General features: G+C 38.3%; 1 protein-coding gene and 1 pseudogene across 2 annotated transcripts; both read right to left on the bottom strand.

Annotated features, from left to right (window-relative positions):
* Positions 1–2,791: 2,791 nt before the first annotated feature.
* On the bottom strand, positions 2,792–3,698 carry LOC132424008 (RNA-binding motif protein, X-linked 2 pseudogene; annotated as a pseudogene).
* Positions 3,699–38,782: 35,084 nt separating this feature from the next.
* NRIP1 (nuclear receptor interacting protein 1) lies at positions 38,783–112,334 on the bottom strand. Of its 2 annotated transcripts, none has more exons than XM_060010469.1 (2): positions 108,512–112,334; positions 38,783–39,013 (listed from the first exon to the last, which is right to left on the bottom strand). In XM_060010469.1, exon 1 carries the CDS (start codon positions 112,223–112,225, stop codon positions 108,755–108,757), a length of 3,471 nt encoding a protein of 1,156 aa, XP_059866452.1. In that variant the 5' UTR covers positions 112,226–112,334; the 3' UTR covers positions 38,783–39,013; positions 108,512–108,754. The 2 variants fall into 2 exon arrangements, with proteins under 2 accessions (XP_059866452.1, XP_059866451.1); XM_060010468.1 differs by lacking the exon at positions 38,783–39,013 and adding an exon at positions 107,858–107,994.
* Positions 112,335–144,179: the final 31,845 nt, after the last annotated feature.

Below are 144,179 nucleotides of genomic sequence, written 5' to 3'. Positions count from 1 at the left end.
ACTGTTTGAAGGTGCTGTTTATATTTGCTCACCTTTAGTGCTACCTGGTGTTCTCCCTCATCTTTCTTGTGAACTGCGCGTACACTGGTCACCAATAATTTCCTAATGGTTAAATTCTGGGCCACTATCAACCAGTTATTTTGATTGACTTCAACAAGGAGCAAAAGGAACTCAACCTTCTCTGCCATCATCTTCCATTTCTCCACTCCCTCCCTACCACATATACTTTGCTCCTTTTCCTGTATGCTCTAGTCGTAAACTTGGGGGCCTTCCTTGTCCCCTAGAATGATCTCTTAAATATCTGTTGTAATCCTGAGTTCCTCTCTATCTCCTGCACCAAGCTGCCTCGTTCAGTCCCTCATGATCTCCTCCCTAAACTACTGCAATTGCCTCCCTACTCATCTCTCTGCTCCCAGTTCCTCCCCAGTCTACTTCATCCTCCACCTTCCCAATTTCTCACCATGTCACTTTCTCTTTAAAATCATTGATGCCTTCAAATTAAACTCAAATAGCTTGTATAGTATGCAGGGACTTTCTCGCATCTCGCATCTTTCTCGCATCTCTCCTTTTCTCAAAGGAGAAAAGGCCCTATTTCACATTGCTATGTGCTCCCACTTATACTGAACAACTTGCATCTCTCCTCATTTCTGCACCCGTTGGAATCCCTGCCTGCAACGTCTTTTCTTACCTTATTTGCCTCACTCACTCACCTGTGTCTCCTTTTACTATTCCAGAGTACTCTAAACATAACTTCTAATTTAACTGTTTACATGTACATCTCTTCCACTATATCTTGACCTCCTCTGGTCAGGCATTGTGTCATATTCATTTTTTTATCCCCAACTATGTTATAACCTCTGGTATTTAGTAGAAGCCTAAGAAATATTTATTGAATGAATGAATGAGTGAATGAAAGGAGTAAATAAAGGACCTACAGCTATGTAAAATATGCGTACATGTAGGCAAAGACTAGAAGTAAATGTGGGAAATAGCTAATTTCTGATAAATGAATTAAAAGTATTTCTATTTTCAGTTCTATTTTCAGTTATTTTATGAAAATATTACAATAATAAATATCTTTAAAATCCATAGTAAATGCCTACTATAGAAATTTCCATTGATGAGTAAATACTGATTAGCAGTATTCTCCTTGCTTATAGTACTGGTAACTTCTGTAGGTACTAGTGCAATATAAGTAGAGATCTTTTGAGAAAACTTTTAGAGTTCCTGTATAAAAAATTACTGGTCCAAAGTCACAATATTCAAAGTCATTCAAGATATTAGAATCTTGGGGACTTATTTGAAATGGACAGGCAATTTCTGAAAGGTTTGCTTAAGGCTTCTGTCCTAAGTAGTAACCCTGCTAGTTCATGTATGCAGTTCTGTCCATAGGCAGAATATGAAATTGCAAATGGGAGTGAAATGCTCATCAATCAAACATCAAATACTAACAAAATCCAGAAAATCTTTGCATTTTCAATTATGCTAGATCACTTTACATATCCCAAGCTCCCTAGCAGGTAAGCAAATTCTTGTGAGAAATAATAAAATATCATGCTTTCTTGGAATACACATACACACACACACACACACACACACACATATATATGAAGTAGAGACGGATAGCAAGAATATGCGATCAGAAATAATCTATTTTAATCAACCATGATTAGTCATGTATCTCAACTGATACTACTTTCTGTAAGAATATTCTTTGCCCTTTATCATTAGCTGAAGGTACAGTGAAAAAAAAAAACAACAATTTCCATGACTACTGATATATAAAATCATATAGGAGCAGGAACCTAAATATTTTAAATATGTTTTACTGCTTATTAGAAAAATCACATAATATTAATCAGTTCCCTCTCTGCTGGCTGAAATTCTTCCATGGTAGCCTAAAGAGCTTAGAACCATAAAAGACTATAGAGATCATCTAGAGCTTCTAACTTTTGCACATCCTGCTACATAGAAAATGGTAATATTTAAGCCAAATACTATGGGAGGGGAGTTACTACATGGTGGATCACCACAGAGAACTACTCTTAAATCTTAGGCATCAAAATCTCAGGAGTTTATCGGGACGTCCCTGGTGGTCAGTGATAAAGAATCCACCTTCCAATGCAGGGGACTAGGGTTCGATCCCTGGACGGGGAACTAAGATCCCACTTGCTGCGGGGCAACTAAGCCTGGGTGCCACAACTACTGAGCTCCAGCACCTCAGTGAGAGAGCCCGTATGCCGCAAACTACAGAGCCCACACGCTCTGGAGCCCGCGCGCCACAACTAGAGAGAGAAAACCGGCCGCCACAACTAGAGAGAAGCCCGCGTACCGCAACAAAGAGTCCGCACACCTCAACAAAAGATCCCGCATGTGGGTGCTGCGACTAAGACCCAAGGCAGATAAGAAAGAAAGAAAGGACGAAAGAAAAAACCCACTGAAAAAAAAAATCTCAGGAGTTTATCAAAGGAGCCATACAAATCTGGTAATGTAATTTCAACTGTTGTAAAATTTTGAATGGTTGTAGGAATACAGAACAAAACAAATGATGCTCAAATTTTAAAGAAATTCTATTAAATTAATTTATTAACATATAATTAATAAACCATAAATTTAATAATAATTAAAATTACATAAAATTAATAAAATTTTAATTAATAAAATTAATATATATTAATGACTTTATATTATAAAATTATACAAAATTAATAAATTAATTCCAGTCCCATAGCATTTTAAATATCACATTTCATTTCAAACTTTAAGGATCTAAGCAGGCTGCAGTCTTGGTCTAGCCCGTGGTCACTGGGATTGGAGAATATGTGTGGCTGTGCCTTCATAGCAGTTAAAATCTATCTGAGCTTCACCTCTGTCCCAATCCCTGCTCTTCTTCTCTTTCCTCCTCTGGTCTCTGATCAAGGGCAGGTGGACTCAGAGCCTGGGTTCTCCTTCCTCAGCCCCCTCTCCAGATCCCTCCGTACCCTGCAGTAAGCTGTCCCCTGCAGCAGCCATCCCGGCCTCGGGGTAGCTGGGTGTTAGGGTTTCGTGCCCTCTGTAGACTCTAGCTTAACCTTGGTAGGTTTATGGGAGCCTAGAGCATCTTCTTTTTTTAAATCTGGCCTCTGGCTGGCAAGGACCATGGCTTATTTGTCCCTCTTCATCTTTAACTTGTATATCAGTATTCACTTTGATCTTCTTTCTTCTCTGTTTTTCCCATTTGTGCCATTCTGAGAGTGCCTCATCATCCAAGCTTTCAGATGAACTAGACAAGGGGATCTGAGCCCCATAGCCCCTCTCCCAGAGCTTTCTGGTGGCATCATCTGCATCCTCTGAGGCCTGAGGGGGACGGGATGGTAGCTAGGTATGTGGTTGACTCGTATAACTCTTCCCTTGATCTTGATTCCATTAAAATTGTCAACGGTCAAACTTGTACTCCTCTGGTCCTCATAGAAGATAAAGAAGAATCCTTTAGACTTCCCTGTCTTCCTGTCCTGCACGAGACTAATGCTAACAATCTCCCAGTACTGGGAGAATACACAGAGGCTATCTCCTTCAGTCAATTCATAAGAAAGGCCTCCCAGGAAGATCCAGGCACTGTCCTTGTACTCGGAGTGCCATGATGCCTCAGCTCTCACCATAGTACCAGCCTCGCATTCATTCAGCTTGTCAACCAGCTGCACTTTGGTTAACAGGTTCATCTCCCTGGTCTGGGGCACCACACAAGAGCACCCCAGTGCCTGGGCAAAGCCCACTTCTGGTGGATGCAAGAGAGCGCTGCTTCTGGTGAAGACCTTCAGGGCAGGTGACCCATCCCTGCCCTGCTCTCCCCACATGCCCTCAGCTGCCATTCAAGTTTCAACTTTTCATGGTACCTCATTCACTATGAAGAAGTGTGCTACTGCTCACTAGTTTGAAAGCCCTAATCTAGTCCATTTAAAAAATAGATGATTAGGTTGAAACAAAGGCTTCCGTTCTGAAAAGATGTCTGATCATAGAAGTTGTAACTTCTGTTTCATTTTTTTCCCTTATAATAAATCCATTTGAGAGTCTACAATGTGCTAGTTTCACTTTGGCTAAATTATTAAAAGTAAATATGTTACAAGGAAGAAACTTAGACTGAGCTTTACTTAATATGACTCATTGTATTAGAGTTCTCCAGAGAAATAGAACAAAGAGGATGTAGGTAGGTAGGTAGGTAGATAGATAGACAGACATATATCTCTGTATAAACAGATTTACTATAAGGAATTGGCTCACGTTGTTACAGAAGCCGAGAAGTCCCAAGATCTGCAGCTGGCAAGCTGGAGACCCAGAAGAACTGACGGTGTAGTTCGTGTAGTTCCATTCTGAAAGCTGAAAGGCTCAAGACCTAAGAAAAGATGATATTTTAGTTCAGGTGGAAGGCCAGAAAAGACTGATGTCCCAGCTCAAAGCAGTCAGGCAGAAGGAACTCCCTCCTACTAAGGGAGGGTTAGCTTTTTTATTCTATTCAGGTCTTCAACTGGTTGGATGAAGGCCACCCACATTAGGGTGGGCAATCTGCTTTACTCATTCTACCAATTCAAATCTTATCCTCATCCAGAAACACCCTCACAGACACATCCAAAATAACATTTGACCAAATATCTGGGCACCACATAGTCTAGTCAAGTTGACACATGAAATTAACGATCATACCCATCAGATTTCCAGATTAAGTCCCAAAGCCACTCTACTTCTGCTTCACTTTTTCATACTTATTTTATTGATGTAGAGAGTGATCCTTTGCTCTCAAAGATGGGAGTTCCCAGGGTGAATGCAGCATACATTTGTGTGTACAGCCTAAAATGGCAATGAATAACCAATACCTACTAACATAAGCAATGACTCCACTGAGTGACTCGTGGCATTTTGCAGAGTCTTAGTTTGATTTGATTTCTCAAAATCAGCCACCCAAATTTCTGGAAACTACTGCTACTTCTGTAACCCACAAGTCTATAAGAACTGACCTGTTTTTCCCCCAAAGTTGTGCCTCACTGGGTATGTCAGTCATTTGCTAGTAGTCCCACTTGAAAGCTTCGTGAAATAGTCACTTAGGTGCAATGCTCATATTCAATCTCGTCATATGTCCAACCTGTTAAATTTGAAACCCAGAAGATAATCACACACTTGTCACCCTGCTTTTGTTACTTCATTTCTATCATTATTGCTAGCACAGATAAACACACTCAAAATTGGCATATAATAGAGAAGTTGAATAAGTATTAGAAACCCCTTCATACCTCTAGCACAGAAAACACACCTCTACAGTTGTACAACTTGACCCATAATTAAATGTCATGTAAGAGGCAAGATATATGTATTTCTAGTGAATAAGTGGACTTCTTGATTTATTTTACTTATGAAAGATGGACTAATGACATATGCTTCAGTGAGATGTTATCATGGATATAGCTGATAAAATATAACCCTGTGTGTTAGAGAAGGGATTTGAAAATACTTACTCAGCTCTGTCCAGGAGCTTAAATAATTTACCCCAAGTCTTTTCTATCACAAGCCTCCAGGTTATTCTACACCCTTGAGACCATATGGGAATCAGGAGGTGGAAGTCAACCACTGTCAGTTATAAATCTGAAAGGCATTAGATGGAGGAACACACGAGGAAAAATATCCTCTCCAGCATTGATATTACTTGTATCGTCATTAACAACAAGTTACACAAGTTACAAGTGTCTTACTGGAAAAATGATGAGAACAGACTTTGAAAAGCCTAGCTAAATAGGAATGTGTCGCTATACATACATACTCCCTCTTTGTCTAAAAAGTCCACTTCACTAAAAAAAAGCTATATGAGGCACAGCAGGCCCAGTACCTAGGACCAGAATACTTTTTGAGACCCATGAAAATGTCTTAATTCTTTAAAATCAGGAGAAAAATTAATTTCATGTCAAAGAAAATGTTTTAATGTATAATTATATCTTTAAATCAATGTAATCATAGAACATAATTTTTACTAATTGTGTTTAGGGATGATGGGGTCTATGAAGACAAAAGTGCTTAAAGTCCATAACAGTCGCAATGTGGTCCTACTCCCCAAAGCTATGTTTATCCTACGTAGCCCTGCCTTCCTGGCCGTAGCTGATTGAAACAGGGATAGATGCCTGACCTACATCAGGTCTATCAGATTCTGTCTCCTATGGGTTTGGAATTGAGATTTAAACTTAATATCAATAAGTATTTGTTAGTTTATGGGACCTGCACCTTTTGTAGCCTTTGGTACAGTCATGTGTGTGATACAGTGATCTGTCCACAAGAAAGAGAAAGGAATGAGAGATGATGTGGCCTGTGGGACAGAGAGAACGAGATGGGGAGATGCTGCCTGAGCTCCTGGTGTTCCCTAGTCTCTGTAGGCTGGGGCTGGTTGTCCAGACTTTCTTGGAATCTATGAGGTGTCCCAGTCTCCTTTCTTAAATTCTATTTTTTGGCTAAGCTGTTTGAAATTTTTTTTTGCTAATTTTAATCTAAGAGTACTGCATTACTGCATTAGTTTGCTAGGGCTGCTATAACAAAGTACCACAAACTGGGTGCTTAAATAACAGAAATTTATTATCTCACACTTCTGGGGACTATAAGTCTGAGATAATATTATCAGCAAGATTGGTTTCTTCTGAGGGCTTTGAGGGAAAGCTATGTTCCACAATCTCTCTTTGGCTTGGAAATGTCTATCTTCTCTCTGCATCTCTTCATATTGTCTTCCCTCAGTGTGTGTCTGTGTCCAAATTTCCTCTCCTTATAACAGTCATACTGGATTAGGGCCCACTCTAATAAGCTCATTTTAATTTGATTAACTCTGTTAAGACCCTATCTCCAAATAGGTCACATTCTGAGGTATTCAAGGTTAGGACTTCAACATATGAATTGGTGGGGGACACAATTTAACCTATTACAAGTATTAAAACAAGAGGGTAAATGTAGATTAAATTGTAGAGTGCCAGTGTATTATTGTCATTGATATTTTTGATACATTTCTTCCATTTTATTGAATTTGAATTTTTAAAAAGCACTTGAACACATAGAGGAAATATCTCTGTAGAAGCAGTCTAGGGGAAAGGATAATTGCACAGGGCAGAGGTGATGGCTAGAAGACATGAAAGTGGAGACAGCATCCAAAATGGTGTGGAATGGTTTTTTGGGAATGAATCTCATTTTCATGTTAAAAGCTGCCTGTGCAAAACCTTCATTCTAGTAACTTGGACTTTATAAACCATGTTTTGTTAAATAATTTTCATATATAGACAGAGCCTTCAGAGAATGTAACAGAAGTTCCTGAGTACATGTGTTAGCATTCCTGCAATTTCTGGACTATGGTAAATAGCACAGTATATCATGTAATGTACAGCAAGAAGCTGGGAATCTAAAGATAGCATTAAATTAATGAAGTGTTGTACAGACAAGGGACATTCTCATTATCTTTCATTATTATTCTTTTTTTAAAAAATTTTTAAAAAAATTCATTTTTGGCTGTGTTGGGTCTTCGTTGCTGCACATGGACTTTTTCTAGTTGCGGCAAGCGAGGGCTGCTCTTCGTTTGTGGTGTGCAGGTTTCTCACTGTGGTGGCTTCCCTTGTTGCACGTGGTCTTCAGTAGTTGTTACACACGGGCTCAGTAGTTGTGGCACACGAGCTTAGTTGCTCTGTGGCATGTGGGATTGTCCTGGACCAGGGCTCAAACCCGTGTCCCCTGCATTGGCAGGCGGATTCTTAACCACTGCGCCACCAGAGAAGCCCTCAAAACTGTTTAATACATTAGATGAAAGGGAAATAAATAAATAAATAAATAAATGGCCCTTTATATGTTTCCTCCTCCTTCCCCTAAACTTGACTACCATAAACTTAATTTTGCCCATAATTTTCCTAGGTTTTAAATTTCTAAAACATGATACAGTATCTCATAATAGCAAAGAAAATGGACTGTAGAATCAGACCACCTGAGTTCAAAGCCTTCCTCTGCCTCTATAATGCAGTTGTAGGCAACCTATTTAATCTCTTTGTGTCTCAGTTTCCACCACTATAAAGTAAAAATAAAAAGAGAACCTTGGGCTTCCCTGGTGGCACAGTGGTTAGGAATCTGCCTGTCAATGCAGGGGACATGGATTCAAGCCCTGGTCCAGGAGGATCCCACATGCCACAGAGCAACTAAGCTCATGCGCCACAACTACTGAGCCTGTGCTCTAGAACCCGCGAGCCACAACTACTGAAGTCTGTGCACCTAGAGCCTGTGCTCCACAACAAGAGAAGCCACCACCATGAGAAGCCCGCTCACCGCAACGAAGAGTAGCCCCCGCTCACCGCAGCTAGAGAAAGCTGGCGTGCAGCAACGAAGACCCAACACAGCCAAAAATTAAAAAAATAAAAAAATAATTAAAAAAAAGAGAACCTTATCCTTAGGGGTGTTAGGAAGATTAAATTAATTGCTAGAGATAAAGTGCTCGGTGTAGAGAGAGTGCCATCTAAGGCTTTGCTATTATTATTGTAGAGAATGAGCCCTGGCCTTCTTTTATGAAGTTTGCCTTTTATGACAGTCCTAAGGCAAATCTCAGCTGCTGACTGCCGTTCTTAGGTAGGTTAAAAGCACAGACTTACCTTGAGGTGAGGTTGTCTGGGTTCAGATCCACCACTTACTTCCCTAGCACCACAGAGTATGTAACTTCACTTTCCCCATCCGTGAAATGGAGATAATGGTACCCACTGTACAACATTTGTTGTTACAATTGAATGAGTTAATTTATGTAATGCACTCAGTACATACCAAGTGTACACCTACCTTAGTTAACATCACCACTACTGGCTGAATTAACCAGGTGGCAATCCCTGACACTGAGCAGAGCCACCAATGACATAGCACTGACCCTGGTGAAGCTCATGGCCAGACCACAGCTGGACTCTACAGAGTTTTGTGAATTTTCGAATACTCTTTACTCTCTTGGAATTTATAGTCAAAGTCCTAATTTGAATAGCTTTGACCTATGTATAAACACAATTTAGTTTTCTTTTTTGGTTTGTTTCAAACAATTTTTTAAAAATATTACAAGAGCAGTGCTTGAGAAACATAACTCTTAAATTTGTCACTTTAATTGTAAGTTAAGGACAGACATAACCTCAACGTAAAATACCTATAAACCCCATGCCATGCAATTAAATATTTCTGGACCACTGCTCCCAAAGAATGGGGTGGGGGGGGGAATTATGTATGAAACATATATTGATATTTATACAGTATTTATAAGTACTTAAAATTTTTTGGCCTCTCTTTGGGGAAGGGAATCTAATTTTCTGATTAAGTAGTATAAGACAGGGCTTCCCTGGTGGCGCAGTGGTTGGGAGTCCGCCTGCCAATGCAGGGGACGTGGGTTCGTGCCCCAGTCCGGGAGGATCCCACGTGCCGCGGAGCGGCTGGGCCTGTGAGCCATGGCCGCTGAGCCTGCGCGTCCGGAGCCTGTGTTCCGCAACTGGAGAGGCCACAGCAGTTGAGAGGCCGGCGTACTGCAAAAAAAAAAAAAAAAAAAAAATTAGTATAAGACAATTAATTTCCCTAAGGTATAAAAATCAAAAGAATTTACAGGTATTTGATAACAATTTGATAATCACTCTTTTCAAAATGTCTGTATATGTGACACAGAGAAAACAACAATGAGATGTAAAATATGTAAAACAAAGCTCTTATTTTATCTGCATTTCAGAGCAAGAACATTGAATGCAGTATTACTTTGCTGATATTATAGCACAAGAAAGAAACTTAGTCACACCTCTGATAAAAGAGATCATCTTGGAATTCTATACTTGTATAATTGGGGAACTCTAATACATAGAAGTAAAAACATTTCCCACAGTGGTGCTAATTACTGTACAGTATCCATAACCTTTAGAGCACTGAGCTTAATTCAAACAGAAATAACAGATGGTGTTTCAGGAAAACAAGCGTTTATATTGCTTTTTTTCCCTTTTCATATGCAGCTATAAGAGAAAGGCATGTTGGAAGTTTATTGAGACCCAATTCTATTTTGTTTTCTATTCTGCATTCTATATATTTTATTCTAATAACAATGAAATTAAATTAATTTTAACTTAAGAAAGAATATTATACTCATCAAATATCATGTAGAAAACATATTTTATTTATCTTGGCAAAAGTGCCACTCATTTGATAAGATAAAAGAATAAGCTTTTCAAATGTGTACTGTATTTCAGATCATGATTTATTATTTTGTGCTCTATATTTGCTTTTGGAAGTGGACCACTTTGGGAGAATTCAGATTAGAGTAAATGGAAATACTGGCTAGAACTTGAAACAAGTGACATCTTCTGACATCAATTTGTACCATTTTCTATAAACAAACAAAAAAAACAAAGCCTGGATAAATCTACAACAATAATTGGAAGACTTGCAGGCAGAAACGCCCAGAGAGGCTCTCTCAAGTGGACCACTTTGGAAGAATTCAGATTAGAGCAAATGGAAATACTGGCTAGAACTTGAAACAAGTGACATCTTCTGACATCAATTTGTACCGTTTTCTATAAACAAACAAAAAAACAAAGCCTGGATAAATCTACAACAATAATTGGAAGACTTGCAGGCAGAAACGTCCAGAGAGGCTCTCTCAAGGGGATGACAACATGATTTATAACAATCTTGTTAAACTTAAAATATATTCCTCCTGAGTGTAGTTTTGTGCATCTGTCTTTACATCTACTCTTTGACTTCCATTTTTATTTCTCTATTTCTATGAATATTCACTTATTCCAACCAAAAGAACTGGAAATAATTTATTAGCGACTGAATTAAACAGCCCACTCCCTAAAGTTTTTGAAAAAGACTGAAGTCAAATTTTATTGTGTAATATATGGAACCCAACATATAGCAGACCAAGGTAGGATGACCTACACTATGTGAGCATTATTTGTATTAGCTGCTACTGCTATGCTTACTATCCAGAGAGTTTCCCCATCCTCCCAATAAAACAGCTGGATTCATCTGAATCATCAATACCCTCAGGTATAAACTGTGTCAACTATTTGCCCTAATTTTGCTAGTATATAGCCAGTATTAGAGGAGATGTTCTAATCTGATTTACTTTAACATGGTCAATTTCAAAAAAAAAAAAATAGAGCAGTGATAGTTATTCTTTACAGCCCAAACCCCACAACTGATGATACTTCTCTGAATTGATTTAGATTTGGTCCTGCTTGAAAATGACCTGTCTAGATTCCCCTTTGCCTTGTTATTCTAAGTCTCTGCTAAAACCAGCACATACGCTATGGTCTGGCCATCAGGACTGCATTATAAGTGAGTTGATATCTTTCATGGTCATTTGGACAGATTCTAAAGCAGTCTTGAGTTAAATAGTCTTTATTCTGTTAATGTCATGTTACACAGAAGTTCCAGACTGTAACATAAGACCTAATGCAAATACACCAAGATCTCACTTTAGCTGGGACCACCCTCCTTGATATTATTCTTAGAATCTCACAAATAACCTCAGGAATTGGTTCATTCCTCATATCAGAATATATGAGGCCAGAATTTGGCTCATGTGATTAGACTGAAGACAAAATTTTCACTAAACCATGAACTCTATTTGGCAGTGGAAATGACAATTTTTTCAAAATGAGTCCCATCATGAAAGCCATTGGTCCACTCACTCCACATCAGTATAAATCCTTGCTGAGTCTAGAGATTTATGTTTTCAGTTTGGCCTTCCTTTTCATTACTGGAGAGCTTTAATTTCTTTTCATTACTTAGGGTTCTCTCATTTTCTTTCCTCATTTTCAATGCTCTGCATATATTACACACCTGTATTTGTCTTTGATAATGGAAAATAAAACTCATCACTTTCAATGCTCACTCGACATATCTTCATTATCTCGGGAATATCTTCACCAAAATATATTAAAATGTCACTAGAGAAAAATGAATGCATATAGGACATATGAATATTGCTGGGCTAGATCTGTATCTCTATCTCATTAGTCAGCATGCAGCCTTTTGGCTGAATGCCTACATTTCAAGCCCAGCAAAAAACAAACATCGAATAGATTTGAGAACATCAGGCACGAATAGAAAGAGTCCTTTTTCTGTGTTATTGTTCTACCAGTTATTTATCAATTTACATCTTTTCCTTAGTCTTTTTTTTTTTTTTTTTTTTGCTTCAGAGTCAGGCAAATTCCATTTGTTTCTTTTTTCTACAAATATTTATTGTGTACCTTCTATGTGCCAGGAGCTGCTATAGACACTGGGAACAAAGAATGAATAAAACCAGTAAAGTCCCTGGTCTCATAAAGATTACATTTTAGTGGAAGATGAGAGTCAGCAAACAAATAAATACACAGATTGTTAAATAAGTGGTAAGGGCTAAGGAGAAAAATAATAAAATAAAAGACAGGGTGAAAGGTAGAATGTGCTCTGGGGACGGGGGGATGCTATTTTATGTAGGGATACTTGAGTAGAGACTTAAAGGAAAATAAAGAAGCAGGTCACATGAGTATCTGAGAAAAGAGTGTCCCTGGCAGAAAATGGAATGTGCAATAAAATCCTTCATAATATGAACTGATCAAGACTGGCTTGGAGATGTCAACTCCCAAGTAATGAACAGGTCAGAATTGTAAATTGTTTAAAATATCATACACTATTTTATTTTCTTAGATATTTTGCAAAATTCCTCCAAAGATATTGTTCAAGTAACCTTTACTCATAGTTTCTAAATTCTTACAAGTTTGTATTACAAAATTGATGACTCTAAACTTCCTCTCTTTAAGGTTGTTTTACATCTTTGAATCAATGGTGGGTGAGGTTTTATTGTACGGTGTAGTTGTTTGGTTACTTGCTAAGAAAATTTTCTGCAAGTTTCCAGACTGTGGGTGTATAGGGAGCACAAGCAGTATAACCAGATGTCCTCTTTCTCATTTAAGAGCTTAGATTTCAAGTGACACTTGCATATTTTTCATATAGACTGCTGCATTTCATAGTAGAATGAACGTTCTCTGCAACGAGATGCTGTGATCTTTGAAAATGAATGTAAATCCCTATCCTCACAGGCAGTCTCCAAAGGCAATCTGAAAAATGCATCTAGATGTTTGAACATAAACAGTGAAAGCAAGAGGAAAAGAGTCCTTACCAAATGGAGTAGAATACCAAATGAATGGAGTGCCAGCTCTTTTATTCTTGCAGAGGAACAAAATGTCTCCTTTTTATTCCTTTTCTTTAGTGTCTGTAACCATCAAATGATTTAATTAATACTTGGCACTTAGACAATAAATATTATACCCCTTTCTTCTTTGATCATAAGACCAGCAGGAAGATAAGCAAAAAAGTAAATATTTCTAGAGGTTCACAAATACCTGAATTCAAACTAATAGCGGGTGCAAATGAGAGATAACACTTTCATCACTGGATTTAAGCTGCTTTTTAACCTGATAAAGTCTCAACCTCAACATTGATTTTTCTCTAAAATAAATAAGTTATCTGGAGGAAGAACAGATGAGTTTACATCCTGCAGAAATAACTTAGGATGCTGATTCTCTAAGGTTTGTTGTAAGACTAAGAAATATTAACCAAGAACAACAAGAAAATTCCCATCCAAAATAATGTGAGCAGTTTAAAACTTTATTTTTGTATTTTGCCTTTATTCTCAGTACTTCCTGTAAAGAGCTTAGTAATCACTCTTTGTCATTTATCTTCTCAATATTTACATGTATAAAATAGTGAAGGGAAAATAATCATTTCTAATGACTAAAACAAAGAGGGTTTAGATAAAATTTTAAGGACCTAAGTGGATTATTGGAGCAATTAGACAGATAATCCCTGCAAAAATTCACAAATGTGGTTGAGGTAAACATTGTTTTGTTAGACTTTGAGCCTATAGATTTCAGATAATCACCTTGATTTTCTCTTTACTCTTCATGAAGACACACAGGCTAAGTAATTTGTGTAACATATATTATCTATATGCTGCTTTCAGTGCCATCATCTGTTTAATCAACATTTATGGTTAGTTGACTTTCCTTAATTAAAAAAGGAAGATTAACTTAGCCATTAATTTGCAATCTAAAAGTATAAGCTTCCACCTTGCCAAACAAATAACTAGCACTGGCAAATGACTGTGTGATTCCACTTGACTGATTTTTAGTGACAACATGGCGTAGTGACCTTAAGAGGGATAACATGGTATAAATGTAGTGTAAATATATATCAGATAATGTTAAGTGAAAAAAATAGACCACACTATTACATCTCCACTATAATTAAAACTGTTAAAAGTAAGACAAGAAATGAACGGAAACAGGGAGAAAACATAATGGGTTAGTTCATTGCCATCATCAAAAATTTGGGTTCAACTAGATTTAGATTCAACTGAAATTTAGTGAATCCCTACTATGTATCAAACACTATGCCAAGTTCTTTCATTCTCCTTTACCTCATTATCTTTCATCAATCTTGTAGGAATGGTTTATTATTATACTCATTTTACCTAAGAAAAAAAATAAATTTCAAAGAAAAGACTAGATTATATAACTTTGTGAGAGACCAGAGTAAGCCAGGGTCCCTGATGTCTTTCATGTATTTCTTACAACACATAGTGGCTTAAAAATAAATAAATATAACTCGAAAGCCTAATCAGTTCAACTATCCAGTGGTTTAAAAAATACACAATATATGCTATATGTAATACACTAGGCCTCACTGTCATTAGGTATGAGGCTTTCAGGAATTACATCTTGCATTACAGAGTAGGACAGTCAGGGAAGTCCACGTGGATAAAGCTGCAATGGACTGTGGAAAGAGATCCAGAATATACCTCTGTGAAGAACCTTTATTCTGAACTCCTCTTATCTGTCTAAAGGCAGAGACTTCCCAAAGAATTCAGCTATCATAAATCCCTTTTCCAGGGGATTTTTGTGGCCATGAAGAAGGTGAGAAAAGACCACTTGCACCTGCATAAACAAACATTATCACAAACTTTCTTATCTCCTGTTTTTTCCTCTAAGAACCCATTTATTTTTTCTAAAGAAACCCATCTTTTTCTGAGAATCCTTTTCTCACCCCTGCCTTTCTACTTTTAAGTTAGATATATAAGCCCCTAATCTTAGCTGTTTAATGAGCCACTTCATTTGTGTACTCCCATGTCCAAGCAAACTTTTTTTTTTCTCTTGCTAATATGTCTTTTTTGTCGGCTTAATTTGCAGTACCCCAGTCCCTTAATTTAAGTGGGTAGAGGAAAAAGTTTTCCTCCCCAAGAGTTTGGTGATGAGAATAGGATGGTTGGAACTCATCAATCACTCTGGAGGCTGCCATATTGAGATATTTTACTATAAAGAAGCATATGCCTCTATACATTATGAAACTGTGTATTCATAAACTTGCCAGTATACTAAAGAATGCTGGTTTGTAGCAGACAGTTCACATTGCCTGCATGTTCTTTTTCTCTGGAAATTGAGGTCACTAAGTGTTAAGAGTTGTAAACAGGACCTCCCTGGTGTTGCAGTGGTTAAGAATCTGCCTGCCAATGCAGGGGACATGGGTTCGATCCCTGGTCCAGGAAGATCCTACATGCCATGGAGCAACTAAGTCCGTGCCCCTAAACTACTGAGCCTGCACTCTAGAGCCCGAGAGCCACAACTACTGAGCCTGTATGGAGCCTGTTCTCTAGAGCCCGCAAGCCACAACTACCGAGCCCACATGCTGCAACTACTGAAGCCCACACACCTGGAACCCATGCTCCACAAAAAGAGAAGCCACCACAATGAGAAGCCCAGGCACCTCAACGAAGAGTAGCTCCTGCTCACCACAACTAGAGAAAGTCTGTGCGCAGCAACGAAGACCCAATGCAACCCCCCAAAAAAAGAATTGTAAACAGTATGTGTGGATAGAACTAAGACTAATAAGATTGAAGAAAAAAATCCTATGCAAAGTATTTAAAGAATGTAGAATGTTTTTATTTAGGAAAAAAAGGAGAGTAATCTTGCCCTGAAGTAATTTTTTAGAGGTTTTCAACACATTGTTCCAAAACAAGAAAGAGGAAAATAAAGGACAAAATCCTGATGGAAATAAAAAGTTATAAAGAGTTGGTAGAAAAGAAACAGGAGAAAGAAGAGAGCAAGAGAGAATAGCTTATGTGGTTAAACTGGCTAAGATTGAATGGATTTGTTACAAGGAGATTTTTATCAATAACCACTGTAAAACTAAAATGACAAAGTTTTCTTGGATTACTTGTCTGCTCTTAATAACAGATTATGAAAGGTTTTTCTTTACCTTTTGAGTCTTTCACCTAGGAACAAAGATTCTGTGTCTTACCAGAATAATTTCTTGTGCTTTATGTTGTCTTTATCGTGTCCTGAAAATGAACAGAACCAAAACTAAGTTCTCTAAATGTTAAAAGAGCTAATTTGTGTATTTGTTTTAATAATCATATAACCTCCTATATTTACTTAAAAAAATATTTTTTATTGGGTCAAAGTCACATAATATAAAACATACTATTTTAACCATATTTAACCATACAGTTCGGTGGCACTAAGTACATTCACATTATTGTGCAACTCTCACCATCATCCATCTCCTGAATTTTTCACCTTCCTAAACTGAACCTCTGTCTCCTTTAAACACTAACTTCCCATTCCCCCTATATTTACTTTTTAAATCTTTTATTATCACTTTGGTTGAATAGTATTGTTTCATATTGATCTGTGATCCTGTTTAATCAAGTGTTCAAACCTTTTGACATTTTTGATAACTTCTCCAAATCAAATTCTAAATAAAGTCTTATTGACCTTGAACTGACCTTGAGATTTCCCAGAGGATCCCTGGAAATTTTCAAAGAATTTCTTTTCTTACCTTGTAAAAAGAGAGATGTCACACTAATTAGGTTTATTTGATAAGCTAAATTGCATGGGAAGCATTGTCAAATAAGTAGAGATACTTACATTTCTAGTTATATTTGTATGTGTATATGTTATAAATGTAAGTATGTCAGAAATTATATAAAGTTTTTTAGAAATTTGACAATGTCCTTACTATTCATAATATGTCTTGTTATAATTTTATCAGTCGTAATTCCAGTTATTTTTAAAAGTCGTATGTGACAAAGTCATCTAAATTTCCTTTTCAATTGCCTTATAATAAACTCTCATCAGATCTTTAACCACAGTCATTTAAGCCTTTAGTGATTCACACATAGTTACTGTTTTACTCTGATTCTTTTCTGAAAGTTCTTACAATCAGCTACTGGCCAAAGTGCTTCATCTTCATCAAAAACGACTGTCTCAGAGACTCATGAAAAGGACTATGACAGGTATTCTGAAGTATAAGCTTCTAATGGCATTGCTTAAATAACTTTAAGATCATATACTGGAATGAATAAGGATTTCCACAATGAATGGAAAAGCTAATGAGTTCACAAAACCACTAACCCAAGATCAAACAGAATAAGAATTAATTATGTGGAGCTGAAAGAACTAATGAAGAAGGATTATGGTTTCTTTTTTGACTTTTTCTCAGAGTGTTACTGGTTTTTTAATGTTCTGTTTTCTTGATATAAAGAACCTCTTTCTTTTAAGCTATCTATACACAATAATTGAATAGATGGTACCTTGTAAGTAAAAATGAAGCATTTATCTTTTTCTTGTTACCTGATCCCTCCAGAATGCAGAAACTCTGGCAATATAGTTATTTGTGTAAGTTCAATAAGAATATTTTCTCCCTGTAACAGGACATAATTGAAAACATTAGTTTTACTAAAGCTTTCACTGGAATGTCATATTTGAGAATGATGTGCATAGCATCAGTTATAACCATACAGTTTTAAGAAACTAGGTTGACTTTATTTTTATTATTATTTTTTTGTGTGGTACGCAGGCCTCTCACTGTTGCGGCCTCTCCCGTAGCGGAGCACAGGCTCCGGAGGCGCAGGCCCAGCGGCCATGGCTCATGGGCCCAGCTGCTCCACGGCATGTGGGATCCTCCCGGACCGGGGCATGAACCCGTGTCGCCTGCATCGGCAGGCAGACTCTCAACCACTGTGCCACCAGGGAAGCCCCTAGGTTGACTTTATAAAGCCAATGCTTACAAAGCCCTCCTTAAAAAAACTGGTGCTGTATCTGATTTATAGGATTCCAAGCCTTACAAATAAGTAAGGATAGTAACTTCCTGACCAGCTCAGGAATTGTAGAATATTTGGGGAACCTTAAGAAGAGACAAATTCACCCAAATCTACAGATACTGCAAATAAAGTCTGATGGCGAGTTCTTGGCTTGACTTCCCGAATTCAAGAGGCTTTAAAAAGTTCCAGCATGGGCTTCCCTGGTGGCGCAGTGATTGAGAGTCTGCCTGCTGATGCAGGGGACACGGGTTTGTGACCCGGTCTGGGAAGATCCCACATGCCGGGGAGCGGCTGGGCCCGTGGGCCCGTGGGCCATGGACGCTGAGCCTGCACGTCCGGAGCCTGTGCTCCGCAACGCGAGAGGCCACAATAGTGAGAGGCCCACGTACCACAAAAAAAAAAAAAAAAAAAAAAAAAGTTCCAGCAAAGCAAACTTCAAAAGGTCTATATAGTCAATTTCCATCCTTGCCACATTTATGTAAATGACCAGGCCAAATTTAATGAAACTAGACTTATTTTGTAAGCAAGAGTAATTTTACTTTGCCTATTTTTGATCAAAATTGGGGTGACCATAGAGAAAAAAATTATATTTTATTGAAAATCTGTAATGCATCCTTGTGGGTTATCAGATTCTAGTCCTATTCATTGTCTTTGAGCTGTTCTTGCCTCTTTCTAAACTGGATCCTACAATCTTGTTGGCAATTAATCTTTCTAGTTTTACTCCTACCCTCCTCACTTGGCATCGCTGAGGACGAAAACTGCCCTTTTCCCAAAGAGCTGCAAGCTGAAGCTAGATGAATTAGCACAAAAAATTCATCACCATAACTGTGGATCACTCAAAAATTTTACTAGAAACCTGCATCTTCCATACTCTGCTCCAGGAAATAACCATGACTGTGACACTGTCACTACCATCCTTACTATCCCATCTAAAGACACTTTGAATGGAACAACAAACAAAACAAAACCCCCGGGTTTGTAGTCTATTCTGGTCATTATTCTTTATTTTTCTTTTGTTTCCATAGAAATATCCCCCATTAAGTGCCTAATTGCTTACACCATATAAAGGTCTAACTTTGGTGGGTGCCCCACCCCTACTTGTACCACTGCCTCCTGAAATAAGATACAACTGTATAATTTTACTGACCTATTCCCAGGACTAGAATGCTGATTCAATGAGATATGGGGCAATCAGACAACTCAGCTTATTTATGAAACTTATGGGAAGTTTCAGACAGGGAAATTAAACACATAAAGCACAAAATTATAACAATGTGTATGATTTTTTTTTTTTCTGAACTTCCTTTATCTGTCTAAAGAGATTTCTCCCCAAAGAATTCAACTATCATAAATACCTTCTCTGGGGGTGGTGGTGGGGAATTTTATGGCTATGAAGAAGACAGAAAAAGACCACTCACACTGGCATAAACAAATATCACAAACTTTCTTATCTCCCATTTGTTTTCCTAAGAACCCATTTATCTTTCCTAAAGAAACCCAGTTGTCAGTCCCGTAGAAGATTTTCCTCCTTCTTGCTTTCCCCTTTTAAATTAGAAATATAAGCCATTTACCTAAGTGAATAGAGGATAAGACCACCTCAACCCCTGCCACAGTGATTAAAGATTTAGTTCAGCAAAAAGAATGGGCTCAGAATATTTAAAGGTAGTAAATAAATGACAATGCCCACTGAAAGGGGACAAAGGGACAAAAGAAGAGAAGAGAAATGTAGAAAAGCTGAAAAGTCAATAGAAACAAAACACTCTTTGGTTGATATTAAAACAAGCCTATAAACTAACCATTACATAAATAAATATGGCAAAGTAGGGCTCAGTAAACTAAAATCAATTCTTTATCTTACATAGACCATTGGAAAGTAAACATTGGACTGAGAAGATTTATGTTAGCCCAAACAGTATTTAGAAAATAGGATTCTCATCTATTAAATACATTTAAGTAATTTGTATTTAATTCCTTTCAAAAGAGTGGAATGAAAACATTCGTAAATGCTCCTTATTGTTCTGACATGATCAGAATGAAATTCCACATGCAAACTAGAACTTTCTAATTTCATGCTCAAACTAAATCTCAGATGAAGAGGACCATGACCTCTTGGAAAGAATTATAAACCTGGAATAAGAAACCTTGGTCCTCATCTTCACAGTACACATCTATATTTTGTCTATATTTTCTAAGGCTCTTTGCCACTATGAATGGCTTTCTAGAACCAGCTCGATGAAGCTGACATGTTAGACATCCAAAGCTAATAAGTCAAAATGCCTAAAGAAAAGGCAATTATTTTGACCTAGAGGCCACAAAATATGGGCATTCCATACAATCCTCCCCCACTACCACATCTCCACGTACACAAATCACACTAGGTATGTCATTTCCTAAGGTTGGAAAACAGGTCAACTTATCCTCAGGCCAAGAACTATAGCTGGATGGTGTAATCTGAAAAACTTCCTAAGTATTTTCCTCCAAAAGTTTATCCCCACACTTGCTTTACAGCCTCACTGTTAAACCTCTCTTTGGGATCAAAGATCTCTCTTCAGATTAAATGACGGTGTAAAGGTGAAAACAACTGTCCCAGTGCTAGTCACATAGCACATCCTCAATTAAATGCTTACTGAAAAAAAATGAGCTATACCTCCGAATAAATGCCTTAAACAGTTACAGACAGAGTCACCATTTTATGGCCACTTCATAACCAATATTGACTGTACAATTCTCTTCTCCTCTTCTTTAGGCGTGTGGAGAAGTGCAAGCTCTGTCACCATTCTTTCTACTTATCCTGCTCCATTGCCTCATAACACTTGCTCCATCGATAATCCTGTATTTATCTTGTATTTTCAATCACTTGTTTTACACTGGCTTTTTCTCTCAGGCCATAATTATGGTCAAGTCTCTCACATACTAAAATGATCCACATTTGGCCCTGTCTGATCTTTTAATGAGTAGCCTATCTTCATCCTTCAGGTCAAAGTGTTCTTTAAGGAAGTCTGTATGCAGAATCCTCTTTCTCTGATCAAGTCTCTATTCAAACATTTTAATCTAGCTTCTCCCTTACAACTAAAATGTGGCAAAAATGGCTACCACAAACTTCTTAGTTGCTAATTACAGGAGCTTCTGTTCAAAAGCCACATTATTTTATTTCTTTTCAAAAATTTTTTTAATGACACCCACCTTCCTGAAATCCACTTAGCTTCAATCACACACAATACTCCCGGTTTTCTTTTCTTTCTGATCTTTCTTTTCCAATTGGCTTTTCTGGCTTTGTTTTCTCCTTTCACCCCTCAAATATTGATGTTACTCATGGTTCTTTGCTCGACTCTACCTTCTGTTCTCAGTCTTCACACTTTCCTTGGTGACCTCAACCATCTTTAGTTTCAATTTCACCTATGTTCCCAAACATCACTCTCCAACACTAGCTACTCTCCTGGTTTCCTGTAAAATATTTATAACTGCTTCTCGACAGGACTTTCATAGAAACTTCAAACTCAACCTGTTCAGTGTGGACAATTTATCCAAATATTCTCATCTGCCAGGAATTTAAATTATGTCCATTACCAAACAACTCTCAAGATTTGTCCATTCTAAGTCATAAATACGTCTTGAATATGTCTCTTCCCCTCACTCTCCACCATTCTCCCTTACTCTTGTCTTGGACAATTATGATGCCCTAAAATTCATTTTTTTGGGCTTCTCAATTCATTCTCCTCCCTATGCCTGTCTGTCACCCACAAGAAAGAATCCAAAATCCTTAGCTTAGCAAACTCATTCAGACTTCTTCTAGTCTCCTGCCATTGCCCCACCATTCATGTATTCATTCAGTCAAGAAATGTTTATTATAATTACTTAATATTTATTCTTTTAAATATAACAATGAATAAGGCATAGTCCATGAACCTGTAAAATTTACAACCAAGTAGAGAGGAAAGACAAATAAATATTTTTAAAGTGATAGAAACTATGTCTTTGGGGTATATATTCAATACAGAAGTAGCATGAGAGAAAGAGTACGTAATTTTTCTGAGTGATATATATTAGGAAAAGGTTCATAGGCAAAATTATGCTATACCTGAATCTTGAAAGAGCAAACTGGGGAAGGAGGGAGAGTTTAAGAAAGCCCTGTGCTCTAGAGAAACCAAATTACTTGAAGTTTCCTGTATTATCCCTGGGCTTTCATACATGTAACTATACATACTGCTCCAATGTCTTCTCTCTTGGACGCCTAATACAATTTTTCTGAGCCATCTAAAATGTCACTTATCATGTGAACCCTGTTATGACCCTTCCATAGACTAAATCCTTTTCTTCTCCCTGATCCATAGCTTGCCCATGCCTCTAACTGCATTGTGGTTGTTTGTTCCCTCTTTAGTTATTCGTAGCTAGGAATTACATGGTTTTCATCTCTGCATCTTGATTTCTGGTAGATAACAATCACAGTTTCTATTATTATCTGTTGAATGCCCATAATTTACAGTGTCTGATGTACATAATCTCTAATTTTCACAAAAACCCTTAAGTGTAGACATTATTATTATGTTTATAAGTGACAAAACTAAGGGTCAGAGAGGCCATATTTGCCCAACTGGATACAGTTGGTAAGTAGTTAAGCTGATATTAAAACTTAGATGTCAATCTGTCTCCAAAGCCTATATCCTTATAAATGAACTACAGTATAATCCTAGTGGGTCCTGAAGAAATGTTGAAGGAATAAATGGATGAATTAATAAATGAATCATTGAATTTATGATTTTCTGGAGTTGAAATGATAAAAAATTAGGGCAAGCCCCATACTCATTAGCTCCCTTTCTTATATGAGTCACTGTCTGAACCCACAAAATTTCATTTGCAGTCTTGCTGCATGTATCCTAATCATCTGTCCTGATCTGCTTGTATCTTGAATACAACTACCCCATTAAAAAAATTGGGTTTTTTCATGAGCACTTCCACATCATAAAATTCCACCTGAAAGTAATTACATAATGGCGGCTAAGCACAAGATATTATCTGCAGATTAAAAAGTCTTTTTGTCCACATAGGAAAACAACCTAATAAATAAAATGTGGTTACTGCTATAATTAAATAAGTTTTCGAAATATATTCTCACTCTCCTCAGATAATTTACATATCTGTTATAATTCCTTCAGATGCAGTTATACAATAAGTAATGTGTAATATAAAAATACGCAAATAGGAATAAAGTTTGTTTTGGTGTTATTTGGTGTTTACCTTGTCTGGAAAACCTAGAAATCAAAAATTTGAGAATGATACATAATTATCATTTTGTTTTATGCATTTTGTACATATCTTTCATAAGCAAGTTCTGTACTTTGTAACCTCATAAAGAAAAATGGAGACTATCTGAACCCACTAAATAGCTACTTTAAGCATACTCATACCCCATTAATGCAAAATGAGGTTCTAGTGGCTTCTGTATTACTCAGTATACACTAAGCTATGCTGTAGTAACACATAAACCTCTAAATCCAAGGATATGGTAGGTTACATGTCTCCAATTATGTCCATAACCTAATCCCCAAAACCTAATCCCCAAATTCTGCCAGCAACCATATGAATGAGCGTGGAGGTTGATGCTCACTCAACTGTGCCTCAAGATTAGACCACAGCCCCAGATGAAACCATGATGTATACATGATGTATACATGAGATATGCTGAGCAGAGGACCCAGTTAAGTTGTCATAGATTTCTCACACACAGAAACTATGAGATACTAAATGTCTGTTGTTTTAAGCCATTAAGTTTTGGATAATTTATTGTACGGTAGTAGATAACTAAACACTAGGCTTTAGTTTGTTTCATCTTTTTTATTGGAAGAACTAAATAATTTGTAACTAGAAAAATGAAATGATTTCAATGATATTAATATGGTCTCTTCTGAATTTTGGTGACAGAAAAGCATAGTACATTAAACTTTTAGACATATCTCTTCTTCCCCAAGAAGGGAAGTATTTTGTGGGAAGTATTATGTATTTTTCCTTTAAATCCTTTGAACGTTGTCACAGACATAAAAAGTAACCTAAGCTCATAGAGAGGAAGAATAGAGAAATCAACTTATTTCAGAACATAAATATAGATTTATTCTGGCCAACTAATGATACTATAATATTGACCAAAAAGTGCACACTCAATAAATGAATGAAAATCAAAATGAATTAATTCCAGTGCCATATGTTTGGAAAACGTGGTCCTTAAAAGCAAGTCAACATCAGAAGAAAGAAAAATTCATTTAAGGACTATTAATCATCTCCTATCTCCAAGACGAGAAAGAAAAAAATAATTGACATAATTCATAATCTACTAGATCAAGATTAAGAAAATAAGACACATGCTTAATAAAAGGAAATCATATTAAATATCAAACTATTAAAAGAGAATACCATTCTGAATATACACTTCTCAATCCAAATTCATTGCCATAAGAAAGGTGTAATTCAGTAAAGAACTCTATATTTTAGATCCAAAAGCTTGAGTTATAATTGAAAAGAACCCATATGATGTTACCCTTGTATATATTCCACAGTAACACTTCCTCCAGTTCCAAAGTTTAGGATTTTATTTCCAGTAGTGTTTGAGAGGTCAAGAGTTAAAACAATGTGCCGTTGTTATACATGAAAGACAAGAATTTGAATTGCAACCTGAAATCAATTGGAAACTAGCCCAGTCTCTAGAGGACAGTTGTAATGTGCTTCACAGGGCTAACTCCTTAAGAATCAAATGCAACTACAGATTCAGCACACTAAATGAAGCTTTTCAATTGCACAAGAAAATGGATTTGCATGAATGACAATTTCTGCAATGTAATATATGCTTAGTCTTGACAAAAATCTTTAACCTTAAAGATAATATTAATCAAAACAATTCCAAGCAACATTGTTTATTGTGCTGTTATTTGGAATTTTCTGGTAAGACTTTACCAGTTTGTCAATAATTAGGTGTTTAGGTTTTTACTAGTTTGTCAATAATTCGGTGTTTAGGTTTTACATAAATGAGGACTAGAATGCTCAACTCTAAAATCTGGGGAGGTTAGTAGCTTCATAAAGTTGGAGAAAATGTAAATCCCCAGGCTCAGTTTTCTCACTTCTTTTTTTTTTTTAATTTCTTTTTTTTTTTTAACATCTTTATTGGAGTATAATTGCTTTACAATGGTGTGTTAGTTTCTGCTTTATAACAAAGTAAATCAGTTATACATATACATATGTTCCCATATCTCTTCCCTCTTGCGTCTCCCTCCCTCCCACCCTCCCTATCCCACCCCTCCAGGCGGTCACAAAGCATGGAGCTGATCTCCCAGTGCTATGCAGCTGCTTCCCACTAGCTATCTATATTTGGTAGTGTATATATGTCCATGCCACTTTCTCACTTTGTCACAGCTTACCCTTCCCCCTCCCCATATCCTCAAGTCCATGCTCTAGTAGGTCTGTGTCTTTATTCCCGTCTTACCCCTAGGTACTTCATGACCTTTTTTTTTTTTTTCTTAGATTCCATATATATGTGTTAGCATACGGTATTTGTTTTTCTCTTTCTGACTTACTTCACTCTGTATGACAGACTCTAGGTCCATCCACCTCACTACAAATAACTCAATTTCCTTTCTTTTTATGGCTGAGTAATATTCCATTGTATATATGTGCCACATCTTCTTTATCCATTCATCTGTCGATGGACACTTAGGTTGCTTCCATATCCTGGCTATTGTAAATAGAGCTGCAGTGAACGTTGTGGTACATGACTCTTTTTGAATTATGGTCTTCTCAAGGTATATGCCCAGTAGTGGGATTGCTGGGTTGTATGGTAGTTCTATTTGTAGTTTTTTTAAGGAATCTCCATACTGTTCTCCATAGTGGCTGTATCAATTTACATTCCCACCAACAGTGCAAGAGTGTATATCAATCTGCTGTTGCTGCCAAACAAACCATCCCAAACTTAGTGGCTGAAGACATCAGCCACTTATTCCTTTCTTTCAACCAGTGGGTTGCTGATCTCAGTTAGGCTCACTCATACATCTGCTGTCAGATGACTGATCGGTTGTGATTAGCTTATCTTGATGGCATCACTGGGAAAACTCAGCTTGTCTTCATCGGTCCTTCATTGGCCTTCTCATGTGTCTCTCCCGCAGACTAGTCAGGGCATGTTCTCACAGCAGTGGCAGGAATCCACAAAGAGAAGCAGAAATGCAGAAGTGTTGTTTCAAGTTTTTACTTGCATCAAGTCAGCTATAAGCCCATTGGCCAAATCAAGTCACAGAGCCAAGTTAGGACCAAGATGGGAGGTTCTACCAAAGGGCATGGAACAATTGTCCATGGAAAATTGGAGCCATTAATAGAATCAATGAATCATACTGTCTAAGGTTCTTTTTCAGCATAAAATTGATTGATTATAGGGTTGGGGGGTTTTGTGGTTTTGTAAGAGGTCTCCAGCACAAAATATTGGGAAATATACTGAGCGTGAAGAGGGAATATAGAAGAAAGAGAACCAAGTACCTCCTCTTTGACAATACGACTCTGTGTAATTAGATATGAATAGCCTATACCTGAAAAAAGTTCGACATATTTTAATTAAAAGTTAGTGCCACACAACCGCCTGATCTACCTTTCATTCATTTTCCTCTTAATATTTTTCTATCAAAGCTTTTCAAAACAATATAATAACCAGGCAAGAAAAATTCAAAGGATAGCCAAGTTCAATGAATGAATGATTACATACATTAACTTTCACTTCTCATTCCCATTCACAGAAGAAGAAATTTTAAAAAGGGGAAAGTGATAGAGTATTTTTTAAAAGAAAGAATATTAGGGGTTTTATTTTTGCACATTTACTTTAACGCTCATCAGAGCCTCAAAATAAGGTATCTTTTCCTTGGGATAGCAGTCCCGACAAATATTGAGGAGTGATTTGTACCAAGTAAGTGGCACTGCGATGTCATTCCTAGGAACTCTTTTATAAACTACAACTAGATAAAAGTAGTCTTCCCTTATTGACCTCTTCTTTTAGGACCAGAGAGGGAATCTATTAAATTTCAGGCTCAAATTATGACCATAGACAGTCTTAAAATCCAAGGTTATAAGTCATAATCTTGGTCACTGGTTAAATCATCTAGTAATAAAAATGCATTTCTTCCCTGTTTTGAAGAATAACCCTGAGAACTAAGGCATGGTAGAGGACAAAGCTATGCAAGCACATATAAATCACAGTTATGTTTTAGTCATAGTCGTGATATCTCTGCTTCCAACCCCTTTCCTTTTCCTCTCAGGTAGATCCCAAGACTCTCAACAAACACATTTATAGTGATGTTTATACTTTACCCATATAAATGATATAAGGCAATAGTCAACTCTATAATCCTAATTTTCTAAGAATTCCTTAATTGGGTTAAAAGCTGTGATCAATTTTACTGATGCATAAAGAGTTTACTGAATCAACCATTATGCCAAGATGAGAAATCTGATAGTTTGGCTTCCAGAGCATTTATCTTACTGGTATCCTGGTGTTTGGGGTGGGGGGATTGGGGGGAGGGGAATGATCAATCTATAGTGGACATTTGCATGTTCACAATTTCTTAAAGGTTCATATTGTATCTAGGCAAATCATTTGAATTTTATATTCTACTTTATAACATGGCACTATTGGGTTAGCATAAAGGTGTTTGAAATTTTTTTGACAGTTAAATTACTTCTTTTATTCCAAATCCCTATGTAAATTGGCACAATAGAAAGTAGCTGTAGGCTCATCCTATGGTTTCAGTAACCCATGTCCCAGTTTGGGAAACAGGACACTAAGTCGGTCTGTTTTGTATTATCTGTATTTCCCTGACAATCATTTTCTAAAGTTAAAACAAAATCCTAACATAATTTTGTATATTGGATATTGAACCTGGAATTACTGACTTCAAAATCCTTATAGAGGTCTTGTTTGCCTCCCCTGTCAGGACCCAACTCTTATTTGAAAAAGTATATAAGGTCAGTTTCTATTTATCTCGAGATTTCACTTGGATAACACAAAATGCCACAATTTTGCCTTCCGATTCCCTGTCTGGTGAATTGTTATATGCTGTCAGTAAAGTTCTTGAGCCTACGTCTGTGAAATGGGACCCCAAAAGAAGGTAAAGAACCAGGTAAAACTTTATGCAGATCAAACAGGACGGGAAGATGATTTGGAGTTATGTTCCAAGATCGGTCAGATTAGTTCTGGACGCCTTTCACACACTCTCAAATTCCTGTGAAAACATAACACTCTTTTAAAATGTCATATTACACGGCCATTCATTACCTTTTATACTACTATTCAAGCCCATCATTTCAGAAAGTCCTTCCCGAATGCTTCACGGTGAAACCAGGTTTCTCTAACTGCCATTTAAATCATCAAACCAGACTATACTTCTTTGCTCTTAATTTAATTTTAATTTACATCTGGTGGAAAGTCTGTCATCCAAATCTCCCTACCCTGCCAGGAAGTTTTCAAAAATAGAGTATTAATTTGGGATGGGGAAGCTGGTGCAGCGCCAGCAGTGGCCAACCCAGGCAGCAGGGAACACATTTTACAGGTCTTGAGAAAGAATAGCGGTGAGAAGGGGAGTAGAAAGGAGGATAAACGAAACAGAAGAAAAACATGTTTTGTTTAAACTTTATTCCTGATTCATGAAACTAAATACTAAAATGCATTTTCAGTTTAGCACTTAATTTAAAGGAGAAAGCTAAAAGAAGCCCCCTGCTGGCCACTCCAATTTCTACCCTATTGGCTCCAAATAAAAAGAGAAAGGGAGAAAGAAAGACCTCTTTCTTTATCTATATTTAAGGCATAATTTAATCTACTATCATTATTTTTGTTGTATCATATCTCTCCTTAATTGAAATAAATACACTCATACCAACATAAATTCCTAACGGCAGTTTGGTAACTTGTCTTTCCTTGATCATAAAAAAAAACAATTGGTCCTACATATTTTGTTTTAAAATTGCATTTAAAACTATATCACTAGCAGATTTCTTTTTGTTCTTTATACTGCATCAGAGCATGAAAGTTTGTGTTAATTATCTCAAACTCATGGAGGTCTTTAAAATAAAATGATAATAAATCAGAGTTTTATTCAAAATTACTTATTATAACTGTCTTTTGTCTTGTTCTAGAAAATTAAGGTACTATGCATAGCAAAAGTCCCCAGGCTGTATTTGTTTCATGCTGTAACTTGAATCTATGATGGAGTCACCCTATAGACTTATTCTTTAGAAAACAGAACTCCTTAGGGCAGCATGACCCAAGTTGCACAGGAATGTAAATTAAAATGATTGAGCATTTCTCTCTTTCCATAAAACAAATATTTGACTACATTGCATACTATAATAACCTTTCTCACATCCAACAAAGAAATAATAACATCTATCATATATAATTAAATACTCAAAGCCTATTTGTAAAGCAAAAGCAGAGCAGAAATGACATTTAGTTACATTTTCAAAAGAAAAGCGTGATCAATGAAACAGAAGTATTCGCATAGAGAGCTTGTGCCCTATGACAGGGACAGTTATATCAGAACAAACTACATATAACATTTATCTTCATTTTGTTCCAGTATCGGCTGAGTGCATTGTTTGGGCATGTGTGAAAAGTGCAGAGAGATTGACAGCTTCTTTGGTACCGACTTGGCCTTTGTCTAGGCTTTCTCTGACTTGACTGACCCCTTCCTCATTTCTACTGTCATTGACTTTGAGGAAGTACATGGCTGGGCCATTTTACATCCTCTCTGTTAGACCAGGGATAAGTCAGCTACTCACAGCCCAGTTCATGAGTCAATTTTAAGAATCTTACTATTATACATAATACTCTTGACTTCTCAGAGTTGGTGTGTGAGCATAAAGTTTGCCAGGATACAGTAAAGTTTTCCTGAGACAGGCCAGTAAACAACTTTATGACAGTGCTTCTAGACTGTTTTGCCTAATACCTACAAGTTGGTCATGAGACTGTCAGGGGATTGGAAATGTATCGCTTGACTGGGTTTTCAGATTGATAACAAGAGGGTAAGCAACTGTGTCATCCAGAAGGTTCCAAAGTCCCGGGGTCATTCAGGGGCAAGTACAGCAGCTTCCCTTCCTAAGTCCAGGAGTTCTCCCACCAACCAAAGCCCAATAGGGGGCAGCTTCCCTAAGTTAAACCTAAAAGCCCATAGCCTGCTCAGCTAAAAGCCAAATGAAAAGGCAAAGTTGCCCAAGAGTCATGAGACAGTTGGAAAATCCCTGCGGCTGGCACACTCTGTAACAGAATCTGCACATTAAATCAGGGAGGATTTGTTTGGACCTCCAGTTTAGATAGAGAATAATGATTTCTCTCTTACTTTTGTTGTTTTGTTAGTTTATGAAAATTGAATTTCATTCTCTGGCCTGACTGCGTCCCTGCTCTTCTTTTTTTTTTTTTTTTTTGTCTTAAAAATAAAACTCATTTTATTCTTAGTTTAGAGCAACCATTTCCTTTTTTAAGAGATTATAATATTAGCTAATATATCCTTTTTTAAAAATTTTTATTGGAGTATAGTTGATGTACAATGTTATGTTAGTTTCAGGTGTACAGCAAAGTGAATCAGTTATACATATACATAAACCCACTTTTTTTTAGATTCTTTTCCCATATAGGCCATTACAGAGTATTGAGTTGAGTTCCCTGTGCTATGCAGTAGGTCCTTATTAGTTATCTACTTTATATATAAAATAGATAACCCCTGCTCTTTAAACAGCTGGACAGTCATTGCAACTTTCCATTGCAGAGATGTTCCTGATGGGGGCAATATCGAACCTGGTCAGGGGATGGCTTTCCTCTCCCTGGCTGTGGCTTCCCTGTGCATGACGCCATAGCCTTCCCAGACAGGACTTCACCGTCCTTAAAAGGAAAAAGGCCAGCACGCTTGAGAATTGGATTGAGCCAGTGAAGTAACCCCTGATAATCACTAGGTACAACTTTAATGGTTCCTGTTTACTTTCCTGAGAAGAGATTATGAAAAGGAAATAAGATCACATTTTAAAGCATTTTCATAATGGAAATTATCACTGCAACCAAATACTCTTTTGAATCAAACAACCCTAAAGTGATGTACAATTCTAAGATCTGTTTAATTAATCAAAGTATTTCCTAATAAATAACAAAAATACATTCTATTTGTGTTTTAAAGGGTACATATAATGTATATTCTCATAAATATTTAAATATAGGCAGTCTGCTTGGCAGAGAAAATCTTAAACTTTTCAGAAGTCTTCATTACCCTGAAAAGTTTTGAAGGGAAATAGAATGTTAATAAAACAGCTTTTTACTTAATCATAGAAAATATCAAATGAAATGATTTTCTAAACTCTGAAGGAAAAATAGATATATTAGTTTATAGACTGCAGATGCCTTTCTCATTTCAGACCTATGACAACATTGCCTGCCTTAGTAACTGTGGAGTATTAGGAATCTTGGGAGATAGTACAAAGCATGAGAAAATTTTTATATTTACATGTATTCAAACACATTTGTATGTATGTGAGACTATATAGAGAAAATCTAATAAGCCTATATCAGTATCAGTATTTTAATACTGATTGGAATAGCTTAGGAGCTCATATTAATAAAAAACACATCCTGATTTACTAAAACTTTAATAACTATATATATACATATATACGTATACATAAATAGGGAGAATGCCATGTGACAATTGAATTATACAGCTGAAAGCCAAGGAACACCAAAGATTGCCAGCAAACTACCAGAGGCTAGGAAGAGGCAAGGAAGGGTGCCCCTACAGTTTGCAGAGGGAGCATGGCCCTGCCAACACCTTGTGGTGTTATACATCTCTGTTTATTCATAGCTTCTTTTATGGTTGCTATGGTCTGAATGTCTCTATCCCCCAAAATTCATATGTTGAAATTCTTACCCCCAAAGCTGAGAGTATTAGTATTAGTAGGTGTGGCCTTTGGGGGTTACTTTTACGTGAGAAGCACCTAACATTGCACAGATGTGCCATCTCCTTAAAACATTTTATAGATTAAATACAACTCCAATAAACTTTCAGAAATTAATTTGACAAACTTTTTTTTTAATTATACAGGTGAGAATTGCCAAAATAGGTTTGTGTAAGAAGAGTAATGGGGACAAGACATTTTTCATAGTAACAGATACATTGAAAAGATATAGTAATTAAAACAGTATGCTGGAATAGATAGATAATTTAGTGGGACAGAAAAACAAACTCGGCAAAAGCCTCAAGTATTTATAACTTTGTAGTAAATGATAAAGTTGGAATTATAAATTATTGGGGAAATGTATTGCTGTTCAATAAGTTGTGATAGGAAAAATGGTTCAATATCTTGGGATAAAGCATATAGTAAAATAAATTCCAGCCGAACTAAATAGATAGATGTAGAAAAATGGCAACATGAGAAAATAGGAGAAAATATAGATAGCTATTTATGTGATATTACCATGAGAAGCCCTAAGTATTAATGCAAAGTAAGAAATTGTGAGGCAGTATTTCACAGTGTGGTTTATTAACTACTTCATTTAGAATCAGCTCAGTTATTGCTAAAGTTGCCAGGACCAACCAAAGAGTTATGGGATAATACCCCCTGATGGTGGAGCCCAGGAATCTGTGTTTTCATGAATACATTAAGAGATCTTGATGCACATTAAATTTGAGAATCACTGCCCGGCAGGATAAAATTGATAGATTTACTACAGATGTGAACATTTCTATAAAATAAGTACCCTAAATCAAGAGTCAAAAGAAAACCTGTCAAAAATAAATTGCAATGTTATATGACAAAGAGTTGAACAATAATAAATCAACAAAAGAAAAAATTAGTAAGAAAACTTTGACTCCGTTAAAAGAAAAGCAGGGGGCTTCCCTGGTGGTGCAGTGGTTAAGAATGCACCTGCCAATGCACGGGACACGGGTTTGAGCCCTTGTCCAGGAAGATCCTAAAAGCCGCAAAGCAACTAAGCCCATGCGCCACAACTACTGAGCCTGTGGCACTCTAGAGCCCACAAGCCACAACTACTGAAGCCTGCGTGCCACAACAACTACTGACGCCTCAGAATGAAACCTACTTTGCCAGCACCTTGATCTTTTCCAGCTTCTGGATCTGTGAGAAATAAATTTCTGTTGTTTAAACCACCCAGTCTCTGATATTTTATTATGGCAGCATGAGCAGACTAATAGAGGTAGTTTTTTCAGTCTTATCACCCTATTTGGTTTTAAACAAGTTTGTTAGTTTGCAAGATTCAAATCTACTTACCAAGAAGCATGATAGCATGATATAGCACTTAGGTGGATAGTAATAGAGATATGCTTTTAAAAAAAAAAAAAAACTTTTGTGAGAGAATCACCTTGCAAAGGGAGGGACTAATTAGAGGGAACACCATTCCTTTGGGTATGTTCTATTTACTTATTAAATAAACTTGTCACATTTCACGTGGGAGTGGATAGAAAGAGGATCAAAGTCATTGACTGTCAGTTTTTAAACTTTTCAATGACTTCACTGATTTATTGAATCTTTGAATATTGATTACTGGATTTAGAATTGATTACAAATAAATTTAACAATTCTATATTTATGTTTTAGCTTGCATTGGAGTAGGAAGAGGAACAAAGATTTCAAACAGGTAAGTTTTAGATCTAAACTCACTAGTAAAATCACAATCACCGGAAAGAAACATCTTAGTGTTTAAAATTTCCATTTTTGATGTATGTCTTCATTTTATTTTACAAAAAAAAGGGAAAGATTGTGTTATTTCTGCTCTATTATATACTTCATATGAGAATAACTAAACTCATCAGGACTCAGTCTACTCCTTAGGAGAAACATGAAAGACATTTTTTTTTTTTTTTTTATGAAAGACATTTTAAAAGCTAAATGCCTACACTTCCATCCTACCTTTCTAAACAATCACTTTTTTTCTGAGTGATTTATTGAAAATGAAGACTAGATCCATGGATAAACATATGTGCTCAGAGCTACACATATACATGTTCTTTACATTTATTAACATAAATTCATATATATGTGTATATATAATATACTATACCTATATACAGGTATATAATTTTTATCTGCTTGGTTTAGGGACCAAGTATCTGTTCACTTTTCAGAAAACTTTAGGAAGTATTTATTTTTAGAAAGGCATGTAGAAGAGTACAGCTCAATTTGGACTAGCCACCATTTTCCAAGTGGCCAATTAGCCACATATGGATAGCAGATACCCTATTAGCACAGATCTACATGAAGGACATATGCATGTTTAGCATATTGTACTTGCAATCTTCTGTAGGTTTTAAAATTTTCAAAATAAAAAGTTGGAGGGAAAAGACATGTAGAAATATTGATACTTCCAATCACGTTCATTTTGCTTCAGATAATTTACTCTTTCTCATTCCTGCGGGGACATGTTTAATACACGAGCATTTTTGCTTTTCGAGCAGTGCTATCCCCTCAGGACCATATTATGGTCTTTCTATTCTTTGCTTAGTTTCATGGTCCTTAAAAAATGATATCACACATGGAAGCAACCTAAGTGTCCATCAACAGATGAATGCATAAAGAAGAGGTGGCACATATATACAATGGAATATTACTCAGCCATAAAAAGAAATGAAATTGAGTTATTTGTAGTGAGGTGGATGGAACTAGAGTCTGTCATACAGAGTGAAGTAAGTCAGAAGGAGAAAAACAAATACCATATGCTAACACATATATATGGAATCTAAAAAATTCTGAAGGTTCTGAAGAACTTAGGGGCAAGAAAGAAAGAAAGACACAGATGTAGAGAATGGACTTGAGGACACAGGGAGTGGGAAGCGTAAGCTGAGACTAAGTGAGAGAGTGGCATAGACATATAAACACTACCAAATGTAAAATAGCTAGCTAGTGGGAAGCAGCCACATAGCAGAGGGAGATCAGCTTGGTGTTTTGTGATCACCTAGTGGGGTGGGATAGGGAGGGTGGGAGGGAGATGCATGCAAGAGAGAAGGGAGATGGGGATATATGTATATGTATAGCTGATTCACTTTGTTATACAGCAGCAATTAACACAACAATGTAAAGCAATTATACCTCAATAAAGATGTTTAAAAAAATGATAGGACATATAATAAGCAAACTAACTACTAGTGACACTAAAATGGGAAAGGGGTCCTTGGCATGGCTCAGAAAGTCCTGTATATAATTTTTAAATCAGTGCTGCAATTTGTGGTCCAGCAAGCGAGATGGTGTCTTGCTTGATTGCTCTGCCAATAAGCACTCGTCATTCTTGTCATGAACCAGAATCACAGCTTCTGCACTTTGGTTCCGGGAGGCGGAGTTTTCTCTGACCTCGTCTGTCTCCTCTGACAAGGAAACAAATTTCAGCTCCTCCGGGAAAAGATAACCCCTGCTGCTCCTTGCTTGGGAGGGAAAACACATTCTCCTTCCTTGCAGAGGTTGAAAGAAGAGTTGACTACAAAGCAGTATATAGAAAGCCTTCATTTTCAACTCATCTCCCTTTCATTTTTAGGCTGAGTGCAGCCTTGCCTTGAGTGATGGTGACAACGGGCTGAATTTTCCTTCCTTGCTCAACTGATCACTTATTTTGACAATAGTATCTTTTCGGTAATAAGAAATCAATTCTAATTTCCCCCATTTACTTAACAAAAATAACAAAAATATGGTCTGCTTGTTGATAGGACTGTCACATAGTTTTCTTTTTTTGTGATCCAGAATGCTGAAGTTTGGGAGATAGGGAGAAACACAGAGGAACAGCTTTTACTGGGGAAAAAATATATATAAAGCAGTAATGCAGCTACCCTAATTTGAACGGAACAAAGCCATCTTGTACTTCTTGTTCTTTTCAAGTACCTTTCTGGCATATCTGAGCTCTCACCGTTCCGAAGAATCATTAGAGACGAGAAAACTTTGTGATTGTTTTAGAACTTCAAAACTCCTGCCAGGATTGACTCTAAATATCAGAGAGGTCCTTGTGGAAGAGGATGTGAGGATATCTTGCTAAGCCAGCTATCAGCTGCATAGCCAGACCTTTAAGGTAAAAGTTAAGAACAAAAACTTATTTTAGCTCCTCAAATGAAGGAAGGAAGAAAAGCAATTTGTGCCTGATTCAGAAAAAGTTGTTTAAATGTAATGAAAACTTTAATTTGTGAGTGGATAAAAACATTCCATTATTAAGGCTTTATAATTGTATTAATATTCTCAATTATGAATATGTAAAATATATGTCTAAATATATGTGTATTTAGTTCCAAACTTGAAGTTTAAAGGCGATCTCTTCCCACTCTGTATTTGTATCTTTTAAAATCGAATATAATATTTATTCAGATTCTTTTTTTCTTATTCAATCTTCAGTGAAGAAAAATAAAATTTTCTTCGTAGGGAAGCAGAGATTTCACACTGGCTTTAATAAAATCAGTTTCACCACTAGATATAGACTATTTCCCTAAGGGTCACAAAAAGCTGAAGTTGATTTGTCTTCATCAAAGCAGACAAGTTATTAAAGGAAAGAACTGGTATGAGAATACTTCCCACTAACTGAGCCAGGAGAGAGGAATGAATGAGACAAACTTTACATGCAAACACACATATAGTCCTTTTCTCTTTATATGCCTCTTTCTCTGCTGTCTCCTTGGTACCGTCTGCAGTAGCAGACATAAGGAAAAGTCACCTCAACTCCACTGAGTGATACTGAAACTTGAAGGGAAAGGAAACTTGAAATGTGCAAATATATTATTGTTCAACAACTTTGCAGATGATTTTATTACCTTAAGGTTTCATGGCTTCTGTCTCCTCTCTCTGTGTCATTTCTCTGCCACTATCTCTCTCTCATGCACACCCACCCAGAGGGACACACATATTGATACCTGGTGGGGATTTCTTACTTAAAGCTATTTCTTCTCCAGACTGAGAAAAGTCAAAGACCTGGATCCTTTAAATGAATGATTATTTCTTGATATTTAAAGTAAACAATCTGGGAAACCAATTTAAATGAATAGGAAGATTCTACCCTTGAACAACACGGGTTTGAACTGTGCAGGTCCACTTATACGTGGATTTTTTTTTTTTAAATAAATATGTACTACAGTGCTACACGATCCACCCTGGTTGACTCTGTGGATGCAGAGCCCTGGATATGGAGGGCCACCTGTGAAGTTATACTCAGACTTTTAATGGAGGGGGTTCAGTCCCCCCAACTCCACATAGTTTAAGAGGACACATAAGAAGCTTTCTTTTATCACTTCCTCATGCCAAAAACAGAAATGGGAAGTACGGCACACATGAAAATAATATTTAATAGTTCCAGTTTCAAACTTCATCCCAATAAATGTAGACATAACAACTTCAATCTAGTTCTTCATTCTGGATACCAAATTCAAATGTTCTACCAAAAGTCTTAAGGTATCTCTGAATAAAACTATTTTTTCTCCCTAAGGCTAAGCCCTGTGGATAGAGAACTTGTAAAACTGGTTCCACTAGCAAACTATAAAACCTTCATGCCCTATTTACCACATTAGAAGAAAGCAACGTTCTCCTTTTTTCTCATTCTTGTTTTAGCCTGAACACATGGCTTTTTCTGAAGCTGTGCCAGGTTCAGGTCAGATACTATTAGGGCAGTGATGACTGTGGATTACTGTACACACTGCCCCCATGGTTTTGTCTGTGAGAGCCCTTTAAAGTCTCTATCTGGCCCTGTTTTCATGTGAATGTGTTTGTTTCAGCACCTCTGGAAGATATTAAGTAGTTGTATCATCAATAAGTGTTGGTGATGCGTATCTCTCTATTTCTCTGGATTCTAACACACAGACTTTTGAGATGACCTACTAAGATAAAATCTAAGTGACATGTGTTAAAGAAAAAGGACACAATTTGATTGGAAAAGACTTAAGAAGAAAACGTGGAGGTTACTTTCTGCAATATGTGTCCAGGGTGACTGTTCTCCCAGGGCTTATTTTAGAACCCCGGCTAAATTCTTGGTGTTTGACTCACTGGAATGAAGAGTGAATCAAACAGAAAGAATTTAGAATTCATTAGCTGGTGACATCCAATGAGGTTAGAATACTCAATAAAGACTATATATATATGTAGTTTAAAAAAAAGTGGGGAGGGTTTCTGTCTCAATTAAAAAAAAATTTTATTGAAGTATAGTTGATTTACAGTGTTGTATTAATTTCTGCTGTACAGCAAAGTCATTCAGAAATATATATATTCTTTTTTTAATATTCTTTTCCATTATGGTTTATCATAGAATATTGAATATAGTTCCCTGTGCTGTACAGTAGGACCTTGTTGTTTATCCATTCTATATATGAAAGCTTACATCCGCTAACCCCAACCTCCCGCTCTAGCCCTCCCCTACCCCCCTCCCTCTTTGGTTCAATTTTTTAAATGTTCTTAGTTCACTCATTTCTGAGGAAGTGAAAACCTCTCTGTAGTTCAATTCTTGCCTCCACACTGCCTTCTCCACCCTTGACCTACCTCTCTTTTATTCTTCTCTCCTGTGCTCCTAACCTTCCCCTCCCCATCAAATATACAATGGAGAGAGGGCGTAAAGTCAGGGCTTGATCATTTTCAGTCTCATCACCAGTCCTGACTTAAATGCTCTTGAAGTTTTTCCTGGTAAAATCGAGTAGCTGTCCATATTAATTAAACCGCTGAATCAATATCCCTGAAAATGTAATGGCTGAAATAAAATACAAGTAGATTTATCTCTCAAGAAACCGTCTGAGAGGGAAGGGGGATGGTGGGGAAGCTCTGCTCCACTCGGTCATGCAGAAACCCAGAGCAGAGTGCGGCTAGTTCTGACACCTTCAACAGGTGGCCCCTAAGGTCCATCCTTGTCATCACTATTTCAGCCTGTGGGAGAGGAAAAAACAAAAAAAGCTGTAGAAGTGAGTGTGCAAGTTTTCAAGGCAAGCCTTGAATGGCATCTATCACTTTTGCTTACACTTCCCTGGAGAGAGCTTAGTGTTATGGCCACACTAGCTGCAGAGGGAGCAGGAAAATACAGTCCATGGATGGGAAGCTTTATCCCAGTTATGACATTACCTTACTGCAGAAGCAATAGAGTACAGATTTGGGCGGACAAATTGTAATCTCCACCACACCCTCTAAGCCCTCTTATGGTCTTAATAAGAACATGAAGGGAACATGCAAGTACAAGAATCATTGTACTGGGTCCTTCGCAGAGCAAACTGTTCCTATGGCTTATATTAGTCATCTGTAATGGGAATGTATTTGCTTGATCTCATGAATTAGCATATACTCCTATTTCATAGATGACTTATGAGAGTAAAATGAGAAAATATATCTGAAAGCTCTTTGGAAAAGCTAAAGGTATCGTCCTACAGTGTTAGAAATTGAATTTTTCCTTCATTGGAATATTACTCAGCCATAAAAAAGGATGAAATAACACCATTCGCAGCAACAAGGATGGACCTAGAGATTATCATACTAAGTGAAGTAAGTCAGGCAGTGAAAGACAAATACCACATGAGCTCACTTGTATGTGGAATCTAAAATATGAAACAAATGAACTTATCAATGAAACAGAATCACAGATATAGAGAACACACTTGTGGTTGTCAAGGTGGGGGTGGGTGGGAGGGATGGACTGGGAGTTTGGGATTAACAGATATATAGGTTCAATTTTAAAAACTTGAAACTATATATAAAATAGGTAAACAACAAGGACCTAGCGTATAGCACAGGGAACTATATTCAGTATCTTGTAATAACGTATAATGGAAAAGGATCTGCAAAAGAATATATATATATATATATATATATATATATGTATGTATAATGGGATCACTTTCCTGTACACCTGAAACATTGTAAATCAACTACACTTCAGTTTAAAATATATATATTATTCCTTCATTATTGAAATCACAGTTTGAACCTATGAAGCCAGTGCCCAACATTTCCATAGTCAAATAAGTTATAATAACTAAGAGGTAAACCCAAAAAGCAATCAACCTTCAGAGTCCAAACAGAAAGTATATAAGTAAGGGTAGAATATATATCGTAGTTAAGCTAGCACCCTTTTGTTAACAATGGGTCCGAAACATAAAGGCAGATTTAGCAATATAGACGGCAAATTTTATTCAATCATTCAGGATCACAGCTCAATGAACATCAAAACTGACTACCCTTCCGGTAACATCACTGAAGTTTGGAGGATCAATGAAGTTTGAAGGCAAAATATAGAGTGGAAGCCTAGAGAATGTTAAGACCCTCAGTGAATGAACACTGGATAGAGAGTGTTCAGAAGAAGACTCAAGTTTTGTCCAGGGAGTACAGACAAATCAAAATAGGAGGATAAATAAGAGACAGAGCAGACCCCTTCTGTGGGATCACACAAAAATGCAAATCATGGCAGAATATAACATACTAGTTAGACCCAGTTTTTTAAGACCTGTAAAATAAGGATAGAGAACTCCATGCCCAATCTCACATAACCACCTGGATCAATACTCTGATATGTCATGGAAAGAGACCAGCTAAGGTTAGGTAATGGAGGTGCCCTGACCCATTGACTTTGTTATGGCCTTAGAGAGCCAACGTTTTGCCATTAAATGTCAGATCAATTCCCAATGATTTAAACATTACCCAGAAGTCTCTAGTTTCTTGGAATCTTTAATAAAAAAAAATGCAAACTTCAAACAGTACCATTTTCAAGAGTCTAGGGAATTATTTACTACATTAGCTTAATCCATCTCGCTCACTCTTTAACATTCTTGTCTCAATTGCTTTCTACAATTTATAAAGCACTGCCTGCATTTTAAAAAAATCTATATTATTATTTTTAATATACGTTTATATCTATCTTTTGATGTTCAAGAAATAAATTTTCTCTCTGGGATTCTTATAAACAACTTACCACAGACTGTCCATTTTCTCATACAGCCCTTACCAGAATTATACTGCAATTACATATGAAAAGGTTTTTCTCCCTTTAGGTCAAGGACGGCCCATGTTTAATTAATCTTTTATCCACATGATGCCTTGCATATGTAGGTATTTGAAACATAAATTAGTACAGTTTTAGCCCAACTCCACTTCCCTCAACTCAGGCCGTAGGAGGGAGATAAAAGGAAGGCCCATTTATACGGCTACTATAAATTTGTAGGGGAACCTCTTAATTTTCCTCTCAGGAGTAAAGTGGACCAGTTTCTCTGGTTCTTCACAAGGAGAATCAAATTTGGTTTTCAATACTCCATAAAATGTCAGAGCTCCTCTAGGGGCGTGCCCTCTGTCTAGCAGTCCTGGATAAACAGGCATTTAGCGGTGATAATTCCAAACTTGCTCTTTTATATCTCAGGGATCATCAAAAGACTCCTGCGTCCAGAGGCTGACATATCTTCTTGATGGGCATGACCCATGTTATTTGAATGACCGACTGAATGAATAAACGAGCCAAAAATCGCCATCCCTAGATATCAACAAATTTCCAGCTGGCATCCAGCTGCCTGATGGTGTCACTGGCGTCAGGTGTGACAAGCTGTAATCTAAAATAACACCTAATTTAGATCCTCGTGCACTTTCTGAACTGCTGGGGCAAAGAAGGGAGACGATTACAGCTCCTTGAACTCCCAGACTCCCCCTCGCCTTGTACCTGCTGTACAATTATTGCTGCCTTGCCTGCCAAAGTTCCATTAAGGGCTCTGGCGCTCCTGGCGCTTGCATGGATACCCTACTAAATTTAATCACCATGGATGACTTATGCTTGCCAGCTGGGTGCCTCAAACCAAAGGAATAATATCAGACAAATATATGGGGATCTAGTTTATCTAAACGTATACAGGAAGAAAACAGAGAGGAGGGGCTTTTTGGCTGGTGGGAGACCACTTGTGCACCGTGTGAACTTTAAACTTGCTCTTTTTTTTCAGGGTAAAAAGTTCAATAAAAACTTTTTTATTTTTTTTGAAGTTTTATCGTCAATTCAAATAATCATGCCAAGTGAGGTCATATTGCCAGAGGCAATAGACAGCTGTAGAGAATCCATCAGACTTTGGCTGCCTCCGGATGCAAGATCTTGGCTTGTCTGCTGAGTTGGGGTTGTGGGATGTAATTAGAGGCAGCAAAGGCTATCTAGTGCCTACTGCCCTCCCATTAACCTTGGATGTGGCTGGGGCAACTCAGAAATGGGGTGTGGGGCTTGGCTACCCTTCACGGCCCTCAGACTCTCCTACCTGCAGGGCGGGATTCTTGGGCCTGACTTTAAAAAGAGTCCTCAGGGCAGAGAATTCACATACTGACTCATTTGGCACTGGTTCTCTGGGTTGTGCTTGACTCTCTGTTCTTCTTCCATTGCCTGAAGGTACAGAGACTTTACAAAAAGAAAAATAAGTAAATTAAAAAAAAAAAATCATCGTCATCACCCCGAACTGAGCCACCAGTGATTTGCTTTAGCCCATCAGTGAGAATAGTGGCATAAACCTTTTTTTTTTTAAATTTCACAAGTACAACATTTCTTATTTGCATTGTGATGTTTTCCATTGTAAGTAGAGGTAGCTGGCAGACCAAACCCAGTCCTTTATTTATTTCCTCTCTAGATGTTGACGAAAGTGTCAATGAGGCATTATGACTTGTTTCATGATGACAGTCCTGCTCTGCTTGGTGACCCGTGACCTCCCTCCTCAGGAGATATTGAGGTTAACATGACGGCACACTGGACATCTATACAGGAAGGAATGTATTCAACACCGGAAAACGTGGGAGGAATTTAGTGAATGAATGGGCCTTACTGAGCAGAGGAAACAGTTGGGTAATTTTGCCCACCAAAAACCCCGATGAACGATTATTTGCAGCCCACTGGTCTGTAACTTCAATCACCTGATGAGACATATTCACATTAGTGCAGTCTCTTGCTCAGATAGTCATCACCCGCCTTGGCTGGCCCTTGTAGGAGGGAGAAGGAATAGAGGAGGTTGTAAAGCAGAAGTAAATTAGTGTAAAGCAGCTGAGAGTGGTTGAGGAGCTGGGTGGGTAAACATCTGTGATGGCATAGGAGTCAATTACAGCTGTTGACACTTGGTCCAGGCAGTGACCCCAGGCCCTCTGCTACCAGGCCGAGCAGACAGGCCTCCAGCCCCTCCAGCAAGCCATGATGACCTCCTTTTCCCACAGCTGTCTCTGCAGGAGGGTCTTGGGCAGGACCCTACAGTCACATCTCTCTCATTTCTTGGGACCAGGAAATGAGAAAATCATTGCTCACCCCGCTCCAAACTTGCCTCATCTCAGAGCTCAGTATCCGCTCCATGCTTTGCAGCCACACTGGGAGGATCTCTTTAATAGAAGAAAAGAAGGACAGAATGTTGGAAGGGAGCTCTCCTTGACAGATGGGAATGAGCGCAGTGTGAGTAACTAACTGGAGGCAATAAAGGTGTTAGCAAATAGCAGGAGGCAAGAGCGGGCCCGGGATGACTGGCTCTGCTACACACTGCGTGCTGTACGGGCGCCAGTGAGAGCTGCCTATCTCAGCTTCAGTGTTAAGAGCATGTGGCTCTCACAGATTCACAACGTAGTCCTCGGCTTTCTCAGTAGCACAAGCATTGACTGGGTCCCCATCCAACTGAGGGGTCTACCATCTCTTTGTTACCCTCCTTCCTAATGCCTGTTCTCCTGGTCATCCCTCCTTTCCTTGTCCTGGTTCCTTTGTTCTTCTTTTCCCTGTTCCTTATGTCTCATTACATGATAGTCCCCCTTTTCCTTTGGGATTTTTTTTGCGGTACGCGGGCCTCTCACTGTTGTGGCCTCTCCCGTTGCGGAGCACAGGCTCTGGACACGCAGGCTCAACGGCCATGGCTCACGGGCCCAGCCGCTCTGCGGCATGTGGGATCTTCCCGGACCAGGGCACGAACCCACGTCCCCTGCATCGGCAGGAGGACTTTCAACCACTGAGCTCCCAGGGGAGCCCCCTTTGGGATTTTTGTCTTTTCTTAAAGCAAGGAGAGCCTCCTCATCAGTGTCAAGCCCAGCGTCATGTAACCAATTACCCTAAAATCACAGCCATCTAGCCCTACCCTCTGTGTTCAGAAAACCCAGTTGTTGCTGAGAATTGTATATCTATACAGTGTTTACACATGAACCGTAGCAGGAATTCTTAAGGCAAGGATACCATTGAACCAAAAAATGTCATAACACAAAGGAGTCTCAGATGCTTATTATCTCCTCCCAACTACATTCCATTTGACAATCAAGCAAGTCACGACTTGGGAAAGTTAAATGAGTTCCTAAGGCTTACACAAACCAGTAGAGTGAAGGACCCAGGCCTCTTGACTCCCTAATCAGTGATTTGTTTTTCCACTTTATGCATTTTAACGTAAAAATAAAAGCCACAGATTCTCTAGACCGCTGCGCTACCTGGGGGAATATTTCTTACCCCCAATCATGCTTGAATCCCTCTACTACAGAAATAAATACAGCTAATGAATCAGGGATGCTCTTTTGTGCTCCTGTTGTGTCTGACCTTAAGGAAGTTGCTCGCCTCCCTGGTTCTCTATTGTCTTTCACAGCTGAGGAGCCTGGACAGATCATCTAGGGTTGCTTCTAGTTCCAAAATTCAATGACCCTTTAAGCTTAACTTCTTTCACCAGAATACCTGTCATTTCTAGGTAAATGGTGTTCTCAGTCCTTTCTGCTAAAAGAGGTTAAGTAAATAAAAAGGAAAGATCAGGCTCTGCTTTTGGCCTAAATTATAACTTCAAGACCAGGGATGAAAGAAGTTAATAGCAATAAGAAAGCTTCCAGAGTCTACCATTTACAATTTAAATCCTTTGCTTGGGAGGTGAAAAGTTCAAAGTTGAGTCATAGTCTGAGGTGGCTCTGCTCTTTCTTTTTAATTATCTGAGGTCAGGAAGTTAATAATACCAGAAATCCCCAGTGGAGACCTCTTGTGCACTGTGTGAACTTTAAACTTGCTCACTTTTTTTTAAGGGTAAAAAGTTCAGTAAAAACACAGTGGACTTTTCCTCTTAGCCTCCACCCATTCATCCCCCAAGGTCAAAAGTTGAACTGTAAAACAGAAACCCTTGTTCTCTGATCCACATTTAAACAGATCACTTATTAAAGGGTAAACATTCTAAATGCAAGCCAAGATCCAAAGTGAATCTGTTCAATAAAAATAAAAATATTGTAATAAAATGAGTCTTTGATCTTTATCACTTGCCTTGGAGTTGAACATCCAAATTTATTTTATTTTTTGAATCTCAGAGAGCACTCACAAAAGCTCTTTCTTAACCTATCTCTGCCCTGAGATTGGCATATCTGGAAAAGATAAACCTAAGACATTTCTAAAATAATTGTGTTCACAGTCTTATCTTAAGGCAATTTCTACAACTAATTCTACACCATTATGTTTGTTTGTTTGTTTGTTTTGTTCAAACAGGAGTTCAAGTGTGGTTTAAATCTGAAAGATTTAAAGGACTGGGGAATTAAAAGGTGTTTGCTGAAAATGATGGAGGATATGGAGAGGATAAAGAAATGGATGAATCAACCCAATGAACCTCATGGGAATTAGGAATGGACTATATTTGAAATCTTCGAAATGTTAAAGCTCAAACATGAAGCCAAGAGGACAGCTGTAGAGCTCTAAATACGTACAGCCGACCCTCCATACCCGAGGGCTCCACATCTTCAGATTCAACCAACGGCAAATCAAAAATATTGAGGAAAAAAAATTCCAGAATGTCCCACACATGTCAAGGGATGACTATATTTACTTCATAAGGATAAGACTAGCTTTCTTAAAGTAACCATGGCACATTTAAGAAGTATGGAAGAGCCAACTAAATATTAACCCAATCCAACCAGCTTGCTTAGAAAAACTCCCTAAACCAACATCATATTAAGCTGCTATTTCATGCAACACCTAAGTGTCCTTTTCTAATAAAGTAAGTGATATATGTGTCCATTCTTTTCATTGCATGCCCTTTGGAAACTCTTTGTTAAAAAAAAAAAAAAAAAAAAAGCCAAATCTGTGAGAGCACCTTTGTCACAATTTATCCAAAAGAGAATAATACCACCTGCTTGCCTACCTTAATAATTTTTGTACAGTCTAATGAGAAAATCACAGAAAACAGTGAGAACCTTGAAATAAAGATATATGATGAGCACATTCATAATAAATACCTTTCACTGATGTTTGTTTTGACAAATGTCAGTTAAGTTCTTGGACTTTCTGATTAATTTTAATACAAATTCAAACTAGAAGATACAGCTCCAAAGAAGTTGTGACCTAGGCCCATTTACCCTGTAATTTTCACAGTATCCTCTGGGACTCCTGGATGCAGCTGGATGACCCAGACCCAGGAATAACAAGCCAGGAAGGAAGTGGGGAGAGCACATGAGACTACTTCCTCTTGTAAGGAAGGACTCCCCTCTCAACACTTGTAAGGAAGGGTGGAAATTCCTTATGAGTCAAAGTGTGACTTCAAAGTAAAGGACGAAATTTGAGAGATGTGATCATATTGATTAGGATGTTGACCAAAAGGAAGTCACTGAATTTAGAAGAGTGGACAGGGAAAATCAGGCATTAAATCAGAAGGTGAAGGGCATCTGGACACTGCTCACTTAGGCTGGTGTTACATTCGTGAGAATAACTTCTGGTTTCAATTCATCTTGTGAATATATTCCCATGAATATTTATGTTTCTTCTTTTTTATTTTTAAGTCACCACGTTGTATTTGAGCTAGCTGTTTTCAGCCTTCTGTCTGACTGAATTCCGTATTTTTTTTTCCTGCAAACCACTTCATTTTGTAAGAGGCTATTATAGGGTAAGACCATGTTGTGTTATGGGCATACTTATCCTAAATGTTCTCATAGGATAGAAATAGGACTGGATCCGTATAACATCAGCCATATAGAACACTGTAAGGCGTGTATTACAGGTGGTATGAACAAAGTGTCATGACAACCCTGGGTCTTTGCCACGTTTTCTCATGCCCCCTTGCCTTACACATTCTGATCCCTCTTCCTGGAATAATCCACTAGTCCTTGATCCCTGGGACCCTGTACTCTGCCTCAGTACTGTTCTTCCTTCACGCCTCACCTCCCTCTCCCTCTCTGAATGCAAGTGTCCCTTCCACAGCAATCTGTGTAAGCAGTGACATCAGAGTAATTGTCTCACTGTATTGTAATGTGTAGTTAATTTTGCAGCCTCCAGCAATAACTTACAATCAGACTGAGAGAGAGAACTCCCACGCAATTCCTTGGGAGGTCCTTCTTCCAAAATACTGAATGAAACCTGATAGGAACAGGATCCAGTGTATACCTTAAGGGATGGCAAAGGTAAGCTGAGACTCAACAGGGTCTATGACAGACTGAATTCACTCAGTCCTGCCAGCTTTCTGAAACACCATGAGCACACCAGTTCTCAACTTTGGCTGTGCTTTGATATCACCTGGGAACTTTAAAATATCCTTGATGTCAGTGTCCCAGCCCTAGAAATTTTGAATTAATTGAACTGAGGTAGAGCAGGATCATTAGGGTATTAAAATGCCCCTGGGTGATACCTGTGACAATAAGAACTGAAGAATGAGGGGCACTGCACAGGAAGATGCTGTGAAATGCATACAGAAATTACCAGTGCCATTGAGAGTCACAAATGGACTGTCAATTTACATATACCTTATTTTCACAATTCTCTTGAAGAATAAGTCACTCTCCCATCTAAACTGATTTAGCAATTCTCTATTATCCTCAGGATAAAATCAAACATCTTGACCAGCCAACGTATTACACTAGCCTCTCCACAAAATGGTCCCATCTTTTTTTTCTTCCTTATTAGTATCGTTTGTGCTTGAGTCATGCAGAACTGCTTGCTATTCCCTGAATGTGCCACGCAAACCCTTCTTATATCTTCCCATGCATCTGCTCTTAGGAATACTTTTCCTCTTGTTCCTCCAGGTAATTCATATTCATACTTCAAGACCCAGATCAGGCTAGTCCTTCTCTGAATTCCTTTACTAGCGCTGCTGGTTTTATAAAGTGCTTCTGTTCTGCGATGCACACAACTGAATTCACTGCTCAGTCATAGCAGTTAGCACATTGGCTGAAACCAGCTCTCTATCAGCCACTGATGTATTGTTTTAGATTCCCAAGAGCAGAAAGTGTGTCATTTTTCTGGACCCACTTTCCCCTGTATCCAGCATAGTGTTTGACACATGGTAAGTGCTATGTGAATGGCTGTTGAATAAATGGATAGAAGGATAGACAGATGGACAATAGAAAGATGATAATATAAATAACTCCTTTATCTTTAATATCTAGAAGGACTCTCATGATGCTCATCATTGATGAGAGAGAATAATAACTTCCTGTTAGATTTATTTCATATTTATCTTCCAGAGGTTGGAGACCCAGGAGCCTGAGCCAATTATAGAAATATGAGACTCCAGGCCAGGGCAAGTGGCCCCAGAAAAAAGGGTTACAATCATGGTTTCCTTGGTTATGTTAGGATTTTCTAGATAAATAAATAGAAGCAAACCACTGAGTCATGTAGTGTTTCAAAATTGTGACATTTCTAGATGGTTGCTTAGTCCTGAGCCATGTCACTTTCCATTTGTTCTTTCCTCCCTTCACATTGGCCTTGGCTGCTTCTTCATAGAATCACAATCAGTTTAAATGAATTTGCTCCTCCTCTCCCAACCTGGGTTCCAGCTGAAATGAAATTACGAGTTCATAGCTTCTTAAAGCTAAAAGAAATTTTAGGGATCATCTCATGCAACTCCTCCATTTTGCAGACCTAGAAGCACTTGGGGGATGTTCAGGGAATGCACAGCCTATGGCAATTACCAGTGTAGCTGGGTGGTTCTGAGCTTCATCAGCATAGGAAGGCCAATGAGGTCACATCAACTGAAACATCCAAATCACTTAGGAACTTGGGTTCCCCCTTAAGATCTTCTCTATTTCCACAAAGCCCCATGGAGAGAGCCTGTGTATATGCTCAGAAACAAGCCACTTGCTATTCTTTGTCCCTGGCCCTTTCCCTAAGGCCCATTGCTCACTGGTTCCCTGCTCTGGGTCCCCCTCTGAGCATAGCCCTCCCTGTGTACTACTGTCTTCTGTAGAAATGCTCCCAGGCTGCTGCACAGTAGTCTCTTTTTTTGGGTGGGAGGACTGGTTGACAGAGTGAGAGGAAGGGTGGGGGTAGGGAAAGGAAGGCTGTTAAAAAACATAAGAATAAACTCTCCCCCAGCTTTTGAGCTGCACATCGTTATTGGTGAGCCAGAGCAGTACCATCCAGTGCTCTAGAATTTGGCTCTAAAAGCATATCTGGATTCCAAACTTGTCCCTGCCACTTGCTATCTCTTTGACCTTCAGCAAGGTATGAAACCTTTCTGAACCTGAATTTCTATTTTTCCCTTCTTTATTATAGTGGAAATGATAATTCCTTCTTCATAAGATTATTGGGAGAAGTAAATGAAATACTGGTCTTAATAAATCAGGTGCTTAGCATAGTGCTAGAAGTTGGTAAGCACTCAACAAATGGTTTAGACATTATTATTTTCAACTTCATCATTCTTATCACTGTCACTTTAGTTATTCATTGAAATAGCTTCTTTGGCCCCTAACCCTGATTTCAGTTGGGTCTTAACGGCGGTCCCTCAGGCCAGCTGGGGGAAAGCAATGTCTCCCCAACCTCTTCTTTTCTCCCTCAATGCCTTTCCCGCACCTGTACTCAACACTCATTTTTCCTCCTTTTCTCCACTCCAAGCAGTTTGGTTATCAGTTGGTACAAAGAGTTCCTCACATAGCCAAATTTTCATCCTGTTAGAGTATCAGCTAAGACATCTCCATTGTTGGACTATCAAAGTCAGCCTATACTTCTGAAATAATGGAAGTCTTTATTAAATTCCAGTTTTCAATATAGGGGAAAAAATATATTTATATATATGTTTTGGTGTTCAATTTCCTCCAAAGAAGCTCTTCCCTTCTACAGAAATAGAGTTCTACCTTGACACGTGGTTTCCCGGAGAGAGTATCTCTCACCTTTAACCACGCCAGTGAGAACAATACCCTGGCAGTGAGCACAGCAAGGAGACGGAAAAACCTGAGGCCCTGGGTAACTTTGTGCTTGTCCACCCAGTTACTCTGATACGTCTGGACTGTTTGGGCCATGGTATTTAGACATCTCTGCTCTCCTTAGAGCCTGACATAGCAGTAGTGTAGTTTCTAAACATGGCAAGAAGAACATCTACCCCCATTGTGTTTAGACGTCAATGCAAGCCTAAAATACAATGTTTAGTTAAAATATTAATACTGGTTATATTCCCACAAAGAGGTTGGGGAAGCAAACATCTTCCCATTCCCAATATAGAAGCTTTCAAAATTTGGTATTGCAAAAGATTTCAAGATCTCTGACTCAGCCAAGAATTAAACATTCATGGTCACCCTCCTGTTGTTAACTGAAGAAAGAGTCACAGATCAAAGCAGGGAAACTATGTGCTTTATACAAATAATTTGTGTAAGCAATAATTCAAGTCGCCTTTTAACTGCAAATAGATAATGGACTGATTCACCCTTCAAGCAAATTAGGGGTCTTTAGATCAAACAAGGAAGACTTATATTGAAATAACTGGAGAGATTGCCCCAAATGCTATTAGTCTTATAGTCCCAATCACAGGGAAAAGATTTTACTAGTTCAGGGCTTCCGTGGTGGCGCAGTGGTTGAGAATCCATCTGCCAATGCAGGGGACATGGGTTTGATCCCTGGTCCGGGAAGATCCCACATGCTGTGGAGCAACTAGGCCCATGAGCCACAATTACTGAGCCTGTGCTCTAGAGCCTGTGAGCCACAATTACTGAGCCTGCATGCCGCAACTACTGAGGCCTGTGTGCCTAGAGCCTGTGCTCCACAATGAGAGAGGCCACCACAGTGAGAAGCCCACGCACTGCAAGGAAGAGTAGCTCCCCGCTCGCTGCAACTAGAGAAGGCACGCGTGCAGCAACGAAGACCCAACACAGCCAAAATAAATAAATAAATAAATAAAATTTATTAAAAAAAAAAAAAGATTTTACTAGTTCAGGCTTAGGGTAAGATTGGGCAGCTCAGCTTAGTTCAGACATCTAAATCAGTTGTGGGATTAGCCTAGACTGTACCCAGACTGACAGCTTTGATTTATATATATTTTTTATTATATATTTTTATATTATATGCTTGATTATATATATTTGACTGAATTTATATAATTTATGAATCAGAGTCCATGGATTATTCTCATAATGACTGGCCCATCAGAGAACAAGTTTTAGCACTCAAATGAATCCATCTGAGGTAGCTACAGACTCCCAAAACTCTCCTCCCTCACTCACCACACCCTGGAATGAGATCAGCCTTCAAGACTGAGGATACCAGCTGTATCTGATAAGGGGTCAATATCCAAATTGTATAAACAAATCACACAACTCAGTATCAAAAAACAAACAATCTGATTAAAAAATGGGCAGAGGACCTAGATAGACATTTCTCCAAAGAAGACATACAGATAGATGGTTAACAGACACATGAAAAGATGCTCAACGTCACTAATCATCAGGCAAAGGCAAATCACAGCCACAATGAGATATCACCTTACCCTTGTCAGAATGGCTGTTATCAAAAGGACAAGTAACAAGTGTTGGGGAGGGTGTAGAGAAAAGGGAACACCTGTGCACTGTTGGTGGAAATGTAAATTGGTGCAGCATCTATGGAAAACAGTATGGAGATTCCTCAAAGATTTTTACATTAGAACTACCATACAATCCCACAATTTCACTACTGGGTATTTAGCCAAAGAAAACAAAAACACTAATTCCAAAAGATATATGCACCCCTTTGTTCACTGCAACATTATTTACAATAATAAAGATATGGAAGCAACCTAAAAGATGTCCATTGATAGATAAGTGGATAAAGAAGTGGTGATACACACGCACACACACACGCACACGCACACGCGCGTGCGCGCGCGCGCACACACACACACACACACACACACACTAGAATACTACTCGGACATAAAAAAGAACAAAATTGTGCCATTTGCAACAACATCGATAGACCTGGAGGATATTATGCTAAATGAAACAGGTCCGACAGAGAAAGACAAATACCATATGGTCACACTTATATGTGGAATCTGAAAAACAAAACAACCAAATAAACAAAACAAAACAGAAACAGACTTATAGATATAGAAAGCAAACTGGTGGTTTCCAAAGGGGAGAGGAGTGGGTGGTTGGGTGAAATAGGTGAAGGGGATTCAGAGATAGAAGCTTCCAATTATAAAATAAATAACTCACAAGAATGTAATATACAGCATAAGGAATATAGTCAATAATACTGTAATAATTTTGTATAGTGACAGATGGTTACTGGATGTGTTGTGGTGATCACTTTGCAATGTATTTGATTGTCAGATCACTATGCTGTACACTTGAAACTAACATAATATTGTACCTCAACTATACTTTAATTAAAAAAAAAGAGGGCTTCCCTGGTGGCGCAGTGGTTGAGAGTCCGCCTGCCGATGCAGGGGACACGGGTTCCTGCCCCGGTCCGGGAAGATCCCACATGCCACGGAACGGCTGGGCCCGTGAGCTATAGCCGCTGAGCCTGCACGTCCGGAGCCTGTGCTCCGCAACGGGAGAGGCCACAACAGTGAGAGGCCCGCGTGCACAACCGTGAGAGGCCCGCGTACCGCAAAAAAAAAAAAGACAAGACTGAAGACACTAGGCTCCATGTGACCAGAGATCCCATGCCAGGGGAGAGTAAGCTAAAAGTAGACACAGGTAGCTATGTATGACTCCTTTTTGTGAGCTTACAGGCCTCCAAGGGTCAAAATTGCTGATTTGATTCCAAAATGTTGTATTTATCTTATCAGAAAGAACTACTAAGCAGAATGATTTGCCCAAGAGAATATATGGTCACCATAGAGTGGAGAAGTGACGTCTTATCATTCAAATAATTATTTAAGCCTATATCTTTTTACTCAAGTTTTTTGTTGTTGTTGGCTTTTTTTTTTTTTTTTTTTTTTTTTTTTTTTTTTTTTTGCAGTACGCGGGCCTCTCACTGCTGTGGCCTCTCCCGTTGCGGGGCACAGGCTCCGGACGCGCAGGCTCAGTGGCCATGGCTCACGGGCCCAGCCGCTCCGCGGCATGTGGGATCTTCCCGGACCAGGGCACGAACCCGTGTCCCCTGCATCGGCAGGCGGACTCTCAACCACTGTGCCACCAGGGAAGCCCCCTCAAGATTTTAATGATGAAATTATTAGAAAAACTAGTACGTTTTTATGGTACCTATCAGTACCATAAATAATGACTTTTCCATGCATTATTTTTGCCTTCATTTCTTTTATGTTTAAATGTTTCTCCCCAATTTTCTTAGATCATAGCCTTTGTTTGATAATATTGTGAGATGTATCTGATTTCTTATTCACAGTTGTATAAAGTGTCTTTCCTTTTTCACCATGACATTGCACTATCCTTTATCTAGACATCAGCTCTGTGACAGGGGGTATTTGATATTGTGACTAATCTAACATCCACTGAGTCAAGGGTAATAACACAGTCCTAACAGTTGTTACACACTTATAATGTGTCCGACACCTTCTAGGCGTCTTATGTTTATTAACACATAATGTGCAATATATATACATATACATGCACGGTTGCTTCTCACAACAACCTTGAGAAATAGATAATTTTATTATTCCCATTCTACGAATAAGAAACCCGAAGTTAAACAATTCAGCCTGCAGCGTGCCACTAAGAAGAAGCAGGGCCAAAATCCAAAACCAGACCATCTAGCCTCGTGATGCAAAATCTACCAGTGGTGCTACCTACGTTTAATCAAGACTATTTGGAAAGAAGTAGTAAAAGTACACGAGTTAAAAAGTTATAGAATCATAGAATCTGAGGAGAAAAGACCTGAATATATCAGAGAAAATAGCCCAAACAGATGACTGAACAGAACCACTTCCAAAAGAAGAAGGTTAAGGCATTGGTGAATAAAAGGCAAACTTCTGAAGCAGAAATCCAGCTTGGCCAGATATCAGACTCACTAGCATATAATCCACTGGATATGATGTTGTAAGGCGGTCAGGAGGGGAATGATAATGTTCGAGGAACACAAGCGCAAAGAGGGTTTTTGTTTGCTTCTTTGGCAGCACTGAACTCTAGGAAATGATTGGGGAAATTCAAATTTCTGAGAACGCTTTTCACAAGAGAGACAGAGATTAGAGTTTCCAATGAAGAAGGCATGCTGCAATCGAAGAAAGCAAAGTGCAATAAAGCTCTCAGGCCAGATGGCATTTATCTGAGTGTTCTGAAGGAAATAACATGTGAAACAGCAGAGATGGATGAGGGCACATACTATGTTTGTAAAAATAACAACTGTTCTTGAAGTTTGTCCAGTTTCTAACACAGAGTCTATATTTTTTTAAAAAGGAACCAAGAGAGATTCCAGGAATTCAGTCAAGTGAACTTTGTCTTCATGTTAGGATACTGTTTGGGAGAAAAAAAAAAAAAATCTGAGGACTATACCAAATAAAATCTGGGCACTGAAATTTGACCAGCTCCCATCAACTCTACAGTCATGGGGGTTTCCACTTCTCCAACCTTAAAACTGATGACTACTTAGAGCAACATCACGTATTTGCCTTTCAAAAGGTTTGAGAATGAAGAAAGAGAGGCGTGCTTGGATTTAAACCTAGCTAAAGAAATTAGAATCATTTATAGGGTATGTTTATGTCAAAGAATAGAGATGAGCGTGCCTGGAATCTGATGTTGGGATGAAACTACAGTTTCACATTCATTATTTTTTAAATGATTAGGAGGTCTGAGTGAGCCATAAGCAATTGACTCTCATGTGACTGACACTGTGTGGGGCAAGCAGTGCAAAAAGAAATGGTAACCACGTGATTGTACGGTCATCATCACTAACATTTATTGAGTGCTCACTACACTGGCAGGCGCACTGCTTAGAGTCTGAGATCCATTATCTCAGTTATTCTTAGTCTGTGAGTGACAGCATAGCCTACTTCAGAAACATCTGCTGTTCAGAAAGAAAAATGTCCTAAGGGGTCAGACAGGATATCAGCCACGGTCAGAGTTCAGACGAGCTCCAAACAAAGTTCATCCAAAATGTTCTGAACAAAACGTGGTCTCCATTTAGAACTGAGTGACGCCAAGTGGAATCTGTTCTCTGCCCCTCAATCCCCGGGACCAGCCAGGAGCTCTTATCTTCTAAACCTCCAGATAGTCAGGATGACGTTGATTCTAATCTCCATCCGAATCACCGGCCCCGAGACTGGAGAGTTCTTACTGTTTTTTACATTTCCTGGTCCTTAAACCCACTTCCTCACCTAACATCTGTCCCTTGCTAATTATAACTCTTTTGTGTTTGTTTGTTTCCTGAGTCCTCTGGCTCAGTGTCTTCCCGTGGCCTTCATCTCTGTTGCCCACCTGGGATTTCAGACCCATGTGGATCTAAAGCCTTGTCTCAAGCTTTGTCTGAAACTTTCCCAGGCCTTTGTCCACAACCTTCTGCCACCCAACCCAGTGCTGACAGACAGAACAATCTGGAGCCCATAAAGATTAGAGCTGTTGGATTAGTTAGTGACCCTTCCCAATTAAAATACTTAGCTCAGGGTTCTTCACACAATGCCCAAAGTACTTTCTGTTCAACAAAGGCTTGTTGACTGAATTTACAGCCTGTGCTGTAACATGAACTGCAGACCAAAGTCCAAATTACAACACATGACCTCTATGGCAAGAAAGAGTGAAAAAATAAAACAACCTTGGACAGATGCCAGATGACGCTGGACCCATGAGAAACTCCAGAGAGAGAAAAATGCACTAAATAGAAATAGCAGTGCACACACCACAGCCTTGCTCTCTGATCCTTTGTGAACTATGATTGCTCCCCTTCACAAAATTATAAGCCTATTGAGAGAAGGGCACAATGAAGTGTCAAGTGCTGGGTGCCTACCTTCCTCATCGCGCCTGTCATCAGGGAACTTGGCAGGAATTGAACTTACACGTTAACCTTGTGAGTGGCCAAGCACTCACGATAGACTTGGGTACCAAAAAGCCACAACAAGCAAAGTGTGAAGCTTTGTCAACTTCACATCACATCTTGACAATTATTTGGAAAAGAGTCTTTCGGCATTTTCATCTTATGTATAAATTATTCTATACAGTCTCTCTTTTTCATCACCCAAGTCTGGTTTCTTCCCAGTCAAAGCCTGTCTCTAGCTCTTCAAGGAGCTTACTTTTCCTCTTGGTTTCTCTAAGCAACAGCTCTCCCTAATGCCTGGTGTGATGGTTAGTTTATGTGTCAACGTGGCTAGAGTATAGTACCTAGTTATTCAAATCATAATCTAGGTGTTGCTGTGGAGGTATTTCATAGATGTGGTTAACATCTATGATCAGTTGCTTTAAGTAAGGGAGACTATCCTCAGCAATGGGGGTGGGTCACAGTCAATCAGTCAAAAGGCCTTAAGGGCAAAACTAAGTTCTCCCTGGGGAAGAAGAAATTCTGTCTCATGCCTGCAAGATCAGCTCCTGTCCAAGAGTTTCCAGCCTGTCAAACTGCCCCCTCCCCACAGATTTTGAATCTACCAGCCTCTAAAATCAGAAAAGCCAATTACTGAAATAAATCTCTTTATAGATAAAATCATATATATATGAAATCTTTTTATGTATTATATATGTTTCTATATATACATATATAAGTTCCCTCACTTATAAATATCAGAGTTCCAGCAGCAAAAATCATTTATCCTCAATATTTCAAATGAATAGAGTTTAATGAAGGAACCATGAAATTGAAGTGTGAGCAGAGTTAAGGAAACAAAGAAGGGAAGGGTACACACCAGAGACTAGAGACAGAGGGAAACAGTTACCACCACAGGGCTGAAGGGGCAAGGGGAGGAAGGAGCTGGGTTCACAGCCCAGTGAAAGCCAAGCCTTGAGCGGAGCCTTCTCCTGGCCTCCCTGCTTCGGGGGAAGATGCTATACGAAGGGAGCAGGGAAGAAAGCTCTGACCTCTCTCTCTTGCTCTGTAATCTCCTGTCCAGTGAGTCAGCCTGCAGGTGGTACAACCCAACAGAAGCCAGCCAGGAAGGGAGCCTGGAGAAACTGTTTGTAGGAATCAAACTCCGAGGGCACAGACCAAGCAAACAGGGGAGAATACATCCTGGGTGGAGAGGGGGCCAAGCAGAAAATATCCATGATAGCCTGGTTCTCCTAAGACTCAAGCTACAAGTTCATACCAGTTTCCAGCTTTCATAAAAGACTCTTTTTAATTTAACTTCTTACTTACTAATCTACCATATCCAATTAATCCCTATTTTTTTCTTATTCAATCCTATCATTTTCCCTCATTCCAAGTCTTTTTTATTATTCAGTTACATTCACAATATCCCAGAATTTAATTGCTCTCCCTACAATATTTATCTCTTTTATCAAGCTCCCCCTGAACCCCCAACTCAATTTTAATCGATTAATAAAGATACACACATCCATTTACAGGGAAAGCATAGACAATGATATTTTATAAAAGAATCTATATATGTACAGTAGGCTTGGGGCTAAATATTTTATACCCATCAGATTATAATCTACCACAATTTGGAGAACATAAAGTATGTATTCCAAAATATGTGTTTAATGGGATAATTTTCTTTCCTTTATGTGTTCATCTCCATATGATTAAGAAAAGGAGACTTCTCATATCTCATTTATTATGGTGGAAGAGAGAAAAGGGCCTATTGTTATGTATAGGCAAGGCGCTAACTATAGAAGACACATATGCGGTTATCTGTCCAGCCCTCTCAGGTGGGAATTGCCTGTCTTCCTCACCGCATTTATGAGGTTATCATAAACTGTTCTAGGGCAACAATGGATTGGCCCAGTAGTAAACACTAGACTCAAGATGACATCATCATAATCCCTACCCCAGACCTCATCTTCCTAGCCAAAGCTTATAAATCCCAGCTGGGCACCTGATACAAATGGGGAATTGGAATACATCCTTGAGAATATTTATCTAGAACTGGTAGTCACTCTTTGGGTTCCTGAACTATGATGTGTAAAACTAAGAGGCCAACTATCAGTAACCACATATTCCGTCATGTGGAACAGAAAAGTGGAGGCAATAAGAGAGAGAAAGAGAAAGAAAGAGAGAGAGAGCGTGCGCACGAGAGAGAGAGAGGGAAATAAAGCATAACCCAGAAAATCAAAGAGGCAAGAACCACACGGAGTCCTAATGGTGTTAGGTCTCTATTTCCAGTTCTGCCTCAAATCCAGATGCATTTCTACCCTGGGTCGTCTAAAGCCCCCACTTTGCTTAAAATAGTTTTTAGTTGGATTTTGTCCCACTAAGCCAAAGAGTGCTGATAAAAAAATTCCCACCATTTAAACTCATCGAATGGAAGGATGAGCTTCCAAGAGATCAATGGACTTGTCAGGAACATGTAGAAAAACTTATGAAAGAAAAATTCAAGCCACACTTACTAATTTCTTGTCAATGATTCTGAGGGACTAATTTTCTATTTCTACGATGTTGTCTTCAGGGGCAGGAAAATTTAAACCTGTCTTTCCCATTGGGCTTTACACTAGGAACAACAATGAACCTTAAATGATTCAAGCATGGACTCCTAGGTGGAACAAAAGCACGATTATATTGAATCCTCATTTTAAAAGCTAAGTGAGTCATATTTCTCCTACAACACTTTGAAGTGGAGTGAACACAGTACAAAATCCAAAAGAAAGTCAGTTACTGAAGTACAACATGATCAGCCTATCACAAAACAACTAGGATGGCTGTGTCAGATGTTCAGGGCCACCGTACGGACAGAAAGGATCTCTATCAATCCTAGTTTCTATTTCTCATCTGAGTTTTCTACAGTCTCTAAAATATCAATATCTGTTCTGTTTAAAGGAAACATAAATCTAGTAAATAAGAAAATACATGAATTAATAAAGGGACTAACTCATCTGTTCCATTTTTAGCACCCATAGGGGAAGAACCAAAGGACAAAGTACCTTGCACAATGGCCATAGTTGAGTAAAGCTTACAAATATATTACAGGCAGTACAAAATAACTGAGGTTCCTAAGAAGGGAAACGTCCTAAGGAGCCAATACTAGGAGCTTCTTCATGTATAGGGTACTATGGTCTTGTATTTAGGAAGTTGAGTTTTGGAGCTGGACTGCTTCGTTTCCAATCTTCAGTCTGCCATTTATTATCTATATGACCTTGGTCAAATCACTTATCTCTGTGCCTCAGTTTCTTAATCTGTAAAGCAGGAATAAAAACAGGGGTCCCACAAGTTGTAGTTAAAGATAGTAAATGAGTTCATAGATTTTATGCACGTGGAAAAAAACCTGCCAGATAGTAAGCACTAAACAGATGTTAGCTCTTATTATTCAGAGGTCATGAATCACTTAGGTCTGTACCTTGAAATAAAGCACACACACAAACACACACACACACACACACATATCTGTTGGTTATTTAAATTAAAAAGAAAACATAAATTAACAGAGTAAATTTTCATTAAAGCAGCTAATGGCATAGTATAGATCAGCTGGGAGAATGAGTTTATTTCACACATTATTTCTAGTATTGTTCCTCATAAAACAGTAGGACCTCATTAGATACATACATTTAAAGGGAACATTAAAAATACATAATGTATAACCACACAGTTTGCTTAACGTTGCTTTTTAAAATTATTACTCTTCAAGTTATTGTTAGTTTAAGGGGACTGTGTGAATGATTTTCTCAAGGAAATCAATAACCCTGTTTGTTCAGTCCCTTGAGATCACTGGGTCATAGCAACTACCAGTATTCAGACGTTTGGGAACTGTTCAGGAACTGTTCAGGGAAAACGCAGCAGCTTTGAAGTATCCTCAAGTATGAGAAGGGCATGAAGAAACAATTAATCATAAACAAGTCATTAAAATTAAAAGTGTATTCTTAAGTAGTTTCTTGATTAAGAACAAATGCCTCATTAATCTGGAACATATTGACTTGAGAACACAAGTAAAGTCAAAGAGAGTAATGACTGACGTGACATGGAACACAACATGCTGTGTGTTCCCATCTCAAAAGCTTTAGAAGAACAGGCTCCCCAAAAGGTCACTAGACACAGTGAATTGAACAGGAAATCCAGTGTCACCCAATGATGCAAAGGTAAACTTTCAAAAATCTAGACAACAGAGAACATTGTGTACCAGCATCGTTGAAAATTTCCATCTATAGATTGAGTGCTGTCCATTTATTTCAGAATGAGAGTAAGTCTAAACCCAAGATCTAAAAAATAAAAAACAAAAATATATGTTTATAAAAAATAATAAGACATCTAATTTTAAAGAAACTTAGTGTCCTTCTCCCCCACCCCCGTCTCCCAAGTTTTAGTTAAATTTGTGAACAGAAGTTAAAAACCAACACAAATAGCTTTGAAGGTAATTCTAACAACATAATTGGATGTGAATTTTCTTTGGACCAGACTCAAGTGGCATTTCTTAAAGGAGCATATGGTACTGAGAAAATAAAATAATAGATGCCCATCAATATGAGATGTGCATTAAAAATCACATACATAATTTTAAAAAACAGATCAGACATTAAAATTAAACATCCATACAAGGATGACTATGCAGTTTTTTAAGGACTGAATCTTGTTTGGAAACAGCCATTAAAATATACCATATATTCTTCTGAAAAGCTTCATGATTTCTAGTCCATGGAGTAAGGGACTTTTTTGGTCTCAGTCACTGCTAAATCCTCAGAACAGTGCTTAGGGCATAATCAATGCTCCCCATGTATTTGATGAATAAAGCACTTCAGCTATGGCTGAAACTATAGCTTGGGTATGTATGTTGTGATCTGTAATTTTTACAATCAGCTTCAGGCCCTTACACTCTGCAGCTGGCCCCTTACCCACGTCATTCTACACCTTTCCTGTACCCAGCATGATTTTCACAGAGATGTCTCCTCACAGTGAAGAGAAAGAAAATATCATGAAGGATGGTAGTAGTTTTAGATGAATATCATGTGCAAAAGACTTCCCAAATGCCATTTTCTATAGTGTGGTACAAAAAGTTATGATGATTTTTCCAGGACCGGAGTAAATTCTTCTGAAGTCAATCAAAATTTCATATGATGTTCGGGGTCAGATTCCAGGTAGAACACAAAATTATCCTTACTTAAGTCGTATACTTCATTTTAGACTTCAGAACAAGGGAAAGACAAAATTTTTCTAGAAAGACGAAGTGGTGGTATGAAGAGAAAGAAGAGACATTACTGGCAGCAACTATAATCAGACTTTATTTTTAGTAATATTTAAACTCTACCTTTCCCAAGCTTTTAATCTTAAAAGCAGGATGGATGAAGAGCCAGTGCAAGAACATTTCCTATTTATTGAATGTACACCCATTTTGTGTAGAATAGAAATTATGATAGCCTGTGCTCATGAGAAACAAACAATCTAGTTACAGGGATACATCTAGTAATCAAGAAACATAATCATATACTTCCTCATATTATCTTAAGTATTAAATTGTATAGAACAAATTCTAAATGGCCTAGAGATGACAGATAATTCCAGCACCTAGCACATTATCCAGCATATATTAGACATGCAATAAATACTTGATAGGTCACTGGAAGCTTGAATGAATGAATAAATGAATGAATGAATGAATGAATGCTTTTAGGAGTGAATCCTGTTAAGAGTCCTGGAGGATGACATCCAGCACTTGGTTGATGTTTCCGCAAATGACATTTCAATTTTTCCTACCTCTCCATCTCCATGCACATGACAGAAACTGTATCAACCTTGTATAGAAAAGATGGAAAGGTAAAAAATCCAATTGACCTCTTCATAGTATTGGTGGTCTTGGAGGCTCATATTGCAGTGACTCATGTGACCTGACCAATCATATCCTTCCTGTTAGGAATTCATTCTAAGAGACTCAGAGGGTTGTGATCAATAGGCTGTTTGCATTGGAGCCTGAGGCCATGCGAGATCAAGGCCAGGGCAGCCATCTGAGGCCCTGTGGAAAAATAAGCAAAAGAAGCCAGTAGAAATGAGAGAGAACTAGAATAAAAGCAGATGAAAAGGCAAAGTCCAGAAAAACATGGTCCTTGAAAGAGAGACAGCTTGAGAGAGGTGGACTCTGTTTGGAGAGAAGGGCTGACTCAGTCCTGCAGCTTCCGTTTTATCTAGATTACAGGAAGACCTCTTTCCCTCATTTGAATTAAACTACTTTGGGTCAGTTTCTATTCCTTATGATTAAAGGAGCCCAATTTAAACACTTAACTTTTGGTAATTTATTCTTTTTTCCCATTGTAATTTGCTAATATTGTCTTTCCCTAACTTTAGATAATATAAATATTGGCTTAGAAGTTCTTTCTTAAAGTCTTTTTAACTATTTGGTTATGCTAAGAGAGTTCACTTTCTTTCGTAATATTTCACAGCAATTCCAAGAGAAAAGGTGAATTTATTGTTCCTATGAGTCTCTATTCTGTTCAAATGTTTAAATTCAAAAAATTTAAATTGTTATAAACCAAATTAAGCATACAAGAGTACTATCCATAACTTTGAAGAGAATGCTTCAGGCTAGCAGCAGATATGTTTATTAAAACAAAATATTTCATCAGTCTTATAGAGCTTTTGTGTGAACTTAGCAAATTTAGCATTTATACAAGGCCCAAGGACCACTGGAAAAGTTCTAAAAAGAATTCATTATCCAGGGCTTCCCTGGTGGCGCAGTGGTTAAGAATCCACCTGCCAATGCAGGCAACATGGGTTCGAGCCCTGGTCCGGGAAGATCCCACATGCCGCAGAGCAACTAATCCTGTGCGCCACAACTGCTGAGCCTACGCTCTAGAGCCCGCAAACCACAACTACTGAGCCTGTGTGCCACAACTACTGAAGCCGCATGCCTAGAGTCCATGCTCCGCAGCAAGAGAAGCCACCACAATGAGAAGCCTGTATACCACAACGAAGAGTAGCCCCCCTCACCACAACTAAAGAAAGCCCACGTGCAGCAGCGAAAACCTAATCAGCCAAAAATAAACAAATAAATTTATAAAATTTTTAAAAAAAAAGGAAAGAAAAAAATTTGGCAAAAAAAAAAAAAAACGAAACGAAGAAGAATTCATTATCCAGTTGTTCACGTCTACAATGCAAGGACAAGTTTGAACAGAATATTCTACCCAGTTTTTTTTTTTTAAGTGCTTTGTTAAAGCAGCTTGGGGTATCACTGTTTGAAAGTTAACCCCTGATATGTGTTTGGCTGTTGGGTGTTTTTGTTTTGTTTTGTTTGTTTAATTTGCACATCTTGGTCATTTGAATGATCTAGGTGATCTGAAGCTGTTTGCAATAGAACACCCAAACCTTCATCCCCAAAGTACGTGGAACGGGACCTATCAGGATAAGGCAGGTGAGGAAGGAGCCTCCCTAACCCTGCTGCCAGCGGCTTTCTGTACTTTGCTCCCAGAGGCCTCATTAGGAAGAGATGCCAGGTTACACGCTCAATGAGGAGATAGATCCTTGAGTCCTTTCTTACACCCAGAGTGTCTGGGTGATAACCAAAGACCTCTGAGAGTGTGACCTATGACCAGTGATGCTTAAGAGAAGCACATGCTAAAAGGAAGTGAAATGTACTTGATCTTTTGGTGACCTCATCACGTATAGGAGATAGAAAGCTAATAGTCTTGTTCTTGGAATACTTATTCTACTAAGATTTAGCAAAACAGCTTGAAAAGTAGGTTATTAGGTTTCCTGCTAGGACTCGAGCCATAAGACTGCAAACAAACCCCCCAAAGGAAGAATAGATTGAGGTATTCATGCTATAATCAAAAGGGTAGCTATTTATATGCACAGAGTCCAAATCACATCTAAAATTTTCCATCTTGCACATCAGATTTGACGTAGAAAAAAGCAAATTTATAAAAATTATAAAAGAAAAATTGGAAAATTTTGAAGCATGAAAAAGTATTGTATCTGGAATTTCAAATCTAATTCCAAACTGTGACTAATGGACGTACCGCATGTTTCTGGCTTCAAACCATATGTCACTGGAAGTGCAGAAAGGAGATTTTGAAAAGCATCTTCCCTTATAGTAAATATTTGCATTTTGACAGATTTCCAGGTTTTTTTTTTCCACCCATGTAATGAACCCAACATTCTCTTCCTCTTTCTTTATTTATCAAACCCCAATGTTCTCAGACTTCAGTCTGCAACCGGAATGAAGGTGCATTAATATCTGCATACAAAGTTACAGGTTTCTCTCTTCTACCTGCTTATAGTCTTAGGCCCGGAAGAGTTTTCCTACCACGCAAGAAACTCTGGCACTTTCCAGTGTCTTGAGTATTGAAAGCCCAGCTGGTTGTGCTCGTTCAGACTCTCCTGGCTTTTTGCCAGGTCCGTGGGGCATCAGGGTGCCTGCCTATCTGAGGTCACTGACCCTTAAGAAGAATATGACTTTATCCAGCACAGCTGCTGGTGTTCCCCATATTACACAGCACTGGGGTGTCATCCTGGCACTATCTTTCCTCCTTAGAAAATATTTCCAATTCCTTTAGGAATTAGAAATATTCACAGAACTATCCATTGCCCCCACCCCATCAAGGAAAGAGATGCCATATTATCCTCTCCATTTTCTTCATTTTCATCTCCCAAGGCCCTCTCAGGTCTTCAGACACGAAACTTCCTCCTCTCTCCTCCTTTCTCCAAATGCAAATCAGACATGCAAATATATGCCTGGGAGGGTTGCTGAATCCAAAAAGCTGTTCTCAGTTTAGGCTTAGAAGAGACCACAGTCTACATCTACATTTGCCCCTTTGGAACACCAGACTGCAATAGTTAATAAAGATGAGATGCAGAGTCACCTTTATACCTTAGTCTTTTGTATTTTCAGGAAGATGAGCACCATGGTTCCTTCTAGCTTGCCAAAATAATTGAATGGAAATGTGCTGAACTAGGGGTAAAACTTTGTGCTGGCTACGTAAAATGACATGTGCTATTGTTCACAGGAAATAATGGCAAACAGAAAGATTTTACGTCTTGTCAAACAGATGGAAGAGGCATGGATAGAAAAAAGAGAGAAAAACGGTAGAATAAACACCAGCGGTGAACTCCACTGAGAGAATTAATAGGTGTTAAACATTAAAGAGATGGCCCGAAGTGGTTTATAACTGTGACAAGATGTAATCTGTTTTACCAGTGTGATTTTATGTCATCTGGAATTATGCATGGGATATACAGTACAAGGAACTTGGAAGTGGAAAAAAATGAGCTTTCAACAGAAGCGTTGAGTTGGCCCACTGATTTCAGGTGTGCTACCAAATAGTGAGATGACTCAGGAGTGACCCAGGACAAAAGGGTCACCCAGCTGAAGGCTTGCCAAGTGGGAGCTAAAACAGAGAAAAAAAGGGAAGTAGATACCTGAATGAAGGACAGTTACAATAGCCTAAAAGGAAAAACAAAAAAGGAAGAGTATGTACTGGAAAATGACAACTCCCTAATTAAGAAAAACTAAATTTAGAATATAGTATGTACGCTTTATAAATCCTTAATTATCACAGCAAAGAAGAAAGCAGTTTTTAAATTAGGCTCTTGGAAAATATTTAGATTATTATTTTCAAAATAGAGACAAATCTCTAGATATAAAATCTTCTGAGTCCATCCTACTTTTCATCATGCTAGAGATGTGAGACTTACGTATTATTTTCAGATGCAAAGCTCTGCTCAATTAAATAGAGATATGATTGACATCTTAAACATAAACTGGATCGTCAGGCTCTGTTACTTGCACGGAGTCTGAATCCGTGCCATCCCCTTCTTCAGAGTCAATACCTATGGATATTTCACAATATTGTGTTGACCCAGTTACAAAACAGAAAGTGTCGTTTCTAAATTCCGTGTGTGTGTGTGTGTGTGTGTGTGTATCTATTTGTATGTGTGTGTGTGTGTGTACGTGCGTGTGCAAGCATGCTGGCTGGTGGGGTAACAAGCAGCCTTTGGTCTATAAACATTCCCAAGGAAGAAATGCACTACTAGGAAAATTATAAGACATAAACTAGCATGATATAAAAAACCATCAGAGGGCTTCTCTGGTGGCGCAGTGGTTGAGAGTCCGCCTGCCGATGCAGGGGACACGGGTTCGTGCCCCGGTCCGGGAAGATCCCACATGCCGCGGAGTGGCCGCGCCCGTGAGCCATGGCCGCTGAGCCTGCACGCCCGGAGCCTGTGCTCCGCAACGGGAGAGGCCACAGCAGTGAGAGGCCCGCGTACCGCAAAAAAAAAAAAAAAAAAAAATCAGAATTTACACATCCAAGTATATGTGTGGCTCTTAAAGTATCCATTTGGGAGACTGCACACTTATTCTAATAAGGTCGCCATTGCTCCAAACATTTTTTAGAGTTTCTTTTTGAAGATGGCTTTCATTTTCTGTGCCACATTTTTTTGAATGTTCAAATGGTAATGTATGTTCATCTTCTGAGTATAAATTTGATTTAGAAATAACCAAAAGAGTAAGTCAGAAGTAAATCAGGAAAGGCAATTAAATTGGGCAATATCATAAAGAGGTAAGGTGAATACTGGAAAAGTTCTGTGGATGTATCCTTTGGGATATACTTAATTTCGCGAGCTATTAATTTTGTTACACATCATACTTTCAAGGTTTTTTTTTGAGATGATTTTTTTGCCCTCACTTTCAAAATTAGTAACATCCTGAATTCTGCTCCTGACAAACATACATACACATGTGTATGCGTGTTTCATTACATAATGAAAACAAAATGTCTACAGGATTATTTACATTTAGCAAGAAAAAAAAAATGTTGCTCCAGATGTAGTTCAATCCACCATTGATAACTAAAGCAAAATACTTGCAACTAACTCAAACATACACTTCTAAAAAGATACATCAAAATATGAGAGTTCTTGTAGCTAATTCTTTCCATCTATGTAAGGACCCACTCTGCAAGATGCTCTGACAGGAATTTTACTAACGTTTATGGTATCATATTATTTTATTAAGGATTTTCTCCTTTTGAAAATATTATTTTATAACCACTCCCATGCTATTCAGTTGTAACTGTTAATATTTGTGCATTTTTTTCCTGTGATCTGTATGGAAAATTTTTGATACAAAATGCAGTAAAATAATGTTTTGGTTTAAATTTTAGAACTTGAATTTGATATAAAACCATTCTACTAACCCTTAAATTATATCAACTCAGCCAAACTTCTTCAGGCAAAATGTTTCTCCCTTCCACTGTGCTCAGTGGCAAAGACTGCTGACTCCGGTGTTTTGCAGCTTCTAAAATAATTATTCAATATGATATTAGGTTATAGAATGTGGGCCATAAATCCTAAAGCCTAGAGAGGCCCTAAGAGGTACATTCTACTGTCTTTCAACTCTGCCATGCTCAAGCTTGCGTCTTCTGTCTCTCCTGGCTATTTAACTTGTTTTCTGAACTATAGAATACATGTTTCGAAAGTCAAGCCTTACCAATGTCAAAAGTGGCAAGAGTACTACAATTGTAATACAGTGAAAATCTGCAGTGAGGTTAGGGGTCAAAGGCTAACACAGATATAGACATGGCTGCAATAAGGTGGTGGATTTATGAGCTAAGTTTTCCTTCTTTCATACTTGTATTTAATTTACTTATTTTTCCAAGGGACATCATTTCTCTAAGATGTAGTCTCTCAAGCAGGGTTGCTTTACTTCAAAATTATTGGTGTTTGGGACTGGATAAGTCATTGCTGGGGGTGGGGTTGGTGCTGTGTTAGGCACTGTAAGATGTTCAACGATATCCCCAGCCTTTGCCCACCGGATGCCATTAGCATCCCTGCCCCCAACTGTGACAGCCAAAAATGATTCCAGACATGGCTCAGTGCTCTCTGGGGGAACAAAATCTTCCCTCCTCCGTCTCCTGAGTTGAGAACCATTGCTTTAGAGTAACCATGTGGATATTTAGAGTAAGTTTCTGACAATAAGTTACAGAAGGGGGTTCACATCATGTCACTTACCATCCACGTTCGCTTAGCGTTTTACTACAAGTAGTTTAAGGCCAAGGTAATATACCCTAATCCATGTAATATAAATTCTTATCAACTACGTTCCTACATCCTGATGTTCTTTTTAAACTGTGAACCTGTGCTCTCATAGTTACCTAAAGTGTTCACAAGAAAAATGTACTGATTATAGACAATCAAAATTTTGATAGGAAAGAATATCATCTCGGATATCTGCTTTATAAAGGATATCATCTCATATATGTGCAGCATTTCATGGCCACAAAAGTTGCTGTAGAGTATATGGGTCAGAATTACCATCGGTGAAGTAATACCTGAAATACCTTTAGATTATTATAGGCCGGGCCAAAGCAAGCAAAGCTCATTATATTTGAGAGCACTCCTTTGAGGTTTCTGAAGTATCACCAGTCAGATGGCATTTGCGAGAAACATAGGTGTGAGACAACCAAGCGAGCACCTAATGAGACTTCGAATACTGTGAGAACAAGCCTGATTCTGTATGTTATGCTCACAGAAGTTTCGGGTCTATTCTTGCCTAGCCCTGGGATTTTATTAGGCAAGCAACAAAAAAGATGAACTTCAAATTTCACTCTGAGTAGTATCAGGCTTTATGGAACATAAAACTAACTCAGGAACAAAGCAAACCTTGAATAATAAACAAACTCTGATGGAAAGTGAATAAAGGAGCCCAGAGTGGCTTTCCAATTTCCTTGGCAACCAGATAAGCAAGCAGAAATCATCAACCAGATAAAAAAACTCCCATCCATACACACTTCATGCTCGCAAATACCTGAATAATAAAGATGATAATCAGACTGAGTGACAAAGTGCAGATAAACTCACTCCGGCTTTGCAAGTACAAAACCAGTTATTCTACTCTTGATGTTTTAATAAGTAGAACTTTCCAAGGATCATCAAGGTCACGGTGAACTATGTGAAAGTTTGCAGAGCCTGGGGAGGGGGAAACTGGCCTAACATCACCAGGGTCATCCACATTTGTGACCCCTGACAAATTCCAAGTTTCTGAGAAGATGGCAAGAGGAGAATGCTGCTTTACCAAAGGTTAGAAATATGGGAATACAGAACGTGCGTGTGAGCGCAAGCTATGCGGCTTTTGCATTCCAGCAGCTTCCAAAGCTAGCTATGAGAGGTCGGTGGATCACACCGAGCTGGAGAAGCACAGCAACACTTAAGATGTTTTGCTCTCCACACCCCGACTTGCTTAAGGTGTTCACTCTGTTCCATCTGAATCCCAATCGCATCTCATTTGCAAATGACGCATGGAAATCGCTTCTCAAAGTCTTAATACTTCTTTTCCAAATAATACTTACTTTCATGTGGCATTCCCTTTTTTTTAAAAACTAATTATTCTTGGGTGCAGCACATTTTGTAACCACCTAAGAACACACTGATCCCAAACTGAACATATAAATAGTTATAGTCACACACATCAAAAAGCTGAAAGTTAGAGTGGGCTGAAGAAAAAAGTAGGAGCTAGAGAGAGAGTACGAGATTGGATAAAACAATAAAATAAATGAAGAACAGAAGTCATTTCTATGTATGAAGTAGGAGAGAGAAACTATTTCCTGAGGCTTTGGGGGAGGCAGATTTCCCACACAAAAGATGGCAGTAGATTGAAAAACTCACACGAATTGCTTTCCACCTCTCAGAGATTCTAAAATTGTAGACATCAAATACAGCGTTAAAACTACATACGGGTTCTTTTCCTCATAAGTAAATTACATTGCCTTAGTACTACGGTGTGTGGTTCAAAAGGCAAGTAATTATTTTTAGTGGCTGAGAAGAGATTAGCTCCACAAATAAGGGGCAATTTGGCAAAAAGAAAAAATAACGTAGCCAATAGAATTATGTTTCTTTGGGCTTGCACTTAGAATTAAATTCTAAAACTTGCCCAAACCCCCAGAACCAGTGTGCAAATATTGTACTCCACCTTCTGTCCATCCTTACCAATATCATCCTTCACCCACAAGACTTTTCACCCTCTTCCTCCAGGCACCTCAAATATCTCCAGGACAAGACACTATAAACAGATGCCTGTGGCCAAAAGCACAGAGCTTTGTCGATAAATTCTTCTGAAATCCCACAAATGGAACCCAAGGGAGGCAAGAAGGCACATTTCATATTTAGCAGCTATAGCCTGAAATCTCAGGTTCTACATAAATTATTTTGTGATTAAATCCTAATCTGGTCAGTTTAAACAACCAAAGACCCAGCTCAATAGCCCATCACAGTCCCACCTTAAAAATGCTATTTTGTTATTTGAGTGTCTTCTTTAAGTACTAATCTGTTTCTTTTTTTTTTTTTTTTTTTCTGAAAATTCTGCCCCATGTTGCTATTTCTCTGACACTCAATATATTTTATTAAGAATTCCTACCATGTGTAAAAGATATCTTTGAATAATCTGTGCAGGAGTTCTTAAACGGTTTTCACAGCTATCCATAAAAAGCATGGATATTCATTTTAAGACACAGTTTGAAAGTTTTAGTGATAATTTGATAAGTAACAGCTATTGGATAACTAAAGAGAATAAATGTTCACGTATATAAGTCTTCCTTTTGTGTTAGATTTTAAAAATTACCATTTCATTCATGGTGGCTTCTTATATTAAATTTCTCAGGGTCACCAGACCTCAGATGCTAAAAGGGCAGAAGAAAGAGATAGATGAGAACAGCTCCGAAACGACAGTGAAAACATATGGTGTCCATCTTGCAAGCATGAGGCTCACGGGTATTATTGCCGCTCTCCCTGTGTTCAGAAAAGCTGGAATAAGCCAGCAGGCAGCCTGGTGTCTAGTCTGAAGAGTGCCAGAAACAGGTGGTGCCGACCTAACCTTTTCTTTCCACCACAGATACTCTGAGCAAATCCTACGTTCTTCATAGTATTGGCTTGAAAACACACTTATTAGAGGAAAACCAAGTGTTTAAAAAAGACAGTTCATAAGGAGTCATGATGCCTGAAATTGTTGTTGTTTTTCTTTTACTTTGTGAAAATTATGTAATTTTAAAATTAAAGTATAATATGCACATTTTAAGTGTTCACTCGTATGAGTTTTGGCAAGTGGTATATACTCCAATGGAACACCACCCAAGCCATAGATAAAACATTTCAATCACCCCAGACATTTTCCTCATACTCCTTTCCAGTCAAACCCCACTGGACTAAATTCTGTTGCCATCCATTATTTTTGCCTATCCTTGAAGCAACTTACCATATGCATCTTATATCTGGCTTCTTTTGCTCAATATTATGTTTTTGAGATGCATTCATGTTGTTGCATATATCACTTGCTCATTCCTCTTTCTTGCTGACTAATATTTCATTGTATATAATGCTCATTCCTCTTTCTTGCTGACTAATACTTTCATTGAATATAACAGAATTTGCTCATCCATTTTCCTGAGATACTTAGATTGCTTCTGGGTTTTCTCTGATCATTCTTATACAAGCCTTTTTGTAGACGTATGTTTTCACATCACTTGGTTAAACATCTAGGAGTGGAACTCCTGTTACACAGAACATTTAACTTTTAAGAAATTGGCAAACGATTCTCCAAAATAGTTGTGACATTTTACACTACCAACAACAATCTGTGAGTATTTCAGTTACTCCTCATTCTCACCACTATTTGGTAGTGTCAGTTTTTAGCCATTCCAGTAGGTGTGAAATGCTATCTCATTGTACTGAAATTGTATCTGCCTGAAGACTTATGACGTTGAGTATCATGTGTTCATCACCCTCATTCACGTGTGGGATGATGGCTCATTCCTACATTTCCTTTTGCCAAGTGTCTGTTCAAGTCTTTTTTCCCATTTTTTAATTGGATTGTTTAACTTTTTATTGCTGACTTTTAAAAGTTCTTTATGTATTCTGGGTATGAGTTATTCATGAAATAAAAATGATAAGAATATTTTCCCAATCTGTTGCTTGTCTATTCATTTTCTTTCCAGAAATTTTTAATTTTAATGGAATCAAAACATTGTTTTCAGTGGTATTTTTAAAATTTTGTCTAATAAATCTTTGCATACCCCAGAGTGGCAAAGATATCCTTACTTGTTTTCTTCTAGAAGATTTTTTATTGTAATTTGTATATTTAATTTCACGTAGGGGAGGCAAAACTTTATCCTCTTAGGCTCCCTGGCTAGTTCTGAGAATTAAATTGACATAAGGCAAATTAACAGGAGAAAAAATACAGTTTTATTTTTACATGTACGTGGGAGCCCCATAAAAAAAATGAAGACCCAGAGAAGCGGCTAGGCCTAAGTGTTTATGCAATAGGTTGAACAAAGAGAGACAATTGTAGAAAAGTAAAGGTATAGAGAGACTAAAGAAAGGTAAGAGTTATTTTAACAAGGTCTGTTTGTACAGATTTCTTTCAGCCTTGACTCCCCATCTCTGGCGATAAGAATATTTCTTTCCTCCTCGTTCAAGAAGGACATCTTTCACATGGAAATGTTATTTCTTCCTTTCAGGAAGAAAAGGGAGGTCAGAGTGTTCTTCTTATACCTGCTGTTTTTCAAGTGTCTTTAGCTCAAAATATTCCTTTTGCCAACATGGCATATTTGGGTGGGGTGAGGGGTAGATTCTACCACCTTTCTTTCATGGTCTATCTCCAAATAATTTTTGGTGTATTGAGTGAGGTAAGGTCAAAGTTCAATTTTTTTCTAATGGATAGCCAGTTGCGGCATCATGCTAGAAAGAACTTTCTCTTTCTCACTAATGTGACTTGCCATTTTGGTCAGATATCAGTATATTTGTGTATGTATATATTATATATTTATATATATGTGTGTGCATATAACCTGTATATGTGTGTATACATCATATAACGTGTGTATATATCACATTCATGTGTATGCACCTATTTTTGGATTTTTAAAATTCTATTCCATAAATCTATTTGTCTGTTATTATGCCAATACCACACTGACTTGATTACTGTGACATTGTGTTAAGTCCTGAAATCAAGTAGTGTAAACCCATCAGTTTTGTTCTTCTTTATCAATATTGCTTCGGCTATCCTAGGTCCTTTGCATTTTTGGACTGATTTGTAAATTCTTTTAAAAAGTTTGCTGATATTTTTATTGAAATTGTATAAAATCTATAAATAATTTTGGGGAAATGGACATCTTAACAATACTGAGCTTTCCAATTCATGAATATGGTATTTATTTAGGTACATTAAAATTTCTTTCAGTAATGTTTTATAATTTGCTCATCTTTTGTTAGGTTTATTTCTAAATATTTAAGGGGTTTTGAGGTTATTTAAATGGTATTTTTAAATTTCATTTTACAATTGTTAAAAATTAGAAAATATAGTTGCTTTTTGAGTTTTGGACCTATATCTGAGAATTTGCTAAAGTCAGTTATTAGTTCTAGTAGTTATTATTTTGTATGTGTGGATTCCATGGAGTTTTTTTTTTTTTTTTTGTGGTACGCAGGCCTCTTACTGTTGTGGCCTCTCCCATCGCGGAGCACAGGCTCTGGACACACAGGCTCAAGGGCCCAGCCACTCCAAGGCATGTGGGATCTTCCCGGACCGGGGCACGAACCCGTGTCCCCTGCATTGGCAGGCGGACTCTCAACCACTGCGCCACCAGGGAAGCCCTCCATGGAGTTTTATACACACATAATTATGCCACTTGTGATTAATGACAGATTCATTTCTTCCTTTTGAATCTTTATGTCTCATTTCTTTTTCTGATCTTATTGTAGTAAATAAAATTTCTGGTCAATGTGGAACAGAGGTGTTGACAGCCATACAAATATTTACTTATATATTTTCTCTTTCTGTTGCTCTTTGTTTTTTCTTGCAGATCCTGGCTTCCATGTGGTTTAATTTCTCTTCAGTTCAAAGAACCTCTTTAAGCATTTTTTGTGGCACAGATATGCTACAGACAAACTCTCAACCTTTTTTCCCGCTGAAACTGTCTTTATTTCATCTTCATTTTTTAAGGCTATCTTTACACAATATGAATAATAGGCTGAAAAATCTTTTCTTTTAACATTTTAAAGATGTTGTTCTATTTTCCTCTAGCCTTTACTGTTTGTGATAGAGTTCTTATCATCATTCCCCTCTTTGCCATTGTCTTCTTTATTTGTCTGTTTTTAATGTATTCTTTTACATTTGGTTTATGGTACTGTGTCTATAATGTACTAAATGGGAGATTTCTTTGTATGTACTCCACTTAAGATTTGTTGGGCTTCTTTGATGTTTTTCATCAATTTTGGAAAATTTTTGTTCATTTTCTTTTCTTACATTTCTTCTGCCCCATTCTTTCTCTCCTCTCCTTAGACACCAATTACACATATGTTATATCACTTGATTTTGTCCCATTGATCTCAAGATATTCTACTCCATTATTTTCACTGTTTTTTTTTTTTTTTTCTCTGTGTGTTTTATTCTGGATAATTTCTACTGACCTATCTGTAAATTCACTAATTCTTTTTTGTGCTCAGTCCAGTTGTCAATAAACCCATTAAATGAATTCTTCACTTCTTGTAACATATATTTCATTTCTTGCATTTTCATTAGACTTTATAAAAATGTCCATGTCTCTAATAAAATTCCTCATCTATTCACACATGTAATTCATCCTTTCCACATATTGATCATAACTAAACTCTCTTTCTGATAATCCCAACATGCGGAACATCTTAGTATTTGCTTCTATGGACTATTTTCTCTCTTTAACATGGATTAGGTTTTCTTCTTTCATTACCTGCCTCATAATTTTTTATTGTATTTTGGACATAGTATGTAGAAAAACAGTAATGACTAAAGTAAAACATTATTTTTCCACAGAAAAATCATGCCTCTTCTTCTGCCAGAGGGCAAATTTGGTGAGCTGGGTCAATCTAATCCAGTATCAAGCTGTGTTTAGACATTTTTGCAGGTTTATATTCAGTTCACCACTAACTTCAAATTATTTGATAACGGGATCAGGAATTTCCCTTCAGTTGTACTTGGGAATCTTAGCACCAGTGATACTCTGGAGATTTCTTTGTAATTCTCATCCAGCCTCCAGTTTTCTGAACCATGGGTCATCTCTTTTTTGACTGATAGCCTTGTGACTAGATTTTTAGTCATTGGGGAGTTCTCTTTGCATTTCTGCCAGAATTCCTAAATTTTAACCTTGGACCTACCAATGACTGATTGTCTGACTTGGGTGAACTTATTAAACTTTTTCTTCTCATTGCTAAAATAGGATAAGGATCACCACTCCCATGTTTATTAACCAGAGACCTAGCATTATAGAGCTAACATGCATTTAGGAGAAGCACAATATGTTCTGGTTGAACTGAATGTGAAAGTCAAAGTCAGATTTGTTGTAGAAAATCAAATATTCTTTTTGGATTGATCTGTCTTTGTCAATAATAATTTTGAATCTAATACTGTATAATCAATTGTTAAACTAGTTTTTCTACTATAGGTCCATCCCCTTAGAAATAAGAAAGTATTAAATCAGTCTGAGTTATTAAAAGAAACAATGGGAGTATCAAATCAAATTTTAAAAACTGTACGGACTCCAGAGATAATTTTATTATTTGAAATTTTCTAAAGACCTCTAGAACTTTAGAAGTTATGATATTTTCATGCAAAAACATGAGACACACAACATAGATATTTACAACCTGCTGCAAGAAAGAGGTAGATAGGAAGAGAGGGAAGGAGATCAATATAGAGTTAATATTCAGCATTACTTCATCAACCATCTGCAATGGCTTCTCATTTATTACTCTAGGATAATAGCCACATAGAGTAGCACAGGGAGCTTCTGGTGCTCTCTGTCTGTAACTGCAGTTTAAATAGAGAAGTTTGCATTGTTGAAATTAACCCATATCCACTGTCAAAAGTACATGATCCAGTGGCTAGCATGTAATGAAGCTATTTCTGAAAACTGTGTTGTAATTAAATGTCACAGTCTTGCATATATTTCAGACAACTCAGCATTGAAGTCAAGTCAGGTCACCGATAGAAAGTTATTGGTCAATGATCCCATTAAGCAAGTTAAGGGATGCTCTATATTCAAAATGACTTCATCTTCTCTAAGGATAAAACTACCACATGATCCCAAAGGATGTCTCCTTGTCCTCATGAGAACTCCATTAAAAATTAATATATCAACCAATTACAAAAAACTGTAAGGAGATTTCACATTTATTGTGGGAAAATTTTATTATAATGAGAACACTGCTAGGAAAAATAATCCCCAAATAGCAAGGTATAAGGTCAAAAAAAGAATTGAAAGAACCTTCTCTTCACCTTATTATCTCATAATAAGACCTAAGAAAATATTTGCAATGCAAGATAGTTTGTGATATACAATTTACCATGCCTGTATTTGTAAAGCCCTGTGCTAAAAGCCAAATAAACTCTTGAAGTGTTTCCCCTGAACTGGGGGGACATAAATTCACTTTTGTAAGCTCTTCTTGTAAAGATGATTTCTGGTGTAGGATAGACTGAGCACACATCTATATTCTCCTTCTCACACCAAATCACACAAGATAATGACAACCGAAAAAAGAAGTATTTTAAAAAGTACAAAAAGTAATTTTAAAAATATAAAAAGTAAAATCAATGAAACACAAAGTTTTGGAGTTTCTGAGCTATAGGAGCATATACAATCAGATCTTTAGCAAAACAAAACTGGAAGAAACTATTAGTTATAACATATGTAGGAGGTAAGAGGTTATAACATATGCTGTGGAGGTAAGAGGTTTGAAGATCTCTAAGCCTAGTATCAGTAATTCCAAGAATTAAAGGAAAACTCTGGAACATTTAGAAAGAATCTTAATTAGAGACCTGCATTTGGAGCAGTGGGCTAGTCAATTTCTTCCTTTTTCCTTCTTTTGTGCTATGTGGGCTTTAACAACTGGTTAAAGAAGAGTACTGGGGTTGGAGAGGACTTATAGTGATCAGGTAGCTACCGATTTCGGGGAAGGGTGGGTACTCTGACACTTGGAAGACAAGCTTCCATTCCAAATGCTTTCTCTATGCACTGGAGGTAGATTACAGAAATACAAAAGGCACAGGAATGGTGATTCTCAAAATCAAAGCTAAAGACAGCCAAGAAGCGCTAATCATTTTAAGAAAGTCTACAATATAAAAGCCAAGCAATAGCAAAATGAATGAACCCCCTTAGAAAAAAGTTAATAAAGCTAACAAAAAGATTTAGAATTAAGTATACAGTTAGATCTGAAAGAACATTGCGTCTATGAAAATATATTCCCTAGAGCTCTTAGAATAAAAACAAAACAGAAATGAAAAATTCATTAGATAGGCAATAATAGCAGTAATACGTACTATGTAGTGCATTAATGGGTTGAAAAACTGAGCTGAGACATTCTTACATGAAGCAAAACATATGGACCAAGGAAGAAAAATGTAAGTGTAGAGTTAACGGATATGAAGAATATATCCAGAAATTCCAAAACCCAGATTATAGAAATTACAGAATGAGAGAAAAGAGAAAATGCAGAGAAATATATCATCAAATAAATAGCAACCGAAACTTTCTCAGGCCTGAAGAAAGCATGAATCTTCAAATTAAAAGTGCTAAGCTAGACTTTAAATGAGCCAAAACCCCTGAAATGTCAGCCTGCCATCAGCACAACTTCTCATGAGCATAATTCAATACTAGAAGGTAGAGATTACTATCTTCTAAATTAAAGCAGGGAAATTATTTCAAACTTATAATTCACTCAGCCAAACTGGTATTTAAAGTAAAAGATAATATAAACAAATATTCAGAAAATCAAAGCCTGAGTGTTTACCAAGTTAAGCAATCCCTGAAAGAATTAGTTGAGAATATACACCAACAAATAAACAATGAATCCCCCCAAAAAAGGCATTATGTATTCCGAATATACAAAGGAATAGCAACAGATTCATAGAACGCCTACCTAATTGTCGATGGGCAGTGGAAAACCAAAAGCATAATAAACTCCAGTTAAACTCAATATGAAAGGCGGTAACATTAATGAAGAAGAAAAAAATGAAAATGAGGTAAGATTCTTGCCCTGTTGGGGGAACAGATACAGACTTTTTTTAATCCTAAATGTCAATAGAAAAATACAAATTTTAAAAAACTTGTTTAAACTTTAAAAATACGTATTAGAAGAATAGGATCTTTAGCTTCTCAATCACAATGTAAGAATAAATGGATCTTAGAGAAAATACTGATTTGAAATTATCATGCTTTCAGTCTTCCTCTTGTATATTTGAGGTTGATGCCAAATGCAATCATTTTCTGCCAAGGATGCACTACCTTTGCTGAAATGTTGTCTAGCTATTTGTCTTTTCGTATATTATGTTACCACATATGCTACATCGTGTCACAATGCCAAGAATTTTCTGACAATTTACAACTCTCCAAAGCTAAAGGAGATTATTAGATCTGCTACACAGTACAGGCTGCCATGTGCCTTCAACTTTCTTCAAGCTAGGTTTATTCAGGGGCTCCACTACAATGCACTTGAAAAAGCCCTAAAAAACTCCCAGGCCAGCCATTACTGGAGTATTGGGCTCTAGCAGAGTCATCTGGATTTTGCAAATGTCTGATTCATGCATTCTGGTATAAACTCTAATCTGAAAAACATTCCATGCTTGTTTAGATGAGGAATGTGCCCTGATGTGTAGAAATTTGTCTTCCCTTAAATCCATTTAGACACAATAAGAAGAAATTCAGAAAAGGACGATCACAGGTAATTTTATTAGCATCCCATCATAAAATGCAGCCATTTACAAAACTAGCTTGTCTCTCCCTAGTTGGTCCAATGAAGGGTCCTGTGGAGGGTGAGGCAAGGATAGACTTGAAAGAAAAACAAGATCCCTGGGGTACCCAGAGATAGTATTCATTTAAGTACATTGTACCTGGAGTCTTTTTGACACTATGACACACTTTAAGGTAATTTGTTTAAGTTTTGAGAGATGGTTGCTCTTTTACAGATGTGTGCTTTTGAAGTTATCATCAGACAATTATTGATATTTTGTAAATTTAACTGTTAATTAGCTGAATAGGCACAGATATCATTCATACATACAGTGTGAATAGCAAAACTATTTGTTCCAATTTCTCTATAACCTGCATTATATTTTATGAAACCCATGTGAAATAAAAAAAGAAAGCTCCCCAGTAGATCTAATCTAATACATCTGTAAAATCAGTTATGACTTGGTAGACATGTGTTGAAATCTACCTAACATTCAGTTCTAGCTATTCTTCTATAAGGGCTTGACATTATTTAAATAAAATGGAAAATACTGAGTTTGCAAGAATGAGCAAATATTCAGCTTTGTCAAACAGCACATAGAAAACCCCTGTAGTAGATTCTTCATGTATTGAATACAGTCCTTGAAAAAGAAGAGGCAAGATTAGAAATAGAGTTATTGATATATCCAGCAAGACCCCTGGCCCCTGCATATGCCCAGACACTTATTCTACCAACAACAGCAAATGATTTCATCAGAAAACAAGAACATATAGAGTCAGTGCCTAACTGAATGGGGTGACATGGGTTCTTTGTTTAAGAACTGTAGGGACTGGACGATCCAACAATATATCTCATACAACACCAAACTTTGAGATCTCCTGCTATGTAGAGAAGGGAAGCAGAAACTCTAGATTTAATAGCATCACACAAAATGCTTGAAAGACCTTGGTACTTTGGGTTTTAGGATTTGTTTGTTGGATTGTTTTCGGTTTTGATTTTTTTATGTATATATAAAGCAGAAAAACTATTTAAGATCTACTAATCTGTGGGAGTAATCCAATTGTACACAGTAAACATTTGCTTTTTAAGAGCTGATGGAAAGGTAATTGAGAAAAAAAATTACTTTGGGAGTCTCTACTTCACAGGGCTTTTGTCTGAAATGCTGGGTCTGTCATGTATGCACAGACTCACACACACACACACACACACACACACACACAACACAATGTTGCCTCGAAGGTATCTATTTGTAGCCCCAATCCATACTGCACAAATGCCGGTGTTTACTCTAAAAATAGCAAGTATTTAGATCTTACTATGTTCCAGACACTATTCTAGGTGATTTACATATATTAATCATCACAAGAACTATATTATGATCCCCATCTTTTATGCAATCAAACTAAGGAGCAGAGGTGTTAAGTCATTCCTTCAAGTTCACACAACCAGTAAGTGGAAAGCCAAGCTTTCAACTCAGAGGGTGGCCTACAGGGCCCACAATCTTCCCACTACATCCTACTATCCATAACTTGCTAAACTACTTCTCAGCATGATTGGGAAAGGACAAAATACATATTCCATAATTGTGTCCTCTGAGTAGTGGGCAAGAATGAAGACTGGGATTTTCCCGTAATGGGAACCACTTCAGAGCCACAATAGCAGCCATAATGGGGATTTTTACTTTGCTTCTTAGAGAGGGTGGGGACAGAGAAGCAGCTCTGCAATACTGGGACATGTCTGGACAGGATTCACATTATTTATGCTAGGTTGCATCACTAAAACAGGTTCTCAAAGTAAGGTGGGTCAGTTTCAAGATCCATTTATGTTCTTATGTATTCATTTGATTTAATCTTTAAAATTGTATCTGTCTTTCTGGAAATTTAGCTAATTAACTTAAGAGATCCCCCCACGCTCCCCCCTTATCTTCTTCTCCCAATGTACTGTAACTCTATGGTTGAACGCGGAACACAGAAGGTTGAAAAACCTGCATTCTCTCCCTGACTCTGCCACTGCATAACCTAGGTCGAGTCGTTTAACAGTTTTGTGCCTTGGTTTCATCATCTGTAAGTTGTAAGGATTTCTTCCCGATTTACAACTCTGATATTCTAGCTCACTGCATCCTTTGTGGACATTTCCGTAAATTCCATGAACATTTGAATAAAATAAGAAAAAACTTAATGAGAAGAGGGGTCATGTCCATCTTAGTCACCAGTGCATATGTAGAACTTAGTACTTAGTTTGAAGCCTTTAAATATTTGTTGAATTTTTGGAAATGTAAGAATATTCCATATATGTAATAAGCAAAAATAAAAGTAAAAAGCAAGTATCTCAGAAAAAAGCCCTACATTTGGATCAGTAAGTGGGGAATGGCCAGAAGTATTTAATTCACAATTTGAGGCATTTTCTAAGAAAGATCTGATGAGGTTCAGGCCATGCTATCCCAGAATATGGTACCTTGGCATGTTGAATATTTTAAGCTGAAGGGAGTTTGAGAAAATGGCAGAAGCAGAAAGGTCAACTCTCACCTGCCCTCCTTGCCTTTCTTCCCTGAAACAGGTCATAAAACTCCCACGTGAAATGTACCCTCCCTGTACCAAAAGGAAGGAAGACATTCTAATCACCAGAAACAGGGAATTGGGGGGCAGAGAAATCTACACAAACAAACCTTGTTAAACTAACCCTTACCTTCCTAGTTACTTCTTCATCATTTACTACTCCTAACCCAAATTCCTGTCTTGCTAATTCTTCACAAATTTATTGTTTCTGTGTCTAAAAGATCCTGCTCTGGTCACTTCTTTGAGTCTTCATTGTCTTGTAAAAACTCTCATATACAGGTAAAAATTCAATAAAATGTGGATGCCTTCTCCTCTTAATCTGTCTTTATCAGTTTAATTTTCCCAGACCCAGTCAGGGACCCTAAGAGGGGCAAGGAAAACTTTTTCCTCCCCTGCAGGTCTAATAAGAGTGCTTTTTCTCAGAGATTTAACTTTTAAAAGCTTGCAAATACCTTTGCTTTCCTTGCAGTGTTTATTGAATTCATTATAGCCTGGGGGTTGCCAATAAATACATCTCATACACAAAGGAAAAGTGCTACATACATCACTGTCCTTACTCTTATAGTCCAAGCTCACAAAATACAATGGAAAACTAAAATGCTATGTAGACTTACACACTGCTCTTTCAACAATCACCCTTGTCTCACGAGTACCTACACTTCGTAGCACCCCACCTAGTTTGATTTGCTAACATTATATTTGGGCACACACACCACACACGTACGCTTAATGTAATTATTATCTTGGGAACCCCCAAATGACCAATGATGGAATGCTATGAAATCTTCTAAGCTGTTCTGCGAAGTTTCCAGGTCAAACCTAAGCAACTATTACTGATTTGGGGCAGATATTTTGAACCTGAAATTATTAACTCAAATTCTCCCTCTTTTATCCATATTTTGCCCCCCAAAATGCTATTATCACTAAAAGTTTCACTTAGGTTCAGTCAAATTAGTTTTAGAAAAACAGCAGGAGAGAACTGTGTGTTAGTTTTACACTGTTCTGAGCGCTTATGAATTGCTCCTAAATAAATGAAGTCTTACGGCTGTCAAGTTCTCCTACCTACCCTTGCGCTGATGGGATTAAAAGGGAATAATAGTATAACTTCTTAAAAATAAATAAACATTTGTTTGACTTGCCTGCTGTGTTTCCATTCCATGTCGGATGAAATGTTTTTCAGTAACCGAATGTTAAATTTCCATGCAATTGACTTAGATTAGAAATGAGAATTTTATATCTAGTGATATTTATTTTTGCTGTTAATGTGTATTTATTATCCTAGAGTTGATAGGGTTTAACAACTCTCACTCAAATCCATTAGAAGATCTTGTCTCCACATTAAAATATACTCAGAAGAAGAAGAAAACTTCTCCGACTTGCACTTCTGTTGCTACCATCCTAATACAAGCAAGAATCATTTTTCTACTGGATTACCATAAGGGTCTCCTAACCTGTCTCCCTGTTTCCATCCTTGCTTTCCCCTACATCTACTTTTAACAGAGCAGATCAGGTAATCTTGTTAAATGAAGGTCAGACCATGTTATAATTCTGCACAAAATCTTCAAATGGCTACTCATTCTACCCAGAAAAAAGGTGAAGTCCTTACAATGACCACAAGATTCTGCATGATCCTCCACTCTTTCCCACTGCTCACTTCACTTAGCTACATGTAGTGCCCTTGTGGTTCTTGGGGTGGACTGGGTGTGCTCCTGCCTTAGAATCATTGCCCTGGTCAGAGCCAGTGTCTGAACTGCTCTTCCCTGAGATAACCACAAGACTAATCTCTCCCTCCTTCAAGTCGCTGCTCTGATGTCACTTTCTCAAACTCCTACTATCCTGTTTGCAACCACATCTGACCCCTAAATCTGGGCTTCTGTTACTGAACCAAACTTGGGTCCACTTGCCTGTGGGCAATAAAGCCAATCTATTGACACTGCCTTGCGGTCAAGGAAAGGGCAGCAATTATTGTAAAGCACCATAAAAGTAGTGAGTGCGGGGGCTTCCCTGGTGGCGCAGTGGTTGAGAGTCCGCCTGCCGATGCAGGGGACACGGGTTCGTGCCCCGGTCCGGGAAGATCCCACATGCTGTGGAGCGGCTGGGCCTGTGAGCCATGGCCGCTGAGCCTGCGCGTCCGGAGCCTGTGCTCTGCAACGGGAGAGGCCACAACAGTGAGAGGCCCGCGTACCGCAAAAAAAAAAAAAAAAAAGTAGTAAGTGCGGAAAAAAGCCGAACTCCCAGATGGGTTTCAGGAAAGCACTTTCAAAGGCCAGGTGAGAGAGGGGAGTCTCAGGATATGTGACCAGCTTGTGCACAGTTCTCTGCTTGGTTGATGGTGAGGTAACAGGGTGATGTCACATTAGTAATCCTCACGCTCCAGTAGGCCTGGGGGCTATGTGCTCATGGTCATCAATTAGTTATGTCTTCCATCTGTGAAACAACTCAGGAAATTGTGCATCAGATACTATTATCTAGATACATCAGAGAGGAGCTAAAGCAGAGAATGGGGGGCAGGGGGAGGGGAGGGAGAGGGGGGAGGGAGTGGGGGGAGGGGGAGGGAGAGGGGGGAGGGAGAGGGGAGGGGGAGGGGGAGGGGGAGGGGGAGGGGAGGGGGAGGGGAGAGGGGGAGGGGAGGGGGAGGGGGAGGGGGGAGGGGGGAGGGAGAGGGGGAGGGGAGGGGGAGGGGGAGGGGGAGGGGGGAGGGGAGGGGGAGGGGGAGGGGGGAGGGGGGAGGGGAGGGGGAGGGGAGGGGGAGGGGGAGGGGGAGGGGGAGGGGGGAGGGGGGAGGGAGAGGGAGAGGGGGAGGGGAGGGGGAGGGAGAGGGGGAGGGGAGGGGGAGGGGGAGGGGGAGGGGGAGGGGGAGGGGGAGGGGGAGGGGGGAGGGAGAGGGGGAGGGGAGGGAGAGGGGGAGGGGAGGGGGAGGGGGAGGGGGAGGGGGAGGGGGGAGGGGGAGGGGGGAGGGGGAGGGGGGAGGGAGAGGGGGAGGGGAGGGAGAGGGGGAGGGGAGGGGGAGGGGGAGGGGGAGGGGGAGGGGGGAGGGGGAGGGGGGAGGGAGAGGGGGAGGGGAGGGAGAGGGGGAGGGGAGGGGGAGGGGGAGGGGGAGGGGGAGGGGGGAGGGTGTCTGTCCCAGGAAGGCCCATAGGGTCCTGCTCTGTTACACTTCCAAGTCCATGTATACCGCTCTTTCTTTTCACCGTAACACTTAGCATTTTCTACTATTGTATGTAATTTTCTTATTTATTATGGGTATTGCTAATTTTCTGTCACTTTTCCCCACTACAATGTAAACTCTTGTGAGGATGAGAACTTTTTATGCTTTGTGTATTAATATATTTCATGTACTGTGTTTGGGATATTATAGGTACATCATAAATATTTGTCGAATGAATAAATGAATTTGAAATTCTAATCATTAATTCAAATTTTCTTACAAGAAAAACCCCAGGGGTAAGTTGATGTCATTCGTTTTGTCATTTAACAAGATCAGGGCTCTAATTCTCTGAGATTTCCTTGATCTTTCCCTTGTCTTGTTTGCCTTGTAGTTGCAGATTAGTTGCTACAGTTGTAGTTACTGCTGCTATTCCAGGCATCTTATCTGTGGTCAAGGCAGAAAGAAAGACAAAGGAAAAAGGACAGCTCTCCCCAAGAGAATAAAAGCTTTCTTTCCTGTAATCTCACCTATAGACTTCCACTGGCTTAAATCTCGCTGACCAGAACTGGGTCATAGGGTCAGGTTCAGCTGTAGGGAACCTGAGAAAGGGTTACAGGATTTCCATAACTGATTTAGACCAATCATGAATCACCAGCTTTAGATGAGAACATAGCCAGTGGATCCATTAAGTTGTGCCAAGGGGGAAAGGATCCTGGGGAGGCCATGAAGAGGCTGCCACTGTCGTGCTCTCAAGAAACTTGCAGTTGACTTTCTGAGCCTAGCTACACACAGAGAGAAAATAAACTATGTAAAAGAAGACACAAAGTGTTTATTTCACTGAAGTTCAGAGAAAAGAAACAATTTACATGGGTTGGTGAATTAATAAATGTAACACAGAAGAGGGTTCTTGAGTTTGGATAGGAGAAAACAAATCAGGAAGACATGGGTTGAGAGTGGAGATGGGTTTGGGGAGTGAAAGGTAGAATATCAACTCTAGCATAAGTATAACCTCTCAGTTATACAGTAAAGTAAAATTATGGCAAAGTTTTACACCAGCCCTTGAGGAAACTTATACAGCAGAAAAGATACCGAGTAAACAAACCATATATCACTTAATATCTTCTGAGAGGATTTGGGGCTGTTAGGGACACAGCTGAACACTAGTGATCTAATCCAATGTTTTCATTATAACCATGAAGAAACTGAGGCCCAGAGATGTTAATTGATTTTTCTAAGATCACATGGTAGCTTTAATGGCCAAGACAGGACTGGTACTGAGATCTTTCTATTCCATCACTATATTTCCCAAATTTCATTTTAGCATGAGTATCATCTCTTGAAAAAATATCACCAAACAGCAATTTGTTATCATCAAGTAACAAGATCCTTATTATTCTCATCCTGGCCTTCCTGTGTCCAACTGTAGCTGTGTTGCTAGTAAGTAACAAAAATTTGTTCAAAATTTGTTTCAGGGCTTCCCTGGTGGCGCAGTGGTTGGGAGTTCACCTGCCAATGCAGGGGACGCGGGCTCGTGCCCCGGTCCGGGAGGATCCCACGTGCCGCGGGGCGGCTGGGCCCGTGAGCTATGTTCGCTGGGGCTGCGCGTCCGGAGCCTGTGCTCCGCAACGGGAGAGGCCGCAGCATACCGCAAAAAACAAAAACAAAAACAAAATTTGTTTCAAGTAAAGGAGAGTGCAGAGACATGTAACAACAAAATCAGGAGGAAAATTGGGTAAGAAAAGGTCAGTGTTTACACAACTGAGTATAGCTTTGACTGTTGACTGGACAGCTGTTAAATCCAGAGCTTTGTATCCCAGAAAAATACTCAATTATCAAAAAGGCATTCATTCATTCACCAGCTGCACATTAAGATTTTCTAATATTTAAAAGTCATAGAGGTCACCACGCTTAAAGAGATATTATTGAACGTTACTGTTCCTTCATAGGAATTGATTCTTTTACTATTTATTCAACTGTTCATTCAGCTGAACTCACTGAGGAGAACTGTACTGCAAATATTGAAACGGGGTCCCGTTGGAGGTTGAGTGAATCAGCATAAGTAGGCGGGGAGCTCTGCAGGCAGATGGCTGAAAACAAGCACCCTGAATAAAGAGCCCAATTTCACATCCAGGACACCAGCCTCAAGCAGTTTCATTATCAACAAGTCTTTCCAAGTTCATTGTTTGTGCTCAAGACATATAAACGTCCGATTTTGAACTTCACAACAATAACAAAATGTACTAAGAAACTAGTGAAGGGAGAGGGAAGAAAACTTCTAGTCTGAAGCACTAGGAAATGAAGTCACCACCCAGTTTTCCTTCCTGACCTCGGGCAAATGATTGACTTTGGAACTGACAATGGCCAGCTTAGAGCTATTCAGTGTCAAGTGCCTGGTTTCATGTCACTGAACATGTAACAAAGAACAGGAAAAGGGAGACTGGGGTAATGGGGGAAAGGTACATATCAAATTACATCTTGAAATCTCAATCTTTCCCAAACAAATGTAAGCACTTAGGTACATCTGAATCATTCATTCTGAAAACCCAATAGAGCCTTTCCTGGGCAAGTAGGACAGATTAAAGCCAACAATAACTCCTGCTTTGCTCAACTGATTTTTCTAGACTGAGCTAACAAAACTGGTCTTGCAGAAACCTGCCCTTGCTTCCTTTCACCTACAGAATTAAAATGTCCTTCTTGGTTATAATGCCACAGAACCACAACAGAGTAGCCTGGGAAATCCTAGTAGGGAAGAGGCACCCAGAGCTGAAAGGTCTGAGTTAGGACTACATACTGACTGGCTTTATTTATAGCATTATGATAATTTTCATAATGAGCTAATCACCTGCCAAAGAGCATCATCACTGTGTTTGTGCCTCGTCATCACATTGTTACCAATCCACCCAGTCATCACGTAATTACGGGACTAAAGGTCTCAGGTTTCCTTCAGTTGTATTCACTTATCTATTCATTCACTGGTTGGATTGCTTACTCACTCTTCTTCCCCCAGTTAGCTACCCAACCAACTTTTATGAGTGGGACAGGCAGGCCTGATCTAACTGATGGAGATGTGAAAGACAAGACACGTTGCACAACCAGGCAGTACCTGCCCTTCCAGGTATGGCAATGGAGATGTTGGGGCGGAATGGACTGACTGAAGCTTTGCCTGGGAGAGTTGAGAAGCCTCCACTGGATCACTCTTTGAGAAATGATGAAGGGAAAGATAAGAATTAACCAGGAAGAAAGGGCATTCCAAGCAGAAGGAACGATAGGTATAAAGGCAAATAAACAGGGATAGTCTTGGTATGCTTGGGGAAGGGTGGAAAAGTTCAATATACTTGGAAAGAAAGCATAGGTAGGGATGAAAGGGAAGGGATAAAGAGCCACCAGGGAGTTGGAGGAAATGAGACTAGAAAAACAGGTCACTGTCCAAACTGCTTTTCCACTTACTGGTTTCTCAGCCCAGTGTGATATGGCCTCAATCCCACCACTCCTCTGAAAGTACAGTTGTCAAGGTCACCAATGACCTTCTTATGACTGAATACTTAGGTCATTCTCAGACCTCATTTTACTCATCATTTTTGCTGGTAGCTTACCAAAGGCTGGAGAGTTTGAGTGGTCAACTCTGAGTACAGGTAGTAAGGGGCTGCCTTGTCTATAAAGAATTTAAAAATAATTAAATTAAAAAATAATAATAAAAACTGATAAGTTTGGTCATTTTTTATTATCACAAGGTACCAGCAATTGATCAACAAAATACTCCTCCCCCTACTTTATAGCACAGGGAACTATATTCAATATCTTGTAATATTCTAATGGAAAATAATAGATATTTATATACACATATAACTAAATCACTTTGCTGTACACCAGAAACTAATATAACATTGGGAATCAGCTATGCTTCAAGTAAAAATTTTAAAAATTTTTTTAAATAAATAAACTAATTTATTTTTTAAAAAAGCATTAAAAAATACTCCTCCCCAAAACTCTTTTATTGATCTAAGTTCTAGGCAATTGCTATTACTTTTGCATTTTAATAATATATATTATTATTATATATGTATATTATAGTATGCTATATTATATGTATATACAGATTCACAATTCAAATAAGCACCTTTTTATTACTTATCCTTTAACAAATATCATATTCTATCTGAAAGTTAATTTTAAGAGTCCACAGTTAAACAGTTCACCCCAGACACAGGTGGACTCATTTCAAGAGTAAATCCAGGGACTTCCCTGGTGGCGCAGTGGTTAAGAATCTGCCTACCAATGCAGGGGACACGGGTTCGAGCTCTGGTCCAGGAAGATCCCACATGCCGCAGAGCAACTAAGCCCAAGTGCCACAACTACTGAGCCTGCGCTCTAGAGCCCGCGAGCCAAAACTACTGAGCTCATGTGCCACAACTAATGAAGCCTGTGCGATTAGAGCCCGTGCTCCACAACGAGAGAAGCCACCGCAATGAGCAGCCCACGTACTGCAACGAAGAGTAGCCCGTGCTCGCCGCAGCTAGAAAAAGCCCGCATGCAGCAACGAAGACCCAACGCAGCCAAAAATAAAATAAAAACATTAAAAAAAAAAGAGTAAATCCATAATGATTCAGAATCATTCAGGCTTGCGTTGGTCATTGTGTCTCCAACCCTACAGTACGTGTATTGCTATGTTTAATCAGTAGATTCAAAATATACCATGTCAACAGAGAGACTGTAAAGACAAAGAAATAGAAACTGAGTTCATTCTGTCATTTTTATGTTACCACATGTTAGGAGTTTTTATTTGTATTTAAAATCGAAAACAGCAAAACAGAGTATGAACTTTGAGGTATTTTTTATTTGCTTGGTAAGTACAAACTTTAATTCATACATGAACTAGTTTACTGAGTTTGAATAATATCTTTAAAACTGAAATTCGTTTTTTAAATGGTGCTCATTTTAAAATTAAAGACCAAATCAAGAAGATGTTTATTGATTCTTACATGATGATGACTGAGATTTCACCATATGGAGGAGGGACTCTGCCCTGAGTATTAAATGCACTCGTTACTGGTCAACGCAACGTTCACCACACTATCTTTCGGTAAATATTCTTTTCTTTTGGTTTCCATGATACACAGTCTCCCAGTTTTTTCTCACCTAGCAGTCTCCTTTGCAGGATTTTCTTCTTCTCATCCCTTAAAGTACTATATTCTCAGCGTTCTGCCCCAGGAGGTCATCTCTTCTTAAACATACAAAGTGCCTTGAGCAATCTCTTCAGCTTCAAAGGCTTCAGTTATCAACTGCATGCTAACAGCCACCCTCAAACCTATACCTTTGACCTAAATCTCTCCTGAAATAACTTGTTTACCCGAACTCTATGCTTAATATCTTCCCTTGAACAGAGCTTAGACATCTCCAATTCATTTGTCCGAAATTGAGCTTCATTAACTTCACCAGCAATTTGGTGAAGTCTGGAAAACCTTAATTTATCCTTCTCCTTTTTCACCGACGCCTACTCAATTACCAAGGCTGGCAAATCTCTCTCCTAAATACCTCTTGTACCATCCACTTATCTGCTTCCTCACCATCACTACCATTCCATGCGCCACCGTCACCTCTTGCCACGATAGCTCCAACAGCTGTCTTGTGCATTGCAGACCAAGAGCTCTCCCTGAAGGGAAAATCGGATCACATCACCAAACTGCTTAACATCATCTAATAAATTTTGTGGCTTTACTTTCAAGATCCATATAAAGAGGTCTCTTTCTACCTTCAGAAACTCATCTCTCAGCCATTCTGATTCGATTTCAGTTTTTGTTCTTGTTTTTTTTTTTTTTTTTTTTTTTTGCGGTACGCGGACCTCTCACTGTTGTGGCCTCTCCCGTTGCGGAGCACAGGCTCCAGACGGGCAGGCTCAGCGGCCATGGCTCACGGGCCCAGCCGCTCCGCGGCATGTGGGATATTCCCGGACTGGGGCACGAACCCGTGTCCCCTGCATCGGCAGGCAGACTCCCAACCACTGCGCCACCAGGGAAGCCCCCGATTTCAGTTATTTTAATGCTTTAAGTTCTCTCCTACCTCCAAACCACTGTTTATGCTATTTCCATCCTCTAAATTTCAAAGAAAACATCGTTTCCTCTATAAAACCTGACTGCTATTCAAGTTTGGGTTAGATACTTTCCTGCTGCACCCTATCACAGCACCAAGTCTGTCTCTTCTAGTTTTTGACCCCCGCTCTGCAGCATGTGGGATCTTCCCGGACCGGGGCACAAACCCGCATCCCCTGCATCGGCAGACGGACTCTCAACCACTGCGCCACCAGGGAAGTCCTCTCCTGGTCTTTAAACTACCTAGACTTCAATTTTTTTTAAGAGCAGACACAGATCTGTCTTACTCCTCACTGTATTTCTAGAACCTTACACAGTGCTGTTATAGAGTGGGCACTAATAAATATTTTGTTAAATGAATGAATATACGCATGAGTCGCTTTTCCCCTCACAAGAATTTCTCTACACCATAGATCATGGCTGCTTTGTCTAAGGCTTACAGCATCAATTGCTCTATTTTGACTTATTTAAAATCCACCACGTGGGGATGGAATGCAGAACCTTCAACCAACGTTAGAATCGCCCTTTCAATTTTAAATCTGCTTATCAACAGAGATGGTCATTTTAAGTCTCTCTTGGTTCTGAGCTTCAGGGGAGAGTATATAGAGGGGATCTTTTCTGATTCCAGATGAAGAGATAGATATACACAGAAACTACCGAAAGTCAAGGCACTTCTTACAGAAAAGGATGAAGCTTTCATCACTGGAGAGGCCCAGCTAAAGCCTAATGCCAAGGAAGAGAAGAAGAGGCCGAGTGAGATTTTCTAGCCAGCACGACCTTCCCTCCCTTCGTGTTTGTCTCAACAGCAGCAGCTGCTTACTGGTCCGGCATTTACATGAAGATGAGAGGCAACTGCACGGATTCTCTGTCTCTATCCTGCCCCAGGCGGAGCTGAGAGCATCAGGTAACAGGCACCTGGACGGGGCTCCATCAGGGTTTCTAATCAGCTTCTCTCAGCCGGCAGATTTTGAACAGTGGGTATGTTCCAAATGTGTCAGGGCCTATTTTTCAAACATCACTGCAGATTCATTTGTTATGTCTTGCCTTTTTTTAGACCTTGACAATAAAGGGACATTTTTAACCAAGGAAGGGAAAGAGAGAAGCTAGCGTACACTGATGTCTTATGACATGCTAGGATCCACAGTGAGATTAACCTATTTCTTTGAGATCTTTGGGGCCCTATTATCTATGACTCCTTGTTATTTTCCATTCCAGGACTGCAATTATATCTGCAAAGGGGGAAGATTCAAACTACGCTCTCATGTTTATGTGCTCTGAATTCTGACATATTTCAAAGTGTGTACCTTAAGGTAGACTTTGAGGAAATCCAGGGATCTCTGCTCTGTTCCAGGTGTTTGTGTGTGTGTGTGTCCAACTTAGAATATGAATTACACAAGCCTGAGAATCTTTGTTTTATTACTCTCCAAAGGACAGTGAGTGCTTCATACTTAAATTTTCACACACACGTAAATAAAACTCCCAAAGCTCTCTAATGTATTTTGTGCATGTGTACTGGAGCCTGCACCTACCCTAGGAAGACACTTGAGGAAGAGAATTTGGAGCATTAAAATGAACTCCTCTGTATTTCCTTTATTTCCTATGCAGCAACAGAATGATGTATAATTTTCCCAGAGTTGCTGTAACAAATCACCACAAACTTGGTGGCTTAAGGCAACAGTGATTTATTCTCTCACTGTTCTGGAGACCAGAAGTCCAAAATCGGTTTCACCAGGCCAAAATTAAGGTGTTAGCGGGGCCACAGTCCTTTTAGAGACTCTACAGGAGACTTTTCCTTGCTCCTTCCGGCTGCTGGCATGCCTTGGCTTGTGGCTGCGTCACTACTGCCTCCATGGCCACATTGCCTTCTTTTCTTCTGTGTCCAATGTCCCCTTAGCCTCTCACTTGTAAGAACTCTTGTGATTGCATTTTTTTTTTTGCTGTACGCGGGCCTCTCACTGTTGTGGCCTCTCCCGTTGCGGAGCACAGGCTCCAGACACACAGGCTCAGCGACCATGGCTCATGGGCCCAGCCGCTCCACGGCATGTGGGATCTTCCCGGACCAGGGAACGAACCCGTATCCCCTGCATCGGCAGGCGGACTCACAACCACTGCGCCACCAGGGAAGCCCCTGTGATTGCATTTCATACCTGTCTGGATAATCTGTGATAATCTTTCCTTAAAAGCCTAAACTTAACCATATCTGCAAATCCCATTTTACCGTGTGAAGGAACATTCATAGGTTCCAGGGATTAAAATATGGCTATCCGTATGGGGGTCATATTCAGCCTATCACAGTGGTTCAGGCATCACCTTACTAAAAACGAATTTCTTCTGGGGTACAAGCCATTCAGGGGAAATCAAAGGTGAGAGGTACAAGCTGTGACAGCAAGAACCATTCTCAAAAAAAAAAAAAAAAAAAAATTAGGGGCTTCCCTGGAGTCCGCCTGCCGATGGGAAGGGGACGCGGGTTCGTGCCCCGGTCCGGGAAGATCCCACATGCTGCGGAGCGGCTGGGCCCGTGAGCCATGGCCGCTGAGCCTGCGCGTCCAGAGCCTGTGCTCCGCAACAACAGAGGCCACGACAGTGAGAGGCCCGCGTACCGCAAAATAAATAAATAAATAAATAAATAAATAAAAATTTATTCTGACTCTGTGATTCAGAAGTCAATGAGGAAATGGGTTCTTGACTTTAGAAAAGGATTGTGTGCCAAAATTTTGTGAGGCAGTTCTGTAAAGCTCAGATCTTAGAACACTTTTCTACAGAAACAATGAAGCTTAAGACAGTTTTGATTCTAGTGAGCCACAAAGAGCGAATTCAATGTAACCGAGATACATCGAAGTTTACTTTTGTCTTCTTAAAATCTGCTCTATGGAAATCATAAGAAAAGCAAAACTCAAAATGTGTGTGCAAAGATGTTTTTGGCAACACTATGTATCATAGCATAAAAAAAGGTTTGGAGAGAGAACCTTAAATAAGCAACAATATAGAAGGATTTTAATAAATTATAGAATATCCACATAATGGAAGGTCATTTAGCCATATTAAGTTGACGTAAAAATTGTTAGACATGAGAAAATGTGCATATGAAATTTAAGTGAACTGTCGTGACAACATGTGTTTTGCTTGTGAATCTGTAATTTGGGCAGGGCTCATTGGGGACAGCTTCTCTCTACTCCACTTGGCATCGGCTGTAGCAGCTCAGAGGCTGCAATCATCTGAGGGTTCACTTACTCATACGTCCATCCATTGACGCTGTTGGTCAGAATACCTACACATAGGCTCTCCGTGTGACCTAGGCTTCCCCTCCTGGTTTCCAAGGGCCGGTGTCCTAAAAATGAGAGTCAGGCAGAAGCTGTACCACCTTTTATGACCTAGCCCTAGAAGCCATGCAACATCCCTTTCACCACATTCTATTGATCGAGGCAGTTGCAAGCCCTTGCCAGTTATATGTGGAGGGAAAATAAGACTCTATGTGCTGATGGAGAGGCCAGGTTCTGGCACCAGAAAATATCTGGTGGCCACTTTTGGAAAATACAGTCTGCCACACAAGGACAGAGCATAATCCTGACAATGTTAAACACAAATACGTAATTACTGGCAGATTAGAAGAAAGTAGTAATAGCATTTCATATTAATAGAGATAACTAATAGTATTTATGTCTTGGGGGTAGAATTATAGGTGATTTTTGTGTTCTTCTTTGTGTAGTTTTCTGAATTCCCCATACATTTTATGAGTAAATATAATTGTTATGACTGAAAATATCGACATCCTTTTTAGAAAAGAGAATATGTGAATAGCACTTTACATAATATTTTCATGTGTAATACATCATGTGATCCTAGCAATAGTCCAGTGGGCAAGAGGTACTGAACAAATTTTCGGGCCCCAAATCGGAGACTGAGACAAATTCATGCTAGTTTTTGGGGGAGCTGAACTTCAAATTCCAGTCTTTTGATTCCAAAGTCTTGTTTTCCACTGTACATAGTTTCCATGGTTTCTCCCTTAAAGTGGGTTGGAAATTGCAGTTAATATACTTACAATCTAGGGGAGAATCTCTTCTATTTTCTTGCCCCTCATTGCCACAGTGATGGAAGGATGATTCCTCCTCCCTCTTTATACCATCTCTTTTGCTCTAGAGGTAAGTGTTGGGAAGAGGTAAGATTAGAAACCCTTGAGAAGCTTCTGAAAACGTGCAGGGAAAACAGAATGGGGAATGCAGGAGTTTGGGATGGGGACTTGGGAGACTTCTCTTGCAGTGGGAAACATCAAGCAGGAGTACAGGGATGACTTCGGATCCTGTTGCCTATAGGCTCAAATAGCGCAGGTAGGGACTGGCTATGTCTTCATCTTTACCACGGTGATGCTGAGACAAGATGCATGAGAAAAAATGAAGCAGGGCTGACTTTCCCAAGAACATTAGTTTCCATAAGGAAGAGGAGAAGTTTCTGGGGATGGACTAGTAAAGGAGTACTTAGTTCTAAGAGCTGATCATAAATAACTAAAGTATTTTCATAAAGTGGGTGCTGGTAACCCAAATTCCCAGCAAATCTGGGAAAAGAAGGGTGTCTAGTTAGCTAAAGGATTGAAGAGCAATTAAATGAATTTGAAATGACCTCAACCAAAATTGTCTTCTCAGTTGAAATTTGTTTCAAGATGTGTTTAGGTTCAAATGGAATATCCAATTTTGGAAAGAGAAGAAAAGCTTTAATCACATAAAAAAACTAAAACAATAAAACCAATAAATGTATATGGATATAGTTATGGTGTCTGTTTCTGACACCACGACTGAACATCTCTCTATTGTTATACTGAGCTTAGGTGAAAAGCACTCATCGTCGTTGGTTTTGAATCCTTCAGTGTCAGCGGTGCCTACCCTCCAGCATGTACTAGACTTCACGCTCAACTCCATCATCTTCCTTAGAGTAACCCTATAGAGCTTGTGGCAAACCTAAGCTTTTTCCTTAGGATTAGTAGATATCATCTGAATCCTTAAGTTTTGTTAATTTTAGCTTCTAGTCCATAGTGTGAAGAGGAAAGGCAAACATTAAAATATAATCAAATTAAATTTAGTGATCAAAAGGACATTGTTCTATGCTCAGGCAAATCCTATATTAAAAGTAGATATTACTGAATGTTCACCAATGCTTCTGGTTCTTCTTTTTCCAGGTATACCACGTACATAGTTAAACTTCCTACCATCTTGAAGCTAAGCAGACCAGTGCGTTGGTTGGTGTAATGTGAGGAGGTGTTAAGTCTTTTAAATTTGGTGCTCAGTTCGCCATGTTCTTTTCTCTCTGCCAAGGCAACCAGTGAGACTCCCAGACAGTGGAGGTACCACCACCCTGGATGAGCGTGACCATGAGCAGAGCCCGCTGCCAACTCAAGTTGGACATGTAGCAAGAATATGAAATAAACCTTTGAGGTTTTCAGTCACTGAGAGTTTGATACTGCAACATAACGTAGCTTAACCTGGTTGGTACATCCAGTGAAACTGGTGAGCTTGGAATTGATGATTAAGCATTTCTTAAGCACAGGAGTTGTGGGAAATTTGAATTATTGGGAAGGTCAGCTCTGCCCTCTTAAAACACACATCAAAAAAGAAAAAGGAAGAAAGAAAAATGAAAAAAAATTATATAAAAATATATCAGAAATAATAAAAATCCCAATTTTTAAAAATTTTAATAAAAGAAAAACCTTGAAAAACGTCCACATAAAAGCCCTCACAGCAGTTCTATTCATAACTGTCAAAACCTGAAAGTCACCAAGATGTCCTTCAATAGGTAAATGGATAAACAAAATGTGATATATATACATACAATAGAATATCATTCAGTGATTAAATGAACTTAAGCTACAAAGGCACATAAACCTTAAAATTGTATTGCTAAGTGAAAGAAGCCAATCTGAAAAGGCTACATACTATATGGTTCCAGTTATATGACATTTTGGAAAGGGAAAAACTATGGAGACAAAGTGATCAGTGGTTGCCAGGCCCCGGAAAGAGGTGGGAGTGAGCGCAGGAGTGCATGGGAGGGATGAATAGGTAGAAATTAGGGAGTTTTTAGGGCAGTGAAACTGTGATGATACTCAAATTGTGGGTACTTGTAATTATACATTTGTCAAAACCCATAGAGTATATAATACAAAGAATGAACTTTGTATTAAAAATATAAAGTCTACAAAGAATGAACTTTATATTAAAAATACAAAGTCCAATACAAAGTCCAATATAAACCAAGGACTTTAGTTAAAATAATGTATATTGGTTCATCAATTGTAACAAATGTATGGCACTAATACAAGATGTTAATAATAAGGGAAACAGAGGGGGTAGCAGTGTGGAGGTATATGGGGGAGCTCTGTTCTTTCTGCTCAATTTTTCTATACACCTGAAACTGCTCAAAAAATTAATTTAAAAAAAAGCGTAAGAAAAAAACCAAAGAATAATTTTCCTGAGTTAAATACCAAAGAGCATTTAAATGATTACAAATTGAATATGTAAGTGGTGGCCGTTTGTTGCATTGAGTTTGGTCTGTTGGGTTCAATTGTGGAGCATTTGATGGCAGGAAGAGTTATGAATCGGAATATTATCCAAGGGAGGACGTGAAAAAAAATTAAATGAAATTCTCGGAAAAAAGAAAATAGATTTAAGTAAATTATGGTTAATAGGAGGTAAGAAAAGAGTCATTCAAAATAGCACGGGCCAGAAATGTGTCATCCTATGGGTAGAAATAATGCTGCAGCACAACATTGCTTAAGTAGGTTACCCTGGAGGAATGTGGCTTTGAGTCCATTTATTTGATGAGAAATAAGGTAAGTAAGAGGGATCCACTTTGGGGATGGCAGCCTGAGGGGCTCTGCAAACCCGTTCTCCAGCAAAACAACGTAAGTGGTAAAATTATTTTTTAAAAGTACTCTGGGGCTTCCCTGGTGGCGCAGTGGTTGAGAGTCCGCCTGCCGATGCAGGGGACGCGGGTTCGTGCCCCGGTCCGGGAAGATCCCACATGCCGCGGAACGGCTGCGCCCGTGAGCCATGGCCACTGAGCCTGCGCATCCGGAGCCTGTGCTCCGCAACGGGAGAGGCCACAACAGTGAGAGGCCCGCGTACCGCAAAAAAAAAAAAAAGTACTCTGAAAATTTTCCTAAAGGAACACATCAAATGAGGAACGTTATGTAAGAAAGTCTCTTAAATCTTGCTAAGAACATTTGAACCATGACCTACTCCTTCTCCCTCACCGTAGCTTAGTGTGATGGAAGATCCGCTCAAGCTGGGTGTGGCCGTGAAAATGAGGGTCCCTCTCCCCAGCTCCAGTTAAGGGTGTCAATATCTCCTTGGAAGGGCCAGGTGACCAGCATTTCTCATCCTCTGCAAAACTCTGGGTTACAGAGGCTACTGTCGACTGAAAAGAAATGCATAACCTAAACATTGAAAATTATGTTTTATTCAGTGGACTTCCTGGGGACTCAAGCCCAGGAAGCAGCCTCTCAGCTCTGAGGAACTGCTCCGAAGAGGTAAGGGATGAGCCAGGATATAAAGGAGTTTTTGCAAAAAACAAAACAAAAAAAAACAGGGAGTCAGAACATCAAAAGATTACTTACTATTAATTAAAGAAAAACCAGACATCTCAAGTTAATGCATTCAGTGTTTTTCTATGTACCTGAAGATGCAAGAATCTGGGGTCATTGAAATCATTCCTTTGATATGCACCTGACTATCTAGGCCCAGCATCCTGTTTTTCTCCATCCTGAATCCCCTCAGGGTACACAGTCAGCTGCAGTGGCTGCTGGTTTGATGGCTGTAACATCCTTTGTTTACTGATATGGCAGGTGACATTTTGTTGTCAACACTACCTTCCAGGTGAGTGCCACTGAAAGTCAAGGGCTTTCTTCCTCTACTGAGCTTCTTCTCTAAGGGCAGACAATCTATCTTAAATGTGGCAGGGATGAATAAGGGCCTGTAATTGCCCTAGGCCCAGCTCATTCATAGGGTAGAGCTTCCCCACTGGGAGTGGTGAACTGAGAAGACCCAAAGCTATCATGCTCACCCAGCATCCAATTCGTAAAAACAGGGATGTTACTCAGAGAGAAACAGGCCACTATCTCTGTCTTTAGCAATGGCACAGTGGCTCAGAAATTTTGACCAGGGGTTGAGACAAGGCATAAAAACGGAGAGCTCTGAAGCTCTCCCTTCATTTAGAACAGAGTGTGAGAAACTTCAAGCCTAAAATATTCTTGAAAACAACAAAGATCTTGGTGGTAAGCAATTGAGTGGAGGCTGTTAGCTCTATGAGAATAGTAAGCTAAACCACAGGTCAGCTAGTTTACCAGAGGGAATCAGGAAAAGAGACAGCTAAGAAGAGCCCTCTGGGAACAGAATAAATCTCAAAGACCTGCCTCAAAAACCACACTTGCAAAAGGGCCCAAATGTAATTGGGTCAGACAGTGGAGATATTTATGGCCAGGGCATTGTCAAAATAATAATAATAATAATAGTAATATATATACACACACACACACACACACACACACACACACACACATACATACAGAGAGAGAGAGAGTAATGAGAGGACAATTAGTGGAGCCTAACAGCTGGGTGTGACACCAAAAGAGGCAGACAGCAGAGAGATCAGGGAAAGAGCCAACTAAACAGGACCCTGCTAAAACCAACGTCATCCCAGGATGACTCTGTTGGAAAACATCAAAGAACACCTAAATATGTGGGAAGACACTCTATGTTCACAGATTGGAAGATTTAATTTTGTTAAAATGGCAATACCCCGCACATGATCTGCACAAATTCAACACAATCCCTATCAAAATCTCAGCTATCATTTTTGCAGAAATTGACAGTTTTATCCTAAAAGTCATATGTAAATTTAAGAAACCAACAACAGCCAAAATAATCTTGAAAAACAGATTTAGAAGACTCACACTCCCTGATATCAAAAATGCCTACAAAACTCTAGTGATCAAGATGGTGTGGTATTGGCATAGGATAATCACATACATCCATGGAAGAGGACTGAGAGTCCAGAAATGAACCCCTACATTTACAGTCAATTGACTTCATACCCTCATACTTCATGGGTGGCAATATCCAAACCAAACGTTGATTGGTTGTCCATCCTGCTTTTGATGAGTGACCACAACAACAAAGTTCACAGCAAAAATATTCATAATAGCTAAAAAAGAAAACAACCCAAATGTCCATCAACTGATAAAATGACATATACACACAATGGGAAATTATTCAGCAGTAAAAGAGGAAAGTACTGATACATGCTATAACATCGATGAACCTTGAAAACACTAAGCTAAGGTGAATAAAGCCATTCAGAAAAGGTCACGTATTGTACAATACCACTTACATGAAATGTCCAGAACATCTAACTCTATAGACAGAAACGATATTAGTTATCTAGTGACTCCATGAATACACTAAAAATCATTGAATTGTACACTTTAAATGGGTAAATTGTACAGTATATCAATTACATCTCCTTAAATCTATTCTATTAAAAAGAAAAAGAAAAAGAGAGAACGAGAGAGAGAAAGAGAGGGAAGAGAAAAAGGAAGGAAGGGAGGAAGGAAATAAGGAAGCAAGCAAGCAATCTGGTAAGTCGGATGATGCGTTTGAGCTCTGGCCTGTATTCCTGCTTCAGTAAGATTTCACTTGGTGATGATCAGAAACAGCCTCTAAGTACTATATGGTCCCATTAATCTAGTGGCATCAATGTCACTGTTATTTTAAAAAGTTGCACTTTGACTATTCACTTTGAAAGTTGCACTTTGGCTTCTGGGAACCTTTCTTGCATTACTATCAGTTAGCAATTTGGAGCAAAGGTGAGTCCTGGAATACAGCTTTTAGCATGATCACCTCACCCTTAATACTATTTTGCTCATTAAGGCCAGTTGGATAAATACGCATGATGCTTTGATGGTTGTTAGGTTGCTGTCTGGTTTGGTTTTAGGGGAAATGTTAAGTTCATAAGCTTATCACTCTTTTCCCTGGTCTCATATCCCAGTCCTGCAAGTCTACAACCTTACCGAAGTATGAAGAGATGCTGGGGGAAAAAAAATAAAACCAAAAACAACGCAAAAAATCCCCACCTGATTTTAAATATCCAGACTCGCAAGAAACTCCTTACCTTTGATGAGAGGATGAGTATGATTATTTTCTATTAATATGGTTAAGATTAGAAGCCTTCTTGATTCACTTAAGCTAGAAAGGAGCTCATAGGAAGAGAACAGCTTAGGGAGCGTCCCCTCTTCCTTAGAAAACTAGGGACACTGTGCTTCCAACTTCTCTGTCCTCTAAATATGTCTCTAGCTCTTTCCACTATCTAATTACATAAAACATCCACTTAAAAATGTCCCCTTTGAGACAGAGGTTTCCATCTGTTTCTTCCCCATGGCCTAATATCAGGTAGAAATCATGAGTCATCAGTCCTTGGCTAGGGAAAGGGGACCATTTCATCTCCACTGAAAGCCAATCTCCTCCTCCTGAATATGCTCTGTATTTGGATTTTCCACTACCATTTGGACATATGATAAGAGCGATTTCATCTAAGACTTTATTCTTTCTCTTGGGGGTTGGGAACACAAAATGTGGTTTCTCTGGACAAATAAAATGCAGCAGTTAAAAAAAAAGTTTATTAATTTTATGTTATCAGAATGAAAGGAAATTAACATCTCTCAGTCCACTTCCACACATACAAAAGAGATGAGCTTCTGCTGTCACAGTGATTTAGCACACCTTTAAGCACCTGCTGATTCACTGAACATTTGTATTACTTTTCTGATACTCTTAGAACCTGTTGACGTGGCTTTCTAGGTAAGCTGCCACTGTCAAAGCCCTCCGATGAACGTGAATACGTGTGCTAGTGGACTAGTTCGTATGTGGCACTGGTCTCTTGCATTTCCACAACTGTAGGGACTCAGATTTCCTTGAGGATCTGAAATAGCCTAATGCTAAATCCAGGTCCTACCCTGGTGAGGGTCTTACCATCAAGGAGTTAGTTGCACCACACCCACCAAGAGAGCATGTTCTGCCTGGGTGTGATTCTCCATAGTTCAGGAGAGTGTAGCCCTGTGCATCAGGAACTTATTCATGATTGGCAGGAGAGGCCATGGATTCTTGCCTCAGGCCTATCTCAGTGTGGTGTTTGGAAGCTTCCCTGCTAAAGGCAAAAATTCTAAGATGCTCACCGCTGTTTGTAAGAAGATATGGTACAACAGGTAATTAGACCTACATTGGCAAAAACCCCAAAGTTCCCGTCCCATTCTCGAGAACCAGCTCCTCTTGTTAGGAATTTCTCAGCTGATAGCATCTCTGCAGATTAGAGAGGACAGAAGAAAGAATGCCTGGCTTGGCCTACAGAGACCATGAGCCCTAGGGCTAGAGGTAGCCTGGGAGACTGCGCATCGTTTCAGGGAAATGGATGCATCCCAACCTTGTAAATTACTTTGTTTCCCAGCCCAGGGGAAGGGGAGACAGCCTTTCAGTTTTTGTGTGGGGAGAAATCAACCTTCTTTCATTCTTTGACTGGTCATACATTTACTGAGTTAACTGTTACATATCAGGATTTGGACACACTTCACACTTCTTGCCTTTAGAAGGAATACGAAGTATGTTGTTAACCACTCTAATGAAGGAAATTAAGAGAGGTCTACACAAAGCATTATGGGACTGCAGAGGGCTGAGGAACACACTGCCTGAAGGAACTACAGAGGGTTCTTTGAGTGGCAATATTTGTTAGGTTTTGAAGATAAATACAAATTTACAAGGCTGCAGATGGGGAGGAGAGGGCAAAGGAAGGAGGTATTTTAGGCAGAGAGTGTCACATGGTTGAAGGTGATGCCAAGAAGGCATCTTCTTGATGCCAGGAAGGCAGATGTGCTCAGGAAACTGAATTCCTACTGGGAAGGTTTTGAACACTAGAATGATTGGTGGCGATGGGCAGAGACGTGTTAGATGGTGGGAGAATGAGTTGAAAATGTGAGAATGCAGTCAGGGCCACAAGTCCAAGGGCACTCTACCAGATGCGGCAAGGCCAGCTAGCATATCCAACTGGGTGCTGCGAGTCTTATAAGAATTTGCTGCTCATGGAAAGATTGGCTACAATGGCTGCTAGGGGCAACCTGGGAGAAATCTATAGTTTTCTAATTATAGTGAAGTCATCTTACTGTTCTATCCTTAAATTACCATTTCAAATCAGTTAAGGGAAAATACAATCTCAGAAAACATACCAACACCAAAGCTCTACTCTGGGGCCCCGCTGGTGCAGCTTTCAAAAACTACGGGCTGGGCTTCCCTGGTGGAGCAGTGGTTGAGGGTCCGCTTGCCGATGCAGGGGACACAGGTTCGTGCCCCGGTCCGGGAAGATCCCACATGCCGCGGAGCGGCTGGGCCCGTGAGCCATGGCCGCTGAGCCTGCGTATCCGGAGCCTGTGCTCCGCAACGGGAGAGGCCACAACAGTGAGAGGCCCGCGTACCGCAAAAAACAAAAAAACAAAAAAAACAAACAAAAAAAAACTACGGGCTATGAAACCCATACAATGTTAGGCCATTTCCTTTTCCAGATGTGTTTGGAGGTGAATGAGTATCAGCAAAAAAGAGCAAAACGAACAGTCCAAAAGGATTGTAAACTTTTCTTAAAGCTCAGAGCACCTAACCAATGAAGTTTGGTAAAAGCAAAGGCTGGACAGTAGAAGGCTGTCTAGGTCTTTGTCGGTGAAAAGGCTGTAAAAGGACTGTTTGGAATGGCTGAAAAATCCTCTTCTGACTACAGAAGTGTACTATTGATATTTTAAAATTTGGCTATTGCTGGAAGGGTTTATGTATTTACCTTTAGACACGCAAATGAGGGCATCATAAGTGCAGCAGCACTTCTCCAGGACTGAAGTTTATGGGATTTGAATTTTATTTCCAATTATTCTGTTACCAACTAAAGAGTACATTAACTCTGGCTTTTTAGAGCAAGGGTCTTTAACTTGCCTACGAGGACGGCATCTTTAAAATGTTTTAAGTATTATCGTACCAACCATTTAGAGAAATGTAGCAGTAAATTAACGCTAAAAGGTGACAACAGATCCCTCCACCAACCCTTACAAGGTGCTAGCGTCAGATACTTCTTAAGTTTGATGGAATAAATGAAAAATGTCATGCTTAACATTTAAAATCTATTTTCTGTAAACAAATAGGTCACAGTTTAGTGATAGTAGTGGTAGGAGAAAACTTGTTCAAAATTATTTCTTTGTAAAGGAGTCTTCCACATTAACAAGCTTGAAATAGAACTTGGCACAGAGTGGGTGATCATAATCTGATTAGATTATGAAAGACTTTCCATATTAAAGTCATTGGCGCTAACTTATAGTCAAGAGGAGTTACTAACTGGGGTGGTTTTCTTCTTAAAAATCCCTCAATTTATTACATGATGAGCTCGTTATGCCTTTTTACCGCATAAATCAATAAACAAAACAAAACGTGGCTGTGCATCTCTGGTTCCGATGACAGTGTCTGTACAGACGGCAAAGCATAACTTTTCAACATTTTAATCATGTAGAACAGTTGTATGTATTTCTATTACCTGGATATTTTTTTAGACAGTGTTTATAAACTTGTTAGGGAGAAGGTGCAAAATTTTCAGATTTTAATTTGAGATTTTAATAGGCCTATTTTAGTGTCAGAAAACAGAAACTGATCTTCGGGAAAATGCCTTCCTCTTAAATTATTATTAATATATTTGTAAAAAATAATGCCCTCCCCACCCCAGATCATCAGTTCACAGGTATAGTTCTTTTTCCTTTTTCTAAATAAATTGGTCTCTATTACTTATTACATAAGGACATTGCTTATGCTCAACTACTCATTACCTATACACATATAGTATACATACACACGTGTGCAAGCGCACACATTCATTTTTGCAAAACGTTTGGAGACTTCTTAAAAAAATACATTTAGGGCTTCCCTTGTGGCGCAGCGGTTGAGAGTCCGCCTGCCGATGCAGAGGACATGGGTTCGTGCCCCGGTCCGGGAGGATTCCACATGCCGTGGAGCGGCTGGGCCCGTGAGCCGTGGTCACTGAGCCTGCGCTCTGCAACGGGAGAGGCCACAACAGTGAGAGGCCCGCGTACCGCAAAAAAAACAAAAAAAAACAAACCAAAAAACACCCCAAAATTAACACCCGTCGAAACTTGGATAAAAACCTAATAAAATCCTATCTTAAAACAAGTTTATATCAAATCAATTTTATTTTTGAACACTGTACAAACTTTTTCCCACTTCAAAAATCCAGGATGACCACCCAGTTACACACCAAGCAATAGAATCAAGGATGGGTAGCAGAGGCTATAGGCTGATTGTCTTTCTGAGCTATGCTTCAATTGCCCTGTCTCTAGATATACTAACTCGCAGGCCACCTTCTTTTTTTTCCCTTTATTTTTCTGAGAAGGGCAAAGCATTCTTGAAGACTTGTTATTTTCATGACCAGAGACTTTTATGTTTATGGAAAACCTGAAAATCGGAGACAGCCCAGAAAATAACAATCATTTCAAACCAGAGACAATGCATTTTTTTTCCTCATTTATTCAAATTCACTGCAGGAAGTAAACACTAAAAGATTAAAAAACACAACAAAAAGTTCACACTGCAGTATGTACAGTTTCATGACATCACATGAAGAAATTAAATTTCTAATAAAAATGACAAATTATATTACTGAGCATATCGCATCAAAATTGGTTGTGTAAACCCCAGAATTCATACCATGAATGGTAATGTGCCTGTACTCCAGTACACTGGAATACTCCTGGTATATTATTATGCTTCCAATGGGATTAAAAAATTCATGAAAGTAGTTGTGTGAATTCTTTATGTTGAAAAGTGGTTGACTTGATTTAAAAAGTTTTAAGACCCTTGGATTCAAAGCACATTCTTTCACAAAGCTTAAACCACGGAAGTCATGTCCAGAAATGGAATACTGTTATGTTGGGATGAATATCTGATCTGACTGCTTAAGACATTCTGCCAAATGCACAGATGCACAGGGTCCCCCATGCACTTTTCATGCAGCAGGTAATCACAACTTAAATAAAAGGCTTACTCTATACATTTGTCCAGACTTGCAACTGTATACACACATGCACAATTTTTAAACCTGTCCGATTATATTTACACTTATACATGGAATATACAGAAACCAAAGAGATTAAAAGGCTTTTCTGTTGTATTAGAACAATACAAAATATGTACTTTTCATTAAGGAAATCACTATTTACATCACCTTTAAAAACCAATTTTAACATCTTCATGTAACAAGTCAATATATATATATATACATATTATATATATATATATATATATATAAAATATATACTCTCACCAGTTTACTCTTCTGTAAGATGCAGCAGAGAATAAACAGGTAATGCTACCTTACTGATGTCAATGAGAGCTGTAGTACCCTTTCACAAATGACTTTATTAGGAAGAAATTGTCTAGATATCTAAAATAGTCCTTGAAAATGTGTATATGTGCATCCTTGTATCTACATATGCATAAATGAACTGCATTTATGGATGTAGGCCCTTTCTCACCGCTCTTCTTTAAAATCATACTAAACTCAAATTGGGGACACTCCAGTAAATCAGAACAGGTTTCTTTGTGGTCATGTTTATTTATATATGACATACCTTCGTTTCTTTGACTGCTGACAACAGTAACAACAACAACAAAACAAACGACCAACCAAAGAAACAAACAAAAAAAGCAAAGCTGGCCCTTGATGTTCTTTTTCCTGACCTAAGTTTCACCCCCTTGTAAAAGCCCATTTTCCCCTAACCAAGGGGGAATATCAATATTTTTTTCGGCTCCAGACCTTTCACAATGGCAGAAAAAAATGACTTGGTTAAAAGCTTATTTATACAGTGTAGACAATAAGATTGTCACAGAATAAAGATGGGATGGAGTTGAATATCTTCACTGGCCCGTGGAATTTTCATGATGTAGCATAATATTCGCTCCTATTATTTTATAATATATCCAGTAACTATTTACAAATTATTTTGAGAAAAAAATAATCATTTAGGGTTTTAGATCATATTAGGAAATAACGCCCATTTTTAATATAAAAATCTTAGAAACAACCTCAAGTAGAACAATTTCAAATAGATTTCCTTCTAATTAACGGTCGATTATATAACAATTTTTTGATCGGTCAGTTGCTAACTCAGCTCACAATTAAACCCAAAAATATCTGGTGAAAGAATTGTGGATTGTAAAAACTGAACTGAAAAGCATGGACTTGTTTCAAGATAGAAACCCCATGCGGCTCGATAATACATTAAGTTCTTCCAAGAAAACATCAATGTTTACTTTTAATCACTATTTTAAAATAACAGATCCGATGGAGTGACTGTGTACAAATCTGTCATGTATATGTGCCCTTCGTACTTTTTTGTTTAGTCAATCTGAGTTTAGTGCCTTTCTTGGGTTTGAAATAAATGTTTTCATCTTTGTCAGCACTGTTCTTAGGACAATGGTTTTAATAGAAGTTAAGGATGTATTCAGGAGGAGTCGCCAAACCATCCTGGAATCACCTGAGTTTGGTAAGTGGCCCTGTTATTCCATCCCTAAGGCTAATTAAGTAGATGTTACTCATTAGAACACACAAATAATCACAGATTTTCCTGAGATGTTGAGCCAAATATGAAAGTTGTCCCCTCCACCCGATTTTTTTTTGTCATAAAAAGTATTCTGAACCCGATTTCCAAAGTCATAGCAGTAATATATGAAGTACAATATTGCAAATTTTGAGTTGATGTGTGACTGTACTGGGGAAAATACAGGCATCAAATAGTTTGTTCACAATCCTGTGTTGAGAGAAGTCATACGCAATGGTTTCAATTTTCAAAATTCAAATTGCAGTGTGCAGAAGAAACACCTAGGGAGTATATTAAGATGCAGAAGGAAGATTCCCAGGTCCACTTAGCAGAGATTCTTGTTCTGTAGATCTGAGATGCTGCCTAGGAATCTGCATTTTAAAACAAGTGCTCCAGATGATTCTAATGCAGGTGGTCTGAGTCCAACTTTAAGAAACCCTGGTCATAAGACTCACAGGTACCACAGAAACGGTGAGAAGTAGCTTTTACAAGAGATGGTGAAAACTGTCCAAAGAAAAGCCATTTTGCTTGTTAAAAACAACTTCTTATTTCAACTATTCAGGAAACCACCTGAAGATACATGTTAACTTTCCTAATTCTGTAAAAGGAGGAATATTAATTTAGTAAAGTAGTTAAAATACAAAAATGGAAATCTGCCTTTTTTTAAAGATCTATCAAACTTCCATCAATTGTAATCAATGTTTACTAAGTAGTACAAGGTTTAAAGAAGTATAGTATATTGAAAAGGATTGGGGTGGGGCAGACACATTGAGGAACCACAAAACCCCTTCCAAGAATTAAAAATAAATGTGTTTTCTTTCTTTTTTTTTTTTTTAGCAAAAGTGAAAAATGTAAGCATATTTTTTTCTAATTTGTTTTTGAACTGAAAAAATGAATCAGTATCAGGTTCTTTGATTCAATAATTATCCTTTAGGAGTTATTATTTAACAATTTGGACTTTAAAAAAACGTGTTATGTATGCTGACTTCTGAAAAGCAAAATAAAGTACCCTAATAAAGGCAGCAATGCATTAATCCACTGTGGGTGGAGATTCACATTTTAATTTATGCCTATTATTTATGATTAAAAAAGAATATCATTCATGGGCTACTCACAGTTGTTGTCTGATGCATAAGAAGGTGTTAAACAACCAATTGCTAGTTCAGCAGCTTCCTCATGACATCTAATGTAAAGCAAGAAGTAGTATGCATATTTAAACATCACAGTAACCAATTCTTTTCAAAATGAAAAAGTTTCAATTATACCATGCTTTTCTCAAATCATGCGCTTATTTATACAGATCTCAAGCTCATACTAGTTAGTTTTAAAAAGATCCAAAGATGGATGGCAGGTACATTTTATTCTGATTCTTTTTTTATTGTTAGCACGTTTCCCAGAAGTCCGTAAACTTCTCCATTTGCACTGTGTGGGCGAGAGGCATTATTTCCCATATGGCTATTGTAAGTGCTTCTTAAATTAAAGAAAGAAGCTTTAGTTTCTGCAGCAGGAAGTAACTCCTCTTTGATTGTAACCTGTGAGATACTTTCAGCAGATGAAGGCTCCCTCCAAATGTCCTTGTCCTGTGTTTCTCGACTGGTAACAGAATTGCCTCCTTTCTGGAGCATGTAATACAGTATTGGGTTAGTTTTGGTCAGTCTCGGAGAGTCTTTCTCATACTCACTCTTATCCACGTCTGTGATAACCCACTTGATGGGTCCCTTCTCACTGGGCACGGAACACCCATTCACAAGCCCAGATTCTGGTCTAGACCCTGCGCAGCCCAGGTGCTCAGGGAAAGGAGGGCTCACAGGAGGTTTTCCTACACCGGGGTATGGAAATGTCCTGTGGCCCATGCAGCTGTTGGGCTGAGCTGCACTGTACATCAGTCCGTTCAAAGAAGAAATGCTGAAGTCAGGCTTGCTACTGGTCACAGTGCTTCTGTGTCCTTTTTTTTTACTGTCGACGACAGAACTACTCCTGTGCTGAGACAAATCTCTCACACAGTTTTCTGAGAGAAGCAGCTGTTTCAGAACGTTGAAGCTTTTGCTCTCTCTGGCCCAATTCCTGTGTTCGCTGTCACTTGCTGAACCATGGCTGGCAGGATATTTAAACTCAAGATCATTTCTGCTAAGCTTCAGCTCTTGCTGGTTAAGCAAGGACCCATACAGCACCTTCGGAGCACTGGGACTGTTTGCAGCATCGACTATGTTATTTCTCATCTTTTTAAATGGATTTTCTAATGGCTCAGTATGAAGCTTCCTTTTTTTAGGGACCATGCAAAGATTCTTTGAGTCTACAAGTGTCAGTTCACTATTTCTGTGACTGCTGTCCAGGTCATCAGCCGGGTGACTCTCTTGGTTTTGTCTCAGCAGTCGACTTAGCAGACCGTTCTTAGAGAAAGAAAAATCCTGAGGTGAGACCGGCTCCGATTTGAAGTCCTCAGATGCTGGTAAGACAGCTGTGCTTCCCTGCAAGGCAGGAGCCACGCCTAAGAAGGGGGCACCCTGAGCGTCGTGGCTCAAGGGCACATTTGTGGTATGCGTATGCAAGTCATCGCAAGGCTCAGATTTTATTTTCACCATCAATATTTGTTCACTTAAAGCTCTATCTGTATGTTCCTGAGTACTTTCATCTCTTAAGGGCATCTTCTCTTTCTTTTCGGGCTTCCCTTTGTTGGGGTTTCCCAGCAGCAACTGGAGGACGGTGCGCCTTTCAAGCAGATTTTCTATTTCAGAACCAGAAAGTCCTGGTTCAGGACCTGTTGCGTGACTGCTGAATGCTTTATTTTCTTCAACTGCATTTGTTTTATTTGAGAGCAGAGGGCTATTTAGTCTATCAGTCATACCTGTAGGTTTCTCTGTGTTTACGCTCAGCAGCTGTTTACTGGGTCTCTGCTCTTCCCCTGACACAGAAGACTGCATTCCACATTGCGCTAGATTTTGTAACAGTTTACTGGCACTGAAAGTGGCAGAGTTTTGTGTGCCTTCATTTTGGACTGGTTTCTCCCCTTGCGATTCTTTGCTTTTTGTAAGGTCCATCAGGTGGTTCGATGCGGTATTCGTTGGCTTTTCAGACTGAGGGCCGCAGGCATACAGTGGGGAATTCCATTTGATGACCAGAGAGTGTTGGGAAAGGTTGATGGGAGACTCGGCTTTGGTGGATGCAAGTAATGGTGGAGTGCTCACTGGAGTAGTCCTGCTGGTACTAGGGCTTTCTATGACAGAAGTCCGCGTGTAATTATGTGTGCTGAACTTTGTCCCATCACTGTGTGGTTCCTGAGGGCTGTTGTTTCTTTCTGCATTTTCTTCATTCTTATGGCCAAGTAGCAACTGAAGAAGGGTTACTTTCTGGTGCGAATTTAGCTTAGAATTCTTTGAGGTATCTTGATCTTCTTTGATATCTACTTCGGGGACTTTGGGATCCCAAGTGTTTAGCAAGGACTGAGTTAAGTTATCCAGAGAAACAGGCTGGTCAGGTTCTGGTTTTTCGATTCGGTGTTTGCAAGACAAGTCTATGGGAACACAGTTGGAATATGAACTTTCATCACCACTGCTATCATCTGTAAAACTAGGATTGTTATCCGAGTATTCATCAATAGTTGTAGGTGTACTGCTCTCCTCAAAAAGGCTTCCTTTCTCACTATGACTGTGTCCGTTCATTGGCTTAGGTATGGTCTGGCTTTTAAGGAGATGTAAAAGCAAACTGTTATTAGCAGCTTGTTTTGCATTGCTTCTTTCCAGTGAGTTCTTATAGCCTGCATTTTTGGGGGAAGAAGGAACAATACCCATCGGAGTTTGAAATGCTGTACTTTTGCTAGCCATTAGTTTGTTTGATGATGCTCTTGCCTGACCATTAAGATGGCTTGACATTCCTTTTGAGAACTGGAAACTGCCCACATCCTTTTGGCCATTTTCTTGTAATCTGGCCATAGCAGCAAGTCTTTCACTTGCCGCCTGATTTGCATTTTGTGTCTTTAAAGCATGTTCTCGAGAATACTGCTGTAAATGGGCTTCGCTTGAAAGGAGTAATGCTAATTGGCTACAAGCAACACTTGGCTTGGGTGAAGTGGCAGGACTAGCCCTTTTTTCCACCATGCTCGCGACAGCCTGTAACCTCGCAGCACACGACAAGGGTTCACTCATGACCTTTGTGCCACTCTGTCCAACATGATGAGGTGACTCTACGAACCTATCTCTGATGAGGTTTTTAGTTACGTCAGGGAGACTGGTATCAGGCTTTTGATCTTTAGCTTTACTTTTCTTCAGCAAAGTTTTTAAGTGACTTGATGCGACACCGTAGCACCTTAAATCCTTCTCCACTTTTAAAGAATTATGACTGAGGGCGTATCCTTGCTCCTTGAGGCTCTGCCTAATCTGTTGTGACAGAGCAACAGTCTGCAGCCTAGAGCTGAACGACTGAAGCAAAGAGGCCAGTACCGTGTTATCCTGTTTGCCTTTAGGCACACTGTCAGCCATGCCAGCCAGCAAAGCTTCCTTCTTTACGTTTAAATTTACGATGGAATCAGACAGCCTCTTCCGCTTCGCTGCATTCCAGTCCTCAGAAGACTGCAAGAGTCTGGCTTTTTTGAGATGCAGCATGCCAGATCCCTGATATGTATGTGTATTGAGAACTGGACCATTACTTTGACAGGTGGGAAATGCATTACCAGAAATGTTAAAGTTCTGATCTTCTTCATTACAGCCAGCAGACTTTTTGTCGATGGCAGTACCTGATCCCTCTGCTGCCTGATGCATTAGTAATCCTTCTAGGTAAGTTAAAACAATAGAATCCTGGTGCACATCAGAGCCAAGCTCTTCTCCATGAGTCATGTTCAATAGAAGTGTTCACAAAGGCTTGGTTTCTATTCACTTTGAAGAATGGTTTTCTGTGGGTGAGTGAGACGTAACTTCAATTAGTGAATGTCGGTTTCTCACCTTCCATAGTAATTAGACAGAGGTGTACTGTTCCGTTCCGACCGGGATTGGTCTGCTGGTTGGCAATGAGGAGACAAAAGGCAGGCAGGCTCCCAACGCAGCCTGACTGCAGAGTTGATAACTCCCAAGCAAGAAGCAGCAGCAGAATTCCTCAACACACAGGTCTGCAGCAGCAAGCAGATAGAATCCTTAGTGAATATACTGCTTCTCCTTCTTCACCTTTTGTTCCACAATTAATGCAAATATCAGTGTTCTATAAAATAAATAAATAAAAATAGTTAAGGAGGTGAAGCATTAGAATTATGCTGTGATACCTGGAAGCAGAAAAATCCAGCACTTGTCAGTTTCTCAGTGTATATATACAATATACATATATATGCATTGTCACTTCTTCAGTAATTTATGTTGTTATTCCTATTAAATTGGAAATCTCTACTGGAAATCCTATGGATTAATCCATATTGTTAAAATGATCCAATCAGAGAAGAGAAAATACTTTAATGTTACGTAACTGTCTTCAAAAGTCCACCAAGTTTCTGAATTTTCATAAACACCTTTCTGCAAAGTGATGTGAATGCTAAGTCTTTTCTGTAGCACCACAGCTCTATGAGGGGCTAGAATGAGCTTCCTTACATTATGAGGAGCTTAGGAAGGAACAAGAGAAGTATCAAAAAAGGAAAAGAGATCCACGTGACATGGACTCAATCTAACGAGTGTGATGTGAGGTTGAGGCCGACACAATGGATTCACTTCTGATATCATCCCCCAAACATCAGACATCCCATAAGTAATCTGGAGCATTTCCGTTTTCAAAGACTTGGAAGCCCTAACAAGTATAAGATTCTTTTGTAGGCCTGTGCAAATTGTGAGTCTTAGTCATACAAACGTTTACATATCATCACAAGCTTATTCACCCCTAGTTCTTACCACAACTTATTAAAAACAGAAGAGTGATCCTTCAGATGCTCATTCAGGTCTATCAAAGGCTTAACGTATCTGTTTTAAAATCCCCACACGTGTGCTCCATGTAGAATTTTTTAAATGAGGTCCATTCCTAGCAGATGCAGAATACAGGTTACAGGTGAATCTATAGCCCTAAGTTTCTAGAATGTTCCTAATATATAATAAAATACTCCTCCTCCCTACCCATGCTATCTCTTTGTGTGTGACACTGTTATCAATAAGGATAAAATGTTACATGTGATTAAAAAAATTTTTTTAGAAGACTTCAAGTCATTATTTAAAAAAAATGTATTAGGGTACTTGCACCAATTTTTAGTTTAGAAAATGTGGTTACTGTAACACATAAAAGTATAACTATGTGTTTACACTAAGCTATCACATCATCCTGTAGAAGAGTGGGCAAGAAACAAATTTAGAATAGACCTGAAGGAAAGAGGAATAATCGTTCTCAGAAAATTCTAAGTTAAAGTGGTTATTTTTCATTAATTTCTTTGAAAAGAAAATTCTATAAACAGCACCAATTACATGAACAAGAAGAAAAAGAGCTTTTCATAGAAACCTGTTTTTTTTAAACTTTCTAAGGTTAAAATCGTTTGATTTAAAGCCAGTATTATTAACCTGACTCATTTTCTTTCGGTGGAAAGGCAACCAACCACATTATTTTTGAATCACCGACATATAGTTGGCTTACTTGATTTTACATACATATTACTTAAGAATGCTGCCAAGTGTTGAACACTACCTGAGTACCGTCAGTTACAAATACCTAAATGTCAACACACATTTAAAAATTAGGCTTTTTTGGAGATTTGCAAGCAATATATTTAACAACTGGAATATTTTACAAAATACTGTGATTCATTAGCTTGTCAGTGGATCTACTGGTTTATTTTTTTTTATTTTTTAATTTTTTTGCGGTACGTGGGCCTCTCACTGTTGTGGCCTCTCCCGTTGCGGAGCACAGGCTCCGGACGCGCAGGCTCAGCGGCCATGGCTCACGGGCCCAGCCGCTCCGCAGCATGTGGGATCTTCCCGGACCAGGCCACGAACCCGTGTCCCCTGCATCGGCAGGTGGACTCTCAATGACTGCGCCACCAGGGAAGCCCCCTACTGGTTTATTTTTAACTTCAACAATGATTTTAAATATTAGAGCTTGTATACATGTCTATTTAAAAATATTCCATACTCTCTTCATAAACAAAATAAGGAAGAGACTTGACTTGTACAGCAAACACTTGTTAAAGTGATTTCTGCGGAAAGGGAAAAAGAATTATCCAAAATATTTGGTTTATGGAAGGTAAGAAGGACCAAAGGGAGTAAAAGTACTGAGGGGGCAGAAAAAAAAAGAATAGGAAAAAGAATTCAAATGAAGGTCTCACAAATTTTGCAACTTTCATGAGGTTTAGAAGGAAAAATTCAGTTTAGAAACTAAAATACATTAATAGCCTGTCTTTAAACATTGGGTTCGTAGGCATGATAGGCAAAATGAAGAAAGATTTCTTTAATGAACACTAAAAATACATATATATATATATATGTGAATGGGAAAAAAATAAAACCTACCCAGTGATAAATTAAAAGCTGACTGAACAATGTCTATTTCAACTTAGCTGTCATTTTTATAGGGTGATTCCATAAAATTTTTAGAAAAAGTTTTCTGGTTTTAACAAAAAATTTAGTGTAACATTTATTATACCAAGAAATGACTTAAGTTTGATTTTGGAATTATCAGTCTAAATCAAAATCAGCTCTTTATAATTTTAATGAATTCATTTAACCCTCAGTATACCAAGAAAAACAGTCATCACCATTTACCATCTGGGTCCAAGAACATTTCATCACTACTTAGGTCAACTTATGAATAATTTACAGAAGAATAAAGAGATAATGTAAAACAACTTCGTTAGAATTTTTAGTAAGAATTTACACATGGCAAACCCAGTTCTTAATTCTATATTTTCCTGGTTTTGAAGGATAACATATCTGAAATGGGCAAGGCACTTTGGAACTGACAGCTCAACTACTGTCATGCACAAACCTGGAAATACCCTGTAAATACCAGTTCCAGATTTCAAATACATGTCTAAAAGGTTCTAGCTTAATCATCACTTCTGAGTCTTCTTCTTGTACTTGTATAATTCAAAATGTGTTACTTTGGAAAACTTGGACAGCTCAAAATTATACCGAGGAAAGAGGGACAGAAATCTTCCTTGTTACGTAATTGCAAAATATTTTTTCTATTTTTTAGATTTATTAATACCAATTACAGTGATCAATCCAAAGAATTATGTCATTTTCATGTCATCTACACTTCCTTCCAATCTCGTTACACACCAGCCGTGTGTATTTGTACACTTCTGTTTCAAAAAATGTGGGTGTGTCAACATCATAAAAGAACCAAGAAAGGGCAGGCGAGGTTCTTGTCACAAAATACTGAATGAAGTCCTTCCTAATAAGCAACTAACTGGAGGAAAATACTGTTATTTCCTTTTTGTCTTTAGGACTATATTGTTATGGTAACTATGTGAAGTGATGGATATGTCAACTAACCTCACTTTGGTAATCATGTGCATATCAAATCATCACATTACACACCTTGTAAAATATGATATGTCAATTATATCTCAATTAAGCTGGGGGAATAAGAACTATATTGTTCACTCATTGATCCTTGAGTTTGAGAAAATTCATCTTGGATACTGTCATCTGAAGAAAACAGTCCGAAATGTTGCTTATACACTCAATGTCACCATCATCAATCATGTATAGAATGCTACTATCAGTCTCTTCGCACTCATCCAGTGACTCATCTAATTGAAGCATCTTCCTATGCCAACTTTCTTCTCTTTAACATTAGGGATGGAAAATAAAAAATACTGAATTCTCAACTATACTTACTACAAATTTAAAACAAAATAGAAAGACTACAAAGATAATCTCCAAACATTTTTTTACACTCTTGAAAGATAATACAGTATTAACAGGCTATGCTATTAGAAAACTGAAGATGATACAATAATGATGACATATTTCACTACTGCATCATCTTTCTAGGCACTTTCATTAACTTCCTTTGGCTTATATAATCTTAGTCTTTATATCATACAGTTGGAAGTAAATGATGAATTAATTTCCAAAATGATAAAAGGGCAAAATGATTAAAGATACAGGAAAAATAAGATCACTAAGATTCCACAATGTATGTTTGAGTCATAAAAAGTTCCAATGGATACACAGGGTAATAACAAGATATAATGTTTTTTTCCTATTGAAAACACATTCATTGAAACATTAAAAAAGAATAAAAGTCATATAATACAATCCTTCCTACCAAACAAACAACTTCAAACTAAAACTGGGTTCAAAGAACCCTGACTGTATACCAAGGGTTAATGCATTTCAAGATAATTTAATAAAATTCATGTATAACCATTTTACAGTGTTAAAATTATAAATGAAATCCTTTTATTAATATAAAATTGTTTATAAGCATAAAAATATCTTTAAATTTAATAAAATTGAGATTTTATTGGTCCACTAGCATGCAGCAAAAAGAATTATTGTTGTGGCAGGACAGAATTATTAAAAATAAAATCAAACCAAACCATAAATGAATTTCAAGCAGTCTTGGCCATATGAATAGATAGATTTTGGCAAAGATCCAAGTTTCAATATGCAGACTAGTTTAATGAAATATCTAGTAAAATGCTTGAATTCAAAGTACGTTTTTCTAAAAAGCTACATTTAAAAAAAAGAACTTGAAAAATAAGACTCAACATAATGTAACTTTTTTCTTAGCGCTTTAGTTGATAAAAGACAGTTGTAAATAATTTGCATATTAACAATTCCTAACTAGGTGTTATATTGATTCTCTAAAGCAAAATATTTCCATTGCACTGTTTTACATTTTCTATTTGGAAATGGTTTATTAATAAGCAAAGGGAAAATTCGCTGAATATTTAAACACTTTTATAAATGGTAAAGTCCAAGTAAAAAAATTTTACTTGGATAAATGAAGGACGCATCTAATAGGATTCTTACACGTGGGACTACTTTTGGTTGAAAATACATGAGAAAGGTCTTTCTCTAGCTGTATTTAAGGAAAGGATTCAGTATCTCACTAGTAATCAAATTCTCCACTAAAAACACATTTCAATGATTAAACATCTATGAAGTCAACTTTGTATGCTATTTAAATGACGTCTAATGAATACCTCACGACTTCCAATTGTTTCCATGAAATCTCCAATTTCTTCTGCATTATCAAGTAACCCCTGTTTGAGTATTGAACTGAAAGGTATTTCTGCAATGCCACTTTAATGAGCATTTGGATTCTTGGCTCTGATACCTCAAAATGCAGAAGGAACTGAGAGGCTACTCCTCTTGGACAATATTACCTGAGTTTCACTGTAGAGTACTTTGGGGATGCAATTTTATGCACAAGGAAAGACAAACATTAAGATGTTTCAGTAAGCATTAGAAGAAAAATATGTAAGTACTAAGAAGATTCAAAAGTCCTAATTATTGAAACTTTTACTTAAGCAATACAAATCCAGGTAAATGATTCAGAGAACTCTTGGTGGTCTCCAAGGTGAGACTTTGAAAGAAAGTTTTAGGAGCTGAACAGGAAAAAAAAAAAAAAAAAACCAAGAAAAATATATCAAGAAGATGTAACACCAAACATTTTATGCAAATAGATGAGATTAGCTTTCTAAACCAAGGGCCGATGAAAAGTTAGAATATATAAAACCCAACACTTAATGTCATAGAACAATAAAGGAAAGTAAAATTTCAGATAATGGTCCTGGACTTCAGTGAAAAGTGAAGAATATAGTGAATCCTCTATTATAAATTAAAAGTTAGTTTTTGAAAAGAAGTTAAGAAAAATAATAAAAGAAATGTTCGATTATTGCCATTTTACAGCTGAGAATAATAATGGGCATCGTAGAGGAGGGGGCCTGGTAATTCATTTATTAGATATACTTCTAAGGTTTTGAAAAATAAATCAGAATTAGTATATGTCCTTTCATATAATTTAAATTCCAAGACAATTTTCGATGTAGCATTATCTATCAAAAGATGTTCAACCTGATGGGTGCCAAGAAAATACTTACCTGAAAACATTTTGCTCAACTGAGGGCCTTAACATTTAAAATTAGACCACAAGAGCTTCTGGCCCTGTCCCAGGGGTTCTCATTTTAGGTGTAAATACTCTTCAGAGATTGGTAACAGAAGCTACTGACACTGTAGTGAGTAAAACAGCTGCCCAGATTGCTCTCCATTGCAACCTGAGGGACTTACATATTTTTGCCCAAGGGCAAATTTGCTCCTACCTTCCAGGCCCATCAGCTTTAACTTGCTGTCAGCTGCTTCCACAGGAGTAAAATAGTGTCACTCACTTTCCCTATTAAGAGACTCACTAGGAGACGTTAGTGCTTGACTGACTTGAGTGTTCAACAGGACATATGTATCTGAGGACCTCTTCAACTCTAAAATTTTATTTCCATGATTCCAAGTAATGTATCAAACTGTAGTTGATAAAAATGACAAGCATTTTCACCAGAAAGATGACAAGCTGTCATAAAAGTTGTGGAAATAGCCCTGTCCAGTATGTTCTATCGCCTTTTTAGTGAATTCTAGGGGAAGGAAATGATTTTGAAACAGCCATACACCCTACCCATTCAATCCCCCAGTTGTTTATCTTCACTACTTTCTTTACTGGGGCACAGAATTTCAAACAGATGTTTATTTAAAAGCTAAATATGAGCTTATTTTCAAACTGGAGCTTCTGCTTATCTCTCAATGACTATATACTGAATAAAATGCAATAGTAAAGATTTAAGACCCTTGATGACATAGACAAACGCATGAGAGAGGTAAAAAACATTATCCTGGAGACAGAAACATGTATCCCCTATAAATGATACAGTGAAATAAAGAAGAGCTTCTTTGTTCTGAATTATTCTCAAAAGACTTATGTCTATGAATCAGATTCAGTAAGTCCACTATCCATTTTATTCTGCCTGTGTAGTTTACATAAAAATTTAATTTATAATCAAAGTTAAGAGTATAAAGTTCGAGATTTTAAATTAAAAAGGCTCACAGAATCAAAGGAGCTAGAGACAGAGCTTAACTGCCAAACAATTTCTACTCCAAAATGGAACACCTTCATGGATGCTGTGCTGTATTACCTTGAAAACACAGAAACTAGAATATTTTTAAATAAAATTAAATTCTAAGTGTAATTTTTAGAAATCCAGGAAGAGAATTATTATATGATAAAGAATACCTGATACTCAGCATTAACATTAATGTCTGTTCACTGCCTTCAGTTAAACAATAGTTTCTCTGAAGAAACACAAAACAATTATTAACAAATTATTTGGTGGCACATAAGTGTGGAAAAAAGGGTTTAAATATAAAACTAACAGGGTAGAGCTTCTCCTTACCTTTTCCAATAGCCCTTCAAAGTAACTGGTGCTTTCTATCAGATTTGAAAAGCATAATAATTTCCAATGTCTATCAAAATATGAAATATAATGGAAAATGGTGATTTCTTCTCCTGGAATTGTTTGAGTGTTTATAGTATGTGTGTGTATATATATAGATATATACAATCTCTATATCTATATACACGTTACATATATATGTGTATATATACATGTGTGTGTATGTGTGTGTGTGTATATATATATATATATATATATATATATATATATATGAACATTCTTTGAGACTGGAGCATAAATCCTATTAAACTCAACTATAGTTTCCCTAGCCCTAAAATAGATTTGACATACAGACATAAACACAAGGTCAAGGTCATAGATCAGTAAGAAAGATTACCAACAGAACTGATGTAACAGCTGGCATTGATCCTGGGGCTTTTAGTACACTTACCAGACACTCTGCATTTACTCACAGGGGTACACTCTGTTTTAAAAATGTTCCCCATCTTTGAAGACAAGATCTTTATGTGCTTTTTGTTATAAAGTATGTTCTACTAAAAATGTTGTACTGGATCACAGAGTAAGAAAGAGAGTAGTGTATGTATGTTTCAGAATCATGAGTTTTTACATGTGTGTATGTATATGTGTAGGTATTCTTGGGTATTTATTTATTCATTTGTTATAACTGATCCTTGCCACGTGACAACTTTGAAACTGATTTTACAGGTTCCTGAATCGACCATGCTCCCCGACACCTCTAAGCCTTTGTACCAGCTAAAATGCAAACTGTCTTATTTCTCAACGTCTTGGGTCACTTCTTCCCTAATACACAGATCTAACTGCTAAAAATTGGTTCAACCAGAAAAACTTTACAATGTGCCCATAGTCTTCCATGATAATTTCCAAATTATACATATATGAAGAAACTTTGGTTATCAACAGCAGCAATGGAAGTGACTCTTAATGGAGTATATTATTGAACAGTATAATTATCTAACAAAACCATGCCTTTTGTTTCAGCTGCTCAAACAAGATGCTTAATTTATCTTAAATTACATTTATGAAACCAAGAGTTATGTGATGAATGTTCTTACTGAAGCATTCTGACCAAGAAATTATTTTTAAGAATGCATAATGCTGTTGGGGTAAATTTATAATATAAAAGCCTTCCTTGTTAAATTAAGCATCACCTGCTGTAACTTGATTAACTTGCAAATTATGATACATGAACATGTAAATGTTCTCGATTATCAGTTTTTTATTTTGCAAAATTATTTTTGATGAATTAAGTAGGTTGGCATGAAAATACCAGAATTATCCTATCCTAGAATGTCTGCTAGTTTCTCAATAACAAAGGAAAAAGGAAAAAACAAGTTATCAAATTAAATACCACTGAAAATGGAACTTCCTTTACCAGGCAGAAGCAGACCAAGGGTATATCAAAATTACCAGTAATGGACACCCATTTGTACATCAAACTTTGATCACAAAATCTATTGACATATTTTTTAGTTTAAAACAAACAGAATTCCTTGTAAAATATACTATATTAAAGTCTATTTAGAGGAATCACTTACCAATGAATAAATATGTTCTGGGTGAAAGTGCCGCCTTGCTGTGTGAGCTCTGACTTGATTTTCCAGAAATAATAAAAACATTATGACACCACGCTTGCCCATAATGGCCCAGAACACAAAGCTTCTAGATTGAGGGCTTTAGCCAGTCTGTGGCAGAGAAGTATCGCTACAGACAATCCACGGACAGAGAGACATCGTGGTGATATGTGTAAAGGGAAGAAAGAGGTCAATGAACTTAACAGGCTCCCACCCCAGGGGATCAGTGAGCAAAACAACAAGAATACGCACAATGTACCTAGAGAATTTCTATGTCTTTAAATACTGACAGGTAATGTTAATAGTAACAGGTAACGTGCTAAAATACGTTCTTCAACTAGGGAGATAAAGCTACTGGCACACCGTCAGTAGGTTATTTATTTTAAGTGGTTTCATTTTGACTGAGAAACTACCACCCATACCTTTCCACAACGTCTCTCTTGCTCATCAGTACACAGAAGCAAACGTCTGAAGTAATAATCTTAGGAGCTATGGCCAGTGGCTGCCAACCTGAGACCTGCTACCCAGGTGTCAGGCACGTTCAGTCCATGAGCAGGGACAGTCTGCATGGCCCTGGCCATGGCACCTGACACTCAGCTATAGACTGGAGTGTGGGTAGTGAGGAGGCTTTAGAAGAGGCTCCTACGAGCTGGAGAAGAAGCAGGAAGACCAGTCTAGGTCACATAGGTCTGTGCCTTCCTGACTTCACTTACTGGACCAAAAATATTTCAGAACAACCTTTACTTTAGCAATTAAGATCATCAGAAACAATTACTACTATCTACTATAAGCATTATTTAATAAAATTATTTTAACAGCAAAAAATGAAATACTTTAGCTTTGTGAGAATTTCTATCATATACATCATTTTTCTTGTTTTCTTTCTTTTTATTCTGGTGGAGATAGAATGATGACACATGGGCTGGCACGTATATACCATACTGAAACGTCTCTGTTCAGTACTTTGTTCAACTCCAGTATCAATTACTTAAATTCTTATGTCAGTATTTCCTCTATTTATATTTTGCTTTATTGGTTTGGTAGTTATCACACTTTCAATTGTAGCACTTAATATAAAATGAATAATTTGTTTCATATTTAAATTCTTGCCATTACCCATGAGGAGATGAGTAAGACGTAACAGTGGGAAAAATAATTGTGATGCAGAATAAAAAGAAAAGAATCTTCTGCTCAGTGCCCTTCCCTACCTCTTCACCCACACAACCCCTACCACCATCATCATTTGATGAAATATATCAGAATTAAAAGATGTTCCACTTACCCACAATCAAGCTAAAGGAATAAGATATCTTTTCTATTCTGTAAGTCTCAGCTGAGGGCTATACCCGCCTCCCTCCTCCTTGGGCAGCCTTCCCTGAACTATACAGGCTGAGGGCAGTTTCTCATCTCTGGGACTCCACAGCACTCAGTAGATCTTTCAATCATCTCATCACAAAACTGTAGTTTGCATTGTTTATGCACGGCCCTCAACTAGAATGTAAACTCCTTCTGGGCAAGGATTACGTCTTTGTCACCGTACATCCCAGCACCTGGCAGAGACGGCATTTCCAGTAGAACATGCAACAAGTCAAACTCCTAGAGCCTCAGACTATAAAACACGGGGTGTACCATAATTCTAAGGTAACGTAAGATTTGAAACGATGTAATAATGGTAGTTATAATGTTTGGTTTCAAATTCAAGACATCATCCCCCTCTCTGAATATAAATTAACCAAAAAAATTAAAGAGCAATAAAGTACTTTATTCTATGCAGGAAGTTCTGCGGGTTTGGAAAACATATGTGACTAGTATTCTGCTAGAAAAATACAAGATTTAAATATTTATGAGGGTCTTTAACATCTGTTCATAAAAAAATGATCATATTCATCCAGTTTCCTCTCACCAGTGTCTTCCTGGCTAAGGTTTGTAAGACATAACATGCCCATAGACTACAGACAAGAATGAGCAAATGTTTTAAAATTCTGGTATCATAAAGCTTTTCACCATTTTCCCCTCTCAAACTACTCACTTCACAGGAAGTTGAATAAAATCCATTTACACTAAAATATTTCATTGTTAAATTTTCTTACAATGGAGATGTATTTAAGAAATGAAGTATCACATTGAAAGATTTAATCCCTAAAATCAGACAAATCAAACTCTTCCTTAAAAAAGAGTTATAATGAAATGGGGAAAGAAAGCCTTTATGAATTAACTTTGTATCACATATTAACCACAAATGAGAAATTATTTCTCTTTGTCCATTTGAAAAATCAATCACTGAAGTATATAATACTTATATACCAAACAACTTGAACCCTTTAAATTGTGCAATAAAAATGAACTCAAATTGGTCAAAGCTATTCTTAGGATGATCTTTTTCATTTGAACCTGTATTTGCTGAAGAGCTTCAAGCATGAGCTTTTACTGTGGCTGGCTAAATAAAAACAATATCCTGCCATAAAGTGATTCAATTAGAATATGTGAAAGTGATCAAATTACTTTAAAAAGACTATACCTGAAAATCTAAAAACCAATTCAACAAAAACAAACATTACCCAAGCAGGTCTGGAATACTGATGCAAGAAGAGTCAACATGTCATTGCCCTGCCTTTCCTACTTCTTCCACATCTGCATACTGCTGTTAGCAGCAATGTAAAATCAAGGCAATTCACTCCTTTGACCTGTACTGAAGGGGTAAGCTTCAGGTCCCCACTTGCTTCATGGTAGGGTATCAAATCTAAATGTTTCTCAGGTCTGAGGAGGCTAAGAAGTCATGTAGGTCCAGAAAATATCTAACTTTGATGTAGATGGATACAAGTTTGAACACACATTTTTCTACAATGTACAATAAGATACTCTTTAATATATATTAAAAACAAAATATATCATACTATACTCCAAAAGCTATTTAGGCATTTGTTTTAAAGTAATCACACTATCAATTCAAATTTCCTTGTCTATCATAAAATATTGTAGGGTTTTTGGGCAGACACTTTATTCACTTGGACTAATGACTTGTTTTTAAAGCTAAACTGACAAATATCCTAGCCTCCATAATGCCGGGAATACAAATTTATGGAAGTTGTATAACAATGACAGAACAGCTAACTTTTATGAAGAGAAACCTATTTTCCTATGATGGCTCTACCACTAGCTATTTTTCCTAACAGCAAATAGATTCTACAAACATAATGAATGAGACCAATTTAAAAGTTAGGAGACAGTTGAAAGGTCATCTGCCTAATCAGTCATCCCATCCAATGCTTAAACACCTTTAATAATCTATTTGCTAACACTGGTTGTCTAGTTTACTTCTGAAAACTTCTAGTGACCATGGATTGTATTCCAAGGTGGTATCTTTTGGAGTCAGATGGCTCTGGGTTCAATTTCTGGCTCTTCCATTTGCCAGCTGTTTGACCTCCTCGGGCAAGTTAACTACTCTTGAAAGTTTTATTTTTAAGTGTGGAAAAACCAATACCTATTTCACAGAGCCACTATGAGGAATAAATCTGACAGTGCTCATACAGTGCTCAGCACAGTGCCTGGGCACAATGCAGGTACTCAACAAGGATTATCCATTATTCAGAGAACTCATTCCATATTTGCACAACTGCAGTAGTATGATATTCTTCCCTGCCCTGGGCTATAATCTGTCTCCTTTACTCTGATCATTAGTCCTTTGTGGGGCCACAGAAAACAAGGCTAATCCTTCAATTATCCTTCAAACATTAGAAACATTATTCCACTGACTAAGTCCATCACCTTGTTAAGGTCTAGATAAGACAGTTAAATTCCACTGTTGAAGGAGTCTAGCAAAGGACAAACAAAGGAAGACACATGCACCTGGGTGCCAGTCTGCAAAGATGCAATTCTTTATAAATTCTCGACCGGCCAAAGTAGTGTATAAATGTTCCTGGGAGTTCTCCACCACAGGCTGTTGACTCCTACTGAGTTTACTATACATTAAAAAAGCCCTGCTTCTCTCCAAGTGCTTTAAGCCATACCTCCTCCTCAAATGAAATGCCAAGATATGTTTTCTTTGATTTTTCTCCTGGGGTTGGTTAATATTATATTACCTTCATTTGCATTTTAACAAACAAGCAACTGAGTGATCGGTTAATTGGCCAATAAGTGGCTCATCCAAAATTAATTTAGGGAGACTTCCCTGGTGGCGCAGTGGTTAAGAATCTGCCTGCCAATGCAGGGGACACAGGTTCGAGCCTTGGTCTGGGAAGATCCCACATGCCGCGGAGCAACTAAGCCCATGCGCCACAACTACTGAGCCTGAGCTCTAGAGCTCGTGAGCCACAACTGCTGAGCCCACACGCCACAACTACTGAAGCCCGCACGTCTAGAGCCCATGCTCGGCAACAAGAGAAGCCACCACAATGAGAAGCCCGCATGCCACAATGAAGACTAGCCCCCGCAGCCAAAAATAAGTAAATAAATAAATTTATTTAAAAAAAATTAATTTAGGGTCTTCTGAGTTCCAGCTTTCCCTATTAGTTTAAATTGCCACAGACTATAACAATGGTGAATTTGAAAGCATTTGGTAAAGCAAACGACTCTGTAGCACCTGGAGAACTTTGGATTACTTTTCCTACTCTAAAATCTGTGTCTGTTGTTGTCTCTTGTTTTTATTAGAAAGGCCACAAAGCACAGTAGTTAAGAGAACACTCTTTGGATTCCTCACTCTGCCATTTGTCAGTGGGTGACTCTAGTCAAGTTACCTATCCATTCTGGGGCTCCGTTTCTTTAGCTGTAAAATTAGAATCGTAATAGTACCTACCTCATCAAGATGTTCTATTACATGAAATATGCCTGGCGTTTTCTAAGCATTAGATTAACGTTACATCATTCTATGGACGCAGCTCCAGACTAGAGGACTTTCTCAAAAAAACTTTCTTCACTTTCACCCCACATAAAGCTCCTTGAGAGTTGGGATTGTCTTTGGCATTTGTATCTCCATGCCTGATATTTTCTGTTAAATGCTTGAACATATTCTATATATATCCTGTAAAACTAAAAAAATACTTTGGATCTGTAATTTAATAACCTAGCTAATTAATTCCTTAATTTTGTAAGACATGTTTACTTAAACCAAAGAGTCATTCATTTCATGCACAAAAGATACCTATCATTTTTCCTTCCCCAGACTTTTCTTCATGAAGAATCAGGGGAATGGACCATGTTGGGAATGTGACTAAACTGGACCAATTCGTTTCCTCTCTTGGGATATATAATTCAAAGTGACTGAAAACCTTCATTTTGGGGTTGCTTTAATAGGCCACATTTCACAGATTAGTACACAGAGGAGTCAGGATGCTGAGAGAAAAGAACGAAGTAGGTGCAGAGACAGAAGCAGAGATGAGGAAGGCAAAAAGGAAGAGAGAGAGAGAAGAGACAGCAAGGAGTTGATGAATGGTTTTCCAGTTTCAAGAAAGTGCAGTGCACTCCTATCACTGGGTTCCTGAAGAGCCTGCTACATGCCGCTAATAAATCTCCCTGTACTTGAGCTTTGTTGAGTAGGCTTCTGTTCTATGCAACTGCAGCATCCCTAAGATACGGCAGTAGTACTATGTAAGAAAAACTACACCTTTAAATCCGTGGTTTAAAGACCTCTGCACATATCAACGCTCCTTTCCCTCACTTTTCCTACAGTACCTCTACCTCATGTATGGTCTACCTCCAACACATATCTCCGATTTTCAAATGGGGACAGCCAATGACACAAAGAGGTAAATAAGATGTTCAAGGTCACACTGAGAGTTTGTAGGGACAGAGCTGATAAAAGAATTTCAGATTTCTTATGCCCAGGGGCCTGAACTAACCAACAAACCAGCTGCCTCCCTTGATGGAACTAAAGTATGCCAATTATCCAAACTGTGTAGGAAACACTGACCAAAACAGGGGTTAATTGGACATTGGTTGTTTTAATTCCATAAGCGGCTCTTTCCCTGAGCTATCCTGGGAGTGAATAACATACCTTTTGCAGGGATGGGAAGGAGGCCAGCACAGGCCATCTGGCTGAACGTGTCCTTTCGTCAAGTTATCCCTGCAGCGGTGTGAAACTTACTGATGTTGAAGAACTTTACAGTTTAATTTGTTTTATCATTTTCCCTACTCCATTGAATTTAAAAGTAGGTAAGTCTTTATTTTCATATGAGCCAAGCAGTTTAACTGACTCTGAAGTTACTGAATCTACATGAATGTATATATTCATGAACAATTCACTTAGACCATGGCCACTAGTAAAGAAATGAAGACTCATTTTTCTTTTCACATGAAAAGTAAAACAAAATATTGATCTTCCTCTCAATCAAGGAAAAGAAGGAACCATGAAAGAACACAGGTAGACTATTTCCTTGTCCATTTTCCTGACTTCGTCCCCTTTGTCATTTTGCTAAGATGACAACAAATCTGGACTATTCAATTCAAGAGCGCTTCCTAAGACCTCAGAGTCAGAACCCATCAATTGGTTTCAACTCATGACTCTAGTACCACTAGCCAAGGGCATAGTCAAGAGCTGTTCCAGCCCTGAAACATGTACTTTTTTTCCTCCATCCATTCTTTCTTCCTGCCTTCCTCTACCCCTCCCAACCTCTCAAATGGTCTACTTTCTCTAATTTTTCTTTCCATCTTTTAATTCCCAAGTCTTAAATTAATTCTACCTGACTTACTCATGGTGCTGCTGGCGTTCATAACTACAAAGGCTCCTGATGCTGACATGAAGACCATATTTCCTATGTTGGGAAATGTGTATGAGGTGGGATGGGGTGGGTTATTAATACTTAATAATGCAAGTATTAATGTCCAACTGTGGGTCAGACCAGGGTTGTCCAAGCCCTAAATGCTGAGCCCTGAGCAACCTGCAAGGCCTTGAGAATGAATGGATGAAAAACAGGCAAGCTCAGGGGGAATGCCTTAATCTAATACACAGCCTAGGTACTATGCCTATTAGCTAGAAGACGGTAAGGGTCCATGCCAGGGAGCTATAGCACGAACCAGATAAGAGGTAATCAAATCTTAAGGGAGATGCTGGTATTCAAGCTGTATGTATGAGCAGACTGGAAAGTGAATTCTTAAAGTGGAACCTAGCACAAAGGCAGGTGGATGGGTTATACTGAAGTTGGCAAGGAAATAAAGACCAGATGGTTCTTGCTCAGAGGGCCAAATAGCAAAATATCACATAAGGGGGATCTTGATTCAGCCACCTCTACCATCTCTAGCAAAATATGCCCATAAACGGTCATGGCATCTAACAGCAAGCAGCATCACACTCTTATAGTGCCTGCAGTCAAAGTTCATTAGTGAAGCTGGGTGGGTGGGAAGCAGGGTTACCCTGGGTCAGGCAAGGCCAGGTTATACATAGGGATTCCAGGTACTTCTTTAATTTCATTTGCTGCTGTAAACTACGGGGTTTCCACCTGTCTCCAATTCTTCTTAAATAAACTTTGGTGGGGCCCTAGATAACAGCCTTGGCCCCAAATGTTTCAACAACAATTGCCCAAAGGCAGGAGTCAGAAATAACAACTACTCCATGGTGGAAGAAACAAGAAGAAGAGGCAGAAGGTTCCACTGCTACAGTTCTCCAACTATGTCTCACTCAATTTCTTCCTGTATATCAGGTAAAATGCTTCTTCCTTTCAACAGGACCTGTGTGGGATCAACATAGGGAAGACACTGAATCCGGCCAGATGGACCAACTCCTGGAACTCTGGGGCTATGAGAGACAGTGAAGAAAGAAAAAAGTGACCAAGTGTTGTCATCTTTTTGTGCCTCACTTTACTCATTTAAAAGCACTAGGCTCAACAAGAGCCCCTTTAAGATTCTACTGCATCTCCCCGGCTCTAGTTATTTTAGCTCCATATTTCGAAGTCCTTGAGAATGTTCTCAATACAGCTAAGAATAATCACTTTGCCTTTCTTTTTCTTCTGCATCATTTAGGACTGATGCTCCTTTCGGGGGTAAGTATGTGTTCCCACTCTAGATAGAATAAAATGCTTTCTTTCATCCTCCCTCTTACCCACAGAAGGGAGATGTTTATAAGTGTCACTCCAATTTTTTTGCAGTCGAGCTTTAGAGACAATTTCATGGATATCAGAAGGAAATAAAAAGACTTGCATAAATGATACCAATTTTCAAAAAGTAAACAGAATAAAGAAATTAATGTGCTCTTTTATGAGAAGAAAGAAATCAGAAGAAACATGGCCTTGTTCCATTTACTTTCCTCCCCAGCAATCTTAGAGCCCAGGCATATGACAAGAATTTGCCCATATACTCCCAGCGTTAAAGTAGAAGATGACTACAAATGTTGTCCATTTATATCTGAGATGGTCAGAAATCTCATCCAAAATTAAAAGGCGGTTTTTCCTTTAAGACTTTCTGCCACTTCTCTGACCACTGTTTTCGCCTCTACTCTGAATACTCAAGGAACTCAGCCTATTTTTAAATAAATTACAGAGGCAAGGATATCACTTAAACAATTTAACCTACAAATTAAGTTTGACTGAGTTTTGTGGTTTTTGATATAGTAATAGAAATGGTTTATAAGTTTCTGTATTATACTTACATAAGAGAATACCATTCAAATTTTCCAAACCAAAAACTTAGTATTCCGCCCCCCCCAAAATCTAACTGTAAACACAGGTTTGCTACAAAATTATTACTGAAGTTGATTTACCAAGTAAGGTGTCTCCTCCGCCTACACCCTCACAAGTACATACACTGCAGGAATACTCAGAAGAGTGACACAAACGGGAGAGAATAAAACTCTTTCAATCTACTAAAAACATCTACAGTGTACTAAAAAAAAAAAGTCCCCAAATTTGTCAATATTTTTGTTCTAAATATATTATTCAGTAGCATAAACACTGTGCAGTAGAAACGGCTGGAACACATGTTCAGAATAAAAGGGCTAGGTCGAGTTCTGTATAACCAGCAAAATGGAAGAACAAAATTATACATTGAAAACTGCATACTGGAACAAAACTAAGTAAGGACGTGCCTTGAATCTCTACTATATAATCAAGAAAAATGGTCATCAGATAGTTGATACCAGTCAAACCTTATTTGTAAAAATTACGTCTGAGAAGGGATAGAAATGGTTAAACCTTCTTAAAATCTCTGTTCAATAATCGCTTTTTACTTATTTAGAAAGAATTCCAATAGGAAGAGCACTTCTATGATTAGAGAGGGTAAGCTTTGTGTTTTGCAGTGTTAACTATTTAGACCTGTGTGTTATCAGTGATGGACCCGGGGACAAAAGACGACTGGAAAAAACCAACTAAAATCGAGAACAGTAACAACAAAAAAAATCAGGACTGAGAAACTCAACTTCATAAACTATTTTACAGTCCTATATTGGCTACTGACAGGACTAGACACCATTCCAATCCACCAGCTGTCAATCTTAACAATTGAAGATGAAGAAACTCTTAGAGTCAAATTTTCCACAGCTTACTTCTGAAAGACCTTCTTTTACACCTTCCAACAATCTGTATAATAAAAAATTCCTTCCAGTTTTCATTTCTAAAAGATACCATGAGCTTTAAAAATAAAAACACTGGGGCTCATCCACTAGCTCTGTAACTAGGTAAATCTGTTTGAGTCTCAGTTTAATGTGTATGATACCAACTTATCTAATAGGACAGTTGTGAAAATTAGATAACATATATAAAACATCCAATAAAGCAAGTCCTCAAGAAATGCTACCTTTTCCCTCTTTATGCTCCTTATATCTCTAATAGATATTGCTAATAATTTACATAAATGCTTTTTTAAATGATAGCTTACTCTTTTTTTCTTTATTTGTTTATTTATTTTTGGCTGCATTGGGTCTTCGTTCCATTCTATGAATCTAATGACACTAACTTGTCCATTTCACTATTACTGGACGTTTAAGCAGTTTCTAACAGTTTGTATTATGAATAGCACTGCTGCGAATAACTTGTTCACATTTCTGAGTTTTTTTTTAGGATAAGGACTCACTAGGTCAGAAAGTATAATACTCTTTTTTTTTAATTTTTAAAAATTTTTTGCTGCGTTGGGTCTTTGTTGCTGCGCGTGGGCGTTCTCTAGTTGCAGCGAGCGGGGGCTACTCTTCGTGGTGGTGCACGGGCTTCTCATTGTGTGCCTTCTATTGTTGCGGAGCACAGGCTCTAGGCACGCGGGCTTCAGTAGTTGTAGTGCATGGGCTCAGTAGTTGTGGCTCGTGGGCCCTAGAGTGCAGGCTCAGTAGCTGCGGCGCATGGGCTTCGTTGCTCCACGGCATGTGGGATCTTCCGGGACCAGGGCTCGAACCCACGTCCCCTGCATTGGCAGGTGGATTCCTAACCACTGTACCACCAGGGAAGTCCTACAGAATTGTTTTAATGTAATTTTATACTAATTAGTCAAAATCTATCCTTTCCAAAATTAAACAGTATAATGGAAACTGAAGTAGTACCACATTGCAAATGTTTTGGATACTCTGGTATATTAAACTATCTTTTTGTAAAACAGTACTACAAACCAAGAATCTGCCATTTCTAATTCCTAGCTACCAGAATCTGCAATTTAAAGTAGACCCATATATAGGTATTTTACTATGACTTGATACTTTAAAATATGTGACACTGTTAGTGATAACATACCTATTGATTCCACTATCCCACTGTTTATAAGATCATGCATTCAAAGCTAACTGCCACAAAAACAGAAACATAGGTCAATGGAACAGGATAGAAAGCCCAGAGAGAAACCCACACACATATGGTCACCTTACTTTTGATAAAGGAGGCAAGAATATACAATGGAGAAAAGACAGCCTCTTCAATAAGTGGTGCTGGGAAAACTGGACAGCTACATGTAAAAGAATGAAATCAGAACACTCCCTAACACCATACATGAAAATAAACTCAAAATGGATTAAAGACCTAAGTGTAAGGCCAGACACTATAAAACTCTTAGAGGAACACATAGGCAGAACACTCTATGACATAAATCACAACAAGATCCTTTTTGACCCACCTCCTAGAGAAATGGAAATAAAACCAAAAATAAACAAATGGGACCTAATGAAATTTAAAAGCTTTTGCACAACAAAGGAAACCATAAACAAGATGAAAAGACAACCCTCAGAATGGGAGAAAATTTGCAAATGAAGCAACTGACAAAGGATTAATATCCAAAATTTACAAACAGCTCATGCAGCTCAACATCAAAACAACAAACAACCCAATCTAAAACTGGGCATAGAATAACTGAGGCAGAAGAACGGATAAGGGAACTGGAAGATAAAATAGTGGAAATAACTACTGCAGAGCAGAATAAAAGAATGAAAAGAAATGAGGACAGTGTCAGAGACCTCTGGGACAACATTAAATGCACCAACATTCGAATTATAGGGGTCCCAGAAGAAGAGAAAAAGAAAGGTACTGAGAAAATATTTGAAGAGATTATAGTTGAAAACTTCCCTAACATGGGAAAGGAAATAGTTAATCAAGTCCAGGAAGCACAGAGAGTCCCATACAAGATAAATCCAAGGAGAAACACGCCAAAACACATATTAATCAAACTATCAAAAATTAAATACAAAGAAAACATATTAAAAGCAGCAAGGGAAAAAAAAAAAAACAAATAACAGAAAAGGGAATCCCCATAAGATTAACAGCTGATCTTTCAGCAGAAACTCTGCAAGCCAGAAGGGAGCGGCAGGACATATTTAAAGTGATGAAGGAGAAAAACCTACAACCAAGATTACTCTACCCAGCAAGGATCTCATTCAGATTTGATGGAGAAATTAAAACCTTTACAGACAAGCAAAAGGTGAGAGAATACAGCACCACCCAACCAGCTTTACAACAAATGCTAAAGGAACTTCTCTAGGCAAGAAACACAAGAGAAGGAAAAGACCTACAATAACAAACCCAAAACAATTAAGAAAATGGGAATAGGAACATGCATATTGATAATTACCTTAAATGTAAATGGATTAAATGCTCCCACCAAAAGACAGAGACTGGCTGAAAGGATACAAAAACAAGACCCATATATATGCTGTCTACAAGAGACCCACTTCAGACCCAGGGACACATACAGACTGAAACTGAGGGGATGGAAAAAGATATTCCATGCATATGGAAATCAAAAGAAAGCTGGAGTAGCAAGTCTCATATCAGACAAAATAGACTTTAAAATAAAGACTATTAGAAGACACAAAGAGACACTACATAGTGATCAAGGGATCGATCCAAGAAGATATAACAATTGTAAATATTTATGCATCCAACATAGGAGCACCTCAATACATAAGGCAAATGCTAACAGCCATAAAAGGGGAAATCGACAAAAACACATTCACAGTAGGGGACTTTAACACCCCACTTTCACCAATGGACAGATCATCCAAAATGAAAATAAATAAGGAAACACAAGCTTTAAATGATACATTAAACAAGATGGACTTAATTGATATTTATAGGACATTCCATCCAAAAACAACAGAATACATATTTTTCTCAAGTGCTCATGGAACATTCTCCAGGATAGATCATATCTTGGGTCACAAATCAAGCCTTGGTAAATTTAAGAAAACTGAAATTGTATCAAGTATCTTTTCCGACCACAATGCTATGAGACTAGATACCAATTACAGGAAAAGATCTGTAAAAAATACAAACACACGGAGGCTAAACAATCCATTACTTAATAAGGAAGTGATCACTGAAGAAATCAAAGAGGAAATCAAAAGATACCTAGAAACAAATGACAATGGAGACATGACAACCCAAAACCTATGGGATGCAGCAAAAGCAGTTCTAAAAAAAGCAGTTGTTTATAGCAATACAATCCTACCTTAAGAAACAGGAAACATCTCGAATAAACAACGTAACCTTGCACCTAAAGCAATTAGAGAAATAAGAACAAAAAACCCCCAAAGTTAGCAGAAGGAAAGAAATCATAAAGATCAGATCAGAATGAATGAAAAAGAAATTAAGGAAACGATAGCAAAGATCAATAAAACTAAAAGCTGGTTCTTTGAGAAGATAAACAAAATTGATAAACCATTAGCCAGACTCATCAAGAAAAAAGGGAGAAGACTCAAATCAATAGAATTAGAAATGAAAAAGGAGAAGTAACAACTGACACTGCAGAAATACCAAGGATCATGAGAGATTACTACATGCAACTCTATGCCAATAAATGCCAATAAATGGACAATGCCATTTATTGCCAATAAAATGGACAACCTGGAAGAAATGGACAAATTCTTAGAAATGCACAACCTGCCGAGACTGAATATCAGGAAGAAATAGAAAATATGAACAGACCAATCACAAGCACTGAAACTGAAACTGTGATTAAAAATCTTCCAACAAACAAAAGCCCAGGACCAGATGGCTTCACAGGCGAATTCTATCAAACATTTAGAGAAGAGCAAACACCTATCCTTCTCAAACTCTTCCAAAATATAGCAGAGGGAGGAACACTCCCAAACTCATTCTATGAGGCCACCATCACCCTGATATCAAAACCAGACAAAGATGTCACAAATAAAGAAAACTACAGGCCAATATCACTGATGAACACAGATGCAAAAATCCTCAACAAAATACTAGCAAACAGAATCCAACAGCACATTAAAAGGATCATACACCACGATCAAGTGGGGTTTATTCCAGGAATGCAAGGATTCTTCAATATACACAAATCAATCAACGTGATACACCATATTAACAAATTGAAGGAGAAAAACCATATGATCATCTCAATGATGCAGAGAAAGCTTTCGACAAAATTCAACACCTATTTATGATAAAAACCCTGCAGAAAGTAGGCACAGAGGGAACTTTCCTCAACATAATAAAGGCCATATACAACAAACCCACAGCCAACATCATCCTCAATGGTGAAAAACTGAAACCATTTCCACTAAGATCAGGAATAAGACAAGGCTGCCCACTCTCACCACTATTATTCAACATAGTTTTGGAAGTTTTAGCCACAGAAATCAGAGAAGAAAAAGAAATAAAAGGAATCCAAATCGGAAAAGAAGTAAAGCTTTCACTGTCTGCTATGACATGATACTATACATAGAGAATCCTAAAGATGCTACCAGAAAACTACTAGAGCTAATCAATGAATTTGGTAAAGTAGCAGGATACAAAATGAATGCACAGAAATCTCTGGCATTCCTTTACACTAATGATGAAAAATCTGAAAGTGAAATCAAGAAAACCCTCCCATTTACCACTGCAACAAAGAGAATAAAATATCTAGGAATAAACCTACCTAAAGAGACAAAAGACCTGTATGCAGAAAATTATAAGACACTGACGAAAGAAATTAAAGATGATACAAATAGATGGAGAGATATACCATGTTCTTGGATTGATAGAATCAACATTATGAAAATGACTCTAGTACCCAAAGCAATCTACGGATTCAATGCAATCCCTATCAAACTATCACTGGCATTTTTCACAGAACTAGAACAAAAAATTTCACAATTTGTATGGAAACACAAAAGACCCCGAATAGTCAAAGCAATATTGCGAACGAAAAACTGAGCTGGAGGAATCAGGCTCCCTGACTTCAGACTACACTAAAAGCTACAGTAATCAAGACAGTATGGTACTGGCACAAAAACAGAAAGATAGATCAGTGGAACAGGATAGAAAGCCCAGAGATAAACGCACACACATATGGTCACCTTATCTTTGATAAAGGAGGCAGGAATGTACAGTGGAGAAAGAACAGCCTCTTCAATAAGTGGTGCTGGGAAAACTGGACAGGTGGATGTAAAAGTATGAGATTAGAACACTCCCTAACACCATACACAAAAATAAGCTCAAAATGGATTAAAGACCTAAATGTAAGGCCAGAAACTATCAAACTCTTAGAGGAAAACATAGGCAGAACACTCTACGACATAATCACAGCAAGATCCTTTTTGACCCACCTCCTAGAGTAATGGAAATAAAAACAAAAATAAACACATGGTACCTAATGAAACTTCAAAGCTTTTGCACAGCAAAGGAAACCATACACAAGACCAAAAGACAACCCTCAGAATGGGAGAAAATATTTGCAAATGAAGCAACTGACAAAGGATTAATCTCCAAAATTTACAAGCAGCTCATGCAGCTCAATAACAAAAAAACAAACAACCCAATCCAAAAATGGGCAGAAGACCTAAACAGACATTTCTCCAAAGAAGATACATAGACTGCCAACAAACACATGAAAGAATGCTCAATGTCATTAATCATTAGATAAATGCAACTCAAAACTACAATGAGATATCATCTCACACTGGTCAGAATAGCCATCATCAAAAAATCTAGAGACAATAAATGCTGGAGAGGGTGTGGCGAAAAGGGAACACTGTTGCACTGCTGGTGGGAATGTGAATTGGTACAGCCACTATGGAGAACAGTATGGAGGTTCCTTAAAAAACTACAAACAGAACTACCATATGACCCAGCAATCCCACTACTGGGCATATACCCTGAGAAAACCATAATTCAAAAAGAGTCATGTACCAAAATGTTCATTGCAGTTCTATTTACAATAGCCAGGAGATGGAAGCAACCTAAGTGTCCATCATCGGATGAATGGATAAAGAAGATGTGGCACATATATACAATGGAATATTACTCAGCCATAAAAGAAATGAAATTGAGTTATTTGTAGTGAGGTGGATGGACCTAGAGTCTGTCATAGAGAGTGAAGTCAGAAAGAGAAAGACAAATACCGTATGCTAACACATATATATGGAATCTAAGAAAAAAAAAAATGTCATGAAGAACCTAGGGGTAAGACAGGAATAAAGACACAGACCTACTAGAGAATGGACTTGAGGACAGGGGGAGGGGGAAGGGTAAGCTGTGACAAAGTGAGAGGGTGACATGGACATATATACACTACTAAACGTAAAATAGATAGCTAGTGGGAAACAGCCACATAGCACAGGGAAATCAGCTCGGTGCTTTGTGACCACCTAGAGGGGTGAGATAGGGAGGGTGGGAGGGAGGGAGATGCAAGAGGTAAGAGATATGGGAACGTATGTATAACTGATTCACTTTGTTATAAAGCAGAAACTAACACACCATTGTAAAGCAATTATACTCCAATAAAGATGTTAAAAATAAATAAAAATAAAAATGGGCAGAAAACCTAAACAGACATTTCTCCAAAGAAGATATACAGATTGCCAACAAACACATGAAGGGATGCTCAACATCACTATCATTAGAGAAATGCAAATGAAAACTACAATGAGGTATGACCTCACACTAGTCAGAATGGCCACCATCAAAAAATCTACGAACAATATATGCTGGAGAGGGTGTGGAGAACAGGGAACCCTCTTGCTCTGTTGGTGGGAATGTAAATTGATACAGACACTATGGAGAACAGTATGGAGGTTCCTTAAAAACGTAAAAATAGAACTACCATATGACCCAGCAATCCCACTACTGGGCATATACCCTGAGGAAACCACAATTCAAAAAGAGTCATGTACCACAGTGTTCACTGCAGCTCTATTTACAGTAGCCAGGACATGGAAACAACCTAAGTGTCCATCGACAGATGAACGGATAAAGAAGATGTGGCACAGATATACAATGGAATATTACTCAGCCATAAAAAGAAATGAATTTGAGTTATTTGTAGTGAGGTGGATGGACCTAGAGTCTGTCATAAAGAGTGAAGTAAGTCAGAAAGAGAAAAACAAATACCATATGCTAACACATATATATGGAATCTAAAAAAAAAAAAAAAATGGTTCAGTAGAACCTAGGGTCAGGACAGGAATAAAGACACAGACATAGAGAATGGACTTGAGCACACGGGGAGGCCGAAGGGTAAGCTGGGACGAAGTGAGAGAGTGGCAGAGTGGCATGGACTTACATTTACTACCAAATATAAAATAGATAGCTAGTGGGAAGCAGCCACATAGCACAGGGAGATCAGCTTGGTGTTTTGTGACCACCTAGAGAGGTGGGATAGGGAGGGTGGGAGGGAGACGCAAGAGGGAGGAGATATGGGGATATATGTATATGTACAGCTGATTCACTTTGTTATAAGGCAGAAACTAACACACCATTGTAAAGCAATTATACGCCAATAAAGATGTTTAGAAAAGTAAAATAAAATAAAAATAAAATATTATGAAGCTAAAAAAAAGGAAACTGCCAGATTTTTATGCTGCACAGTGAACTTCTCTGGGTGTTGCCTAATCTTTCTTTTTCTTATCTTCATTAACTAGAAGAAATAAACCTATTAGTTTACCAAAAAGTATCAGTCTTGTCAGTGATAAGAGACAAATCAATTTCAATTCTGTTAAAGACATATGATTTTTAAAAATCTTAAAAATTTTCACTTGAATTTCAAAAGTCTTTTGATTTTTATAGTGAAAAATATTATTGATAGTGTAAATGGTCATTAACAGGGATACTGTGAAGATACTTAACTTCAAAGATGCCTAAAATACATTAAGCTAAGAGTTCAGGTTTTGAATCTTCGTTCACCTACTAACTTAATTTTTCTGAGATTCTGGAGATAATGTTACCTAATTAATAGGGCTATAAGAAAGATTTAATGAACTAAGACATGCAAAGCACATAGCATTGTGTATGGTGTCCCCTAAGTATTCATAAGTGGAAGCAGACTCTATAGCAAATAAATTTCTTTCTAAGGTAAAAAACCAAAAACAGCTCAGAAAAAAAAAAAAAAAAAAAAAACAACTGAACTATACTGCTATGTCTTGCATTTTTCTGTAGTATGAAAAATAATCCAGAACTTGTATCATCAGAGTAGTATAAATAACAGTAAAAAGCCAAAGATTAAGCATTATTCCAATTTTATACAAATTAAAAAGTGGTACTACAATTACAGCTTCTGAGTGAAATAAAACATGGCACATCTAATTCACATTCACGCCCAAAAATACATACATACACACACACTACATAAGGAGCATTCTGATAAGAGGCTATCACAACATGTACCTGAGAGATCTAAGTTTCAGCCTAGAGCCTGTCACTTACTACCCTATAACCTTGGCCCCTTTCTTAATTACTCTAAGTCTCTCAAGTTTCTTCACTTACAAAAGAGAGACAACAAGCTGTATCACAGAGAACAGTTGGGAGGGTTAAAGGCTATACAGTCCTGCGGGACCTGTGATGTCCATAGCTTCTATCAAATTACCAAACGATTACTCGAACCACAAAATATTAAGAAATGTCACAGGTTTGTCAAAAAGTTTAAAAACCTTTAAAGATATAAATGATTTTAAAGTATTACTATTTCCATGAATTCCAGTATTTCAGAAGCCTGGTAGGAATTTAATTTTGTAAGAATTTTAATATTCCATGAACACTGGACGAAAGAGAATTCCTACACATGTAAACCCTAAACCAAATGCCTGTACCCATAGCTTAAGAAACTCCATCAAGGGCTTCCCTGGTGGCACAGTGGTTACGAATCCGTCTGCCAGTGCAGGGGACATGGGTTTGAGCCCTGGTCCGGGAAGATCCCACATGCTGTGGAGCAACTAAGCCTGTGCGCCACAACTACTGAGCCTGCACTCCGGAGCCCGCGAGCCACAACCACTGAAGCCCATGAGCCTAGAGCCCGTGCTCCGCAACAAGAGAAGCCACCGCAGTGAGAAGCCCGCGCACCGCAACGAAGAGTAGCCCCTGCTCGCTGCAACTACAGGAACCCTGCACACGGAAACGAAGACCCAACACAGCCAAAAACAAATAAATAAAATGGATACATATTAAAAAAAAAAAAAAGGAAACTCCATCAAATAAGACTGAAAAACTCACTGATGATTAGAGATATATTTTTTATATAACATTATCTGACAACTGTTGTGTTAACTGGTTTAGCGGTGTGTATGTGTGTGTGTGTACAGTACTGCATTAGCTTCCGAATTGAGCCCCCTCCAAAACATTCTCCACACTGTAGCCCATGCTCTTCGTAAAAGATAAATCCCTTTGACTAAAAACTCATTATGGTTTCCCGTCTCACTTCAAATAGTCTAAATTCCTCTCTACAGTCTACAAGGTCCTGCATAATCTGGCTCCAGAGAATCTAACGAACCTTATCTCATGTCATTTAGCCCCTTGCTCATTATACCCTAGTCAGGCGCTGTCCAGCAAAACGTAATGAGAACTACAAATGTAATTTTAAATGATCTAGTAGTCATATTTTTTTAAGTTTAAAAGGTAAAATTAATTTGAATATATTTTATTTAACCCAATATATCTAAAATATTATGGTATCAATATGAAACCAACAGAAAATTCTTAAAATGTTTTACATCTTTTTATTGTCATACTACATCTTCTAAATTGCTGGGTAGTTTACACTTAGAGCACATCTCAATTCGGACAGGCCATGTGTGGCTCCAGGCTACTAGACTGGAGAGCATAACCCTAACTACACAGACTTCCTTCGATCCCAAAACAGACAGTTCTTCCCGGCCCTTCAGCCAGTGGGGTGCACGTGTGGGTCCTGATTCCCGGAAGGCTCTTCCTACAGCTGCTGCTTTGCCTCCCTCACACAGTTCACCTGAAATGTTACTTCCCAAGACAAGCCTTTCCCAACGGCCTTCCTAAGTGGGTCTCCCCATGTATTCCCTAGCAGAGCACCCAGGAGATCAATCGTCTTAGGACTTCTCTCATTCTGTAACACTTTTTCCTTGTTTTTTGTTTTTGTTTTTTTAATACTTGTTTACTGCTTGTCTTCTACTGTTACACCGTACTTACTGCTCCAGGAGGACAAGGATTAGTTTTATTCTATTTGCTACAGGCACAGCTGAGACACAATTTCTGCTGAATAAGTGGATGTCTATACATATTCTTAGTTTCTCTCTGACCGCTTAATTCTATACATAATACTAAAAAGCAACTGGCAGCATAGGAAATATATATACAATTACTTAAATTTATCATGTAAGCCAAGTAAAGATGATTACAAGGTATAACTTTAAGAAATCCTTCTGATTTTCAAGTAATACGCTTTTATAAAGATCAAAAGAAATAATCACTTCACTTAAAATTACAAGTACGATATAATGAAAAAGTAACATCTTATTTAAGCTGAGATCAAATCGTAAGAAATTTCTAATATTCCTCTCTTCTGTGCAGTCCAGAGAAAAGTACTGTGTTAATTGTTGTTTATTTGGCTTTTACATTTGTTAAACTCAGATCACCCTAGTGTCCTAAGGATCTGCAAAAGTCTATAACTGCTAAATAATTTCTATAATTAAAGGAAGAAAAGTCTAGAAACTATGAGTGGCACTTGAAGAAAATGAAAACTTTTTAGCTAAGATTTAAACAAATTAAACTTTACCTTATCTGCTCTGGGTTCTCATTTTCCAAATTATTTTCTATAATTCTAAAGTGAGGTCCATGATTCACTTAGACATTTTATACTGTTAGATGGAAAGGTGGTCATTGAAAATTATGCACAGTTTTGATACATATTTTAATAAAGTCACTCCTACAAATAAAAATCACATAACTGATCAAGGCAAAGAATATGTAGTTTGTGAGAGGGAATCATATTATTAAAGTTACAGACCCTTTTTTTTTTTTTTTTTTAGTTTGAAATATGAGACTAAATTAACAGGTAAAAAAATAGGAATAAGAGTTTAAACTCGGCTTCACCACGCTGCATATAGAAGATGAAAAGACTGTGTCATTCATTTTGAGATACCCGAACAGCTCTACTACATCATATTATGGTTACCTAGACAAGTCCTCTTATTAACAGTGGTATAAAGCATACATCCACAGAGGGCATGACTATCTTATACTCAGACACGCACACCTACAAATAAATAATTATCAGATATATATAATGGTCCAGGCACTACACACTGTCTTCTCATTTAACCTTCATACTAACCTAGCGAGGTTGATATTATAATAATCCCCATTTTGAAGAGAAGCAAAGTGAAGTTTAGAGAGGTTAAATAGTTTGCCTGCAAACCTTGCTCTGTCCAATTGTTGAACTTTCAAAAAGCTAGGTGTGAATTTTAATCTACTAATAGGAGGGAAAGGCTTGGAAACAGTTTACTGCCATCCGTACGACTTATACGCTTCATGTACACTTGATTTGGAGCATGAGCCAAGTCCCTAAACCACACCTCCACTGCCCACTGGTCTCCCCACTGCCCCTATGCTTGGCCAATTTGGTTTTCTGACAGTGTCTCTAGTTCTTTGTTCATTTCTCCATTGGAAATAAAACCAGCCCAGCTGGATGAAGGCAAGTCTAGTCTTGTCAGGCACTGCTTTTTGGACGGACCCTCTCAGTCTTTAACTTGGATACCCATCTAACATGTACTGCCAGGACCTACTGTATTTGCAAACCAAACTCTACCCCCTGGAGTCTAATCTTTCCATGAACAATCTGAATTAGAATATTTCTTGAATTTGGCAATTCAACATTTAATTATGTTTGCAGGGGGTCATGCCTGGTTAGTACCCCTCCTTGGAGGTCCCTACACGGCAAGAGTCTCAGTTGGCTGCCCACTGTCTTTGCTCAGCCTGATTACACTATTAAAGAAAACACTGCTGTATTAATGGATTATAGTGTAATTATTTGAGATTGTAAATAAATTCACAAATTTATTCTAATACAGATACTATAATTGTATATATTTTCCTCGTTTTTAGTATATTTCTTAAGTGATATGCAATATCTTTGTCATTCTTCTGGAGTAAGAGTACACTGGTAGAAAAAGAAAAAACGAGAAAAGGAAGGGTACACTGGATCCACACTCACAGCGAGCAATCAGTAATTGTGTGTATAATTCATAACCAAATAGACTGTAAATTAAACTGAAAGTATATCATTTTAAATATATATAGTGATATACATAAACATATATATAATGATTTAATGTCCGTTTGCTTTAACTTACAGTCCATTTGGTTATGAATTACAATTACTGTGGCTATAGGTATAAGATTTGGCTAGTATCAACATAACAATTATTATTTTAGAAGGATAAAATCAGGCAAAGAGTTGACAGCATATGAAAAAATGATCACTTTTTATAAAACTAGGCAATTTGTATTTTAGCCCCAGCTCAGCTACTAAGTAGTTTTATAACAGTGACCAAGTATCAACCTTTGTAAAGGCCAATTTTCTCATGTGTTAAATATACTCTTTATATTGACTGATCTGTAAGGTTCTACCACTCAAAAACTCTGGTCTAAGCCTCGCTAATGTTGAACACCTAACAATAAAAACATTTGCTCATTAACTGAGCTGAGAGAAGTTATCACCCACATATTTAAAGTTGTCCTCACGAATGACTTTCATTTCATGGCTTAAAGTATTAGTAACAGTCATAATAACAAGCCAAACGTTTATTTCCTCCAAAGATTTAAATCTCTCTGACTAAAGTTACAGTGCAGTTTTCTTGGATGTTTAAAATAATTTGTTGATATTGGTTAGTAAGCATAATGTATCTAGACTCATACAATGAATCTAAGAAGACATAGATTTCACCGCTTTAAAAATTCAACATCACAGCAGGCTAGCATATGAGGAAAAAGAATGGACGCAGGGCTTCCCTGGTGGCACAGTGGTTGGGGGTCCGCCTGCCGATGCAGGGGACATGGGTTCGTGCCCCGGTCCGGGAAGATCCCACATGCTGCAGAGCGGCTGGGCCCGTGAGCCATGGCCGCTGAGCCTTTGCGTCCGGAGCCTGCGCTCTGCAAGGCCCGCGTACGGTAAAAAAAAAAAAAAAAAAAAAAAAAAAAAGAATGGACGCAAAGTGAGGCGAAGAAGGACTCTAAGTGTGTCTGT

Source organism: Delphinus delphis, chromosome 4 (genome assembly GCF_949987515.2).
Source record: "Delphinus delphis chromosome 4, mDelDel1.2, whole genome shotgun sequence".
Lineage (NCBI taxonomy): Eukaryota > Metazoa > Chordata > Mammalia > Artiodactyla > Delphinidae > Delphinus > Delphinus delphis.
Note: the sequence above shows the minus strand (reverse complement) of the source record. Positions and strands in the feature narration are given on the sequence as shown.

Coding starts and splice junctions, on each gene's coding strand:
- NRIP1 (XM_060010469.1), bottom strand. CDS start 112,225: ATGACTCATGGAGAAGAGCTTGGCTCTGATGTGCACCAGGATTCTATT.